We start from the raw sequence: 132,257 nt of genomic DNA, 5'->3' as shown, positions 1-132,257 counted from the left end.
TGTGTCATCTTTGATTTCTATCATCAGCATCTTATAGTTTTCAGAGTACAGGTGTTTTGTCTCTTTAGGTAGGTTTATTCCTAGGTATTCTTTTTGATGTGATGGTAAATGGGTTTCCCTAATTTCTCTAGTTTTGATCTCATATTTGCTAATTTTATATCATATTTGTCAATGAGTGATTTCCTACTTTTATATTATCTTGTGTTTACCAGTGAGCTTTTTTTCTTTTGTAATACTGTTTCTAATTGTGGGTTTTCCTTTTCTGCTTAGAGAAGTTCCTATAGTAGTTGATGTAGAGCTGGTTTGGAGGTGCTGAATTCTCTTAGCTTTGGCTTTTCTGAAAAGCTTTTGCTCTCTCCATTAAGTCTGAATGAGAGCTTTGCTGGGTAGAATATTCTTGGGTCTAGGTTTCTCCTCTTCATCACTAAAAATATGTCTTGCCACTCCCTTCTGGCTTGTAGAGTTTCTGCTGAAAAAATCAGTTGTTACCCTTATGGGGTTCCCCTGTATGTGATTTGTTGCTTTTCCCTTGTGACTTTTAGTATTTTTTTCTTTTTATTTAATTTTTGTCGGTTTGATTAGTATGTGTCTTGCTGTGTTTCTCCTTGGGTTTATTTCACATGGAATTCTCTGTGCTTCCTCAACTAGAGTGAGTGTTAGCTTTTCCATATTAGGGAAACTTTTGGCTATAAACTCTTCAAATATTTTCTCTGACCCTTTCTCTCTCTTCTCCTTCTGGAGCCCTATCACTGCAAATGTTGTCCCAGAGGTCTCTTAGACTCCCCTCAGTTATTTTCATTCTTTTTTCTTTATTCTTTTCTGTGGCAGTGATATCCACCACTGTCTTCCATCTCTCTTATTTGTTCTGCTTCTGTTAACCTGATACTTGTTCCTTCTAGTGTACTTTTCATTTCATGTATTGTGTTATTCATCTTTCTCTTTAAATCCTCGAGCTCTTTGTTAAAAATTTAAGTTCTTTATGTGTGTCTCCATTCTTTTTCCAAGATCTTGAATCATCTTTACTATCATCACTCTCAATTCTTTTTCGGACAGTTTGCCCATCTCCTCATTGTTTTGTAGGTTTTATGTGTTTTTGACTTGTTACTTTTTCTGAAAGCATCTTCTTTGTCCATTGCATAATGTTTACCTTTCTGTTTACTGTCCCCTTGACAACAGGTATGTAGATGCAGTAGCAGGTGCCCAGTGCTGGAGTTCTCATGGGTGGTAGTGGTTCATATGCACCCAGAGCATGTGTTGGGAGCAGTGGTATCGCACTCCCTCTCCTGGTGCTGGGCGGCTGCTAAGGATGGGATCTGTGAGGCAGGTGGTAGTGATTCACAGTTCGCAGGATTACTACCAGGTAGCTTTCAGGACTATTTCCTGAAGCAGTTATTCCTGCAGCCCTGCCCTTTGCCAGGAATGCTCTAGGGACTGCTTTCTGTAGCTGCAGGGACAGGGCCACTGTTCTGCAGTTACTGTCCTTGCTTGGCCACTCTAGGGATCTCTTTCTGTAGGCCCAAGGTTGGGGAACTGCTCCCTAACTGCTGCTAAAAAGCTCTCTGTAGCTGTAGGATGTGTAATTCTGGTGGTCCCTCCCCCTGCCTGGCTGCAGGTAGGAGTGCTCTCTGTAGCCCCTGCAGATTGGAATGTGGACTAATGGGCCTCCCCTGGCTCTCTTGGCACAGAACAAGTGTCCCTAACGTGGGCCCTGTAGCTTGTACTTTTCTCCAGCTAGCCAGCATGCTGTTCCAGCAGGGGGCATGCAGTAGTAGCCCACTCTTGGCTCTTTTTGGCACAAATCAGTACCGCTAGCATGAGCTGGTGCAAAGCCATAGGGTGAAGCCATGGAGCTTGTGCCTTTCCTGGACAGCAGTTTGTGGCTCTCCTTGTGTGGGACAGACGTCGCTAGTGCAGAGGCCACTGACAGGAGCTGGGAGCTGTTATTCCCTCAGGTGGTCACTCCACTTGCTCCAAGCTCTCTGTAGCTCTATGTACAGGGCTGTCTGCAGCTTGAGAAAGTGCACTCAGGGAACCAGGCTATAGTGGTGGATCCTGCCCCTTCCCTCCAGCACCCCAAACAATGGCACCTAACCTTGGAGCCCAACTGGGTTGCCTCAGCTTATGCCCTCAAATGTGGTTGCTTTATACTCTAGTCCCTCCGAGCTGTTTCTGCATGGCCAACCCCATTTTATTTCCATGTAGCAAGCCCCAGCTCTCTCTTTGAGAAACTAGAGTTTTAGTTCCTGACACCTGCTGGCACCCACATACAGTTGCCCACAGCACTACCCGTTTGTGGAGGATTGTTTCCATTTTCACTGCTTCACACTGATTGGCTAGAGTTCCTTCTCCATCTTGGCTGATCTTCTCACTGGCAGGGGAACTTCCCAGGGTGCAGGAGCTTCTCCTCTTTCCAGCTCCCTCCTAGGGGGTACAGGTTCTTCCTTTTACTTCTTTTTCTTCTTTCTTTTGTTCTGTCTGGTGTGATGTTTCTCTTGCTCTGTCATAATCTCAAGGTCTTTTGTCAGTTTTTAGCAAATTTTCTGTGCAAATAGTTGCACATATAAATGCATTTTCAATGTATTTGTGGGAGTAGGTGAGCTACTCTGCCATCTTCCTTGTCCTCTCCAGATATTGCTGTCTGTGATGCAGTTCTCAAGATTCCAGGGTGGAAGTGAATTTTATAGCTTCGTAAATCGACAATGTGTTTATTTTTTAGGATAACTATTTTTTAGAATTATATTTGTGGAGTTTGCACAGATTTCCAGGAACCCCTGAACAATGCTGAATATGATCTCTTTGCTAATTTTTTTTTTTAACAAAAGGGGGTGCTTGCATGAAAGTCCCTAAAGAAGAATTAACAACTGCATGAACAAGAATCACACATATGGCTTGGTTGGTGTCCAGAATGGGGCCCCAGAAATGCTCTTTGCATGACGTAATTATAAATGAAAATACATCTGTGGTGAGCAAAAGCGTTTCAGCTCATGCAATTGTTCCTGTGTTACATCGCCATCAGCCGAGAAGTCATTGTTTGTTAAAAATATAATACATTTTCCGCTAAAAAATTCATTGCTTCTACAACTGATTTTCTGTTTTTTTTTTTTTTCAAACCAGCTTTTGGTTTCCTCATGAATTTGCTTTGTACCAGTGGACACAGGATGGGAGAAAGAGAACATGACAGAGTTATTACACAAACCCATTGGCTGTGGCAAAAGGCCAGAATGAAATTTAAACAGTCTTGTTTCCAGATTAACACTGCAAAGCTATCCAGTAGCACTTGCCTTTTTCTCCCTACCTCTTGCTTTCTACCTAAAATGATTTAAATCATCCTCACTTTGTAGAAAGCAACCTCTGAATCCAGGAACCTTCTCTTCTATTGGCACGTTTTATTTATTTTTTAAACTGTCTTTGACTGGACTGACCATTCTTCTCAGCTACTTTCTTGTGATGATGACATAGCACTGGCTCAAGTATTTAAAGCAGTCCTCCCATTTTTTTCCCCCTTCTAGAGACAAAGGTTCATGTCATTTGATATCCTTGAAGCAGATGCAAGTCCTTCAAAAGCACCCAGGAGAGTTGGAGGGACAGGTTTCCCAGCTGATACTGAATGATGCATTTCATGTAAACTCATTCCAAACCATTGGCATCCCTGCAAAAAAGCCCCATGAAATCTCTATCTGGAGGTGGCATGCCTTAAAGAAGTTTAGTTTTTGGCCTGTGTTTTCTGAAAGTATGTATTTTAGGATGATCCTACAACTATGTCTTTGAATTGTCAGATGCCCTTGGGACACGGAAATGCCCAAACACAAGCACATACCATATCTACTGGACATTCAGCATTATTCTGCACATGTGGTGATCAGCTTGTGATGGGAAGGTTTTTCAGCACGCCTCTGTAGTCATTGATATACTCCATTTTTGCTAAGTTGAAATATAAAGGTAGTCATTTTAGGAGCTTCTTAAGAGCCTTTTTACTGTGAGTTCCCTTTCTTTTTTAGACTTGTTTTCCACTTGAACCATGTAGCTTGGTACCTTTATTCCTATAAGAGAGATTCATTCATTGCCCACTGAAGCCTTTTCTAGTTTAAATGGGTAGAGAAAGGGTTTTTCTTTTGACCTTTTAAGCCATAAGGAGGATGCAACCCCTGGAGAGTTTTTGTTCTGTTTTAATTTGGTTAAAGCAAATTTAATTTGGGAAGGCATGAACAAGAAATATTTTAGACTTTGGCTTTCATCACGACCTTGTTGGTGACCCCTGTCCCCTTGCCTTCTAGCTCTCTTTGCCTCTACCTTAAATATAAAGAGAGGCTACAGTATTGACCCACCAAGGGGGCTTGACCTTGCTTTGGAGAATGCAGCAGAATACCCAGGCTGCCAGATTCCTGATGGTCAGGGAGGTCTTGCTGCGGACCAGTTTAAGCTGGCAAGTACATAAGCTTCATTGGGCTATTTCAAAGTTCACCAGCTTTAGTGCTAATCCTCTTAACATATTAGGCCAAATGACTCACATACCATGATGGCAGTGGCATAAAGGCCTCTTCCATTTTTATTTACATTTCTCTGCATGGTAGAATGCAAGCCAATTCACTCTCCTCTGGATGGGATGCCTTCCTCACCATGCCCTGCCCCCAAGGTGTTTGAAATTATTTGAAGGCCAAACTGCTCAGGCTAACTTATTTGAAGATTTCATAATACTGCTTTCCCAAAGCCTTGGAACACTTACAATGTGTTGCCTTGGTGATTCTAGTTTTATTTTTTTTTTTGTTGTTTTTTTTTTTTCTCCTTCTTTTGCAAAGGATAACATCTTGGCTGCAGACAAGGTAAGCATTTCCAGTATGAATGTTTAATGAAGATGAAGTCAGCATGCAGTGTGCTGATTATTTTGCTTTCTAATAAACCCATACTCAGCAATAGTCTTATTACTGCTGTGACTCCTTGCAACAATTTTTCAGCTGCCTCTATACTCAGAAGAAATTTCTTCCAACATTGCTGTTCTTATAATTACATAAAGCATGAAGAAGTCAAGGTTGTGAAGAAGCAATGAGCTAAAAATAACCCCTAAGAACTTTTTTTTCCTAATCTCCAGATACCATGTGTATGTTCATATATGACAGAAACTGAGCAAGACAGAGTAAGCTCTGAGATTACCTGAATGTGTTTCAGATTGCAAGTGGATCTCAGATGTCATGGGTGCTACCAGAAAAAAAAAATCCATCATTGGTAGAAGAAAAATAGTTCTGTAAATAAATAGTTAGGAACCAGGGTGGGTGGTGGGGAGGCAGACTGTTGAAAGGCTAGAAACAGAAAGGCTGAAGTTTACTCTTATAAAATGTCCAAGTGTGACCAGTATGGCCCTAAGGTGCCATTAAGTTTAAAAACTCTGGATACTAGCACATGACAAACAGAATTGTTCTCTGAGGACTTATTATATCCCAGCTGACTAGGTTATGTACATTACAAATCTTTTCTAGACTCCTAAAAGTTACCCACAGTGGTAAACATTACTATGTCCATTTTTTTGTAAAAACCAAGCTTGGAGAATTATCTGTCCCTAGTCACATCGATTATAAATGAAGGATCTGGGATTCATACTCAAGTTTGCTGAACTTCAGAGCCCCTTTGTCTTTTGGTTATGCTGCCTTCTCAAAGCTGGCAGAAACTCCAGTGGGTTTTGATAAATATGGAGAAGTAGCCACAATAATCTACTTTCCTTGCCTCTGTTATCATAAACAATACTTGCTTTGGATGTCAAGTCAGATTAATGCTAGAGTAACAGAGAAATAGTCTACATTTGTTCAGATTCAGAAAACAACTTCTGGTATAAAAGAACAGGCACAGAAATGGAAGTTGAAGTCTTGGAGTATGTGTCACCGTGTTTTTGTTTTTTTTGTTTTTTTTTGTTTTTTTTAGGGTCACATCTCCCGGATATGGTCGTTTCCAGGTCAGGGGTTGAATTGGAGCTGCCACTGTTGGCCAGTGCTACAGCCATAGCAACATCAGATCTGAGCCTTATCTGTGACCTACACCACAGCTCACAGCAACGCTGGATCCTTAATCCACTAAGTAAGGCCATGGATTGAACCTACGTTCTCATGGATACTAGTTGGGTTCATGACCAAGTTTTAAACTCTGTCACCATGTTTTAAAAAACCTCATTTTTACACCTATAGGAAAGTAGAAACAAGACTAAATTGAAATCCAGTCATTTTTAAACAAATTTAAAATCTTGTCAAAAGAGTGGAAGACTCCACATGTCATTGGGAACTCTTCCAACCTCAAATAGGCAACCATAGTTGTCTGATGACCATGATACTCAGTGTTTGTGTTGGAAAATTAAAAGTATCAATTTTAGAGTTCCCGTTGTGGCGTAGCAGAAACAAATCCGACTAGGAACCATGAGGTTGTGGGTTCAATCCCTGGCCTCGCTCAGTGGGTTAAGGATCTGGCATTGCTGTGAGCTGTGGTGTAGCTTGCAGACGCAGCTCAGATCTGGAATTGCTGTGGCTGTAGTGTAGGCCAGTGTCTACAGCTCTGATTAGACCCTTAGCCTGGAAACCTCCATATGCAGCTGGTGCGGCCCTAAAAGAACAAAGGACTAAAAAAAAAAAAAAAGTATCAATTTTAAGGTTTAGAATGCATCTCCTTTTGTGCACAGTCATGAGATGATGCAATGGGAAGAGTCCATTGGCCTTGGAATTAGGTGAGATCCTATCACAGCTCCCTAATATGGAAGATACTTAGCCTCCCTGTGTCTTGGTATTCGTGTCTGTAAATTAAGATTCGTGTCTGTAAATCCCTACCTCAGAAGGTTTAGTGGGACAACATATATAAAATCACTTACGGTTAGTGGCACATGGTAGAAACTAAAAAAGTGTGATCTATCTTTACCTTCCCTTTATGTTTTATTCAAATCTCTCTCATTTCACAGTGAAATTCAATTTATCCTAAGGAAGAGGTGAACAAAAGCAGAATAAGTTGTTCACCATCTTTGTCACGATGATCTTTCAAATGTCTCTGGATGTACAATGTATTCTTGAGTTTCAGATATGTCTTCCCCACTCCTGAACATTTTAAAGATTTCAATATATATCATTTTCACTTTTGAACATTTCCTCTGACTTCTAATGTGTCAGTGATCTGATGATATTAACATAATTATTAATATAATAAGCACATTGACTGTGGATTCACATTGCAGGATTCAAATCTCATATTTAACTTCTAAAATTTCTGTGACCAGGAGAAGTACTTAACCCTCTGTGACTTAGTTTTTCTCATTTGTAAAATTAGGGTAATAATGGTATCTAACTCATTTTTATGAACTAATACTTTTAAAATTCTTGGAAATTATACCTGGGAAGTAATAAGCACCGAGAAGTTTAGCTGTTACTATTGTTATCATTATTTTATATTTAAGAAGGAGAGTTTATCACTCAGGACATTCGTAGGTATTTAAATATTCTGTACATTTAACATCTTGTTTCAACTCACTGCTGCACCTTTATTTGCATATGCCTTTATTTCCATAGGGATGTCGTGGACCATATGTGTAGTTATTTTGTGTGTAGTTTTACATACATCTTGTTATGTCATACATTCTGTTTCACTTGCCTTTTTAATTCATCATTATGTTTCTGAGATTTATTATACATATGTAAGAGGATCTAGTTCATTTCTTTCTGAGTTCCGTAAATGTTTATAGGCATGTAGCTTCTTTTTTATGTTTTCCCTTTGATGTCCGTTTAGGTTGATCTAGCATTTTGCCTTTCCCAGCAAAGCTATGATGAACAACTTTAAATATATTCCTTTGTGTATCTGTATGAAAGCTTCTTGGAAATGTATACCTGGAAATAGGATGACCTAGTTGGAGGACCTATATGTGGTTTCAGTTTCATTTAACACTGCTAGATTGAGTATCTCTTGGAATGTTATTTTGCTAGTCTAGGTTAAATTGATGAAAAATTTCTGGTCTTAACAATTTGCCTGTTTTTCTATTTGGGTTGTCTGCTTCTTGCAGATTGTAAGAATTCCTTATGTATTCTCAATATGAATCCTTTGTCAGTTATGTGAATTGAGAAGCAGTGTGGAATGCCATTGTTAGCACAACGTTAAGGCAAACTGCCCTGGTTCAAACACTAGCTCCCTCATTCACTAGTTTTGTGACTTCGCTCAAATTCCTTAAGCTTTCCGAGGTTCAGTTCCCTCATCTCTAAATTGGGATAGTTCCCATGAAGAACTAAGAGGACTAAATTAGTCAAAGCATGGAAATCACTTAGAACTGAATTTTAATATGCCTTATACAGACATATTCACTTTTTTTTTTTTTTTAACTCTTCTAATTGTTTAACCCTACCCTTACACTCACTCAATTCCCCTCCCTTCTCCTTATGGAATTTTGTGTTCTTTGGATCAAGAACCATGTGTTGGTAGATTTTCTGTTTCCAGGTGCTTAGTAAACAGTCTATCCCATGTGGGAGGTGTTCTTTTAATGTTTACAGAATAAATGAATGGATGGTTGCTTTTGGTGTCATGTTGCCTCTCCCATTACTAAAGTCCCCTTCCATTTCCTTTAGATATAGTTGGATGCCACTGAAGGGCAGGTTACTTTCCTCTCACTATGCCTGCAATTAAATCAGTGGAGGGGCTCCCTTTGGGAATTATAACAGCTTGGCTTTTGAGACATAGTTCCTTATACATTTAAAATTTAACGTTAACAGAACTAGCTGCTTTCCACTTTCCATTACAACAGTCTGCAGATTTAAAGCGTTTATTCTGGTTCCATCATGTGGGTCAGTTTTTGAGGCTTAGATGTCCCTGTGGTATATGAACAGAAAGACATGACTGATCTCTTGGTAAAATTCTCTGAGTAAGGTCCATGGAGACCTACCCAGAGCCCAGGACGAATTGAAGATGGACTTAAGATTAGACAGTCCATCCTGATATATGGATCATTTCTCTTAGTTTTTGTGTAGCTTAAAATCATAGATATATTCAGATTGTCTCAAAAAGTGACCTTGAACTTCAAGATTCTCTGAACTCATATAGGAAAAATGTGTTTCTAACCTTGGCAGTTTCCCTAAACTTGGCATGGAACTTCAATTTTGATGAAAATCAGTAAAGGGTATCTCATAGAACAAAAGGCAGATGATGAAAAGTGTATTTATGTAGTTTTTAAGGGCTGAGAGAATGCTAGGAGGAATGAAAAGAGCAGGCAAAAGGGAAGTGACATTGAATGATAATTAATACAGTTTTACACTGTATCAAAATCTAGCAGTACCTTTTTATGATTCATATACTAAATATTTGGCTGAAACTGAGGATAAATGGAAAAGAAGTAATGTAGAGGGTGTGTTACATATTCTCTAAAAATTGCAAGTGTAACAGAACAGATGTATAGTGAAATATTTGCTAATACTGCTAATGTGTAAATAGAAATTTATGGTTACCTTATTTGTTCTCATATAAGATTATCATTAGTGAATTTTTATTTACTCTCCTTAACCTATGAAATATAAGACTTTCAATGGAGCTGAGCTATAGGAAATGTGAATATAATAGAAAGTCAAGGTTTCCTACATCTTTATTTAATCTATCAGTAGCTTCTGCTTTTTTAGTAGCTCTGTCTTTGACTAAGTTGCTTTAATGAATTTCGCAATTTTTAGCTAATGAGTGGGAATTAGTACTTTGCAACTAACAAATTACCTCATCTAATTTGTTCTGGCTCTCCTTAGGTAAATCACATTAATGTAGTCTGGGTATTATGCTTGGATTGAAGAGCAAAGTTGGGGTTTTCATTGACTATTTTCAACAGACTCAGATCTCCTCTCATCCTTAAAGTGTACAAGCCTTTTTTTTGGCTTGTTAGTAACAAGTGAGGACCAGTCTAGGGATGCATGGACTTCCCCCAGACTTCACCTTTCTTCATGCATTCATTCCTTCATTAAATAGTAATTACTTGACAGGTATAGGATGCTTATTTGGTGCTAGAGATGCAGAGAAGAATAAAATGTGGTCCTGCCCTTAGTGCTGAAAACTGAAAGCAAATAAGAGATAGTAAAACTGTTACTATATTGTGAGTTAAGTGCTCTGGGAATCGTGGGAGAAGATCTGAGAGGCATCCTCGCCTATCCTGAGAGAGGAAGAAGTAATTTAAAAAGTGTTCCTGGGAGAGAAGGGAGTAAACTAGTTTCCAGGAATGAATAGGGATTAGTCACTGGAGGAGTGAGCCAAGAGCATTCCAGGCCTGGGGAGCCATGTATTCAGTGGTTCAGAGATGTAAAACCCAGGTCTGATTTGAGGAAATTACAAATTTCTCAGCATTTATAGTAAGTGGAGAATGTAGATAAAGAAGACCAAGAGAATTTGGAAAGGAACAGGTTGAAAAGGGTATTGCTCATCATGCTCAATTATCTAGACTTAATCTAGAAGACAACAAGGAAACATCCAGGGGCTCTAGGCAAGGGAGTCAGATGGCATTGTTCCCTTTTATTTATGTAACTTAGTGAGGCACTCTGACCATCCTTCCCACAGGAGGGCAGACGGCTTGCTTGTCCTCCTCTATCCATGTTGAAAGGGTGATTATTTTTAACTACTGACAACTGGGCACTACGTAAAATCTGAGGCTCAGGGCAAGATGTGGACAGACAGAGATCCTGAGTGAGAACACTCAGGGCAGGATTGCAGGGTGAGAAGCTGGAAGAGTGGACTTAGGGAGGAGTCACTATGGGAGGAGGGAAGCAGGGGCAAGAGCAGAAGTGAGGAGGTGGAAGTGGATTGGTCAGGGAGAGGAGAAAGCTGTGCCACCAGTCAATGGGGGGAGTTTCAAGGAAGGAGTGGTTGACTGAACATCCAAGGCTGAGGAATTTAAGTGAGACAAAGGCTGAAAAGCATTTCCTTTTACACCCAGACTTAGGAGGCAAGATGGAGCCTCAGGATTGTGTTCACAGTAAGGCTTAGTGTGCAGTGGGCTAAGATAAAGGCATGTGACAGTCCAAGCAGGTCTCTCCTGAACATTAAAGGTGGAATAGGAGCTCTGAAATACAGAGTAAAATGGGATCATGGTAGAGGATTAACCAGTGTGGCAGGAGTTTGAGAATTATAGGGGCCAGAACTATCCTTAGAAGTTTGGGGAAGGTGAGGGGGTGTATATGTGAGGTCTGCCTTCTCTTCTTCCCTCCACTCTGCTTCTGCAGGTGGGCTGGGGCATTTATGCCTGTCTGGTGTAAGAGACATTTGGCATTTATGCCAAGCTGAGCTGAGAAGTGCCTGGGGATGAAGTATTGATATTGTTGATATTGTCCTAGTAAAGGAGTGACTAAAGAGGAAGCAAAGGAAAGAAAAAAGAGAGGCAGTGCCCCAAATGTGGAGGGGACAGGTAAGAAAGGCTTGCTTGAAAAAGATCACAAGTCAGTATGGAGTTAGCATGTAAATGGTTTAATCAGTACTTCGACACCCTAACCAGTTTGATGTGTGTTTTTTTTTTAAACTGAATTGACTAAATTTACTTAGACACCTCGTAAGACACACATTTAAACAACCACAATGATTCTGAAAAAAGAAAAATGAGCCCATCTATATGGTTTTATTGTTCTCGACTATTTAAGGCTTTATCTTTATTGCTGCCAAAACAAGCAGTTAATTTAGTTAATTTAGCCAACCAGCCAGTCATTTCAGGAGGAAAACAAGGCTTTCAGAAGAGTCATGTTTCAAAAGCAAACCCCAAGCCCCAGCTGTTTGGCTGGACTTTCCACTTTTCTATTTGTAATATTGGCATTGAAAGCCAGGGCCCCTGAGGCCTGGAATGGCAGTGAAAGAAAGGCTGTTAAAATGTGAACAGTAGTTGAGGATTAGAGCAAAAAAGATAATCTTGCAATATCTTGTGCTAATACAGTGACTGTTTCTAAAGTGCTTTCTACTTCGTTGTATGATTTCCTATAAAATCATAGGGAGAGACAAGAGGCAGGCATGAGCATTATTTACATTTTGGAGAAGTGGAAACTAGAGCCTCTGAAAATTACATGTTTGGAGCAATTCCAGGCAACACATCATGAGAAGGACCATAAACAAAGCTTGTGTTTTTCAAAATCCTACTTCTGGGCTTCATCTATCATGGCACGTGATCTCTGTGTTGTAACGAAGCAACCTTCCTCTAGCGGCAGGCCCCCGGGGGTACCCGGTGCCTATTTGTTGAAGATGATAACGATGATCATGATAATGATCGTCATCTGGAATGAACAAATGGTAAGTAGCCAAAGGCAGCCAAATGAGAGAGACGTGTTTATGGGATTTTATCGTCAGTCATAATGGTGAGAATGCAAGAGTAATAGGAACATCTAAAGAAGTAGGGACATGTTGGGGGGCAGGCCTCTCTTCATTTCATTTTAGTTAAACTTTGATTTTTATGGCACTAAAATAAATGGGAACGTGTCTTAAAATGAGCCCAAGACAAAAAAGAAAGAAGTGATGACAATTTTGTCGTAAAATTCCAAGTGGGGAATACCCATTAAAACTAAGCATTTTGGGTAACAATCGGCAGATGTGAAAACTCTTCGCCCCTGGGTCATAAGAAAGTGAATGAGTGAATTTGCAAGCAATTCTTTCTCTAACAGTCACATGAGAAAACTTTTGAGGCATTACCAGAAGGCCCCTGGCAAACCATTCACCTGGCATCTGACTAATGGCGGTGTAAACTCTGAGAAGTTATAATGTTGGCTTGAAGACTGCAATGATACGCTTTGCTATTACCATCAACCAAATGATACGCAGTGGGCAACCTTGGTGATGGACTTTCTATTACACATCATCTTTGTTTCCTACCACAGTTGACATTTTTTTCTTTCCTGGCCCACTTTGGAACTAAACCATTCAAGGTTGGAATTGACTTTATCCTTTGAGGTCAGCATAATCTGATCCAAATACAGCACATTGCTGGCTAGAACTTTCTGGTCATTTCTACTTCCCCATAAAATGTTTAATTGGCTCTGTGACTTCAGACAAGTGATAAAGGCACCAGGTCTAACTTTCCTAGTTTAGAAGTTAGGTTCTTTTCAAGTTTAAAAAGATGTGATTTCTTATTTGTTTCAGTTAGGTAGTAAATAACTACATGAATTACTTTAGTCTGAAATGTTATAATTGTACAATAAATCAAGGCAGAAATGACCATAGGGACATTGTTGAGACCAGGGTACTACAGGGACACTTGCTGTGGGATCTCAGCAAGGCGAGAGGCGGTAAGAGAAACAGAGTGAAACCAATAGCACTCCCAGAGCTGCTTGACTTGGAGTGTTAACTGGACGGAGTCACCTGCATGACTGGTGAGTAGACTCAGGAAGCAGATTCTTATCCTGCATCAATATTTCTGAAAATATGTTCTTAAGTTAGAGGACTCTGTATTAATATAAACTTGGAGACATGCTGGATTACATAACAGCGGGGCGGAGTGGGGGGGGAAGCTTCCTTGGAAAGGTTTTCACAGTCCTTGATTGACTAACATGAGTTAAGAACTCCATAAGGCATATTTCTCAGTATTTGGTAGTCCCTAAACTCATCTGAATGTGAAACATTTATTTTTTTTTTCCATGGAGATTCTCAAGGGTTCAATTTTCCAATGAATGTATTTTTACAAACATTCTTGGTAAGAATACTTGGCAAATTCAAGTTCACCCCAGAGTGGGGCCCGAAGGATCCTTTAATGTGAAATCCTGGCATTTATTTGAGACCTGTCCATAACAAGCCCTGAATTTACAATAGATAACTCTAGGGGCAAAACCAGCTTCCAGAATTTATAAGTTGACCTTCAATTTATTTTTTGTTTGTTTGCCTACTTTCCTTTATCTTATCTCCTGAGCAAGGGTTAGTTCAATTTTGACTGAAAGAATATTTTAAAAATGTGTAGCCTCTTGATGTATCTCCCCTTGAGGTCTTACTAATACATTTTCCTCTCTATTCATATAGAATTTCAGAAAATATTTTATCATTGATCTCTTTTATCATAAAATTGACAAACTTTATAACTCAAGCTTTTTGAATTGCAGCAAAAATCATTGATTTATCTAGTTACTGTTGGTTTTTAATCATATTGATAACACATTATACCCTATGTGATAGCCCATGTACTTCATAATGAACAATGTTTCAAATTTCTAATGTTCCCAAAATCAAACCAAATTTCGAGAATTGACCAAAGATGTATATGCTGCTTTATAAATTTTAAAACTTCTTGACTTGAGACCAAACTCATTTTGGAGATAGACAAAACCAAGTAAAAATCTGGAGATCACCAGGTTTTACTTTTTTATCTTCCACTTGAACGTAAAAAGGTTTTCATAGAATGTGCATTGGGGAAAAACACATTTAAATAAAGGAAAGCAGCATTCCTACTAGAGGATGAACCTATTACTACATAGTCCGTCTTCCCCACCATGAGAAGCAGAGAGTCACATATAATCAAGAAAATTTTAATGCTTTTTTCCCCCCTTCTTCAGATAACCAAGAAGAAAAATGTGTAGCTGGAAAAATGACAGTGATTTTCTCAAACTGCTATAAATAGGCATTTGGCAAATACCTCTCATTGCTTTTAAAAATGGATTCCCTGACTAGCATCCATGAGGACACAGGTTCAGTCCCTAGCCTCATTTAGTGGGTTAAGGATCCAGCATTTCTGTGAGCTGTGGTGTGGATCACAGATGTTGCTGTGGTTGTGGTGTAGACCAGTGGCTACAGCTGCTATTTGACCCCTAGCTTAGGAACCTCCATGTGCCGTGAGTGTGGCCCTAAAAAGACCAAAAAAAAAGGGGGGGGGTCATTTTGATGGGTCCTTTAGTATGGGTTTGCTCAGTATACTTCCAATCATTTTGATAGCCTTCAGGGAGACCCTGAGAAATGGCTGAATGAGATTCATTTAATTTGAGCATCAGACTATTGTTAGGTGAGAGCTATTTAGTACACAAGCATCTCTTCATGGTGCTCAGATATAACTTTATTAATGTAAAAAACACTGGGGTAGAGTACAAAAGTGCAAGAGAAACTCATGTTTGTCGGTTTTACAGTTTGTCACATGGTACTAGTACCATATTGATCCTGTCAGATGTAGAAACATCTATGCAAAATGCTTTAAATAATAATAGTAAAATAACAGTTGGGGAGTGGGAAGTGAGGCATGGTTCATTTACCATTTGATACCAGAGAGTGAGAGACTTGAACTAATAACAATACTATTAGAAAATGTATATGTATTAGAAAATTAAATGAGATTTAAAAATTTCTCATTTTAAGAAAAAATGTAGGAGTTCCCATCGTGGCTCAGTGGTTAATGAATCCGACAAGGAACCATGAGGTTGCAGGTTCAATCCCTGGCCTTGCTCGTTGGGTTAAGGAACCGGCGTTGTGGTGAGCTGTGGTGTAGGTTGCAGATGCGGCTCGAATCTAGTGTTGCTGTGTCTGTGGCATAGGCCGGTGGCTATAGCTCCGATTGGACCCTTAGCCTGGGAACCTCCATATGCCTTGGGAGCAGCCCAAGAAATGGCAAAAAGACAAAAAAAAAAAAAAAAAAGGAAAAAATGTAACTGTGTTGATGGAAGTTAACTAGACTTACTGTGGTCATCATTTTGCAGTATACACATATACTGAATCATGTTGTATACCTGAAAATAATAATATATCTCAATTTAAAAAAGAATGCAAAAACTTGATTGCTCTATCACCTCCTCCCCCCTCCTCTGGCATGACAAACATATTTCTGAATTTGAAAGATATTCAAATAATTAATTTAGTGGCCCCAATACTTCTTGCGCTCAGGTCCCTTTGCATTCTCAAAATTTTCAGACCCTAAAAAGGTTGTATTTATGTAGGTTATATATATCAACATTTACAGTGTTAGAAATTAAAACTGAGCCATTGTTAGAATGCAAGAATGCACAAGTACACATTTCATGAGCAATGACATGTCTCATGTGGTTTCTGGAAAACTGCTGGACAGTTGTAAGAGAATGCACATAACACAGGCAAAATATTTTAGTAGTATTAAAATAGTTTTACCTGTGGACACCCAGAAAGAGATTCAGGGCAGCCCCCCCCCCCAGGGGACCCTGGACCACACTTTAGTCATGTATAGCCAAAAGTTCTTTGGACATTCACTGACTATAAATGCTCAGTAAACACTTGTATAATGAATGGACAGTTCCAAGGTTTACCTGCACCACTAAACTTCTCTACTTTATCTCTGAACTTTTGATTACCCACTTTATCTGAAAGCTTGCAAAGTTACACCATTTTAAACATGGATGACTCTTACTCTGTTGCAATCCCAACATCAAAGAGAATGAGAAGAAAACTAGGGGAAGCAAATCAAATGTTTTGACCATAGAGACATAAAAGTAAGTTGATTGCTATTTAGTTCTGTAACATCATTCTCTGAGGAATTCTATATGCTAAAGATTTGTGTAAAGATAGAACAGATACCCTCTTGGACTCAGACCTGTGGTCAAGTGCAGCTAGACATGGAAACCAAGCTGTGGAACTGTTGGAAAGTTTTACTTCTCTAAGTCAATTTATTCCTCTTTAAAAATAAGGGTTGTTATAAAAAAATTAGATGATAGACATGAATAACATCTAGAACCTTTAAAAGATGATATGATTACAGTTGACTTTTGAACAACATGAATTTGAACTGCATAGGTCCACTTAAACACAAATGTTTTCTACAATAAATCCTACAGTATTACAGGATCCACATTAGGTTGAATCCACGTGGAACCAAGGATAAGGAAGCATCAGACAGAAACCCTGGATGATGGAGGAACAGTGGATTGGGAAGGCTGGCTGTAACTTACATGCTAGTATTTTATTGTGAGGAGGGGTTGGCACTCTTTAACTCCCATGTTGTTCAAGGGTCAACTCTATTAATTTATAACTGTTAGTTTTATTCCTCACAGTAATTATGTCAAAAAGTGTTATTTGCATTTACAAAGAGAATACACTAGAAAATAACTCCAAGGATATGGGGAAGAGAAAATGAAATGGGTCCCCAATTCCTTGATGAATTTCAAAGACGGGGGTGAGATGGTAGACATATAATCGGAAGTACCCTGATTATAATAAGAAGAGGCGCAGGGTGATATAGATATGAAGTATGTGTCTTAGAAAAGGACTTTTTGCAGGAGGGCAGAGGTGGAATGCTTTTTAAAAAGCAACGTGGAGACCTAAGATGTTCTAAGACCATTTTATGCACCATGGTTCATGGTGCATAATAAAACAAGAAGCCTGCTTTTGTGTGTCATGGTTTCTTGGTAATTCCTATAGTTAATTATTCCAGAAGTTTTTAGGTAATCACACACAAATAAATTTATAACTGTTGCTGGAACTAGAAAAAAGTTAAGAATAAAATGATTAGAATCCTACTAGTTCTGAGTGAAAGATAAAAACACAGACATTCTATTTTACTTAGTAGTCCCATTTTATTTTTTTAGTCATGAAAATTATATTTTTTCCTTGTAGGTTATATTTTACAATCAAATGCCAAGACACATTAGCTTTATAGAGATATAATTCACATCAAGATATAATAATTCGATGGAAAAGAAAATAAGGCTACCATACATGACTTCAATTTTAAAAACAGCCATTTCCATATATGTCTATAAGAAATGATTTTAGGAATAGTTTGTTTATATGAACTTCATCCTTTATTTTCAAGGAAGGCAACTTTTTTTGAAGAGGATTTCTACTCATTCTTACAAAAAAATTAAAAAATTCAAAATTAACTTTGGCATTGATGAAGTATAATGTTAAAATGAGAAAAGGTGCTGAGAGAAATAATTTAAGACCAATGTAAAATATAAGCCTAGCTATCTATATCACTTTTTATATTTATAGCTAATGTAGAAAAATGTTATTGAGTATGACTGTTTTCATCCTGGTTAAAGATTTCAGGCATGTGTATAATTACAGCTGTCTTTACCCAAGAGCTGAATATTTGGATACTTATCAAAACTCAAAATTGTGAGTTGATTTTGCTCCTTAAATTTAGTTCTTCTATTGATACTGAAAAAAAAAATCTTTTACCAATATACCAGGTTATTCTGAAGATGATATACTTTGAATTCACTAGGTAGCATTGAAATCGAGAACTGTAATTTGTCATACTTGGGAGGGATATGGCACTTAATGAAAAATAGAATTCTGTTGCACAAAAAATGTCTAAAAGCAGGATAAAAAAAGTATTACATGAATTAACTGTGTCCATGTATGCCTACAAATATTTGTATCTGATTCTGAGTTATTCTTGTTTGTACTGATAGTAGTTTCATATTGATTATTGTTGGTGACAGGAGAAGGCAGCAGGCATACATATTTAAGGCAGAACATATATTAAACTTCTGTCATTAGTCTGTATCAGATTACCAAACCCACTTAAGATTTTAGCTGCTGCTATCATATTCTTGCTGAGTAAAAAGTTATCATGACTTGGTTAGAATGCTGTAATAAAAATGAAATTTTAACCCATGAATTTGAAAATTTAAGTGAATTGGAAAAATTCACTAAAATCACAGTTCAACAAAAACTAAAAAATTAAATATAAAAAATCTGAGTAGTACTATATATATATATTAAAGACATAGAACTTACCATTTATAGCATTCCCATAATAAAAATCTCTGGGTTTTTATTATGCAGTTATTCTTTACACATTTTTAAGAAATAAATTACAGTAAAAAATCATCCAGAGAATAGAAAAAGAGGATACATTGCCCAGCTTAGATTGTAAAAATTAGTATAAAGGATACCATCAGTAATTACATGGAATTTTTTCTTATCAATATAGATATAGGATCCTAAACAAAGTATTAGGAAATTAAACTCAATTTAGAGATAATATAAAATGATAATCACCACCAAGTTGAGTTACTTCCAGAACACAAGATTGACTTGATATCTGAAAATCAAATACTATAATTCACTGAAGCAAAATCTTATGATTAACTGATTAGATGCAGACAAGTCACTTAATCATATCTAATATTTGTTTACAATTAAAGCTCAGAGAATCAGCAGTAAAGGAGTAGAGAACTTCTCTAATCAAGTAACAATCCACAAAAGTCCTATCACTATCATCAAACTTAAGAAATATTGAAAACTTTAAGTTCAAGAATAAGAATTACCACTGTAATCACTTCAATTCAGCATTATATGGGAGCTCTTTGCTAGTGCAATAAAGCAAGAAAACAAAATAGAAGATATAAGAATTGGAAAAGAAGACTTAAAACCCACCATTGTTAGGTAGGAAATCCAAAATATTCTATAGACAAACTGTCAGGATTAATAAGTAAATTTAGACATAAGGTCAGTAGTATCTTCAAACAAGCTAACAACAACTAAAAATGAAATAACCATTATTTAACATTAAATTAAGTACCTAGGAATAAATACAATTTTATAAATTTTTGTACACAGAAATCTATAAAACTTTAGAGAAATTAAGGAAGAGTTTAATAAATGTATTGAAAGGGAGTTCCCATTGTGGCTCAGTGGGTTAAGAACCTGACATTGTCTCTTTGAGATTGTGGATTCGACCCCTGGCCTGCCTCAGTGGATTAAGGATAGAGCATTGCTGCAAGATGTGATGTAGGTCACAGATGTGGCTGGGATCTGGTGTTACTGTGGTTGTGTTGTAGGCTTGCAGCTGCAGCTTGGATTCAACCCTCTAGCCTGGGAATTTCCATATACTGCAGGTGCTGCTGTAAAAAAAAAAAAAAAAAAATTCATACATTAAAGAAACCAAATTTCTCCTACTTAATATTAAATCAAATGCAACCCCAATCAAGATTCCAAAAGAATTTTTTATTATTTTTTTTAATTTTTCTGTCTTTTTGCCATTTCTTGGGCTATATCCTGCAGCATATGGAGGTTTTCAGGCTAGGTATGGAATTGGAGCTGTAGCCAGCGGCCTACGCCAGAGCCACAGCAATGCAGGATCCGAGCCACGTCTGCAACCTACACTACAGCTCACGGCAATGCCGGTTCCTTAACCACTGAGCAAGGCCAAGGATCGAACCCACAACCTCATGGTTCCTTGTTGGATCGTTAACCACTGAGCCACGATGGGAACTCCCCAAAAGAATTTTTTAAATAGACATTTTAAAATACATTTAAAAAGTGAGAAGCCCCAAACAGTAAGGACAGTCTTGAAGAATAAAGTTGGACAACTTACACTATTAAATCTCAGAGGACTTTTAAAATATATTTAAGGAGTTCCCGTCGTGGTGCAGTGGTTAACGAATCTGACTAGGAACCATGAGGTTGCGGGTTCGGGTCCCTGCCCTTGCTCAGTGGGTTTACTATCCACGTTGCCGTGAGCTGTGGTGTAGGTTGCAGATGTGGCTCGGATCCCGCATTGCTGTGGCTCTGGTTCTGGCCGGAGGCTGCAACTCCGATTGGACCTATAGCCTGGGAACCTCCATATGCTGAGGGAGTGGCCCAAGAAATAGCAAAAAAAGACCAAAAAAAAAATAATAATAATAAAATAAAAATATATTTAAAAAGTGAGAATCTCCAAACAGTAAGGACAGTCTTGAAGAATAAAGTTGGAAGACTTACACTATTAAATTTCAGGACTTAGAGTTATCACAATTAAAACAGTGTTAAATTGGTTCAGAGAGAACCAAGTAGAACATAGTGAAGTTCAGAAATAGACTCATGTATATGATAACATACAAGCGACTATGATATATGGGGGTAAAGATCTTTTTCAAAAATTTAGTTCTGGACCCATAGGATAATGTGATAAAAAATATTGAATTCTATCTCATACTATATAGGAAAGTCAATTCCAGATGAATTATAGACCTAAATATAAAAGTTTTTAAAATGGCAAAGTTTTGACCTCATTCATCATCAAGAAAATGCAAATCAAATCATTAAGGTAATAGAAAGTATTGGGGAGAAAGTGGCCTTCTCGGGCACTATGCAGGGGGAAGGTAGATAAGTTCCTACCACCTCTTTGGAAAACTAGTAATATCGACTACACACACACATTATATTGTTTTGTAGCGAGCTTTAAAAATAATCAAGTAGTTTGCTATTTATTCTTAGTTTGTTCATAGATATTTTATGGTTTTATTGTGCTCTCGGTGGAACCCATTTTTTTTTTAAACTTCTGATTGCATTTTCTAGTTGGTTATTACTGACTGCACTGTAGGAAAGCTTGATTTTTCTATGTTGATCCTCTTTCTGGCCACGTGTGTTTTTTAGTTGTGTATTTAGGCAGAAACTCTTAGAATCTAAATTAACATTAGCTTTATCTCATCTTTTTATAGTTTTCCACATTATGTTTTTTGGATTATTGCTTTGGCGAGAATCTGTGCTAACATTGCTGAATATTAATGATGATAGCAGCCAAACTATCCTGTGCCTGACAATTCAGTGATGATGTTTCTAATATTATCAAAAATTATGTCTTCAGTAACTATTCTTGATCAGGTTAAGGAAATTTTCTTTTATTCCTAATTTTCTAAGAGCTTTTATTTAGAATGAGTGGTAAACTATATTAAATTCTTTTCTATATCTTTTTATTATAGTTTATTATTAGTAATTTATCACATATATTACCTTATATCCCTTAATGTTGAAAAATATTTTTATTCCTATATTATTCTTTAAATAAATCCCTATGTTCTATTTGAAAATAATGTGTGTGTGTTTTGCATCAGTGCTTATATACTCTTTTTGTGCTTCTCAATTGTTTGTTTCAGCGTCAAGACAATGCTAGGTTTTAAAATGAGTTAAACTTTCCCTCTTTTTCTGTTTTCCATATTAGAAACTATATTTTCCTTAATGATTTTGAAGTTCTTACCCACAAAATCATTGTAACTGATTTTTCTTCAGAAGTACATCTTGTCAGCCTTTGACTATCATTTTTAAAAGATTTTTGTTCGAGTTTATGGAATGTTCTTAGTCAATTTTGATGATGTACTTTTTTTAAAGAAAGAAACAGTGACTTTCTAGATTCTCAAATGTATTGATAAATATTTATATAGTTTAATACTTTTAATCCTCTTTATGAAGATAAAGACTATTATTTATGAGTATCAATATATTTTTTCTCCTTTGATCAGACATATCAAAGTTTATCTTCTTTTAAACAATTGTATTCTTTACAAAGATCCAGAATTTGGTTTTAGTAATGTAGTGTGTGATTCTTTTCCCCTATTATATAATACACACACACATATATTCTGTGCACATTCTAAAATGATACCTGCTCCTTTCTGTACAGTTCCACTTGGAACAGTTCCAGTGAGCTGTTTACCAGTGAGAGTCCTTTATTATTATTGTGCAAAATTTACCTTAAAGTAGAGTGTATGTTTGAAAGAGTATAAAAGCCCAAATGGTTACCATGGCTTGAGATCCTCTTCTCCAGTCACTGAAAGCATTGTATCTCTGGCTAGACCTTGTCCTGTGATACCAGGTCAAAATTTTTACTAATGGCAGATTTCTGCCATATGCTTCTTTTCTCCACTCTTCTATAATTAAACAGAATTACCCAAAACCAACATTCTGTTGTCCACTGAGGCTGGCTGGTCTTGGTTAGAATTATAATTATTTTGCTCCCATCTATTGTGTGACATTCCAAATATCAGAGACCTCAAGAGAGTCAGGACTACGAATAATTCCTCTATATCCATGACTATAAAGCAAGCATTTCATGTGCTATTTGCTCATCTTTTTGGCCCAGTTCATCAAATTTGAATGGCTTTGTATAAATAAACTCTAACATGTAAAATATTTTACTTGAGAAACAGTTCCCTGAACATGTTTGCTCATTCAGTTCTCACTAGGAGAGAGGAACATGAGGGTTGAAATACTTTTGGGAAAACAATGTTTCAAAAGATTCCCTTAGACATAAAGTTAAAGCAGACTATTACATTTCCCTCCCCATCCCCCACCCCCGGTGGCTTGAAGTGCCATGAGCCACTGATATCTAACAATAAATGGAAAAAAAAAATCCTTTGACTCACTGATATTTTACTTTGTTTAGAAATAAAGGGGGAGATGTCCCTCTAACTGCCAGTAGCACTGCTCAAATTCAGAGGCAGGCAGGCAGGCATCTACTTTAGCTGGAAACAAAGCCACCATTTCCTTGATAATTTCAAGTCTCAGATCAAACATTGGTTTGAAGCCTATAGTCATTCTCTTGCTCACTTCCTGATTTACAGCTTTTGGGACAGAGATTGTCCTGCCACAAAGACAGATGGATAAAAAAGTGAAAGCCACCCTATATCGATAATTTTGCTCACAAAGAGCATGTATAAAAGTACTTTGACTGCCAGGAGTTGACTTGTATGCCTAGGTGGTTTACCTTACCTATCATCTTCGTTCATCCTGTGTTTGCTTTATACTCAGTCCTGCCTCTTGTCAGTTTTGCAGAACTAGATTAGGCAGATTGGGCTGCTCCTTTCCACCTGCTCTAAACACACATTAGCTCTGTGCTGCCAAAATAAACTACTTTTTTCTCTTCTGTTCTCTTTGGGTCTCTGTGATTGCTGAAGTTGAGCTGATTTGAGCGACGCAGGAAAGAAAAAGCCACCCCCTGCTCTGCTTTGCAAACTGCCATTCATTTCAGGAAAATAACTCTGCCTGTTGGCTGGAGATCCAGCTGCTTGTCATGTTAGAGCATGTGGCGTCTGCTGCTGAGTCCAGCTGTACAGTCGAGATCAGTGCCCTAAGGACTGAACACAAAAATGCTGTGATCCCTGGCGGTGACAGGGTCTCTGCTAACAAGCCTCTAGACATTCAAGATGAAATGTCATCACCCCAGCACAGCTATCACAGAAGGATGAAACAAAGCATCTAAAGACCTTTAATGGCATCAGAGTCTGGGAAATAAGTGAAGCGTCCTTGGTGTAGTTCCCCATTCTTTAGAGTTGATGTCAATCCTGTGAGCCATTGTGACCCCACTCTCTCACCTTTATCCCCAATTCTCAGAGATGAAAAGATAACTGGTAATAACAACTTTTCCCATGATTGAGCTTAAAGCATTTTTAGATCTCCCTGCCAGTTATCATTCATTACTCCATAAATAATTATTAAATACTATTATATAAAAGTCCCTCTACAAGAAGTTGAAGAAATTAATAGTCAGATTCTCTGTTTTCCTGGAATAGCAGGTAAGAATCTTATTTCAGGTCCCCAGTCTTACTGTGCTGGCTCTAATCCAGTGACTGGTGTCCTTATAGAAAGAGGGGGATTTGGACACAGGCGGAAAGAAAGCCTGTTAAGATGGAGGCTGAGATTGGAGTGAGGTGTCTACATCCACAAGAAACTGGAAAAGAGGCAAAGAATAGACACTTCCTCAGCCCCCAGGAAGAACAAATCATGTTAACACTTTGATTTCAGACTTTGGATGTCCAGAACCATGAGACAGTAAGTTCCTGTTGTTTTAAGCCACCCAGTTTGTGGTGATGTGTGCCTGCAGCCCAAGGAAACGAATACACCTTAGCTACATTTCTTGGACGAGGTTATGAAAGAGGAGCTTTCAAATTGAGAATAGTCTAAAGAAGTTGAGGAAGACACGAAATGCAGTAAGTTGTCAGTACGGAGCACTCAATTGTGATTTACTCCTTTAAAGCTCTGTTAAACTAGTTTCAATCTTATAACAAATAATAAGAGCCAAGTTCTCTTTCGAGATTACTTCTATGAGTAGTGCCACCTGGAGAAGGTTCTGTATGCCAAGCTCAGAAGAGGCATCTGTCAGTTGAAATGCTTTCCTTCCAGTCGATTCCTGTGTTAGAACAGGTATCCTTCAAGCCCCAGCTCCTTTCTGGCTACAGAAAACTATAAGTCACGTGTGCTAGCAGTTGTCTGGAAAATGATGTTATCCTGGCTTTGGATGTGGCTAAGTTTCTACTAGGCCCAGTATTTTTTGGCATTATATAATGTATAAGCAATGAGTGAGTCTTTAAACCATGCCAGGACTAATACATGCAAAGCTTTCCAGCAATTAAAATAGTCACTTTGCAGAGTTCCCCCTGTGGCATAGTGGGTTAGGAATCTGACTGCAGTGGCTCAGGTCGCTGTGGAGATGTGGGGTCAGTCCCCAGCACAGGGCAGTGGGTTAAAGCATTTGGCATTGCTGCAGCTTTGGCTTAGGTCTCAGTTGTGGCTCAGATTCAGTCTCTGGCCCTGGAACTTCCATATGCTGCAGGTGCTGCCATAAAATTAAAAAAAAATTTTAAAAAGTCACTTTGGGAGTTCTCTTGTGGTGCGGTAGGTTAAGGATCCGGTGTTGTCACTGCAGTGGCTTGGGCATGGGTTCGATCCCTGGCCCAGGAACTTCCACATGCCCAAGGTATGGCCAAAGAAAAGCAGTCACTTTGGCACCACACACCTCATCATTGTCTCTGAATATTGCTGGAACTCCTCTTGTGCAGTTTTCTTCAAATCTGGTTAATGAACCACACAAGAAAACCAGCCTCATAAATTTAGTCACACATAATTTTGACCGTTAGGAATGTCACTGTGCTTGATGGATCTTAACTACCTCATCCATCAGAATTGACTTTGAATAACTTTTGACCATTTTCCCAAATCTGCCATCCATGGAGGAATATTTGCTTCCAATGAGCACATTCAAAAGAATAATAGCTTCTAAAATTCCTTTCAAAAGAGTTTTTTGCACAGTGCCTTACAGATGGTTGACGCTCAATATTTTGTGGAATTGTTTTGAATGTACTGTGTGGGTTCTAAAGACATCACTAAAAGAGGAATTCCAGAAACAAAGAAGTATTCTAACAAGTATATAGCTTTCTAACATGGGACAGAAATAATATTCAACTATATATTTAAATTGTAATCCATGTTAAAGATAATATTACTTTATTGCTACATTAGTAAAATGCCTATCTTCTTAAATGTTAGGAGATGCAAATTTATGGAGTTTGCAAATTACAAAGAGCACAGGTACAACTAAGAGCTAAGTTTTGCTTTTGTTTATTTTTTTTTCTTGGATAATGAATAATATAGTGAAGCATGATTTCACAAAAATTTTGTTTTGTTTCATTTTGTTGTTTGGCACCATCTATTCATTTTCTTGTCAAACTGTAACTGTGACTGTAGAGGTTACATTTGTAAAAGCAACAGGAAAGCAGTTAAATTGACACAAAGACTAAAACCACTGGCATTGAGGTAACACACAGGTAGCATGGCTTGTTTTCTTACACCAAGAACACTGTTGGAAAGGGTTCAGAGGAGAAAATTCATTATAACTAAAGCATTAGATGACACGTGTGACTGGATTGTCAACAAAAATGGGACCAAAGATATTTAAACGAAGCATTTTAGTGTTTTAATGTGTGATATATTTTCCTTCAGAAACCTTATCACTTAACCTGGCTCCATGGCCAATGACTCTAACAGATGTAAAATGACAGGTAAAAGGAAAGCTAGTAATTATTTTAAAAAGCGAACATGGAATACTAGTCTTTGAAACTCACTCCGGTTATAGAAATGTAAAATGGTATGGCACTTAGGAAACCATTCAAGGTTTCTCAGAAGGTTTAGAATGGAGTTATCTTGTAACCCAGCAGTTCCACTCCTAGCTGTGTACCTGAGAGAAATGAAAATGTATATCCACACAGAAATGTGTGCACAAATGTTTATAGCAGCATTATTCATAATGTCCAAAAAGTAAAAGTAACCTAAGTGTCAATTAACTGTGAACTGATGAAAATGATGTATCCGTACAATGGAATGTGACTTCGTAATTTAAAAAAATGAAGTACCTATATATGCTACAATGTAGATAAACCCTGAAAACATTTTGCTAAGGGAAAGAAGTAATTCACAAAGGATCACAAATTATATGATTCTATTTGTATGAAATGTTCAAAATAGACAAATCTATAGGGACATAAAACAGATTAGTGATTGCAGGAGGCTGGGGACAGATAAGAAGTTTGGGAAGTGGTTGCTAATGGGTACCTGGTTTCTCTTGGGGGTGATGAAAATGTTCTAAAAGTGATCTCATAATGATTGCACAGCTATGTGAATGTACTATGTGAATTGTACACTTTAAATGTGTGAATCGTATTTATCTCAACAAAACTATTTAAAAAGTGGCTCAAATCTTTTTTGAAAGCCCCAAGCCCTATCTAAAAGGCTTTTCTGCCTAGATACTGGTACCTCTCCCAGGTAAGAAAAGGATGAGATTGAGGAATTCCCTGGTGGTCTAGTGGTTAGGACACGGCACTTTCACGGCTGCAGCCCAGGTTCAATCCCTGGTCTGGGAACTGAGACCCCACATCAACCTGTTGCACACAGTGGCCAAAAAGAGATCAAACTTTCAGTACCTGAGAAAACTCCAGCTTCTACTGCTCCCCCAGCAGTGAGAAGGTTTAATTCAAATTCTCTTTGTCTTATTTTTTCTTTCAGAGCGTATCGTGCTTCCCGTGAGTCGATAGGTGCTACATTTGATGTCTTTCACACAACAGTAGCTCTTAGGAGATCATTCTAGCCTATGGTGTTGCTGAGTTTCCCCAATATCTCAAAAACCTTCTGGCAATGCAGGATTTTTAACCCACTGAGGGAGGCCAGGGATGGAACCTGCATCCTCACTGACACTATGTCAGATTGTTAACCTGCTGAGCCACAACGGGAACTCCATAGGTGAGATAATCTTTGTAAAGAGATCAATACAGTGTCTGGTACACTGTGAAGCTATAAACAAGTGTCACTTCTTAAGGAGTTTATGACTTTATAGAGCAATTACGTTACTGATTCTGTCCACACCTTAAAACAGTCAAATAGCAGGATTATCCAATTATTCTAGCTGTCTTCGTGATAAAGTTGGATCTCCCCACTGTGGATGGATTAGTGAAGACTCAATCATTGATGTTTTATATACCTAAATTAGTTACAAAAACATCAGTTCATTGTTCTCAAGTATATACGTATGTATAATTTCCCTGACCCTTGAGCATTGAGTAGTATGTGTTTTATGGAACTGAAGGACTGGGGCTTTTGTTGTTGTTGTTGTTGTCTCTATTCTGTTGTGAATAGGCATGGAATAATGTTTCATTATTTCAAGTTCCCTGTTCAAAACACCTGTCTTCAAGAAATATTTATATTTGAGGAACAATCCATAATTATGGACTTTTTAAACAAAAGCGTTGCGGGGAGTACCCTGTGGTGCAGTGGGTTAGGGATCCAGGGCTGTCACTGCTGTGGCTCCAGATGCTGCTATGGCCAGTGTTTGATCCCTGGCTGGGCAACTTCCACATCCATGGGTGTGGCCAAAAATAAAATAAAATAGAGCAAAGCACTGAGGATACACTCTATATACTAATATGGAAGTGCTTCGGCATATATTGTTAACCGAAAAAGAAAATGAAGCTCCGAAGCTATGTGATTTGTGTAATAAATTTGGTGTAATTGGGGGGATAGGGGGAAGGTGAATATGTAGTTAAATCTTCAGCTACATGGGAGAAGGACTCTTTAAACCATTTTGCACTTGTGGATTTATTCTTGTGAATGTATTACTTACTCAGAAAGTTAAGCACATACTTTTAATCTCCTCAAAGAGTTTTTGGTTAGTAAAAGTTGAGGAACCATACTCACATTACTTTCTAATCATTAAAGAACAGAGAAAAAAGGGGGATGGTGAATTCCTAGTTGCTACCTAGGACAGTAAATGCAGATGAAGAACCAGTTGTTTTCAATCCCCATATTTATAATTATGAATCTGAGAATAAGAAAATAATATCATCATACACAATGAGAAACCCCATGTGGTGGTGATTAGCCAAGGAGGGAAAACACGGCTGAGCAGCTGCTGTCTGTTGCCCAGGAGAAGAGCATGACCTTGAGACCAGGTGTGCAGAGTTACATTCAAGGAGAGTCAAGTTCAATTATATTCTTCACTGACCACTTTAAACCACAAGATTGATTGTTCATAATTTACGAAAAACAAAGTTTAGAGAAAGTTTGTTTAGCACATTATCTTTGTTATATAGGACATAATGTCTAATTAAACAAGTGCATAATAAACGTCCCTATAAAACTTTTAGTTCATACAAATACATCAAGCAAATCGACTGATGCTATTTTGCACTGAAAAGAAATCAAGATTTTTCTGAAAATGGGGAAAAAAAATTCAGAGCCAGGAATTGTCATGTGCCTTAACAGTACAACAAAACACTTTCCTGTTGTTACATGGTATGATCTTTTTTTCTTTTTACAGCCACACCTGCAGCATGTGGGTTAGGGGTCAAATCAGAGCTGCCACTGAGGACTATGCCACAGTGACATGGGATCTGGACCACAGCTTGCAGCAATGCTGAATCCTTAACCCACTGAGTGAGGCCAGGGATCGAACCCACATGCTCATGGATGCTATACTGAGCCACAATAGGAACTCCATGATTTTTTTTTTTTTAAGGTCGAATATTTACAAAAGTGATTTAGAACAATGTCATTACTTAGTTTCCTCCAAAGGAGAAATAATCTGTAAACTGTAACCTCGTTGGCACTAAATAACATTTGTTAGATTTTGTGTTATCAGGCACTAAATAACATTTGTTAGATTTTGTGTTTGGTTAGTTTTTTTGTTGTGTTTTGTTTTTTTCAGCTCACAGATGATCCAAGTAGAGCCTTATTTGAATTTAGGATGACAAACTCAGCTATACCCATTTGTTTTTCAACAGGGCTGATAGACCACAGCCTGTATGAATAGTGGGAGTATAGCAGATAGTGGGTTAGTTGGTTGAAGTAATTTACAGTTCCATAAGGAGGGCGTTCCTCTTTTCCTTTCAGAAGGAAGATTGGTCCAAAAATAAGAAGCCATCTAGTCAGAGACCTCTTTTTTTTTTTTTTTTTTTTTTTTTTTTTGTAATGATCGCACCTAGGGCATTTTAGTCTGAGACATCTTGTGTCACAGAGTGAATTAAAAGAAAAGCAGAGATTAACCTGAGTTTCCTCCTCTGGCCATCAGGTTACTGGTATGTATGTTCAAGGAAGAAAAGAATTAAGTGAATCACTGGATGGTTTGAGCCCTCAGGCACATCTGCCTGGAGGTTGCTTTTTAGATTTAAGAGAATGTTGTGCAGAAAGTATAAAACTTCAATATAAGTCCCACTTCTACTGCTTCCAGCTGTATGGCCTTGGGCAATCCATTTTATTTAAGCTTTGGTTTTCCCTATTGGTAAAAAGAAGTGATGGGGAGAGGGTAGAGGCAGGTTGCTAGCTTTGATGACCAGACCACAAGGATCCCTTGTACATTCTAAGAGATATATCAGAATATTACCTTATTCTGGTTCTCACACTTGGATGTTGTCCTCGGATTTTAGACCATACAGACCACGTGGCCTCAGGGGTATGGATTTACCCTATTTGGAATTTGACAAATCATGTTTGTTATTCTGGATCTCACCTGAGGGCATGCCTTCCCTAGGCTCCATCCCCCTACAGCATAGGTCTCAAATTCCCCAATCTCCCTGACAACCTTCTGCTCTCTGGCTTGATGTTTTCTACTGAATGAACAATTCAATGTTGGTACTGCAATAGGACCATTTCTAGCTCAACAATTTTATGATTTTTAGTAAAATAGCTCCTTGCCAAAGGAAATATTTTAAGTCTCTTTATTCAGAAATAAATGCATTTATTCCTAAAATTATACCGAGCACAATCACATTTTCAGTGATTCATAGGCATCCAAGATCTTTCAGTGACTTAGTCAACATTATGCATGTCCATTTTCATTGTATGCCTTTGTGGAGGCATTTTGATTATTGCAGTTTACTGCAAATTGGCCTATATCCCTGGGATCAATAAATCTCACTGTTGTTGGTTAGCATTTTATTAAGCCTTTGTGGACTTAGAACTGTTCTTACTGCCTACTCTTGCCTGGAGTTTTTGTATTGACTTCTACTGACTCTTTACCAATTCCTGTAGAGCTTTCAACTCTCTTGCTCTCCAATAATTTATTTATACAGATACTATTGTTGCTATTTTCATCCCTACACTGATTTTTTTACTCCATTCCTTAACCTTAATTCAGCTACTACTATTTTTTTTTTTTTTTTCCTGAAAAGGCTTTATTATATACAGAGAGGAGAGGGCTCAGTCCTTCTTGGCTGCCCCTTTCCTTATGGCTGCCAAGGACACTACTCAGTACCTTTCTCTTCCTCTTGCCATAGATGTATGTCCCCACCCTTTTCTTGATGAACTTGAGGGCTCAACTTGTCCTTGGAGACCTGGAGAAGCATTATGGCCCACACCTCATAAGGCAAAAAGCTGCATAGCTCCCGGAACCTGTCCTCCACCAACTTGCTGTGCTCAGTGAGGTGCCCGAGGCAGCTCTGCCTCAGTTTGCTCACGTTCTTGGTCACCTGTGGCCCTTGCTGAGGCCCACAGGCATGGGAGAGTGCAGAGCCATGGCCTCAAGCTGCCCTGGGGTCCTGAGGGTTGAGATGGCAATGGATCCTCTCTGTTTGGGGCCTCGCTAATTGGCTGATCTGCAATGGCTGCTGATGTGGAAGAGCAACTACTATTTAAATTGATTGATATCCATGAAGTAAGCCGAAGAGTTGAGAACCTGATAGAAGTGCACATGCATATCTTTAGGATTCTCAGGGTAAATTAAATATAGTTGCTCTAGCCTTTTGTACTTATATTAATGCATTGAATTAAAAAATACTGTTAAGCATGACTGTCAGTTTATTTCAACAAACTGTAAATACAACAGTACTTACCTTCCCACAAAATTCTGTATGGTTTCTGAGAAAAATCAGGAGACAGTGATGGCTGTAGACGTAAGCAGAGAAGAGTCACTTTACTGTGTTACCTAATGGACACTAGAAACCTCTTTCCCCAGACATCTCTCCTACAAGTCTTCCAGATGCTGAGTGTTCCCACCACCAGGACTACCTGCTTTGTTAAAGCACCACATTCAGAACATCTCTGTTTTAGGCAGACTCCTTCCTTAGTGAATAAGGCACATTTCCATATAGCCCAACTGAACACATTTTTAGCTATTTATGTGTCAGAGTAGTTAGCTACCTCCTGACTGAAGTTAAGTCTTAGGGAAAAGTATAAAAGACAAAGTATGCTTGAGATTAGTGAAAAGAGAAGAGATAACAAGGAAATAGTTAAATTATGAAATACTGGAGTTCCTAGTGGTTAAGGATCCCGTGTTGTCACTGCTGTGGCTTGGGTCACTTCAGTGGTACAGGTTCGATCCCTGGCCTGAAAACTTGTGCATGTTGTGGGTACAGCCAAAAAAAAGTTACAAAATACAGAATAATAAAATTTGGTGTTGATAGTTATCCAGGCCATAGGATAGTTGTTATTTTGTTTTTATATAAGAGGAACAGAATTAGACTGCAAAACTGATAAAATATGATGGTGACACAGAAAGAAATGAGGAGGTGGGCTGAACCAATAGGTCAAGGCTGGAGAATTGTCCCAAGTCACAAGGAAAGACTTGGAATGCAGGATTAACATGAGTAATCTGAAGAAGGAGACAATAAAACACAGACAAAGAGACAGCAAAATGTGCATGGTTTTTGAGATTCATACCTTTGCTGTGTGGCAGGCTCTGTGGCCGATGTTTTGAATCTTGCCTAGCCAGGGTGGGAAGAGCCTGAGCCGTTCCAGTTGGCCCCTTGCTTCTATTGGCAGATGGTGACAGAGATTGTCAAGGCCACACATAACTGCTGTAGTTACCCTTGTAGTATCTGGATGCATATCAGACTGTGCCCTAGAAACATCATTTCTGCACACATGCTATCTCAATATCTCTAATATGCATCCATCACTTTGGCATCTAAGCTTTTGCTTTCTGGGTTTGTTTTTTTTCTTTTTCAAACAAGGTGCCTCATTAAGATCCTCACAGGAACTGCCAAGAAGACTTGAGAGCATTTCTTTTTGTGGGTCTTAGCAAACAGTCTACCCAAACCCCAGCTGTCCTTTCTGCTGATGGAAACTTTTGTGGCAGAGTGCAAATCACTCAGCAAGTGATTTTAGGGTAGATGTGAAATTTTCTGCTGCACTGCCAAAGGGGGATTTCTCAGAAGCGTATCTCCATGTCAGCCTCCACAGACATCAAGTGGTGCCTGATGGCAGCTCAACTGACACTCACTGCATCTTCTGCTGTTTGTGCTGATGCTTACACAAAGTTTTGGTGTCAGCATCTGGATTGCGTGAGGATAAAGGAAGAGCTCTCTGACCCATCACCTTCTCCTGAGTTCACGAAAGGGCATCAGCAGTTTTGGTTTACCAAGGGATGGATATGGAACCCCAGGGAGAGAAACCCCCTAGCTAAGGGAGGAATTACATTGAGCTGCTTCTGTGTCCTGGCTAACTTAGCTGAATGAACTTTACAGTGCACTTTGGAGACAGGCCATGAGCAGAAGTCAAAGGATAAATTCAAATCTTCAGGCAGAAAGAAGAAAGACAATGAGGAGGATACCTGATCAGGAAAGATGAATAAAAAAGATTCAGAGTTGATAGTTTAATATAGAATAACTTTAGTGGTCGCTTAAATGTAGTAATACTGCCTATGGAATACAATTCAAGTTTGTAGTGGAATGCATTGATTTTTAAGAATATTCCCAGTTCTAAAAAATACTGGTAACCAGAATGAATTTAGAAGACCAGCATGGGAGACCCTGATGGATATTTACCAAATCCCTTTCTTCTTTTTCCTGAGCTCAGAGCTAAGCTGTATTTCTCAGCCTCCCGCGTATGGCACATGAGACTGACTTCCAGGAAACGAAGTGGAAGCAGGAATGGCATATGCTAGCCTCCAGCCAAGCCCATTGCTGCCTCCCTCAAGATAGACTCTATGCTTTTGCCTCTTGATTGGTTGGGAAAAGGATCATCACCTAAGCAACCTTGGAAGCCACAAGTTGGAAGGTGATCCCTGTGGATCATCCTTTGAAAGAGAGGTGCCTGCTGGATAGTAATGCCTAGTTTGGACATGGCATACACAAGAAATAATTTTCTGTTGGGCATGAACCCTTATGCATTTTGGAGGTTGTTACAGCCACTCAACCAATGAGACTTTACTACTGTAACTAATACAGTCCTTGAAATTTTCACATTGGAAAGTCACTCATGTTTTTTCTGTCAGTTTTGGCTCTATCAGAGCCAACCACAGGAACGCTCCAGAATACCACACGGCTACACTACAGTGGTGCAAGTTAAGATGTGTCTAACTAAGGAGACATAAGTAAAATATCAATGAAATATTTTTCTTTCCTGATATATGCAAACCAACTTGAGGCCTTAATGGCAGTGCACTGTGGGCTCTACTCTTTAGGTTACAGTGAGCTGAACATGCAGGAATTATCCACACAATGTCAGTTTCTTATTATCCTGTATTTCTCAGGGGAATGTGCTTCACTCCTTGAGGCAGCCCTTTATGAGAACAAAAATAAATTGCTTTCAGAATAGTTTTGCCTGTTAATAGACACTTGTTTTTAACATACCTTAGAGGGAAGCTCCTTCTGATGTCCAGCTGCTCTGGCCCTTGCCAGCTTGCCATCTTGACCATTCAGGTGATACAGAAGGGGAGGACCATGCTTTCCTAGGTAATCTGAGTGATGGGAGGCAAGCAGCTGCATCTAAAGACTCAGCAGAGATGACAGAAAGTAATCTCTACAGTGGCCCACGTGCTTTGGTGCTCCTTCCAAAGCCAGCAGGTAGCCACAGAGTCAGTGTTTCCAGTGATGCCTGGAGCTAATGATAGGACAGAAGTGGCTCCCTCAAGAACCCAAAGTGAACAAATCCTTGTAGAGCAAAAACCCTTTCTAGGAAAGTTCTTACCTAGCTTTAGACCTGCACAGACTCCCAGACGTGACACAAACATCCAAGACATGGGGTCCAGGAAGTAAATTTCCAAGGAGAGGCATAGGTGTTGAATTATTCTCCTGGACTCTTCACAGCGGTCTTCTCAACCTCACCTGGGACTATCCATTCCCTTCAATGCTTTGTCTGTAGTCTGTCTTTAAATATCTTGGCTCTCCAAAATAGCATTAAGGCACCCCAGAGTTTACATACATATATAAAGGGCTAATACTAAATTCCAAGGCAGAACACATTGAAAATAACAAAGGAAAGAAACATATTAATAAATTTCCAATGCCATCAAAGATGGAGTTCCGTAGACTTGAATGGTTTGTGTTATTCCATTTTTGTTTCCTAGAATCTGTCCTAAAAGATGCTTCACTTGGAAGGCAGCTTCACCTTTTGTGTCTCCCAAGGGCCTCCCCATGATGCTTATCCACGAGTCTGTTGCTTTCCCAGGCAGGGTCTAGAGAAAGGTCCAGTTTAATAATGCCTACATAAAGCCCTTTTCTCTTTTGTAGCGTCTTCTTTATTCTAAGTGTAAATTGCAAGGCTGTTCACAGATTTTCAGGAGTTATTCAAAGCATTGAGTCATTAAAAGATTACCAATTTCCAAACTTTTTTTTTTTTTTTTTTACTTCAGGTAATATGTCCCAGGGTTTGGGGGGGGGGGGTGGGGAGGAATCTCAGTTGTGAAAAGCTGGTTAAAGTTTCCTTTGTAGACCAGTATCTGATCATTTTTTGTAAATATTTCTTTGATATACAAAACAGTAAAAAAAAAGTCTCAACTTGATGGCTAATGTACTCCTGCATTTATTAACTTGAGCTTATCAGTTGAAATATTCTATTCCTTTATGGTGATGACTTATTTTCTTCCTATTTCCATACTGAATTTCTAAGTTCATAAACCATTATTTAAGATTCAGAGATGCCTTATGTGCTCTCATTAAATCTCTTTAGTTTCTCCTATTAGTTTGTGTTCACATTTATGTGCATCCTTTAGTTGTGCCTTTGGGTCCAAAGGCTTCTGTCCTCAGGTTGTGGCTCCACATTAGATTCTGGGAGGTATGAGTCTGTACACTTTGCAGACATTCGGGGAAGCCTCACCACCCCAAGTATCCTCTGCTTTAAAGTCACCCCAAACTCAGGAACATAATTATGTCCAACTCCATGGAGTTGGGGAGATCAGCACCTCCTCCCCAAAATGATGTAGGCTGGTGTTGCCTTCTCATCAGGGACAATGGATTTTCTTCAGCCAAGCTCTTTCCAGCAGTCATTCAGACCCACCTCCATGCTAAGCTTCCACTGGGCCCCCCACAGAGAGAGTTCTGCCCCAGTTCCTCTCTCAGACTTTGGAGGAACCTGGGACCTCTCAAACTCCGGGTCCCCCTCAGAAACGCAATTAGAAGACATTCTGATGATGGGAGCTGAGGGCAGAGGACTGCCATGTAGTCTTATCCTCCTCAACTCTGATTTCTCCTGGGACACATTGTTCCCTCAGACACTTGGCTTGGGGGGCACTAAACCATTCGATGACCTTTCATCCACAGTGCAGGAATTTTGCCCAGATGTTAACAGAAGGATCATCTTGCATGAGGAAGAAAGCATTTCACTTTCCTCTCTCCGGGTTCCTGCCCCACCATCATTCAGAGTATCAGGTGCAGGCAGTTAAGTCATAGAGACAAACTTCTCACCTTGGAGAAACTTACTAGGAAGAGAAAAGGATTTATGGTGATGAGCTTTTCAGAGTCTTCTGAATATGTGGATTCCATGAACAAGCTTCAGTTTCTCTTTGTTCTGTTACAGTGTTCAGAAAGCAATGATCTACTAAGGGGGTGAAACTGTATATATGTAACCGAACTTCCTTGCATATGTCATACAGGATGAAAAACTCTTCTCCTGATCATAATATTACTCCAGAATGTCATTTGATAATACAGGAAGTTCATAAGCCATTAGGATAATGATTCCTAACATGACTTGTCAGTAAAATATGGAAATCATTTCTTGTTACCCATTTGTACTAATTTTATCTTACATTTATTTAGTCAGCAGCAAAGACTTTCAGAGGTGATTGTTTCCCACTGATTAATTCCCAGTTCTAACAGATCACTAGATGATATACAGTAATATTTTCTTAACAGTGCATTTTTAAAGAAGAAAAGATTTATATCTCAGCTGACTCATTTAGGTGGTCTTATAAATGTGAGGGAAATTGCACATTTTGTCACTGGCCTGTTAATAGATATTCAGAGACATTCATGGCCACAGTCACCAATGAACAAAGGAACTCATAACTCCAACATCTCTTATAATTCATTGACCTCCCTTGCCCTTTCCTTCAACCCTGCCTCTGTTCCCCTTCACTCACTCTGGGCTCAGAATTTACCTGTGGCTCTAGAGACTCCCACCATAGCATCTAAATTGTTTTCCGGTTTTTTAAAGTATCGGTGTCCTGTAACCCTTTCTCCCAAGCACCTAGCTAATCAGATTAATTCAGGATACTGGAGTACCTCTGCTCAATTTACTCAGAGTACTTCTAATCAGATATCATAAACTAATTACTGTTGATAGATGGTGGTTCAGTACTCTCAATAGTACTTTCTTTGATTAACTGCAGCAGAACAAATCTGAGGATAATTGTAAGCATTCAGGACTAGTGTGAATGTATTTGCGTGTGGAGATGCAAACAGTGAAAGAAGAGCTGGGAGAAGCATTGAGAGGGTCTTCTCCAGATCTCTCAACCTCTGATCTGCTTCTTTAGAAGTCTAGACTTGCCCATAGTTGTTGCTTTCAGGCTCTTCTCATCATCTGTTCTAAGGCTGCAGTTTTTTCTTTGGTGATAAAGTAATTGCACCATAATGATTTTTCCCTTCCCACAGTTCTTACCAATCACTGTTTGTCAAATTGTGTTTACTATATCCACTGCCCTGATAGTTGCAAGGTTTTTGAGATGGAAGTGCACGAGTAAGAAACCCAGTCCCATTCGCTCAATCACAAATGTAAAGAAGCTTAAAAAAGGTCTTGATACAGAAAAAATTAACATTAAAAATTGGTACACTGTGGAGGCTTTACAAAAGCTTTAACTTCTCCCTCAACCACACTCAGCCATGCAAAGAAAGAATTTTCCCCTTTTCCAGGAGAAAAGAGGCAATTTTAGAAATAGAAAAAAGAGATGATAGGAAGACAGTGGGGAGAAAAATCACATATCATCCTTTTTCCTTCTTCCCTGTCTTTTTCTCTAATGCTCAGTATAAATGGGGGAAAAAAAACTTTTATAAGGGAAGAATTCATGATTCTCAGGAGTATGTCTCTAGTCAGGAAGACACTCTATCTCATTCTAAGCAAGAGTGGCACCCTCAGGAGATAAGAGTTGGATATGATTATGCAAAAGATCCAAGGTCAAAAGAGGAGCATTTACACCTTGTAGGTAATCTTGAGTGGATGTCCTTAGGATCAACTCAGTCTCTTTTTCATAAGCAGAGGGGAAAGGACCCAGAGGTGGCCCTGCTTTGATGGATCCCAGGTGGCGATCCACGCTTCTGTGCCACTGATTGTATACACTGAACTTAAGATGCCACTTCCCAAAAGGCCAGCAGAGATGTCTGGTCACAGACAACCTATCTGTAAGTAGATAAGGAAATATTTAACATGTTTCTCCCCAATTCTTATGAGGGAAAAAGCTACGTACTTACTTACCTTTAATGCTTGGCTGGAGTAATACACTTAATACATAATTAGAACACTAAACTGTCAATTAAATGTGACAAATATTTCTCGGTTAAAATTGTTATGGAACACAAGGTAATCCCAACTGTCATTGAACAATCGTATGAAACTCATCATCCAAAGATGCTTTTCCCTTCAAGGCCTTTCACATGTTAGAATGAAATTCCAAAGGGCTTTATCAGTTAATTAGAAAGCAAATCCTGACAATCCCTGCATGCACAATACTTACAATTTAACCGTGATAACACTAAAGAAAAAAAAAAGTTTGCTGAAATTGAGTTCAATGTCTAACATGACTGCGGTTCACTCTTGATGGATAATAAGGAAAAATGTCACAGGGAGGAAGGTAGCGTAACTGAAATTGTTCCCCAGAGGCTGCCAGGTAAATGTCTGCTGACCTCTGAGATGACTTGACCTTGGTAGGGATATGATATTTTGAAATAAATGACTATTGACCTCTCTGAGTTCTCTTCTGTGGCAGTCTGCACGACAGTCTGCAGACATAGCTCTACCCACAGTGTCCAGGGTTTTTTTGTGTGTGTGTTAAAACATTGATGGGATTGGCTACAATGAAGGAAAAATGCGAAGAGTTTTGAACATTGCCTGGCTTTTCTTCATATTCATGGATAATTGTCTTTATTAGGGAATGACATTGAGAGAATTAATGACAGTGGCATGTTTTTGTGTCCCTTGGAGCTGTGTGAACAAAAAGGAGCAATAATTGGGGAGAGCAGAAGGGAATGAATTCTGGTGCAAAAGCCGACAAGCCAAATACTTCAACTGTAGCCCAAACCTGGACATGCGATCATGAAAGCAGCATCAGTTTCTCTCTGCAGCCTTGGTTCATACAGTCTAAATCTAATAAGCAAGAGGATCCAGAGCTTCAAGACCCACAGCTAAAGTGCAAACAACAGCAGCTTTGCAGGTTGGAAAAGGCACCTTCGTTTGAGTTGAAATGTCTGTTCACCAGCCCCTCATAACTAGCACCAACCTAAGGAATGTGTGGCAGCTGGCTGAGTGATACAGAGCAGCTCAGTACATTAGAATCCCCAAGGAGACTGAAGGCTTCTTGCAGGCACTGTCTTCATTATTATTCCTGGAAGGAAGGTAGAAGTCATAATAAGTATCTCTTACATTCTAGTGATAAAACAACAGCAACAACAAACAGGCCCGAGAAATAAGTTTTCCTAGACAAGGCACTGAGAAAGCAGTGTAGAGTTAATGCCTAAATATAAAAATGGTATTTGTTGGTCCTGGCAGAATGATAAAACATGATGAAGCTTACAAATGTGCACTCAAGGGAAACTACTCATGACATGAATAAGTAAAACCACTCAAGAAAAATAATGAAGGACTAGCAAATGGTCACTGAAAGCTCTAGTCATTTTTTACTTTTAAAAATAACTTTATTTGAAACATCTATGTACCAATTTGCCATTTATGTGAAATATATTAGGCAGTAAAAGTGAGTAAATACTGAAGTGACCGAATTTTAAGGACTGGTTTCTGACTAGAACTTTTCTCTATTTTCAGCATTGTCTGATAGCAGATCCCCTGGTGCCCACCACACTTTGACTTCAAACATAAGTGATGACTTCCTCTCTCAATTCTTAGGCACTTACACTATTTTTATAGAACAGTAGATTTGTTGAAGATAGTGGTTGGCTAATACTCATTTTTGCACCCTTAGAGCACAAGTTAAATGCCTTACACATTGTCAGTACTCAATAAATATTTGTTGAGAGAACAACGAATAAATATGTCTCTAGAAAATATTCCACCGAGATCAACACCAAAAAAAAAAAAAGACAATAAAATATCAAATGACAATGAAGTGACTATAAATTTACCAGGAAAATGTCACATCAATTGAGAAGTACTTTAGTTTTTTCACAGTGGTAATCAGAATAGATCACAAATAACCATGCACCTACGTTACTGTGTGTCTTTATTATTTTTTGTCTGTGTCATTGCCCTCATTGTTTCATTAAATAGGTGTTTACAGTGTGTGATGATATGGTACACCATGATGCACTGTGGCTGGAAATGCCTTTGTTTTCTGCTAGAGTAGGCAAATCAGTTCTGTTGTAGAATACTGTCAGTTTTGTGTATTTTTTGGGGGGGGAGATTTTTTTTTTAGTTAAGGTATAATTGATGGTCAATAGTATATAAGTTTCAGGCGTAAAGTATAGGATTTACAGTTTTTAAAGTTTATACTCTATATTTATTATAAAATATTGGCTATATTCCCTGTGTGTATAATATACCCTTGTAGCATATTTATTTTATACATAGTAGTTTGTATCTCTTAATCCCCTCCCCCTATCTTGGCCCTCTTCCTTCCCTCTCCCCACTGGTAACCACTGATTTGTTCTCTGTATCTGTCTTTTTGTTATATTCACTAGTTTGTTTTACTTTTTTAGATTCCACATATAGGTGATATCACACAGTATTTGTCTTCCTCTGAATTTTTTTAATTTAAAGGCAAAGTCCATTTGCACAAATAGCCCATTCAGATTCCATTATCATTTATAGATTCATTGTAGTGGGTGCTACAATTACCAAATAAAATTGATAGCTAGTTAAATTTAAATTTCCACTTAGTTCTCTCTTTTCTCTCTTTCTCTTTCTCTCTTTCTCTCTCTCTTGTTGAATGTCTGATTTTCTGGAAGAAAGCTACAGGGGACTCACTTTTTTGAGTAATCTACTTCTCTCAAAGCCGCACTGATATGGGCTTAAAGCAGAACTAGCTTTGCAGTGGCTTTTGTAGCATCCTTGAGGAAGAGAGCAGTGGAGCAGAGAGCTCAGTCTGCAAGAAGCATGTTTCTCTGCCCTCCTGCACTTTTCTTTCCATAGGTCTTTATAGGGTCTTTATAGGAAGTTATTTTATTTTTATTTTTTTGTCTTTTCTAGGGCCGCTTCCCGTGGCATATGGAGGGTCCCAGGCTAGGGGTTGAATCGGAGCTGTAGCCACCGGCCGACTCCAGAGCCACAGCAACACGGGATCCGAGCCATGTCTGCGACCTACACCACAGCTCACGGCAATGCCGGCTCCTTAACCCACTGAGCAAGGCCAGGGATCAAACCCGCAACCTCATGGTTCCTAGTTGGATTCGTTAACCACTGTGCCAAGACAGGAACTCCTGTAGGAAGTTATTTTAAATGGATCAGATAAGAAGGAACCATATGTTCCAGTTGAATGATTTTTTTTTTTTTTTTCCAAACTAAAGTGCCCCCTTTCATAATCTTGAAGCAAAAGACTGGCATTTTTTCACAGTTTCGGAAAGGAGAGGCTTGGGAGACAATCTCTGCAGGATAAAGAAGAGGAAAAGACAAATCTGAAAAGGGCATTGGAGGGAAAATCGAGAAGGATCTATGGAGCATGGGTCTTAGGGCCAGCCAGGGCTGGTTTGCTTCATTGCTTCATGGCTTCTAGCAAGTCCCGTAAGTGCTCATAACCACAGTTTTGTCACTTGTAAAAGAACAATTGCTCTATCTATCCTTCAAGATATTTGTGGATATTAAATGAGCTTTATTCTTCCCTGTCATAGGGGAAGTGCTCAGTCAAAAGCATGGGCAGTGATTTCTGGTTATTTTATTTTTTTAATTTATTATTGCAGCAGAAAGAGCAAATACCTCTTGGTGACAGTCAGCTTCCTTTCCTCCAAGTTAAGATAACTCATGCCCACATTTGCTTAATTTCAGTGGCTAGAGGCTTCTTGTTTTGTTATTTTCTAACACGCACAGCACGCAGTTCTTAGTTGGCAACCTGACCCTAAGAGTGAAATCACAAATATCACTCAAGTATCCCCATCATGTGAAGAATGTCTTGGGGGTAAAGAGGAGGAAATGAAGGCAGAGCCAAAGCACAAATTACAAATTCAAACTAAGAAAATGAATGCTTAAGCTTTTAGAGAAAAGATCATTAGATTTCTAGGGGTACATTATATTAAAAGTAACTTGCGAGGAGCTCCCTGGTGGTCTATGGTTGGGACTAGGTGCTTTCACTCCTGTGGCCCAAGTTCGGTGCCTGGTCTGGGAACTGACATCCCACATCAACCCACTGCATGCCACAGCCAAAAACCAAACAAAATAAAACACACAGACACATATACAAGAAAAAAAACAGGAAAAATTGTCTTAAAAATGAGAAAAAAAAGATGATTTGTACAACCAAGCTGATCCTTTATTCCCTCCTCTCACTTCTCACAAATTTTGGGAAGACTCCTAGAGAGACTAAGAAAACCAGTCTCTCTCTCAGACAGTGAATAGCAAATTCCCACATTCACCTTGGTGAAGGGCACCACAGACCATCTTCATGGGGATTCTAAGCTTGCTTTCAGATATTTTCCAACAGACCCTTTAGGAAACAATGCAGGTAAAGTTTCATCCTTCCTCTTGTTTTTTTTACATTCTTTTATTCTTACTCCCCTCTTCCTTTCTTCTTTCTTTTCTTTTTCTTTCTTCCTTTTTTTTTTTTTTTTTGGTTCATAATATATGCACCTTCTAATCACTACCTTTTCAGATCATCAAAATGACTCCCTTGGCCTCTGATGTAGGCTTCTTTTGAACAAAGCACTAAGGATTCTTTGTTTCGCTAGATTCCTGTGTCCATTAGGGTTCAGTGGAGCCTTTGCCAGCAAACAATAGGCTTGATCTGTGGCCTTTCTGCTCAGCTAACCGCACCTCGAATGCTGCCACTGAAAGGCACTGGAGGAGATTCTTATTACCAAAACCCAATTAGCAACAAAAGATTCAACGAAAGGGTTGCACAGACCAGGGAGATTTTCTCCCATGAAGCTATTGATTGTCCCCCTTTCTGTAATCTTTCTACTGACAGAGCAAATAGCTTTGCCTGCCCACCGCACTGCCTACTGATCTTATTGTGAACCGCAAGATGGTCTGGATGTCCTGAGAAGGATGATCTCAAAGCCTGCTTTCTCCTCACTGACTCTAATGAGCTCTCTAACGGCATGGCTTTCATTACACTCCTTTTGTTCTGCCACTGAGAAATGAATTTAAACAGCAGTTATTCAAGAGCTGTGGTGTTTATTGATTGGATAAACACAAGCCTAAGATTTGGTTGCATTCTTCCCTGGCCTGCTAGCTCCCATTTTTGTTTATCCATCGGCCAGCCTAGTTTGCCTCCCACCTGATGGAGGGTGGTTGTGTGGTTGTGGTCTTGCTTTGTGGAGGCAAGCAGGGTAGGGGCTGCAGAATCTTGCCTAGCGTAATCCTACATCTCCTTGAGGTGCAATTCTGAAAACACCCTCAGACATAAATATGGTCCATTTATGGATAAACACAAATGACATCAGAAAGGCTCTGCTTTTCAGGACACTATAGAGAGTTCCACTCAAACAGTGAACCAACTTAATTAAAATCCAGTGAATTTTGTGGTTGAACATAGTACTATAGCATTTTCTAGGTCAAAGGTAATAAATGCTGGCATTTAATGAGATTTGGGATGAAGTTTTTGTTTATAGTTTCAAAGGAATCAGTCAGTTTGGGGAAAAGAGATTATACTTTTTCACCATGTAGAGATAAAAGTGCCACCTGAAATTTCTCTAGAGTAGTAGTCTCTACACTCACTGTAGATTAGATTTACCTGAGATTTTAGTTTAGGGGCCTGTCTCTTGACATTCTGCTTTAATTAGTCTTGGGCGGAGCCTTAGCATTAGTATATTTTTAAAAGGTCTTGGACAACCTTCTTGTGCAGCCAGAGTGAGAACCACTTCCCCACACTTTATCATCCCTGGAAGTCCAAACTCTCTTTCTATTATTAAAAGCGTGTCTATGGCCCTGAGTCGATCTCTTTCAGTTTCACTTTTCCGTGAACTCCTGTGCGCATAAAAATGGAGTAACTAATCTGTCTTCTGCTAGTTTAATTTGCAGACTCCCACAAACTAAATTTAAGAGTGTAAAGTTTTTCTTCCTTGACACAGGGATGCAATGGAAAAATATGATTCAATTCAATGCTAGGAACAGAGTTCTTAAGAACTGGGTGCTATGGACTGAACCGTGTTGTCCCCTCTACCCCCCACCCCCACTTACCCCACCCCCAATTCATATGTTGGAGGCCTAACTCCTGGTGTGATGGTTTTTGGAAATGGGGCTTTGAGAGTTAAAGTTTAGATGAGATCCTGAAAGTAGGGTCCTCATGATGGGATGTGTGTCCTTATAGGCCAAGAACAGAGCGATTACATGCCCCACCCTCTCTCATTCCCTCTCCCCCTACCCTGAGAGGATACAGCAAGAAAAAACCACCTGCAAGGCAGGAAGTGAATTCACACCAGAGCTCCACCATGTTGGCACCCTGACCTTAGACTTCGAGCCCTGGGAAGTATGAGAAATAAATGTCTGTTGTTTAAGCTACCTGGTATATGATATTTTGTTATAGGAGCCCAAGCCGATTAAGACACTGACCTTAAATATAACTGTGATTTATGAGATTATCATAACTTCTTCCAGGCATACTTAACATTGGTGAGACTCAACCAGCACTCAATGATCAGGAGAAGGTGCATAAGAATTGGAAAAGGACTTAATAGGAGGTATTGGGCATTTTGCATGCATTATCAAAATTACTTGTTCTACTTTCAACCTAAGTACATTTCACTTCAAACAACAAACAACTCAAGTCAATAAATATTTATTAGTGCCTACGATGTTTGGACAGGCAGTAAGCTGAGTTGGGGGATACCAAAATGAGTTAGTCATACCTAGTTTATTTATCTGAATTGACTTAATAGTTTACTTAATCACTGAAATGTCTATCTAGATTTCAGATTATTAGGTTTTAAAAATAACTTCAGAAGGCATTCAATATTTAGACCAGAAAGGTTATGATTAGACAAGATGATTTGCCATTTTTATCAATATTTTTCTTTTTAAGAAAGTTGGAAAAATGAATAACTTGTAAAGATGGAAAGTGACTGTCATTCTTGAAAATATGATATATGTGATTTTCAAAAAGTTCACAAGAAATGCTTTTACAGCAGCTGACTAAATTCACACAGGGTTCACGTTGTATCCAAAAGAAAAAGAGAAATAAATATTTGGTAATCACTCCAAAAATTTCACTTTATTATTTTTGTGCCTCTCCAAGTGTGAGGACTGAATGTAATTGCCTGAAGGGCAAATATGACATTGTATTATTAAGTGTCACATGAAGGGCGTTAGGAAATATACAGGCACTTTAGGGAAGCCAGGGAAACATGCGGTTCAGTGTAGGGCAGTAAATGATTTATCAGCTCAGCTGTGTTGTCTTTTAAGTTATTGTCATACATTTCTCTAAGTGCTCAAAGTGGGTACAGTCCCAGTCTGGGACACTTTCTCACCTAGCAGAAGCTAAACAACATTTTTGCAGGATCTTTTGTTAAATTCCTATCACATCACTTAAAGAGAGCGAGAAACAGCCTTGAAAGTTAGTGACACCTTTAAGAAATTATCAATAGTGGTGCCTACCATTCACCTGGCCCTGAGCTAGGTAGGCGCTCTGTGGCTTTCCCCCTGCTTAATCTCGACGACAACTTGGCAGAAGAAGTCCCCATTTACAAAGTAGAAAGTTGAAACTCAAAAAATTTAGGAATTCACCCCAAATCCTACAGTTTATACATGATAGAGACAGAATGTGAATTCTGGCCTTCCTGATTGTCACAAAGCAAGAAAGAGGTTTGCGCTGAAGCAGCCTAAAGTTATAATTTAGGAAGCATATCTAAGGTCCTTTGCTTGATTGATTCGTTGGTTGGTTGATTCATTAATTCATTCAGCAAGCTTACGTTGAGCACCAATTTTCGTTTCAGAAAGCAGCCAAGGTCCTCAAGTGACCAAAGAATCCTCCTCCTAAGGAGGTTAAAGTCCAGGGATTACTCTTGTCTTCAGTATAAACCCTCTCAGAATTCATATTGTACCAAAGCACTTGGTAGTGAGGACCTTCCTACAAAAATTACACTTGTAAGCGAAGGACTTCCTCCATCCAACCTGTTGCATCCTCATTTCCAGGAAGTAATCATTCAGTGTTTCTTTGTGTATTTCCAGGAATGTTCTTGGCACATTGAGAAGTATAGGTAACATATTTTTATGATTTAAAAATAATAGACAAAGTATTGTGCATTTTCTTAAACCCAAATGGGCAAAGAATCAAAGAGATTTTTGTGGGGATTTTATGTATGTTGTTTTACCTTGTTTGCATTATCTAAATTTTCTCAATGACTGCTGGTTGCTGTGATATACTGTGGTTGAGCAGGGGTCCTGCCAGGGGTGCTGATAAATTGGCTGGTGAAGATATAGTTTAGGATGCTTAAAATACCTTCTGCACTTGGACAGATGTTCCTTGATTACAAAACCCCATCTTTGCTATAGTTCTAATTCTTCTAACTCTGTGCTCCAGGCAGCCTTACTCAATTGATAAATAGAAGTTGACAGAAGAGAAAAAAAACTATTTATCATTTGGAATCCAGTTTCTTGCTCTCTAGAAATGCACATTTTCCAAGTATAGATACAGAATTTACAGGCAACTTAGAATTTCATCAGTGTCTTAGAAGAGGAAAAATAAAGTGTTGGAGAGTTCAGAAAAAGGAAAAGAAACATCCATTTCAGTCATTCAGAAATTTGGGCACTGCTGGGATCAGAGGTTACATGTTTTCCATCACCATCAACGATCAAGTTACAAACGATAATATGGTTTGGAATTGAGAGAGAACAGAAGGAGAGGGTAAATATTATAACAGCCTGGACAAAGCTTTTTCAACAAGAAATAGTTAATGTCTGATATGTGCAGATACTGAGATTTTCTGATTTGAAAGGGCTGGTGGCCATCTTTCACTCCATGTCCAGTTAGCTAGACACTGCTGGACATCCACTAGATGCAGGCCTGCAGGTGATGTCTCCTCTGATATTCAAGGATGTTTCATGCATAATATGTTCTAGTTTCTTTACTTCAGAAGGACTTGCTTTGTACAGCATATTTCCAGGAGGGGAAGGACTGCTCTAATGCGATACACTCATTAGAACAAGTCTTTTTATTTATTTATTTTTTCAAGGTAGCAAACTTTGCAAAAATTCATTTTAGAACTGGGCATGTAGTCTTATTTGGCATCTGTCGAGCAGAGGAAAACCAGCTGACCCAGTTGGGAAGCAAATGGAGTGCAGAGGCAATTTTCCTGCTAGACCTGAAAAGCACTTTAAAGGTGCTTAAAAAATGTAGACTATCACTTAGTTGTGAATGACTTTATGCTTATATAGGGAAGGTGCCTGTGAAGCACTTGGAGATCAAGGGGCCAAAGGTCTTTGGATATTGAAAGTGTAAGCGTAGGTCTGCGTGCCTTTGACAGGGTAAGGGGAGATGATCTACAACATTTTTTCAGGTTCCCAAAGAGCCTCTGGCCCAGGAAAAGGCTCTTACCCCCCTTGTTTATCTAGTCCAACTTCCTAGAACAGCAGTGACTTGCTCAAGACTTGGGGCTCACCCACAGCCAGTCTGAAGTGGTTTACTGATGTCTGTGTTAATGATTTTCTATTGAACCACCTTCTATGGCTTCAGCTAATCTTGGAAAATCTGTCATTTCCTTACATAAACTTGTTGCTTTAAAGCACCACTTTTGAACTGCTGTTTGCAGAGACATAAAAGCTCTTCCAGGGTGGGTCCATGGGATTCCCCATCTACGCTTCCAGCAGAGTGGTTGTGCTTTTGTCGATTTTATGTACTGGTGTTCTGAATAAGATTTTTTGGGAAAGATTCAATTCGCCTAGAATAATAACTATTTCTTTCAGGTTTCTAAAGTGACAAATATGGATTAGAGGCCACGGTATTGACACCACTTGGTAGTCTAAGTGACGGAAGTTTCTTAAAGTTGTGTGACATTTAGTTACACAGTGTGCTATGGCAGCCCTGAATAAATAGGGGTCTTTGGGGCATAATTTCCCCCAAGGGTTTTAGAAATTGGAAAACATCTTCCAGGGGCAATTTATTTCAAAACAAACTCTTTCACATCTTATCTACCTATCCTTTTTTGTGACTTTTATAATGTGGGATGTTTAGTCCAGTTTGTGTTGGAAAGTTTATTCTGAAGCTTTGGAAACTTCGCAAAACAGAACTTCTGATAAGAACTTCTTTGCTCATAAAAAAAAAAGCATATGGTAAGAGAAAAAGGTCCTTGGCAACATCTTCCTTTAGATATAAAAAATTGAGATAGTTTCTTGGAAGAAATTTATCATTTTTTTCCAAGTAAAATGAAACAAAATGTCATAGTGATTTGTTTGAATGGCCTTTTAAGTTACCCAAATAAATAATAATCTCTTGAGAGTAGAAGATGCTCTTCTACCAGCCTTTCTCCCCATTCCCACACTTTCTTCCAGTTCTATTGATGTTAAGTCTTGCTCATAAGTCAGAATTAGAGCTAAACATAGAGCTCTTGCGAAACCAAGAAGGCCCATATTTTATACCAGTTCATACTTAGCCCAAGTCCTATTTATTTCTTTATGTATTTATGTATCTTTTATCTTTCAAAAAGTAATTACTGAGTTTTGTAGGATGTAACTTATTTCCTCCTCAGTGACCCAGCTTAGAGCAAGATGGGGTGAAAGAGTTCTGAGTTTATTGGGGAGGAAAACTGAAGTCTGGTTAAGAAAGACATTTCTGAATCCTTTCATGTATTGAAATGGAAGAAAGAAAAATCCCATGGGACTGTCCATGGTTATCTCCTACCTCTCAGAGAATGCATTTTGCATACCGTCATAACTACATACTTCCAAAGCAGTGTATCTGTTCTGTGATCATTTTAATGAAGAAAATTTAATTGAATGCATTCAGCTATAGTGCAGTGAAGATCCAGAAGATATTTCTACCACCTCCTGTAATCTGAAGGAAACATGGAAACTTGGCAAGATGAGCAAGCAGTTGGGACTGCCTGGTAAATTATGAAACACTTGAAAGCCCACAGGTAAGTATCTCTTCAGAGCTGGCAGACATCAAAGGATCATTAATTATTCTCTTCACTGTTGTTTTTCTCTGACAAGCCATCTCAAATCTCATGGGGAAAATGGAGAGACAGGCTGGATACAATGTTCTCAGTGAACCAAGGAATAAGAACAAAAGAGAAAGTCGAATTTGGGCAGTTTTCAATACATCAGGTAACTCTGTAGTTATCTCAGATTCCAAAGTGCTTGAAAGGACTGAGGTTAAAAAAGAACAGCAATTGTCTTGAGGACGATGACAACAACCAGAATGATTAGGCCCACTATACTTGGCTCGGGGAGGTAGTGCCAAGTCTAGTAAGTCTTTTCACATATCTGAGAGACGTGTGTTTCTTAAGAGATATTTCTCCAGAGAACCAAGCAAAGTTACAAAGAGCAAGAGTATGTACCTGTTATAGACACGTTTAAATAAGAAGAACTTTGCACAGTGGTTTCAACTTAAGTTCACTTTAACAGAGGAATTTACTTTTGATACAGAAATGAAAGACGAGTGGGAATCTGTATCAACACTGGTTTCATTCATTCATTCATTCATTTATCATTTACTCTCTGTCAAGTAAATGCTGTGCTGAAGACCCTGATGTGGGTGTTGTGGGTAAATGTAGAAGATGAAGTGCTCATCCTCAAAGAGTTTACAAAATTAGCTACTTGCAAGTGAAAGTGAGTATTTGGGAAAATGAAGAGCCCAGTGATTGTTATTTTCAGGCATAGCATGTTTAAAATAGGGAGCCATATTTTGGGATAGACCATAATGGAAGATAATGTAAGAAAAGGAATGTATATAAATGGGTCATTTTGCTGTACAGCAGAAATTGGCACAGCATTGTAAATCAACAAACTTTAATACAAAAATAAATATAAAAAATCAGTAGCCATAGTAACAAGTTTATGGTTCTACTTGGTATATCATCATAGTTCCTGGAGCTTTGATGGATTTTTGGCTTTTTGCCTTTTCTAGGGCCACTCCTGCAGCACATGGAGGTTCCCAGGTTGGTGGTCTAATGGGAGCTGTAGCCACTGGCCTATGCCAGAGCCACAGCAATGTGGGATCCAAGCTGCGTCTGCAACCTACACCACAGCTCACGGGAATGCCAGATCCTTAACCCACTGAGCAAGGTCAGGGATTGAACCCACAACCTTATGGTTCCTAGTCGGATTCGTTAAACACTGAGCCACAACGGGACTCCTGGGGTAAGATCTTAAGCAAGGTGTTTTTCATCCAGTTACAGAGTTTGTAGTACTCTTTTCTTGTCTGAAGCAAGAAGCATGATTCTCAACATAGTTTCCATTTCTATCGCCTTATAATTGCAGGAAAGGTGGACAAAGTTGGAAAAATTTGATATTTATCTTCGTATCACCTGTAAAAACATTGGTATCATACCTGAGCTTGCACTCTTGTGTTCAGTCAAGTGAAATGAGACCTATGACAGCCTTACACTATGTATCTCCTATGTTTATTCATGTTTCTTTTATAATTTATAACTATAAAATTAGTGATCTTCTGCCAAATTACATACATATTCTATATATGATTCTATAGATGCGAATTTGGGGGATGCTGATTTTATAACACAGAGTTGAAGAATAAGACAAAATAATGGTAACATTTGAAGGCTAGGATTAAGGTCCAGCCTTAACACTTATAAGTCCAGAGCAAAGAAAAATGGTTGTTTATTGTTGTGGTCAAAGTGGAGGCACTGGATAAGCGCATTCTTGGAGTCTTAAGTGGGGAGACCATCCATGTGGACTAGTTGGCACTTAGTGATGAACTTGGCCTCAAACTCAGCGTCTAGCCAGAAAGACTCAAGACATTTAAAATATTGATACTGAGGGAGTTCCCTTGTGGATCAGCTGTTTAAGGATCCTACATTGTCACTGCAGTGGCCCAGGTTGCTGCTGTGACAGGGGTTTGACCCCTGGCCTGGGAACTTCTGCATGCCGCAGGCATGGCCAAAAAAATATTGATACTGGAACAGGTGGACTTACCAGTTTTGATGATGAAACATCTCAATAAAATTTATGTTAACTTATTCTCAGTAAGATTTATATATTAACTTATTCTAAACTGACTTTTGTAATTATACTGAGTATCCCTGCTTGTCTATCTGTATTTGGTTTGTATTCTTTAAGAATGCTTGAAAACTCCTGAAACCAGAACAGAAAGAAAGGGAAGTTCCTGTTGTGACTCAGCAGGTTAAGAACCCACCTAATATCCATAAGGATGAGGATTCAGTCTCTGATCTTGCTCAGTGGGTTAAGGATCCAACATTGCCACAAGCTGTGATATAGATCACAGACATGGCTCGGATCCAGTGTTGCCATGGCTGTGGCAAAGACTGCAAACTGTAGGTCCCCTTGGACCCTTAGCCTGGGAACTTCCATATGCCACAGGTTCAGGCCTAAAAAGAAAGAGTGAGAAAGAGAAAAGGAAGGAAGGGAAGAAGAAAGGAAGAGAGAAGAGAGGGAGGGTGGGAGGAAGGAAAGAAAACAGATATAATGAAGGAAAAATATTTCTGAATAAAAGAAACGTAAACATACACATTGAAAAATGCTCATATTTTAGCTGGGGAGAATGATGAGAAAAGACACTTATGCCTCAAAATCTTGTGATCCTTTATTTCCCCGATTATGAGGAAAAAACTCTTATAGGTAAAACATCTGGATAAAATACCTACAAAGGAACAAAAAAAATCAGATTGATTTATATTTCTCTGCAGTTTGAGATATCAAGGAAAATAGAACTCCACAACTACAGGGCTGGGAAGGGAAAAGTTATGCCACAAGAACTCTATACCCAGATGCTTTAGCTATGGAGGCAAAGAGAAGGCATTCTTTCAGGAAACTTTCCAGAAAAATTAAGACACACCATAGACAAAGGACAAAAGAATCAAAAGCAAAAATTCAGAGTCAGAAGAAATTATTTTGGAACAACATTTAAGTCAGTTAAAAATAAAATTAGGGCAAAAACAGTTCTTACAAATGCTAAAAATTCCAGATTATAATAATAAAAGGAATATGAGGCTATCATAAGGGGACATAAATGTATCCTAAATGCCTAGATTTTTTTTTTTTTGGCAGTATCAAAAGATTGTTTCATACTTGACTTTGAGAACAAAAAAATGCATACCTTTGAAGTCTTATAGTCTCCCATAGAAGTTCTAAAAAGCCAAGAGGATAAATATTTTAGAATCCTTAGATGATAATGCAAATCCCTAAAAAAAAAAAAAATCACAGTTCATGTAACAAAATACAAAATATAAAGAAAATATGAAAGAAGAGTAGAACAATAGAAAAACAATTTTAGAATGAAGTTTAGACATATCAAACACTGTAAGAATAGATAGCTTACCATTCCATAAGACAGAATTAATAGGGTAAGAAAATAAACTCTTACCATATTTTCTTAAGAGAGATGGAGATAAATAACATAAAAATATTAATAATGTAAAAATAGGGAAAGATGTGTAACCAAATATAAAAAGGGAAATACTAGCTAATTGGTTAGTTGGTTGGTTGTGGTCTGGATAAAACTAATTACATTTATTTAATTAGTTAATTTTCTCTTTGGGCCACCCCGCAGCATATGGAGTTCCTGGGCCAGAGATCTACGCCACAGCTGAGGTAATGTCAGATCCTTTAACCCACTGTGCTGGGGCCAGGAATTGAACCTGCATCCTGGCACTGTAGAGACACCGCTTATCCTGTTGCATCAGAGTAGGAACTCCTAATTACATTTTTAAAAAATTATTTATTTTTGGCCATGCCTGTGGCATGAGGCAATTCCCGGGACAGGAATCAAACCTGTGCCACAGCAGCAACCTGAGCCACTGCAGTGACGATGCCAGATCCTTAACTCACAGTACCACTTGGGAACTCCTAAAAAGAATTACTTTTAAGGAAGAAACCAAGAATCTCTGCCTATTTAGTACAAACTAATTTTTAGATATAGATAGGTCTAAAACATGAGGAACGTATTTTCTTTGTAAGAATGCGTGGAATAGTATTTATTAATTGACGATGCTTGTAAATCAGGATAACTCAAGATATGTTATTCTGTTGAGTGGTGTGTTCATTCAAGGGAACCTAGGAGTGCTGTAATCTACTAAAAAGTATGAGTTCATTTCATTCTGGAGATGTTTATATTTGAGGCATAGGCAATTTTGAATCCTCATAAATGCTAAGGGTTTGCATACCCACATACAAATACATACCCATAATGCACTGGGTACCCTAATGTTAAAAATATATATATCCATGTGAATTTCCCAGCCTCCTCTGTTGTCTCACATTTATTTCTTGTAAAAGCTATCCTCCCTAATTTAAATCTAAAGAAACTTTGACAGCTTTCCAAGCAGTTTTCCTATAGAGGCAAATGTTTTTCCTCTTCTTTCTGCCTATATCTGCTTTTTAATAGGAACAAATGATTAAAAGCAAAGCTATTATTGACAGAGATACTAACAACCCAAGACAACAAGAAGCATTAATTATCTTTTTAAAAAGGGTATATGTGGATTAGATAATACATACAGGAATAGGTACATTTTTAATTGGAATAATTGCTATCATTGTAAAGCTGCAGGGGTTGCAGTGTTGCTGAATAAGTGAATTTTAATTCTAAATTAACCAGCTGGGTCAGATGGACAGGTGCAACTGACCATTAATTTCATCCTTAGGGAGAGTAGGACAAGGAGTCAGAGAAAAAAGAATAAACAATAAAGGGTTGCAGGACTTTTAGTCTCTAGGACAAAAAACTCCCTACCCACTTAATTTTCCGGACCAATAGAGGGTGTGCTAGGACTTTTGAAAGTAGATCCTTATGTTCTTTAAGAAATCTCTTCTCATGAGTATGAAATGCTCATACTTGTTTTATAAATGAAGTTATGTGCCTGGTTTTGAGCAGCCAGTTTTATTTTATTTTCATTCATTTATTTTTTTAATTTTTTGTTGTTGTTGTTTTAAGGCCGCACCGACAGCATATGGAGATTCCTAGGCTAGGGGTCAAATCCGAGCTGTAGCTGCTGCCTACGCCTCAGCCACAGCAATGAGGGATCCAAGCCGCATCTGCAACCTACACCACAGCTCATCAAAGTGCCGGATTCTTAACCCACTGAGCAAGGCCAGGAATGGAACTCATATCCTCATGGATCCTAGTCGGGTTCATTAACTGCTGAGCCACAAAGAGAGCTCTGAGCAGCCTGTTTTAAATGTATAAGGTGTATTACCTGCATTTTGATAGTTAAAAATGTGATTGGATCATTCACAAATTCAGAGTTTTGGTTATCTTCACTGGCTGTGAAAAAAAGGTTCAGTGTAAGAGTTCCCATTGTGGCTCAGCGCATTAAGAATCCAACTAGTATCCATGAGGATAAAGGTTCAATCCCTGGCCTCACTCAGTGGTTTAAGGATCTGGCATTTCCCACTTGAGGCTAATGCTGCTGGTCTGAGGATTTACACTTATGAAACCTAGGTTTTCAAACTTTAAGTACACTGGAATGAGGTTGCTGTGGCCTGCAGCTGCAGCTCCAATTTGACCCCTAGCTGCAGGTGTGGCCCTAAAAAGAGAAAAACAAGGTTCAGTGTTTTTATTTTTTTTTTAATTTTTATTTATTTATTTATTTATTTATTTATTTATTTTTTTATTTTTTTATTTTCCCACTGTACAGCAAGGGGGTCAGGTTATCCTTACATGTATACATTACAATTACATTTTTTCCCCACCCTTTGTTCTGTTGCAACATGAGTATCTAGACATAGTTCTCAATGCTATTCAGCAGGATCTCCTTGTAAATCTATTCTAAGTTGTGTCTGATGGGAGGGGGAGGGAGAGGGAGGGATCGGGAGCTTGGGCTTATCAGACACAACTTATCAGGTTCAGTGTTTTTAAACCATCAGCCCCTTCCTCTGCCCAGTAATACATGTTAACATCTAGAATGCAGAACTCCTTCTGTTAAGTTTTTTTTTCCTCTTAATCTTATATTTTATCTTTAACCTGAAATCCGCCTGTGTGGTGTTTGTTAACAGTACCTGCTCTATTTTCTCTCTCTGTGTTTGCTTGTTATGTCTTGGTCTACCCTTTTTTGTACTCAACCTTTCTTTATTCATTTTAAGTGGTTTCAGGTAAACAGTATGTAGTATATTTTGATTTCGACTACCTAGTGATTTATTTTTTTAGTTTTATTTTTTTTAAGGGCCTCATGTGTGGCATATGGAAGTTCCCAGGCCTAGGGGTCAAATCGGAGCTTCAGCTGCCAGCCTACACCACCACCAAAGAAATGTCAGATCCGAGCCATGTCTGCCACATACACTTCAGCTTGTGGCAATGCCAGGTCCTTTATCCCACTTATCCGGGCCAGAAAATGAAAACCACATCCTCATGCATACTTGTCGGGTTAGTTACTGCTGAGCCGTGGTGGGAACTCCTGAGTTATCTTTTTATAAGAGAATTCAGTCAGGTCACATTTAGTGTATGACAGATATTCTTGATTTAATACCTTCTGTCTTACCTTATTATTTATTTTGCATTTCTCCCTCTTATTTTATTTTTCTTGCCCTGAATTCATTTCTGTTTGTTTCATTTTCCCCTTCGTAAGTTGGGAAGTTCTTTATTACTTTCCTATTCTCTAAATGATTTCTTTTCTGTACTTTTAACCAGTCACAAATATCTCTACTGAAATTTGAAAATGCTTTCACTCATTAAGATCTTCTTTTTGCCTTCATTCTCCCTTCCAAATCCTTGATCGTTATGAAATAGTGTAATAGTTTTAATTTTAGAACTAAGTTTATTGATTGAATTATTTATTATTTAATTTCTCTATGTTCTTACTTATTTTTCATTTACTACATCTGTACCATATAATTTTCCTTGTAATACATCCCTTATGTACTCAGAAGCCTCATTATCAATCATATACACATGTTAAATCCTCCAATACAACTTTAATCTGACATTTAATCTCATCTCTCTTCTTTTTTCAATATGTCCTATCATTTTCTCTGTTTTGCTTTTAATAAGTTTGTTCTTTCATTTTTTTTGATTCATAAATTCAGTTGAGACTGCCAAAAAAATTATCTAACATATTGTTCTGTTGCTTATAATAAATACTTTCCATACATTTTCTGGGTATTTACCTTTCCCTTGCTCAGTGACATTTTCTCCCTCAAGCCCTGTTAGCGTTTTTGTTTTGTTTTCTTTTTCCTTTCATTCTCTTTTCTAACAAGGGATCATCTCTCCAGAATCACCGTTTATTAATAGACAGGTTATTTTCCTTGTATTATTTGAATGCCTGTCCAATTCCCTTCTCTAATCTACCACTGAGAAGTTGACCAATGGCTATATTGTTTCTATAGTCTAAATAACATTTATCTTCTGGAGCTCTGCTAGGTCAAAAATAGCATCTTCCTCTTCCTCACCAGTGCATATCTGACATTTGGGATCAATAAAGTGTAAGAAAAGCTTCAGTGACCAATCAGCAGTGTCAACAGTATGTCAACAGTATTTTTAAGCCAGTAAAACTAGATAGGATTTCTTAGGGAGAGAATTTAATATAGGAGTGGAAGAGGACTAGTATCAGACCCATGAAAGACAACGATCTTCTTGGGCTTGTGGAAGAAAAGAGACCAGAGAGAAAGCTTTAGCCTTTTCTACTGTAAATGAAATGTTGTAGAAGAATTAGAACTGGATAAAGTTGATTCTTTCTCAATATATTGAGAATTTTTATAAGTCTTGTGCTTTTCAAATGGAATAGTTATATTGTTATTTCAATAACAATTTAGTTTACATAATGTATAAATATTGATAGATTATTTGGTTAAATGGAAGTGAAATGGACAGAGAATCCAAAATTTAAACATTATATTTATATTATGATCTTGTGGTCTATAAATTAATATTAGTGACTTAAATGCAGATTTTTCTGTTTCATTGGCACTAGTAGTGCTGTTTTAATTTCATATATTTTGTATTTCACACTGGGAAACTAAGTTCAGCCAATATTTCCACATAGTAATATTTTTCAAGGAAGATGTAGATCCATGGGATTTCTTATACATAACTGGTTGGAGGGTAATTTAGCATTATCTCTTGACATTGAATATTCAATTTATCATGACTCAGCAAATTCCACTTTAGAGGAAATTTTCATTAAAGAAAAAAATCTTGCCCATTTACTAAGGAAACATATACAAAAATATCCATAGCAGTAGTTCAAATAGTAAAAACTGGAAACAACTCAAATGCCCATTTATTGGAGAATGGATTAATAAATTGCATATTCACACAGAATATTATCAACAGGCGAGATGAATGGGCTATAGTAACAAATGACACTATAGAAAATTATAGCAACATAATGGTATAGGAAAAAAATGAGTGCCAAAAAATTACATGTAGCATGCTATCCTATTTGTAACATTAAAGAGAACTAAAATTGGAGTTCCCATTGTGGCTCAGTGGTTAATGAACCCGACTAGTACTTTGAGAATGTGGGTTCAATCCCTGGCCTCGCTCAGTGGTCAAGAATCTGGTGTTGTGGCGAGCTGTGGTGTGGGTCACAGATGTGGCTCAGATCCTGCCTTGCTATGGTTGTGACGCAGGTTGGCAGCTACAGCTCTGATTCTACCTGTAGCCTGGGAACTTCCATATACTGTGGGTGTGGCCCTAAGAAGACAAAAGATTTTTAAAAAAAGTAAAAGAACTAAAACTTACAAATGATAACATACACATGCAACAGATTATTTTCAAAGGAAAGCTAGGAAATGATGAACACAGAATTTTGGATGACAGCTATCTTGCTTAGTAGAGCCCAGACGGATGTGGTTTGGGATGAACCATGTAATTATATGCAAGTTATGCTTTACATAATAGCTTTTGTTTTGGGGTAGTGAATTAGCAGATATTTGTTACATTATTAAAAAAAAAAACCCACTAATTGGAGAGCTCCCTTTGTGGCTCAGTGTGTTAAGGACCTGATGTTGTCTCTGTGAGGATGTGGGTTCGATCCCTGGTCCTTCTCAGTGGGATAAGGATCTTGCATTGCCACAAGCTGCGGAGTAGGTCATAGATGCAGCTCAGATCTGGTGGTGTTGCAGCTGTGGCGTAGGCCAGCAACTGCAGCTCCAATTTGACTTCTAGCCTGGGAACCTCCATGTGTTGCAGATGCGGCCCTAAAAATGGGGAAAAAAAAAGCAAGAAAGAAAAACCAACCAAACACTAGTTGAATAAGTAACCAATGAAAAAGCAAGGCGTGTGTGGATCAAGGATATCAGTATCATGGAAGAAAGATTTGATTAACACATACTGTGCATTTGAGGTCAAGTAGGGAAAAATTATTTCAATGCATGGTTTATAATCAAAGCACAAAGGAAAAGTTGCTAATCATGCTCTGTTGTGATTATTAGATAGTGCTACTCTTTTAATGAAATGTAAACTCTCACTGTGTATGCTAGGAGACTGGGGAAAAACACCTCTTGTTCAGAGACACTGCCTTTTCAGATGCAGAAATACTCATTTTAAATAGCTGTGTCGAAATCTAATATAGAAATCATTTTGTTCATTACCTGTTTGCATAAGTTCAGGAAGAGTTCATTTCAATTTGATTTTATTCTCTCTCTAGATGAGAAGTTGTTTTTGAGGTTTATAAAAAAAATGATTGTTAAAACCTGTAAATCATGAATCTTTCAAGGCAGATGTTTGTTGCTTGCTCGTTTCTTTTTTACAATTGTTGCAGGAACAATGTTTTCTTCATTCAGCCTTATCATTGACCCTTTCGTTAATTGGCCATGTTTGTAGGGAATCATTTTGATAACAGTGGCCACTCATCTTATATTTCAGCCTTAACCAGCTATTGGCCTCTGAATTTCCTTGTAGTCCTTGGAGATTACAAACTTTTTTTTTTTTTTTTTAAGCAATGATGTATTTTTGTTCATCTTTTTATTCAGCATTCAGCACAGGGTGCATTCCTTGTGTGTTTATAGCGTAGTGTAAATAAAGGAGCCATTCCAATCAGGAGGCTATTGTATTTCAATAGGCATGTTATATTCATTTATGTTGAAGAGTTACACTCATATCACCAGGAGGATTTATTCTTTGTTGATAGCCATATTCCTGGATCGAAAGCATTTCTGTATTTTATTTTAAAATTATCCATATTCTTTATGTTTGTTTTCTTTGAAAACTTGTTTCCCAGGAACAGAGTACCTCTTGGCAGTTGTGTTATGCCCTATGTTGGTCCCACTGGAAATAATGCTATATTGTTTGTATTACAAAAAGAAGACATTCGTATATATGGTGTTCAAGCTCTTTCTTTGGATATGTTAATATTCACTTGGTGTGTATCAGTAGGGCCTTACTGACTATTAAAATATTAAAATTCTTCTAAACTGGTTGTTGAAAATCCACTTGCCTGAGCCTCTTAAGTACCCTTCTGTTGTTCCAAGACCCTGAGAAGTCCTCTAAGTCTTGCCACCAAATGGTTAATAGCTGCCAAATAATATTTGGTCCAGCTCTGCAGCAATGTCTATTATTATAAAAATTATTATAATAACAATCATGTCATACCAATTGTTAAGTAATTTTGACTATCACCCCTCGATATGGCTTTTTCACAATACAAGTAATGGTTCAAACCTTTATAGGAAAACTGAGGAGTACTTAAATCTTCAAGAAGCAATGTCTAATTAGCAAGGTTAATTTACATTCATAACTATAATCATAGCAATGAATGTAATCCCCAAGGCTTATAAAAATGCATTTTAATAAACTTATTGTAAGTAACACCTATTCTGTCTTCCACGTTATTCAGTAGATCAACACTTCCTTGTATGCATTGCCCAAGAAATACACTGAGACAGAGATTGAAATACAGGCCTGTTGTTGGGGAGGGACAAGGAACACGAGCAAGGAGATTCAGGGAGAGGAGGCAGCCCTTGAAGGAACTGTGTTACCATTCTATGAGAGAAGCTTCATCCCTCAGGGAATCTCTGGGAATGGTTGATCTGTGTGCTTCCGAATTGGGTCGAGGGAGTTGAGGTATTTATACACACACATTGCCAGTCATGGGTTGAGGGCTGCTCCTCAGAATGTTAAATCCCTGGCATTTCTGATCTGTGAGCCCTAAAATGGAGCAGCCTTCTGGAAAAGCCTTCAAACACAGATTACCCAATTCTGGCATGTGGAAGGCCTGCTTCCTGGAGTCGTAGGACTGAGGGATACAGGCTGGGCACTGCTGGCACCTACTGTAATTACTTTATTATCATCAGAGTTAGGTTCCATGTTTTACAGCTCTTGAACTGCTCTTTTAATCTATCCTCATTGAAGATCCATTTTGCCATGACAAAATACAACTTATTTTAGCCTTTTGGGGAGAGATGGAATTGAAACGCTTCTTTTAGAAAGGTCATGTTCCTTAAAATAAAAAGGCTTAGTACATTTGAAGTCTTTGAGGATTTAATTTGCCTTCCAATTTCAAGACTGCCTCTGATGTTCATGCAAGGCTGTATTTATTTCCATCTGTGCAACTATCAATGTGTTCGGGTGGTAACTAGGTGCTTTTATTCTTCCAAATGTTTAAAGACTAGGTGGGTAGAGCTTTGTCTCTTATATACCCCACATATGGATACTGGTCTGCAAAATGACCAGTGATGACAGTGGGTTCATGCAAGCCAACTGTGCAGCCTCATTTTAAGAAGCTCTTCTGGTTTAGCTGATGATAACATACTTCAAAGACCGAAAAAGATATGTTCAGTGATATCTCCAAAGTAATGTAATCTTTTCAATAAATCTGGGTAATACGAAAACACACAAAGAAGAAAATAAAAATCACCTACAATTTTACTCTTTTGACAGTAGCTATTGTCACATCTGTCATATTTCATTCTTTTTTCTACACCTATTTTTACAATATTAATATATATTAATATTTTCTTCATTTTATAACAAAATACGTTTCCCTGGGCTAGTAGCTCTTAGCTTTGGTGTGCCTCAGAATCACCAACAGCCTTCAATTAAACATGGATTTCTGGGCCTCTATCTCTGGGCCTTCTAAAAGGGTGGAATCTTAGAATCTGCAAGTTAGAAAACTTAATAATTTCCCATGTGAGGCTAATGCTGCTGGTCTGAGGATTTACACTTATGGAACCCAGGTTTTCAAACTTTAAATATACTGGAATGAAGGTAACATTCTGTTTTTTTGGTGGGACATGGGTACATGTGTGTTTATTTTGGGAAAATTCACCCAGCTATGAATTTTTATATAAAAGTTCATATTAATAAAACTTTAAGGAAAAATTCTTAAGGGTGTTTATAAGGACTTAATAGTATTTCCTCTATGTATGTGCCATAGTTTGTTTAGTTAACCATGTCCTTAATTTCAGTGTTTTCCAATGAATAGTGTATGGTGTATTTTAATATTAAGGGTGTTACTTTATAGAAATGCAGATTTAAGATAAAAACAAATATGAATATTTTAGCACTGTTGATACACCTTTCCATAATGCTTTCCAACATTAAAATAATTCATATTTCAAACAATTGACATTTTCTTCTTTGTTTTCTGAGTGAGCGATTATCTTCTTTGGCTGAAAGAAGTATGATAATGTTTCTTCATTGTTTAAATGTAGTTTTAATATTTGAAGTGTGATTCAAAGAAGTGATTAACCTGTGTGGTTTCCTTGTACCATGCTTTCAGAACTGTGGGTGACAGTATTCTTTGAAAAATGAAAGTTCTTTGAAAACTTCTACAAAGCTTTGTCCTAGGTAAAATGCTAACGATCAAGTAGTATTTGGTTTTTGGCTTTAATTTTAAGGACTAGAGGCTAATACTGTAAATTGAATAGACCTGATCGTCTTTATGTTCTCCAGAGTACTGATTCTTGTATTGTACTTTGGTCAGAAAAAAAACTGGGAGGTTCTCATTAACTCGTTTCCTTCCTTATTCAAAAATGAAACTACCATTATGTGACACTCAATTCTATTCATAGGGCAATGGCTTGGAGGAATAGGCTTGTAGCTCTGTTGAGTATATTGAGTACATTTAAAAATGAATATGGTCCTTGAGTTTAGCCCTCATTGAACGACAAGTTTTTAAAACTGTCTTTACTAAAAAAATGGGCATTAAGAACAGTCAGATTCTGTTTATCTCTAAATGTGTATTCAACACAAGGCTTTATATTGGACAAAAGCCCTCCAAAGGAGCCTTTCATGTATATATTTGTACATAAAATTTTCCTTGAATTCTTGAACCTAAAGATTAATATCAAATGAAAGATTTTTGATACATTTTTATATGTTCAGAAAGTTACAAATATTGTAATCACTTATTGCTACATCACTCTTTTTTTTTAATCCAATAAAAAAAGTTTTTATAACTCTGAGAAGTAGTTAGCTCTCCCTAGTATTAATTGTGTTTCATAGTGAGAAATTCCAGGTTGGCACTGCTACATTTTTGGGCAGGAAGGAAAAGTGATATGCGTGATGTGAAAATGGAGTTTTAAGAAACTGACACATAATGGGTGCTCAGTGAAATTTTTTTTTAATACAAATACATTACAACTAAAAATGATCACTCTTTAACTGAAACATGTTTCTGAGATAGAAATCAAAAGGCTGGATGGATTACAGTTGCTAGTTTTGTCTGTATCCTTTCTAAATGTTTAGGAGATAAATGATAGGGGTAAAGTTTGAAAATAAGGGGAAAAAAGATAATACAGTATGTTCTTCAGCTTGATTCCTTCATTCCCTTTGATTGGGATGTTTTCCTGTAACTGTTCCACAATCTGAATTTGTTAATAAAAATGGAAAATATTTTACATAGAGGTGTGTATATTTTAGGTATTTAATCATTCTGTGTCCCCCCCACCTCAGCCTTTTTCTTCTCTTTTTATTCATCTTTTCCATGTTATAATAATTAAAATTTGGCAGATGTATCATACAGCTACTATAAAAAGTGATAGAATAAATGCAAAAATGAAAAGAGAGAAATCTGTGTAAGAGCTGCCTTGAGTATTTTATCCTTTTCTTTTGCTCCCAACTACTAGTTTTATTAGAATTTGGAAAAGGTGTTTGATTCAAATTTTACCGTCTCAGAAAGTCTTTAAGAAAAAAAAGGCACTTGTTTTCAATAGTGTATTATTTCATTCAATATAATGCCGATATTATTATATACAATATATTCCAGCAAGAGAGTGATATAGTAGCAAAGTAGAAGTTTATATAGATACCATTAGATGAAATAGACATATAGACCACATTTATATTCATTATATATATATACCACAGTTCCTCTGAAAGCATCACTGAGCATTTCACAGCCAATTACTGGTCTTAAATGTCAGTGAGAGGATGTGTTAATTTTTAAGTGAAACCAAAATGACTTTCTTATCTGAGCAGCCAATGAAATTCTATATCTAAGGGATTTTCTCCTGCAAATGCCAAACTGGATACATTTGCATATGTTCTCTCTGATGTATTAAGAAGTTGGAAATTGCGAGTGACTTTAAAACAATTTGAGAAATTACTTTCATAAGCTGGGTATTTACATCTATGTATGATTATTTGAGTCTTTGATGTTAGGGGATTCCAAAAAAAAAAAAATAATCAAAATTGATTACTGTTTTTTCTTGTCTGTTACTTAAACATAAACTTTAGTTGTTGCTTAGTACTCAAGTTTATAGATGGGTAAACTATAAGGTATAATGATTATTTCTAGACCAAAAATGTAAACAGAATTGAAATTTGGTATATCAGGTAAAGGAATATTATGCTTAAAAGCAAGTAAATCATTTCAGTTTTATTGTCACTTGTGATACTTAAGTTACTGGGGACTTATTAAAACCTACAGAGAGCAAATAACCATATGAATTATTTCCTTTTTTGATTAACTGATTAGCAGCTAAAATTTATAAGCAACAATGGTCTCAACCCCTCTTGACTATAGAAACCATTTATCACTAAGTTGATTCCTTTTGCATTATAGTCAGAGAACCATTAAGCTTCATTATGTACCTTGTTATGTAACCAGGAAATTCACCACATACTTCATATTAGCTTTTGAATAAAATGTGTATTTAAAAAGTGACAATATTCAGGTATGAGAAACATATTCCTAGTAACAGTAAAACATACTGGACTCTTGGTGCATCTCAGGGTTTATTTGTGTGAAAATCTATTTAAATTATTGAACAGATACTAAAATAAATATGTAAAAAACACTATGATAATCATGCAGAGTTGCTTAATACCTATTGCTATTACTGCCCAATTTTTAAATCCCTGTCTTTTCCTGCCCAACCATCTAGTACCACTGCCTCATGCAGTGCCAACCAGGAGTCTGTAAATACATAATATATATTTAAAAGCATCTATAAGTACCTAATTAAATGAGTAGTTTGCTGATGGACAACCATGGTAGGAAAAAAAAAAAAAGCAGCCATAAACAAAAGAATCTGAAATAATTCAGGGAGTGAGTGGACTTCTTTTTTATTTCTTCTGCCAATTCTAGGTATGAACACAAGATAGGGAATGGGTAAAATGAGAAGATATTTCATGCTGGAAATCTCTGATTTCCCTTGACCAGGCAGAGATATATAAAGAGGCACCCCCACATACACAATTTTTCATAGTAAAAAATAACTTCCTTGAATCTGGAATTTATATTTTGATTAACTGTGGCAAAATAAATACATGCAGAAATTATTTATTGACTATCCATGATACGTGAAGACACCTTTCGGAATAAAAAGCAAAGATGGCATTACACAGTTCTCCCTTTTATGTTTTCCTGTAATCATTATGGCTCAGTGAAAACACCACTGTTAGCTTCAAGCAGCTTGAAATAAGCCTTTGATACAGACCCTTCCTATTCATTCTTCTTAATTCTAATATGTTACTTAAGTGTTCAGTGTCCTAACGCTGAACATATAGTGAATTATTGCATCTGGGAGTACAATAAATCTTCATTTATCATGCCTGCTATGCACTAGACGCTATGAACAGGATGAAAAAGGATAAAGGTAAAGCCCTTTTCTCCATATGGTGTTAAACTTACCCTGAGAGGTGTTATGAACTGAGGGCTCAAACCAAACCAAACCAAACAAACCAAATGAGAAGCAACAGGTCTGAAAAAGAACAAAGTCTCTAAAGTTCAGCCCTACTGGTCCTGAAATATGCAATGACTAACAAAGATCTTACCTTCTTTCCATCAAGAGATGGTTTATTCAGATCAATAAACCCACACGTTTATGGAAATGATTTGCACAGCAAATATGAAAGACAGCTCTTGAAACAGCATCCATTGTGGTGATTGCAACTGATCCATTAAGAACCTCTGGGTGTCCACATCAGTCATTTCTAAAGTGTTGCTGTTAAAAAGGAGTCATAAGCTAATGCCTCCTGAGACAGAGTGTGCTTGACCTTGTCTGGAGTTCAGACACTCACCCAAATGGAGAGACGTTGCATTTAGGTAACTACAGGTGAGGTCTGTGTGTTATGACGAGAAAAAACTGTTTACAGAAGAGGCCATTTTTCTGAGTCCAGATATTTTTATGTGCCTGTTTTTAAATAAGGTAGAGAGGAGCCTATTGGTTTTTGCCTTCTGTGGTTTAGCTGAGATCTCCCGTAAAGCACTGAGAACTTCATGGATTTCAGTGATGATTATGTTTTGTGTTTCTCATGTCAGGATTTCAAGCCATTTTATTAAGAACATGAGTGCCCTCACTGGGTGACAATGATGAGCCACTTGGCCCCAAATCCAAGGGAGGCCTCTAGTCAGGGGTTCACATCTCTCATTCAGAGCGTTATGGTCTCTTGTGCCAGACATATGGCGTCAGGATGGTATCACGGCCTCTTCTTTCATTGGCGTTTCCCTTGAGACAATATGATCTCCATTTAAAAAGTGTTTATGAAGTAGAATGAGTCTCCGGGGAGGCAGGTTCTTTGTTTATTTACTGAACCAGAGGATTGTCTTTCCTCTCTATTGTTGCCCTTGCATATTTTGTTGAAAAGGCTGAAGACCTTCATGACTGTGGGCGTTTTCTTTGCTGAACACACCCAACATCAGGCAGAGCCCCTCAGCAGGCAGTGGGCATTCCAAGATTGGCATCTCATCTCTCCACGAAGTCTCTTGAAGATGATATGACTTCAGAGTTTCTTCCTTCTGTGAGCACTCTGAAGGGTGGAGGTGTGAAATCTGGCTTCCCCTAAGGCTCCTGTGTGAGTGTGAGTGTTGGTTTCACAAGCCATCTATGAAAAGGGTGTATGAACAGACTCTACAGATGCTACGTCTAGCTATGTTGTGCCAAAGAAAATGATGGTACTCTGCCACCAGGTTTTCTATTTCAAGACGGCTTATGTATTTTCATGGGTTTAATTTTTTACAAGAGATCTTGTTGCTGCTGCTGCTGCTAACTGACCTAAACTCTGTGGTCAGTAGATGAAAAATGACTCACGTATTCCTTGCTAGCCAAACATCTCAGATTAGTGAAAGGAGTAAAATTCTCAACTTAAGTCATATGTTCACATGGTAAAACATTTTAAAATATGATGTGAATATTTGAAAATAAGTGCAAATAATATCTTCATCTTTAAGATACCTTTATTTGGGAGTTTCAATTGTGGCCAGTAGGTTAAGAACTTGACATTTTTTTTCTGTGAGGATGTGGGTTCAACCCCTGGCCTCACTCAGTGGGTTAAGGATCCGGCATTGCTGCGGCTGTGGCCTAGGCCCCAGCTGCAGCTCTGGTTTGACCCCTGGCCCAGGAACTTCCATATGTTGCAGGTGTGGCTGGAAAAAGAAAAAAGAAATCTTTATTTGGATGCAGGTTGCTTTTTCCCCCTCTCATCTCCCCTGTCTCTCCCAAGGATCACATGTTTATGGGAACTTGACCCTCTGGGTCACACAGAGTGAGATGTCATGTATCACAATCATGAAAGGGCACATCCTTGGCTCCCTTGTCTGTAATTCTAGGGATTCTAGCCCCATCACAGTTTCCCCTTCTCCTTTGGGGCATTTTCAGTAAGTGTCTTAAGAGGGCTGATGAACTAGTTCTCTGTTTGTAAGTGATTTGCAGCATTTTCCTTCCTTCCTATGCTTTTCTTTCCTGTGTCTTCTCAGTCACAGATATGGTCTGGTCCAACACCTTGTTCTGGCCCTGTGTCCGTTCTCTGCCTCAGTGAGTTCCAGCAGTGGCCCTGGACAGAAGTTTGTGCCAGTATCTGATACAGGTGGGCAGTGAGACCATTGTGATGCAATACCTTATATAAGTGAATGGCTTTTTAGATTTGCATCACTGATTAGTGGTATTTCATCTTCCCAGAGCTCAGACATTGGTCCCCGAGAACTAGAACAGAAAACAGGAAGCAAGCTCTAATAATAATCACTCTTTCCTTTGAAGACCAGCCTGGACTCCCCCAGACTAGACTTCTTCCTTTAGGATGAGTTGTTTTCCTAGGAAAGACCTTGTCCTTCAAACATCTCTCAAACATGTTGTAAGTTTCCTTGAAACTCTTTTGATTTCTGGATTTCCCATAATTTCTTTCTCCTCATGCTTCTGTATCATTTGACATTTTTTCTTCCATCTCTCCCTTAAATATGGTTATGTTTCCTGTCTGTCTGTCTGTCCTTCACCCTCTCTCTTCTCATTCTTCTCATACTCTCCCTGGGAAATCTTACCACCCTCACAGTATTACCTCCTGTCTTAGTTTTCAAATCAGTATCAATGATCCAAATCACTGAATGATGGTATCAGACAATGATGATCTCCACAGAACCCCACCTCTCCTTTTGAACATTGCGTGGACGTCTCCATCTCAACAGGCACAAATTTTGGCTATTCACCACTATCCTGCTTTCCCCTCTCTTGGTGTATGATGTTACCAGTCTTTCTTGCAGTTTCACAAGCAAACAGGTTTTGCTTTCTTCCTCTGTGTTTTTTCACATACTAGTCTACCTTCCAGGAATAATTCCCTAGTCAATTTCACTTAGCTAGTACTTTTTTTCATTAGGGTCCTAGCAGAAATGATACTTCTTTCAGAAATCTTTATAGCAAATACAAAGTCTGCACTAGAAATCCCTATTGCAAACTTTTCGTTTCTTTCTTTCCTTCTTTTTTTTTTTTTTTTTTTTTTGCTTTTTAGGGCTGCACCTACAGCATATTGAAGTTCCTGGGCTAGGAGTCAAATAAAAGCAGCAGCTGCTGGCTTACACCACAGCCACAGCAAAAGGGGAACTGAGCTGAGTCTGTGACCTATACCACATGTCACACCAAGCACACCAATGCTGGATCCTTAACCCACTGAGTGAGGCTGGGGATGGAACCTGCCTCCTCATGGATGCCAGTCAGGTTTGTTACCACTGAGCCACAATGGGAACTCCTTTTCTTGACCCTTTTTATTTGTCTGTAATCCCTCTAGACTGTGAGTTCCTTGAGGCTTAGGGCTGTGTCTTATTTATTATTATATTAACAAAGCCTGGAAAATAGAAAAATGTAGATAGAGTATGTGTGTGTATATATATATATATATGTGTATATATATATATATATATATACACAAACTGAATTCATAAAACTAGAACCCTGGGAATCATTCTCTACCCTTCTTGTTTGTTCCACAATGCACCAGGTTCTAGTGATTCAATTTCCTGGATCACTATTGCATCAGTTTCCTTGCCTCCTTCCCCTAATCTGATTTCTTGCCTGGTTATTGCAATGGTTTTCTTGTCTTCCTGCCTCTAGGCATATTCCTCCCAAATTTATCACTTACATTGGCTCCAGAATTATTTTTTAAAATAGAAATCTGATCATGCCACTTACCTACTGAGAATCTTTCTAGGGCCCCCATACCATGTATGCCAAACTACAAAACACAACATACAGGCTGCCCCCTGCTTTGCTCCTTGTTACATTCCCTGTCTCCCACCTCCCAAACACCCACATTACATTGAAGTCCTGCCAGACTTGTCATAGCTCCCCAAATGAGATGTCATATTTACTCCCCTGTGCCTTAAGACAAGCTCTTCCTTCTGCTTACAATATTCAATTTAAAAGTTAACTTTTGGCTCAAGTTTCACTTTTTCAGGCAGGGCTTTCTTGTTTCCTATAGACCAGGTGAGGTGACTCTCCTAGCCGGCCTAGAATCTTCTGCATAATTCTTTATTTTAATGTGGGCTAGAAACTCCAAAGGGTCCTTTGACACTGATATAGATGTACTTTTGAAGGCTAGAAGTGCTGCTGTTACCCAACAGCAATTTTATCTTTCCAACTAAATTTATTTCTTTTGAGATTTTTATGTTGTAAGGCTTAATGCTAAAATCTTCTCCCATATTTCAAGGCTGTTATCCATTACTATTGAATGAATGATTTCAGTCTGCTGAATGTGAAGTATCAAAAAAGAAGAGAGACCCGGTTCTTCTCCCTGGAGCATGTGTCTGTGTTTCCTTTGTAAACGTACTCATTCCTCATAGCTATGCTCTTATAGGCATTTTTCTCTCCTTACACGTTCTCCTGGGATTGCATTCTTGTACCCTTCTGGGAGAGAGAACACCGTGGCACACGGCAGTGTTTTGAGAGCTGCCAGGAGACATAAAAGTGATCTTTCACTGAGCAGTTCTGCCAGGGAGCATCTCCAACAATGTGTTGGGACTCTTATCTGATACACTTCCTTTTAGTGTAAAAAATATGGCCATCTAGTGGACCTCACTTCATTCCATTCATTCATTCATAGCTCCCAAATAATTATAGCATTGCTAGGTGCTGTGGATATAAAAATGAGTGAGCCAGAGCCCTTTTCCCCAGAGAACATACAATTAAGTAGAATAGATGTTTTTAAAAATGCGCAAAGTCCAGTGGTGGACATAAAACATCCCCCGAAGGCGAGCCTGATCAGTCATAAGTAGTAGAAAGAATCAGGAATGGACTACGACAGCTTTGGTTTTGGCCATATTGGGTTGGAAGTGCTCACGTGACATTCAGGTAGAGCTGTTGCACAGGCAGATGGCATTGCAAGCATCAGACTCCAGATGATCCTATCTTGATAATGTAGATTTGGGACTCACCAGTAAAAGAAGATATTTGAAGCTGTGAAAACTAATAAAAGAAGGTTAATGGCAGCAATATTTAAGGGCTATTAGAGGAAAAGGAGCTAGCAAAAGAGAAGCAGGAGTTGGCAATCTCAGAAAGAGCACAAGCTGGGGACATCATTTCAGAAGCCAAAGAAGGATATTGACAAAGAGAAGTATGGCCACCAGTCAGATGCTGCCAAGAGGTAAATAACAAGGCATCAAAAAGAATCCATCAGTTTCAGAATTGAGGGGGTTGTAGTGACCGCTGTCTGAGCAGCGAGAGCAGGTTGTGGGGGCAGAAGCCAGACTGGAGAACCAGTGCAAGGTAAGGAAGTTCAGATGGTGACTGCAGAGTGTTTCTCAAGGATTATGGCTGTGAAAAGAAGAGCCACAAAAGAGAAGTCAGGAAAAGCATGGCTAAAAAATGCCCTTCATGTTAAAAAAAACTTGAGACGTGAGAACGTGTAAATGCTGAGGAGAAGTCAGCAGAGCGGAAGAGATGGAAGATACATGAGAGGAAAGAGCTGATGCTAGCACAGGGTCCCAGAGAGAGAAAAAGATGCTATCACCCTCCCCATTTTATGCATGGGGTTGGGCAGGGGAGCCATTCAAATGGATACACAGGAGCTCACAGATGCCCTTATGAAATCTGTCGAGCCTCTTTCAATTATGTATATGTAGAAACCTTGGCAAATGTGATAAATTTATTTTTTAGTTCACATTAGCAAATAAGAAGAGTAGTCCTCAGAGTGCTACAAAAGCAGTTCCCAACATTCCTTTCTTTAACTAGAACAAATCTCTTTGGTTCTTCTCTTTGATACTGCCGAGATCACTTAACTGTGGCCCTGAGAACATTCAACCTCCTTCACTTCAGTGATCATCCAAAATGAGCTTCAGCTGCATCTTGAGCAGAGCTGAGACTGTCTTTGCAGTTCCTAAATCAGACTGATAATCAGGTCATCACTGCCGTGTTTATTCACTGCTCAAACCTTTCTGATCTTTTCCTCCAACCAGTAGACTGGAATTTATATTCTAAACAAATGTCATGCAAATTCTAATCATCACAAATAGTTTTGTTATTTCTTTATTTTAAAATAAAATCCTTAATTATTTGACCAGCTGGCCATCCCTAGCACGTTACTTAACCAAGGGCTGATTTAATTTGGATGAGTACTTAGTATCTCTAGATTGTGGTAAATAAAATGCTTTCTAAGTGGAGCAGGATGTTGTGTTCTTGTGGATCAATAATATTGTAATGGGAAGCGAAGATTACTTATATTATTGTGCTCACTAGAGGGCAAAGAGTTTTCCTTAGAGCCAGATATCTCTAAGTGACGCTCTTGTGACATAGGAGTGCAGCATTGGGAACAGGTGAGGCTTTGGCTCCTGTTGTTTTCTGGGCTGGAATACTTCTTCAGCATTAAGCCCAGAAGTGTCTTTTCCTGGGATTCCATCTTTGAAACCTTCAGAATGGGGGTGGTGATCCTCCCGTGACCTCACATCTCACCTGCACACGCAGACAACACAGACAGTGCAGTGAAATTGCTACGTTATTATGCACCATCCAACTAGATTGTCTCCTTGGCTATTACAACACCTGGTCTGAGCCCAGGCTCAGGTTTCTATCAGCCATTTAATAACATGTATTAAATGATGAAATGAATGAATGTGCCCAAATCTTTTAATTTTGGTTTGAAAAGTTACAAAAATAATCCGCCGAAAATAGTAAGGGCTAATAAGTTCCCACTGTAATGGGTTTTCTGCTACTTAAAAGCTGTGATTCTCTCAGCACAGCCTATATCAGAAGTCTTCCTATAATCTTGTAGCCTTGGAAAATCCCATATTCTCAGAACACCTGGAGGGGTGGATCCTAGCTCTCAATTTAGTGGATAATTTTCCTTTCCTCCTTTTTAAATTTTCATAGCTTTTTATGCCTTTTTTAATTCTTTCTGGCATTTGCCTTGATCTGAGATGCAATAGCGCTACTTTTAAAAAATCCTATTTTCTTATTGGCTTATAATTTACTTGAAGGGAAGGGGCACATTTATTACCTCCAACAGTGCTTAACACCATGCTTTGCTTATGGGTGGTGAGTAATAAATATGTGTCCTATTGAACTTCATCAGCAACTGTGGCTCAGATGGGGATTTTAGTGGCATAGTGGTAGTTTATGGTGTGGAAGTGGGACCAGTCTTTGCTGAGTAATGGCCCCTCACATCAGCATGGCCCTAGGGCTCTGGCCTCTGCTTGCCAAGGAATGGTAATGATGAGTTAATCCAATCCCAATGCCAGTCAGTCATTTGCTAAGCAGGTCAACATGGCAGTGAGAGAAACTGAACCAAATGGAAAGAACATACAGAGAGAATCAGGTGCTTTCTAAACTAGCACTTTTTGGAGGAAAAAAAATCCTAATAGTCCTTAAATAATAGAACTCCGTTTACAGTTGAGGTTTCTCAGGATGTCTGGATTGTGTGAGATGTGGTGAGATAAGGGTGAATGAAATAAATGAGAAATTTATAGTTTGTTATGACAAAACATATCCATTACAGCCAAATAGATAATCTTATCTGCACGAGTAAGATTAAATAGCCAAATATCTACATATACAAAAAGCGGATGGGATAAGATTTATTCAAATCAATGCTAGGTAATACCTTTGTCACATTATAGTCTTCAGTGTATTTCAAATCTACACAAGAGTGTATTCCACAGCCACAGATGTATTTCAGCAGTGCTTAAAGGATAGCCTAAAATGTGTTAGTTTTTCATCTACTAAAAAAAATGAATCAGTCATCTTATAATATTGTTTAACATCTGTAGAATTTATGAAGCAGAACAAAATAATCTTTTAGTGGATGAAGAGGACAAAGATAAAACATCATTTTCATAAAATGATGATAAACATCAGCCCATCATTTCTCACATTTAATAAATTAAGGTGATTTAGAGAACCGCGGATTAGAAAACATTTCCTGCCAAACACTAATTTTTTAAACTTGAAAATTTTTTTAAGAGGTAACAGTGTTTATATCTTAAATTCTAGTTATGTAGAAAAATTAGTGTTAAAGAAGGATGGATTTCTTAGACTTTGATACTGTGTTAAAAGTACAGAGGAAATTATTAAGAGGGAAGTATTTATGATAAAACTTAAAGTTTAATGATTTCTGTTTTAACGACAGAAAAAAACAGATCTGTGATCGTTGAGTTAATTGTAGCAGATAGGCTCGTGCAAAATTCTTATGAATAAGAACAAATAGTTAATTTCAAAGTCTTACTCTCAGATTATTAATTAATTACCAAGGGGAAAAGCACCTTTATAGCAGAGAAATATGGTGCACAATCCACTAAGTGGGAAAATCTAGCATCATCAATAATGAACGGACACGTGTTTTTTTAGCAAAACTGTTTAAGTCTAATCATTAGGAAACAATAAAGCAAATTCAAATTGAAGGACATTCTTCAAAACAATTATTATATAGTCTTGCAAGATGTCAGTGACACGAGAATAGACCTGAGAGCTATTGTAGGTTAAAGGAGACTAAAGAGGTGTCACGACTCATTGCAATTGTGATCCTTGACTGGCTCCTGTATCCAGAAGACCCAAAAAGCTAGAAAAGGTATTATTGGGCCAACTGGAGAAACTCACAAATATAACAATTGAATTGTGGTTGTAAGTAGAATGTCTTTGTTTTTAGGTGATACAAGTTGAAATATTTGAATTGTCATTATGGCTGCACCTAACAGAGTAATTGGTTAAAAAGAGAAGAGATAAAAAATGCAGCAAAGTGTTAGCAATTAATGAATCTAATCTAAAATATTTATACTTTATGTAAATAATCACTGTGCTATATATTTTTCAATTTCCTATAGGTTCGTCATTTTTCAAAATATAAGGTTAACAGAAATTCTCAATGGTTATCAAACCTAAGTTTGAAGAAGAATTGTCAGGGGTATTTATTAAAAGTATAAATTCCCAGAGTTCTCATCATGGCTCAGTGGAAATGAATCTGACTAGCATCCATGAGGATGCAGGTTCAATCCCTGGCTTCGCCCAGTGGGCTAAGGGTCTGGCGTTGCCGTGAGGTGTGATGTAGGTCGCAGATGCGGCTCAGATCTGGTGTTGCTGTGGCTGTGGTGTAGCCCAGCAGCTATAGCTCCAATTTGACCCCTAGCCTGAGAAACTCCATATGCCACGGCTGCAGCCCTAAAAAGACCAAAAAAAAAAAAAAAAAAAAAAAAAAAAGTAAAATTCCTGAGCTCTACACTTCTGTCTATTCAGTGGAATTGAAGTGGAACAAGAGTTACCTCAGGACACATGAATTAGAAGTATCAGCTTTCTGCAGGGCTATTTGTGAATATACTATTATTCTGTTGACTTGGTCCGATCTATCTATCCCCTCACCAAGCTACCAACAAGACCAGCAGAAATGGGCAGAGGAACACAAATTGGTGTGTCTGGTGGTCTGGACCATAGTGTTGCAAATGAATACAAGTCCGGTGAAGGTTTTAGTCTGCCCATCATTAGTGGGGTGAGGGTACTTTCCCAGTTTTGCACTTGGGCTCTCAACTGCTCGTAGAACTCACGGTTACCAGCAAGTTACTGTCCATCTTTTGGGGAGTGTGATAGAGAAAGCTCTGATGCCAGTAAAACTGGCAGGTGGATATCCTTGGTATTGAGCCAGGTATAACTGATCTGGGTTTTATTAAGCCCTGTAAATTTTTAAAACTTGAGATGTCATTCACACAACATACAATTCACTTTTATATATTATACAAGTTTAACATGATTTTTATTATATTTACGAAGCATCACCACTAACTAATTTCAGGACAGCTTTACCACCTCCCAAAGAAAATCTGTATCTCTTAGTAGTCAAACCCTATTCTTTACTTCCTCCAGCTCCTGGCAAATGTAATTTACTTTTTCTGTATCTATGGATTTGCATCTTCTGGATGTTTCATATAAACAGAATCGTACAATTATGCAGTGTGGATTTCCAGTTTTCCCAACATTATTTGAAAAGACTGTATTTTCTCCATTGAATGGTTTTGGTACACTTGTAAAAAAATCATTTGGTGTTGTACATATGTACTTTTTTTATATCCATTCTATTCCATTGGTCTATATCTGTCTTTATAACAGTACCACACTTTATGCTAGTATTGTAGCTTTGTAATACATTTTTAAAATCAGGAAGTATGAGTTTTCCAATGTCATTCTTCTTTTTCAAGATCCTTTTCAAAGCTTTTCAAGATCCCTTGAGATTCCATATGACTTTTTTGAATTTTTTTTTTTGCCTGCTCCTGCAGAATGCAGAAATTCCAGGACCAGAAACCAAACCTGTGCCACAGCAGCAGCCTGAGCCACAGCAGCGACAGTGTCAGATCCTTAATCCACCTAGCCACCAGGGAACTCCTGAATTTTTTTCTTTCTTTCTTTTTTTTTTTTTGTCTTTTTGCCTTTTCTAGGGCCGCTCCTGTGGCATATGGAGGTTCCCAGGCTAGGGGTTTAATCAGAGCTGTAGCTGCTGTTCTATAACACAGCCACAGCAATGCCAGATCCTTATAAGGATCTGTATAAGAAGAGGCCGCGTCTGTGACCTACACCACAGCTCATGGCAATGCCAGATCCTTAACCCACTGAGCAAGGCCAGGAATAGAACCCACAACCTCATGGTTCCTAGTCAGATTCGTTAACCACTGAGCTATGATGGGATGAATTTTTTTTATTTCTGCAAAGAAAAAAAAATCATTGGGATTTTGGTAGGGATTGCACCGAGTCTATAGATTGCTTTAGGTAGTATTGATAATCCTAACAACTCTTTCAATCTATAGTGTGAGGTATTTTTCATTTATTTATATCTTCTTTAAATTCTTTCAGCAACATTTTATAGCTTGAAGTATATGTTTTTTATCTCCTTGTCTAAGTTTCTTCCTAAGAATCTTATTCTTTTTTCCTTTTGGTGCTGCTGTGGACTGAATGTTTGTGTCACCCAAAATTCATAAGTTGAAACCCTAATGCCCAATGCAATGATATTTAGAGGTAGGGTCTTTGGGAGGTAATTAGGTTTGAAAGATGGAGTCCTCATAATGGAATTAGTTTCTGTATAAGAAGAGACAAGAAAGACCTGTGTTCTTCTCCCTCCAAACTTGACTGTTCTGAGTACACAGCAAGCCATTTGCAAACCAGGAAGAGGGCCCTCACCAGAACCAACCATGCTGGCACTTCAGTCTCAGACTTTTCAGCCTCCCAAATCATGAGAAATAAATATTTGTCCTTCCAGCCACCTAGTCTCTGTTATTTTTGTTATAGCAGCCTGAACTAAGATAGATACCATTGTAAATAATAATGCTATTGTTTTCCTAATTTCCTTTTTGAATTCTTCATTGATATTTATAAAAATGCAACTAATTTTTTTTGTTTTGGTTTGTGTCACTGAATATTATTATTTTTTTCTTTTTGCTGTTCTAGTTGAGTGATTTCTACTACCCTGTCCTCCAGATCACTGATTCATCCTCTGCATCGTCCAACTTGCTGTTGATTCATTCTAGTATATTTTTCATTTCAGTTACGGTATTTTTCAGTTCCTATTTGTTCTTTTTAGTATTTTCTTTTTGTTGAAGTTCTCATTGCATGTATCCATTCTTCTCCAGATTTTAGTGAACATATTTATAACTATTTCTTTGAACTCTTTATGTGGTAAATTACTTACCTTTTTCATTTAGTTTTTTTTTTTTTTTTTCTGAGGTTTGTCTTATCTCTTCATTACAGAGGTATTCCTTTGTCTCTTCATTTGCCTAATTCTCTGTGTTTGTTTCTCTTTATTAGGTATATAAATTGTTTCTTTATTAGGTATATAAATTGTTTCTGAAATTATGTTACTACATCTGAAGTAAATGGTGTCCTGTAGGGCTCAATAGTGCAATCCCCACTGGTCACAAGAGCCAGATGCTCCAGGGGTTTCCCCTGTGTTTCCTCCTATTGTGGTTGGGCTGAGGTTGCTGTGGGTGCACTGTGTGGAGTTGGCCCCCACCCTAACTGGCTATAAAAGTCCTGGCCATGACTGCTGCAGGTACACTGGTGGGCATGGTTGCCCCCAGCCTAGCTGACTTCAAGGCCTGGCCACTACTGCTATGGACATGCTGGTGTGTGAGGCTGCCTTCCAGAGTGGACACTGCTTTGGAGGGAAGCTGGCTGAGGTGTCTTTCCAGAGAGGGGGAGGAGTAAGAATCTCTTTGAAGGGACCAGCTGTTTTGGGCACATTGAGCAGGGCTAGTTCTCAGGGGAATGCTAGGGTAGGGTGCATGGTGTTAGCTACATTGATGGATAATGACAGAACTGTTACCTTCCAGCACCTGGCCAGCTAGGCATCATAAAAATAATGATGCCCATCACTTTTCTGCCTCCAGAGAAACTTCCATTAGATCCCTGCCCCTCTAGCACATGCTTTAAAATTAGTCAATGGATGAAATTCCCATTGTGGTTCAGTGGTAAAGAACTTGACTAGAATCCATGAGGATGAGGGTTTGATCCCTGGCCTCACTCATGGGTTAAATATCCGGCGTTGCCATGAGCAATGGTGTAGGTCACAGGCAAGGCTTGGATCTGGTGTTGCTGGGGCTGTGGTATGGGCTGGCAGCTGCAGCTCCAGTTTGACCCCTAGCTGGGAACTTCCATGTGCTGCAGGTGCAGCCCTAAAAAGCAAAAAAGAAAAAGAAAACTTCTCATATGACCCAGCTGCCTTTTAAGCTGCTGCCTCTATGCTGGGACTCAGAATGAGTGAATCAGAGTGAGCCCTTCAAGAGCAGTATCTTAGTTTCCATGGTTCTCCTGGACATAAGCTCCACTGATTTTCAAAGCCAGATGTTATGGGGGTTCATCTTCTCAGTGCTGGCACCCTGGGCTGGGGAACCCAAAGCAGGGCTTGTTCCCCTCACTCCTCAAGGGGTCCTCTGTGGTTGGTTACAACATCCCTCCCATTTGTGGGTGACTGCCCAGAGGTGTGGGTTCTGATTAGACCACAACTCTACCCTTCTACTATCTTGGCCTCTTTTTATATCCTTATTTATTTTAAAATATATTCTGCTGGCCTTTAGGTCACTTTTAGAGACATTTTTCTTATATGTAGCTGTAGTTTTGGTTTGGGAGGAGGGGAGCTCAGGATTTTCCTGCTCTGCCATCTTATTTGTGTGCTTTAAACCAAAGGGCAATTTATGGTAAGTACTCACTAGTACCTATTATTTTTATCTTCTCACCAGATTTTGGCTCATCCACATGACTAGTTCCAAAATCAGGCAAATGACATTTGAAGTGAACTGATTTAACCCTTTGGCAAATAGGACAGACTTGTAAAAAGAAAAGAAAATCTCATTTTTACCACCTACATTTCTACCTGCACTGTGCAGGATCTATATAATTGATTCTTTCACATTGACTGTTGACAATTTGATTGGTTCTTTGTGACCAACATTAATGACAGAACCCAAAACAATTTGGCCTACAAATATTGAACTTGGTAGTGTTATGAACTGTAACTCACATCAAGCAGCCATATAGCAGTTCAACAACAAACTCATTAGTAGGCTGAGAAAGGAAAATGCCATAGAGAAAAAGCCATTTGAGTGATGGGACAAATTCTTGTAGGTCAAATTCATCTGGAAAATATTCTCTTTCCATCCAGGGTTTCATAAAAATTTTCCAAGGCAACAGTGTAAACTTGGTAATGAATTAGTATAGCCAGGTGGCTGTTACATGAGTTAAAGTTATATAAAAATGGGCTTCAACCATTTAGTACTTCCAGAATTCCCCAGGTTGGGGAAAGAAGAAATAAAGCCCCCAAAATAGAGGTAAGGATAGCAAAAATAAGAGAAATTGAAATGCAGGTGTTTAAATTTGTGTGGCCGACATTGGAAATTTTGTCCTCCAATGATTCTTTGCATAGATACAGGGAAATTGACTAAAAACTGTTATTCTCTTTGACGCCAGAAAAATGACAAAAAACATTCACATCAAAAAGTGACGAGTTTCCTGACCTCAAAAAACATCACAGGCAGTATTGTGTGTCCATGTGCTAACTCCTTAGCAGGTAAAGTAAACAGAATTTGTTTTTTAGAAATTTTTCTTTTTCTCATATAAGAAATAAGAACAGATTATTGCTACTACTACTGGCCTGGCAGGATTTAACTAATCAGCTTCTGAAAGAAAATAGTTCTGGTTTGCATTTTCCAAGTACCACTGAAAAGAGGCTTGTTTATTATAGTAATTATGCTATAAGCATACATTTAAAGAAAACTGCTTTGGGAAATTTGATGAAAATGGGCTTCAAGCTTTCTTTGGACCCTGTGATTTAAGCTTTTTTTTTTAAAAAAAAAAAAAGAAAACAAAAAACAAAAAAACAGGGCAATCTACAGAAACCTGAAGCTGTTAAGTGGCATTTTTCCACCCATCATAATGCATGTTGAGTATTAAGCACTGGTAGATTCTGAAACGAGGAACAAACAGTCTCTTGGACAGCACAGATTGCAGAAATATCCCATAAAGATGCAAGAGTCTGCATTAATCATCTGAGCGGGACAATGGGTGACCTTTTCTAATAAGAACTGGAGCATCTAAAGTGAACATTAAATTTCACTGCAGACCTATTTGCTGTCTATCTGTGGCATTCATCACTGCTGAGATGTAAACGTCCTGAGACTCTGGGAATCTGACAATCATACTTCATGGAGATGGAGAGGGAATGTTCTGAAGAGCCCAGAAAGCTTGTTCAGCCCCCAATTTTGGCAACCTTAGGGCCATTATGGCTTCGTTTCTCTTTCATTATGAAAGCAGAGCAGCTGTTGAGTGAGCAAGGTTAACAAACCTTGGAAAAATATTAAAGTTAATTTGTTTTTAGGGCTTTCCTACACCCAGAAGTTGGAAGAAGATTATTTTATATGCACCCATTAGTCTTTCAATAGTCAAATCTGCAGAGCTACTTATAAGATTTACTCTTTGGGTTTTAAGTAGATATTATCAAGGGTGGGCATCTGTTTAACTGGCATAGGGAGACACTAGGGAGTGCAGAGCTGGCCTAAAAAGTGCTTTGGACTAATGACCTGTTCAGAGACTAGAGAGTCGTGAAATCTCAACTCAACTCCTGACATTTAAAAGCCTTTGAAATTAACTGGTGAATGGGGTTGATGTAGAATCAAAACAACCTGCTGGAGAGAGAAAAAATATAAAAGGTTATTTGGGTGAATTCAAACTTTTAAATTAAAATTAGTAAATTTAAGTTAACTAAATTTGAGTAGGTAGTATGGACATACAACTGGAATGGTTTTAGCACTAGTCACATCTACTTCTTAGCTACCCTAAAGCTGTGTGGTCTTCTCTGAACCTCAGTTTCTTCATCTTGAGATTGTTATAATGAGTGTGGACTGCAGATTTAATTTGGTGATTGAATATATTAGATAAGACCATAAGATTAAATATAATCAAGTCCTAGAGTTGGTGATCTACACAACTGATTTTGAGGGCTGTACAAATAGTCTGAGGGAGCTGCACTTTCCAGAATCTCTAAGAGTCTTTTACATAGAAAAGATAGAGTAGTTTTGGGACTTAATCTTATATGATGAAATGTTGGGACTATAGCAGAGAGGCAATAAGCAAGACTTTTTTTAGACGTTCTTTTCACTGCTATTCAAAATTGTTATTTACCTTTAAATATGAGAGAGGGAGGCAAATATACTTAAAAGTATTTGGATTTACTTTGATACTTGTATTCAAGCTCAATGAACTGAGAGAGGGAAGAGGAACAATTACCAAAAAAAATTGAAAACTAAATGAGGATATGGCATTTTTGAAATTGGAGACCAGAGATAGAGGGTACTCTGCCTTTCCTGGTTCACAAACTTGCTTTGTGTCAGGAGCTGTTTCAGCTGCTTTAACTCCTCTAATTCTCTCCCATTAAGCCTATGAAGTTGATTTTATTAATCCTTCCATTAAAAAAGAGTTTAAACAATTGTCCAAGGTCCCAGGGCAAAGCCAGGTCCAACCAAACCCAGAAGTTGTAGCTCTGAAGTCCACCTTCTCAGTCCCTATACCAAGCTCCCTTTTGCTCACATCTCTGTTCTTAATACAGAGCTAAGTTGCTGCAAAAGAGAATGTGGCCACACTGCTTTGCTTTGTCAGCATTCCCAGGGATACGTAAAAATCACCTTTGTTAACTGGAAGTGAACATGACTAACATTGACAAATACAATCTGCTCTCAACTTGCTGAAATCAATTCATGTAAATTAGCCATTACCACAATGTCTTTAGAAGGAACTCATTCATTAATTTAACAAGTCTTCCTTGAATGCCCACTACATGGCAGGCATTAAGCTAGATATATATATAGAGGTGTATGGTGTGGTAAAGGCCATTTAATGCTCTCACCTGGCTCTGAAAAAAATAGGGTGGTATCTTAAAGTTGAAATATTCTGAATTATCGGGTGTCAAACTCACACTAAAGATACACTTTGGGGGTACCAAACTCCAGGCCTCAGGAAATTGCCTACCTCCACTTATAATAGGAAGTAGCAAAACAAACAAACAAAAAAACATATAGAAGCTTAGATATTGTATACAAATAATGTAGACGTATTCCTGTAAAAGAAAATTGATCAACTCAATTACAAGGGAGGGGTGAGGGATGTTAAAATTAAATTCATGCCTTTCTGATATTTCCACTTTAGGAATAGCACTATTGGAAGGATGGGGGAATGGTTTAAAAAGAAAACAATGGTTTGATACAAACCAATCAATGAAAAATTGTAGAGACATGACAAGTGTGTTGGTCAAAGGTTTTTTTGTACCGTGCCTTCCATGACCTCTGAAAGCAGCATATCAGACACTTGGTTGGAGAAAGAGTGAAGGTTGCAGTTCTATTATATAGTAATTTCATGTCAAAAAGGAATTAATTGTCCAGTCTCTTCATGCTCTTGATAGTTGTGGTCAATGAATTGATCTGACACTGAAAATTAATGCCTGCCATATATTTTGTGTGAAATGATGTTACTATGCTCAAGTTGTCAAGGCAAGCTGTTACCTGCACTGAGAAATCTATCTGAAGCTTAGCTTTTCCAAAATATTGAAAGGTCTAGATATTTTATCCATAACCATACTTTCTGTTCAGTGATGATGTTCTCTGTACCTAGCCAGAAGGCCAACGTTATCTTGAGTTCATGCCCAGGTAAAACATAAATGAGGCTCTTTACAGGTGGCACCTTGAGGGCCTCAAAATTGGAACAACCCATTCACAAAATCTGATGAATGGGCCATGTTATCTCAGACAGAATAATACAGAATAATCCCTTTAGGAATTTAGGAGGTACAAAATTTAAATTTTGCTTAAGTGATTAACACATGACAGACACCCATGTGTCTGGTTAGTTGAATCTTAAAATGGACTCAATGTGGTTTGGGGGGGCAACATAGGCTTATCTGCAAAATGTAGATAATGTCACCCTTGAACAATGTTAGAGATCGATGAGGTAATGTATGGAAAATGAAATTGATTGTTCTAGGGGAAAAAAAAACTCATTTAAAGGCTCATCTAAGTATTCTGGATGTCAGTTTTTACCTGATCTTATTGTTAATGAAGCAAATTAGTGCCATTAAGAAAAAAAGGCAGGAGTTCCCGTCATGGCTCAGTGGTTAACGAATCTGACTAGGAACCATGAGGTTGCGGGTTCGATCCCTGGCCTTGCTCAGTTAAGGATCTGGTGTTGCTGTGAGCTGTGGTGTAGGTTGCAGACGCGGCTCGGTCGGATCCTGGGTTGCTGTGGCTGAGGTGTAGGCCAGCAGCTGTAGCTCCAATTAGACCCCTAGTGTGGGAACTTCATATGCCGCAGTTGTGGCCCTAGAAAAGACAAAAAAAAAAAAAAAAAAAAAAAGATCTGGACAAGATCTTACATTTAAAAAAAGGCAAATTAAATAGTAAGTCCTACATTTGAGAGATAGTAAGGTGATTTTTGGTAGAATTTAGAAGGCAGCTAAGTTGATGTCTTGTTAAAGTATTCAAGAATTTGAAATCTATTGACTGTATTTTACTTTGTTTGTACTTTGCCCTTATTTTGTTTTTGTTGGGAAAACACACAGCTGAAATATATCCTTTTAGATAATAACAATTGCTATTTAATACATATTTATTTATTTATTTATTTATTTATTTTGTCGTTTGTCTTTTGTTGTTGTTGTTGTTGCTATTTCTTGGGCCGCTCCCGCGGCATATGGAGGTTCCCAGGCTAGGGGTTGAATCGGAGCTGTAGCCACTGGCCTACGCCAGAACCACAGCAACGCGGGATCCGCGCCGCGTCTGCAACCTACACCACAGCTCATGGCAACGCCGGATCGTTAACCCACTGAGCAAGGGCAGGAACCAAACCCGCAACCTCATGGTTCCTAGTCGGATTCGTTAACCACTGGGCCACGACGGGAACTCCTTAATACATATTTAATACTCAACATCTATGTAGAATAACAAAGCTTTAAGTTACAAGCCAGGTATTCACATCTTCTTTTGCTCTTGTCTATGAAAGACTTTTAAATATATATACATAGATATATTTTCTTGGCTAGCACAGCTTAAAATGTATTAAAAATTTTTAAGATATTGGTTAATTTTCAAGAGCCATGATTTTCTCCTGTTTGCATTATGCATTTAAAAAATATTTTATGCAAGTTACTACTTCACTAATTACAATTGGCAAGGGATCGAGGGAACTAATAAGGGCATGCAGATTTTCCTTTACAAAATTCTGTTGTTAATAAAAGGGGCAAAGTTACAATGTCAATTGAAGAACTGTTTTCTTTTCCAGACACTTGTTGTTAATGATGAGTTATACTTGAGGAAGACAAATACTGTTCTTCTCTAAAGAACTCATTTTTCCCCCCATGGTGGCATTTTGAAGTCTATGATTTGTCACAACTCTCAGCAGGAAGTATAATGGCCAAGCATGGCTTAACATGTTATTTATTCAAGTAACGTGGTCTCAGTTCTGTGGGTGACAAAAATTCTCAGTCTCTGGTTTGCCCTTGGCCACCGTGTTAGTCAGTGATTACAATGAAAGAATGAAGTTTGGACTTTCAGAGTTGCTTTATTCTGGCTAAAGTTCAGAGTCATCTAGTTCCATCCTGTGGGAAAAGCAATTAGATGTCATCCAGTAAGAAAAACATCACCACCACCAAGGACATTAGTTACTTTCCCATTTAGTAATGGTAGCCTGAGACTCTAAAGAGATCCCTTTTCATGTATGGTGAAAGTTCCCCAGGAAAAAATGTAATATGAAATAAATAGATAAGTTTCCAGATATTTTGGAAGAACACAGCCCAAGTTGTAAACCTTGATGTAAAGAAAATAGTAGCTTTATAGAAATCAGGGATTAGTCCAGAAATTTGCATGAGTATGCCTCAGCCTGCAGGACCGGATATCTGCAGTAGCAGCTGAATGTGGTTCATATGAATGGAAATAAAATCACCAGACTTGAGTTCCTGCCTCTTAGAAGAAAAGCCACTAGAAAGGAACTTTCCCTGACAATGAGCTGTTTGACACAAATACTTTGCCTTGGTTTTATGTGTTGTGTACACCACTTCTTTTGATTTTGTCCGCCTAACCTTTCTCTAAAATCATCCTATATCTTCCAGAAGACTGTGTGTCCTTCAGCCTCAACTTCAAACACTCTAGTTTGAAATGTTAACAGTATTCAACTTTTCCCAAATATTATATTCTAGTTCTGTGTAAAAATTAAAAACCTAAAGTCTTGTCAAAATAGTCCTGAAAAATCTCTTAAATATTTGATGAAGAGTGCAATGACTTGATTTTGTAGATATAGCCTGCAGGCATTAAAAAACCTTCTTCTATTAGTCAGTGTTTCTCTCTCTCTCTCTCTCCTTTATTTTTGGCTGCACTCAATGGCATGTGGAAGTTTTGGGCCAGGGATTGAACCTGTGGCATAGCAGTGACAGCACTGGATCCTTAACCCACTGAGCCACCAGGGAGCTCCTCAGTATTTCTCTTTGACTCTCTCATTATTTAATACTTTTCTCCAGGATTTAAGTAAGTCATCGTCACCCATGTTGCCTGAGCATCTTGATAAAAGTCAGAAAATCCTTAAAATCATTCACACGTTCCTTTCATATGTTTCATCAGTATACACACAACTTTTTAGAGCCTTGATTACCTTAATTCCTAGCAGCATGCAGACACTTGAATGAAATTTTAGAGGAAACTGTCTATACCACTTAAGATGCTATTCGCATTTATTTCTCAATGCTTTTATTATATTTCATTACATCCTTAGAATAAAAAATAGTAAAAACTGTTTAAATTTTGAACACTAACCCCATCCAAGATAGTGTAGTCCTTCCCAACTTTGATTTATCAAATTATAAGGGAACTTATAATTTCCAGTTAAAATAGCAATTCATTTCCTGTGGAATTGAAGGTCCAGGTGTCATCTGTTGAACAAGCCAGTTAATACAGTAGCAAGAGCATAGGGGTCAGATTACCTGGATTCAGTTAAACCTTGGCTCTGCCTTTTCCTATCCAAACAACCTGAAGTTAAATTCCTTACCTTGCCCTGAGGCTTGTTTTTCACATCTTAATAATTATGTTAGCAATATTATCAACTCCATAGGATTACTGGGAAGTTGAATAAGATACTGCACTCAGAAAATCAAATTATTTGTATCAAAAAGTACCCTGCAAATGTTGTTCTTACTGGTTTTGTGTGTGTGTGTTTTGAGCAAGTTAGAGGGAGCCACCAAGGAATAGTAGCAATGTCTCTTCTTGTACCCATGTTTCCTTCTTGTACATGCCTAGTTCAGGGCTCAGGTATTTTGGTAAAGTTGTATTTTGGTAAAGTTGTACATTTGGGTTTGTTTATTAGGTTTTCAAGATGGGACTTGGATAAGGGTGGTGAGGTGCTTTTTACACTTTTAGAATATATTGTCCTTAAAGTGACCAGGACCTCCTAACTGAATTACATATCATTAGCCTGTATTCTTCCACCTCCTCTCCTGTCTTCTTATTTTCTCACAAGTGGAGCACCTCTTGTGTAATATATAACAGACTGGAGTGGGCTAGCTATTCGAATTAGAATGTTGTCTCTAATCCCATCCCTTTTTTATTCTCTACATCAGAGGGATACTTCCTAATCATGACTCCCATACCTGGGGGACATAATACTTGTGATACAGCCTCTCACTTTTTTTGAAACACAGGCGTGATCATCACCCCTGTTGTGAAATCTTCATTCTCTTTTATGTGGTTGTGTCAACTGAAGCCATATTCACTCAAGTCACCCTTGGCTGACTCATAGCTTACCCTAAAACCTGGTTTCAGGTTTTCTCAGAACACTGGATAAGTTGATCATTTCTTCTTTCACAGGCGCACCTTGACCTGCCTCTTGATTACTAGTATTTTCTCTTAGAGTCAGTCTGCAATCTCTTTTTCTCATTGCAGACATCAACACTAATGAGATCATCATCTCCCAAGGCTTTAACTGGCACTTATGCCATGATAACTTCCAAATACTGGTCTTCATGTATTTGCCTGTATTCCCACTTCATTAGACACCTATAACTCAAACAATGCTAAAATCCAAACCTCATTATCTTTCCAAAAAAAAAAAAAAAAGGAAAAGGAAAGAAGAGAAACTTGCCATTTCTCCTGTAATTTCAGTTTCAGTTAGTTATGTCACTTCTCACCCAATCTGGCAAAACAGAAAATTTTAGGAAATCTTAGACTTTCCTTTGCTCCTTTAGTGTCCATATCAAGTCAGCCAGACTTGTCCATTGCCCTTTCACAATGTCTCTAATCCATCCATTCTTTTTGCCACTACTGCCCATGTTCTAGTGTCAGTCTTCATCAACCTCTTTATTCATAGTGTTTTTCAGGGTATCACTTTCTTTTTTTTTTTTTTTTTTTCTTTTGTTGTTGTTGTTGTTGCTATTTCTTGGGCCGCTCCCGCGGCATATGGAGGTTCCCAGGCTAGGGGTCCAATAGGAGCTGTAGCCACCGGCCTACGCCAGAGCCACAGCAACGCGGGATCCGAGCCGTGTCTGCAACCTACACCACAGCTCACGGCAACGCCGGATCCTTAACCCACTGAGCAAGGGCAGGGACCGAACCCGCAACCTCATGGTTCCTAGTCGGATTCGTTAACCACTGCGCCACGACGGGAACGCCTTCATCAACCTCTTAATTGCTACATCTAACACCTCCTGGCCTCTTCCTTCCATCCACCTTCCACGAAGCCACCCAAATAGTCTATTGAAAATGAGATCCAGCCATGTCATTCTTTTTCTGCTTAAAAACAAAAAACTAAACTAATTAAAAACTCATTGAGGAGTTCCCATCGTGGCACATTGGTTAACGAATCCGACTAGGAACCATGAGGTTGCGGGTTCAGTCCCTGGCCTTGCTCAGCGGGTTAAGGATCTGGCATTGCCACGAGCTGTGGTGTAGGTCGCAGACATAGCTTGGATCCCATGTTGCTGTGGCTCTGGCGTAGGCCAGTGGCTACAGCTCCGATTTGACCCCTAGCCTGGGAACCTCCATATGCTGCAGGTGCAGCCCTAAAAAAAAAAGACAAAAAAAAAAAAAAAAAAAAACCAAAAAAAACTCATTGATTACCACTTATCTGAAGAATAAAGACTCACATGAATCTCGGGAGTTCCCATTGTGGTGCAGCAGAAATGAATCTGACTAGTATCCATGAGGATGTGGGTTCAACCCCCAGCCTCGCTCAGTGGGCCAGGGATCTGGTGTTGCCGTGAGCTGTGGTGTAGGTCACAGACATGGCTCGGATCCAAGTTGCTATGACTGTGATGTAGGCCTGCACCTGTAGCTCTGATTCGGCCCTAGCCTGGGAATCTCCATGTGCTGAGGGTGCAGCCCTAAAAAAAGCAAAGAACTAAAAAAATTAAATTAAAAAAAGACTTCACTCACACGAAACTCTTTGTAACTCTCTTGCTGGAGTGAATCCCTCCTTGCCTGATGCTCTCTTAACTCTGTGGGCGTCCCTCAGTAATAGTGATGGTGGTTATCTTTTTTCATAAGCAAAAATGGGAACATGAAATCTTACAAATGTGATTGAGCTTATTTGTAGAACATGACAGAATGTCTGAAGTAGATCATGCCCCAAGTTATCTAGTAGGAAAGGTCACCGGAAAGATGATGTATGTCATATTCAAAGAAAGAGAAATGTATTATTTTTCCCCCCATCTTTGTCCCCACTTTGGTCATTTCTGAACACAAGTGATCTTTATAAATGGGGCCATATCATTCCTCCCCTCAAAACCTTTAATGTTTTCTTGTTCTACTCAGAGCAAACCCTCACATTCTTAGTATGGCCCCAAGACCTTCTATGGTCTTGCTCTTCCATACCTTTCAAACCATGATCATCTGCCACATCCTTCCCTTACACCTCAGCTCCTGTGTCTGGAACAAGTCAAGGATGCTGTGGTCTCAGGGCCTTTGTACATTTTTTCTTTGCCCAGAAATCCTTTTTTCTCGTATCCGTATTGCTTTTTTCTCTACATTCTTCAGATCTCTGTTTATGTATCAATTTAACCTAGAAATCTTCTACCACATCTTCATGTAAGTAGCAACTTCCTCGTTTTGTACCTTTTTTTTTTTTTTGCCATTTCTTGGGCCGCTCCTGTGGCATATGGAGTTTCCCAGGCTAGAGATCTAATCGGAGCTGTAGCCACTGGCCTACGCCACAGCCACAGCCACAGCAACGTGGGATCCGAGCCTCGTCTGCAACCTACACCACAGCTCACAGCAACGCCAGATCCTTAACCCACTGAGCAAGGCCTGGGCTTGAACCCGCAACCTCGTGGTTCCTAGTCGGATTCGCTGACTACTGTGCCACGATGGGAATTCCCATTTTGTACCTCTTTATCTCACTTCCTAGTACTTATCATCTTAGGAACTTCCAATATTTAAATCCAATTTATAGCATTAGAGCATAAGCCCCATTGAGGGCTACAACTTACCTGTTTTTATTTGTTGACAGTTTCCTTAGACCTAGGTAAGTACTAGGAACAATAAATCTTTATCAAATAGACAAGTGGTTAACGTTGTGCATATATAACTAAGTAAGCAAGATTAAGAAAAGGAAAATTCATCACACTTTCTAGCAAAACTACTCAAAACAAATGAAGCAAAACTACTCAAATAACTACTGTTATTTCAGTAATCTGAAGAGAGCGGAACATAGCATTTCACGTCACATTTTGTTTAGAAATAAACATTAATAGTGATTTAACTTTTAGTAAAGGCATTGGCTCCAGAAGGACAGTTAAGCACCTGAGACAGAGAAGCGGATGAAAATTAGTGAGCCTGGAAAACCAAGAGGAATTTAATGGCTAAATCAATATCACTCTTTGATCTTGGCCCCCGATCCACATGGACCTTCCAGTTGACCCCATGAAGATCATTAGGACAGTGTTTACTTTTGCTCTCACTCTTATATGTACTAGTGGTAGTCATGTACAGACTGAAAGTTGGGGAGTTTATAGCTGGGAATTGGCTCTTCCTACAGTTCGAGTGGAATGAACCTGACAGATAACTGGCCAGTGGTTTTCAACCACTTTGCCCCCATAGCCAGATACCCACCAAGCAACATTTTCCTGAGCAACATACTCCCATCACTTGAGTTTCCTGCATGGATAAGATAGCCTAAGGGTTCTGTGTAGTTTCTCACTGCTACCTAATTTCCCCTCTCCAAGACCGTTTCTCCCATCCATTTATACACTTACATCATGAGACTGGAAACTATTTTCTAGATGAAACCGGTCATTTTTCAGATAAGATATTTGAGGCTTACAGAGAATAAAAGACTCATCCAAGATGATGGAGGTAAGAAATTAGAGATTTCAGAAGTCAGAGACTAGGAAACCTCAGTGATTGAGGAAGACATCTTCCCAGCCTTATGTTTATTTCTCTTTTAGTGAGAGACTAAATATACACACACACTGGCCAGACCATATATAAAAATAAAATCCTGACTTACCACCTGCAGTAATCAGCTGAGGAAGCCAAGCAGAACCCCAGCCCAAGAAGTCAGACTGCTGTGTGTAGCAACCAGTCCAGGAGACCACACATAGCCACATGACAGTTGGTCCAAAATGGCTAAGCCATGACAGCTTCCCTAATTTTTGCCTTTTCTTCCAACTTTGAACTAACTAGAGAATACCAAATATGTACCAGTAACCAATCACATAGGATGTTGCATTTCTGTCTAGCCCCCACGTCTCCATGCCAACAGCCTCCAGTCGGGGCCCACCTGAAGTCACCCCTGCTTCCCGGAGAAGGCCTTCCCACTTCTCTGAGGCCTTTATTTTTTTAATTTAAAAAATTTTTTTTATTATTTTTTATAATGATTTTTATTTTTCCATTATATCTGGTCTACAGTGTTCTGTCAATTTTCTGCTATACAGCAAGGTGATCCAATTACACGTACATGTATAGATTCTTTTTTCTCACATTATCATGCTCCATCATAAGTCACCAGACATAGTTCCCAGTGCTACACAGCAGGATCTCATTGCTTATCCATTCCAAAGGCAATAGTTTGTATCTTATTAACCCCAAATTCCCAGTCTATCCCACTCCCTCCCCCTCCCCCTTGGCAACCACAAGTCTATTCTCCAAGTCCATGATTTTCTTTTCTGTGGAAAGGTTCATTTGTCTGTATATTAGATTCCAGATATAAGTGATATCATATGGTATTTGTCTTTCTCTTTCTGACTTGCTTCACTTAGTATGAGAGTCTCTAGTTCCATCCATGTTGCTGCAAATGGCATTAGTTTGTTCTTTTTTATGGCTGAGTAGTGTTCCATTGTGTATATATATATACCACATCCTCCCGAACACAAGTGATGGGGCCTGACCCCCTTGCTAGAGAATACTCTGATGAACTGTCTCTTCTTGCTCTCACGTGGGCGAACTTACTTATTTCCACAGGTCTCCTGGATGACCAGGGGAGACAGTTTGCACTGCCCCTTGCTGCAGACCCAGCCTTTGACCAGGAGTGCCCTGAGAAGGCAGAGAGGAGTCTCTGCCTCACTACTCACAGCTTTTCCTGTCCACACTGATGCGGTAAGTGAGCACTGAGTCTGAACTCTGCTGCCTTTACATTGAATTTCTCAGCTGTTTATTCTCATTTTGGTCTGCGAGGTTTTTTTTGTTTTTTTTTTTTAATTGGTTCCCACTTTGTTGGTGTCTTTGGTGGAATGGATCTTTTTCATCCCTTTTTGCTGTCTTTTTGGTTCCCATTTCACATTGTGCTTGTCTAAGTGATTTTGTTATAAAAGGGGAATTGTAGGGTAGAACAAAGGCAGAGGCCCTTGTTAGAGCTGACCTCACACCCTGGTGAGTTTGTGATTCTTGCTGGACTGGTGTCTACTTGGACAAACTTTGCTGTGGGTCACCAATAAATCCTAACCAAGTAGTTTATCCTAGGAAATTTATTAATGCAAGTTATCATTTTTAATGGGAATTAATTTGGAATTAGAAGAAATTCTCAGTACTAGGCAGATCTGTCTTAAAACACTAAGAATAAAATTGGATTCTAACTTAAAAGCAAGATAAAAACCAATGGTAACATTTTGAGTGATAAAATCTGTAAGACTTGGATAAGACTAAGCAATTAGAATATATTTTTACTTAATTTCATGTATACAAACTATTGTGGGAAAATGATGCTCAAATATTTTTCAAAATGGAAAACATACTAAGATAAATAATATTAAACAGCATCTTGAGGGATGTGTGTTATGTATGTGTGAAGATGAGATTGACATCTTTTTTCCAAACTTTATTGAAATATAATTGATGCATGACACTGTGTAAGTTTAAGATGGACAATGTGATGATTTGATATATTCATAAAATGCAGAATGGTTTTTATGATATGGTTAGTTAGCACATCCATCACGTTACGTAGTTACTGTGAGAGTGTGTGAGTGTGTGTGTGTGTGTGTGTGTGTCTGTGTGTGACTTTCACTTTACGTAGCTACCACGACAGTGTTGTGTGTGTGTGTGTGTGTGTGTGACCATGTGTATGCGGTGAGAACTTTTTTTTTTTATTTTTTCATTTTTTAGGGCCTCACTCATGGCATATGGAGATTCCCAGGCTAGGGGTCGAATCAGAGCTACAGCTGCCAGCGTACACCACAGCCACAGCAACAGGTGATCCGAGCTGTGCCTGCTACCTGTACCACAGCTCACTGCAACGCTGGATTCTTAATGCACTAAGCGAGGCCAAGGATCGAACCTGTGGCCTCATGGATACTAGTCAGATTTGTTTCTGCTGAGCCATGATGGGAACTCTGTATGTAGTGAGAACTTTTAAGATCTACTCTCTTAACAATTTTCAAGCATACAATATAGTGGAGGTTTTTGTATTTTTCTTATTTTAATTGTTAACATTTAATAAAATCTGCTTATTTGGTGCATTTTATATTGGTCATTATTATATTGTTTCATTAGTATACAGTACAGTTTTATTGACTATAGTCACCATGCTATACATCAGATCCCTAGAATGTATTCGCTTGTTCATGTAATAACTCAAAGTTTGTACCTTTTGACCAACTTCCCCATCTTTCCCTCCCCCTGCTCAGCAATGGCCAACCTGCTCTCTGCTTCTTTGAAGTTTTTTTTTTTTTTTTTTAAGTTTACGTAGTAAATGATATTATGTAGTATCTGTCTCTTTCTGACTTATTTCATTTAGCATTTATCCCCACATTTCATCCATGTTTGCAAACGGCAAGATTTCCTTCTTTTTGTGGCTGAATAATATCCTCTTGTGTGTGTGTCACATTTTTTTTTAACCCAGTCATCTCTTGACAGAAAATTAGGTGGTTTCCATGTCTTTGTAGATGAGGACTAAACTCTCTTGAATTCCTACCAGGTCCTGACAGCTGTTGCAGTGCTGTATGACACATTACTCAATGACTTTGTCTTCCATACTTTCATGATTCCATAATGTGTAATGTTTATGACTTTCAAAAAACGTTGCATTATTATTATTATTCCTGGTATTGGAATGCTCTGTGCCAGAGCACCTTGCAGACAAATTTGTCTCACTTAGCAATTCATCCAAGACTGGTTCTGCGTACTTTTTGGTTCTGTCAAGGCACCTTACCTTGTATATGATAGACATTTGTAGATATTTGTTTTTTCTAAATGGAAAGAAACAGAGAAGACAGAAAGACAACTAGAAAACATCCAGCTGTTACCTGTATATTTATTTGATCTTACGCCATGCTGTAGGTCTTGTTATCAGTGTTTTAAAGATGACTAAAAGAAGGATTGGAAAGATTCAGTAACTGGACCAAATCATACAGCTAGTTAGTGGTGGATTGCAGGTGTACAAACTTATTCTGTCTGGCTCCAAAGCCTGCATTCTTCCTGCTTTGCCACACTGCCCATCAAAGCATAAATATAATCACGGTTAGAAATCTGCAGTAGAAGTGATGAAATAGTGTTAACACAAAAGCATTTAAAGAGTAACATCTTGGCAGGAGACTTTTGTTTGAGGTAGAAGAATCCTGGGTTCTTTCTTGCTGGAGCACTTCCTCAAGTTCTGGCTGCTGAAGGAGGAATTCAGCCTAACTGCCTCTCTAGTTAATGAAGTGTGTGCTTCCCTCTACCGGCACAGAGAAAACACTACATCATACTTTGTGTTGGCTCAGCAAGGTTAAGGAGGCAAAGATTCAATTCTTTTCATTGTATTTTCTCTCCGAATAAACTTACTAACTTCAGTCATATCTCATATGACTATGCCACTCCTGTTAATATGTTTAAGGTTTAGCAGAGACACTTAGGAAAACTAAGGCTGTATTTGCATAAATGGAAATCTAGGAGATTAGAAATTGTCAGGTGGGCTAGGGTCAAGGATGCATCAGTCCTTGTTATTTGCTGTTAATATTGCCCTAGATTATAGCTGACTTATGTAAACTTTTGAATCCATTATTCCTTCCTGTGCTATATGAAAAAGACTATTGATTCTCAATAAAGCATTTTAATATTCAGCCATTCATTTAATCATTCATTTATTAAACCAAGACTCCTTAAAGTCTATTTTGTACCACCATGCTAGCCATGAGTAGGTATATGTTAGAATAAGTTAGCAGCAGTGCAGCAGTGAACAAATAATTGCAGTGCAGTTTAAATGATGCTGGGATCTTTATAGAGTGCTGTGTGTTCTCAGAAAGAATGACTCATCTTTGCATAAGTGTGGCAAGGAGACTTTATAGAGGTGTGTTTACACTCCAGGATGGGGAAGGGGTTACATAATGGATAAGAAAGTAGGGGTGATTCAAATCGAGATCTCATGACAAAGATGTAAGGATGAGAAAAAACAGAAGCCAGAACACCCAGTTCTACATGTCGACATGAAGAATATTCAGGGAGTGTGTGAATTAAGTCCATGATGTAAAGAGAACAGTCATGAAGGTGCTAATTTCTCCACATAAGGAGTCTGGATTATGTGTTACCTATATTACATATACAGAGAGAAAGAGGGATGATATTTTAAATCCATGATTCTTCCTTTGGTTCTGTCTTGTTCAGTATAAAGTGAGAAATTTGACCACTGTAAGGGAATCGATGTAAATATCAATTTTACTTTAGACATGGCATGCCCTATGTGATATTTTCTGAAACCTTGAGATTGATGGCCTAATGAAATGGATAACTACTGAATTCCATTCACCACTGTCTTATATAACCATATATTGGCTCTTTAGCATTAAAGTGAATTTGAGAGGAAGACATTTTGTAAGTGTTGCTTGAATAAGATAAACAGCCTTCCTTTGCCAATATCCTCTATTCACTGCTCTTCAGAAAACAAAATTCTCCACTCTGTTTTGTTGGTATAAAACAAATTCCTGGCTACATTTTATCTACTTTATGCCAGTCTGATTTTTTAAATTTACTTTACTTTGTATTATAGAAGTAATATTTATTATACAAATTCAAAAAAAATAGAAAAGTGGTTCAAAATTATTACCTTATACCCAACTCCTAAAGATGCTCTTTTTAAAGTAAGTATGTATTTGCATAGCCCAGGAAGAGAGCAAAACTTTGCTGCTAATGATTTCCCAGGTTATATGTTTTATAGAAAGACTTTAAAATATCTCATTATGTGCTCATATGGTGCCTGACCCAGTAGCACCTATCATTGGTGAATTTGGTGAACCTTCCATGGCCACTGTAATTTGTTGTGATGAACTAATAATCAATAGAAGTTTAAGAGAATACTATCTTTCATACATCTTGTATGGTTACTGATTTATTTTCATCATTAATTAATTTTCTATTTATAGGGAACCAATAAAGTTGTTGCCATGTTACTATATCTAATTAATGAGTTCTTTAAAATTAGTTTTACCTCAACTCTTATTAGAAAACTTTTCAATTAGGCAACAATGTCTTATTGGGTACAGCATGTGGGAAGAAGTGATAGGAAGGAAAGCTTCTTATATTAACTTAAGAATTTACTTGAATTTTATTAGCAGAATTCATTGCCCAAATCCTTGTTTATGAAAACCATTCTCACTTTCTGTATCTCTGGTACTTTTGGCATTATAAGACATACTCAAATTTTATTAATGTACTGTTATTTTTTACATTATGTGTAGCTCATCAATTGTTATTTGAAGCCATGCTTATCTTTTTTAACTTAAAATTTATTTTTATACAGTTTTTAAAGGTTACTTTCAATTTTGTATACAATTTTGAAAGGTTACTTTCCACTTACAGTTATAAAATATTGACTATATTCCCTGTGTTGTACAATACATCACTAAGCCTAACATATACCCAGTAGGTACTGTTTAAGAAGGATCACAAACTCACTTTTGGATAATCACCACTTATTCTTTTACATGCTGACAGCAAAACAAAAAACACTTAGAAATACACCCAAGAATGATGTGCCTTAATTCTTTAGCATTGGTCTCCTTAATTATCCATTAGCAGTTCCAGATGTAACACACTCTTACCTTTATTTTTTTTTATTTTTATTTTTTGCTTTTTAGGGCTGCGCTCTCAGCATATGGGAGTTCGCAGGCTAGGGGTCAAATTGGAGCTACCACTGCTGGCCTCCACCACAGCCACAGCAACATGGGCTCCAAGCCTTATCTGCTCTCACTTTTTAAGGGCACCCTTTCCTAGCTGCCTTTGAGGTAATTGAGCAGCTGACTGGGCAAGCTGACCTTGTAGTCAAATTGCTGTACTATTTAGATATATGAGTACTACCTTGGCCCCCATGGAGCATGCCTCTTTCTACAGCAGTCCTCACTCAGTGGGAGAAAGCTCATAATTCATCTCAAAACAGACGCAAAGCTAGAGATTCAAGTGGAAAGTACTAGCAGGTGTCACCTGCTCCGGGCATTGGGTGGAACCGTGTTCACCTTTTCCACAAAGAACATTCTCCAACCGCCTCACTTGGTTCGAGTAATTATGCTGCTGCATTTTCATTTCTAGAAGCAGGGTAAGCATCAGAGTTCTCTGAGATCAACTGACCTCTGTGGAAAGCCAAGCCCTGTTGGCTTTTCAGATGATTTTGAGTAGGCTTAGTGGTCCTTTGAATGGTAGCAGCCTCTGGTCATGGTTCTGATGTGGATAAATATTGGACAGATGTTAGGCTTATCATTTGATCTTGAGAATATTTCCTGTTTTCCTTGAAATGTGACAAAGCCAAACATCAGATATTTGGGATGACTTTTATTTGCCTCTCCGAGATCCACTCTCTACCCATCTCCATCTTGCTCTCTGTCTTAGGAGGCTGACTTTGTTGGATTGCACCAGTCAGTCTCCATTGCCCTCTGCTTTTCTCTTGGATTTCTGGGAAGAAAGTCAGCCAAAAGACAGAGAACTGGGAGAAAGAGAAGCTCTGTTTTTTATTCCTCAACCCCCCTGCTGGCCCATGGATTGGTAGTGGCTACATTCACTATTGAAGGCCATGGGTACCCTTGCGCTGGGTTTCTGTTATGGCTGGAAGAACCATTCTGTTTTAGTAACTGCTCCTCTCCTTTCCCCTTAGGCCTACAGGAGGCAATGGCCTTCCATAGCCCAGGGTTTCCCCATCCCTTGTAGTTTACCTCAACTCTGCTAAACCTTCGTAAATAGTCTGTGACAGACACACCAAGGATAACTCCTGCCCACCCCCAAATGGGTCATGCTCATGTGTAATCCCCTCTCCTCAAGCACAGATAGACTCTGTGATTTGTTTCTTTTCTTTTCTTTGGGCTACACCTGCGTCATATGGAAATTCCCAGGCCAGGGATTGAATCTGAGCTGCAGCTGCCACCTACGCCACAGCTGCGGCAATGCTGGATCCTTAAGCCACTGTGCTGGGCCAGAGATTGAACCTGAGCCTCAGCAGCAACCCCAGCCACTGCAGATCCTTAACCCTCTGTGCCACAGCAGGCACTCCTGAGATTTGTTTCTAATACAATATTGCAAAGGTGATGAGATGTCCTTCCCTTGATTAGGTTATATTGTATGAGGCTCTACTGGCTGTGAAAAAGCAAACAGTCTAATTGTGAACTGCATGGCAGAGAACTGTGGGTGGTCTCTAGAGCCTTAGGGGATCCTTTAGACAGAAAATGGGACCTCAGTCCTACAACCATAAGGAGATAAATTCTGCGAATAAGTCAAGTGTGCTTGGAAAAGAATCTTTCCTTTGTTCAGGCCTCTGATGAGACCACAGACCCAGGCAACTCCTGGATGATAAACTAGTGAGATCTTAAGCAGAGGACCCACACAAGCTGTGCTCAGAATCCCAGTCTACAGAGACTATGACATGATACATATGTATTATTTTAAGCTACCGAGTTTGTTTCATTTGCTTTGCAGCAATGCAAGACTAATACAGGTCCCTTCATTAAATGCTCTTATGAGAGTGACATATGTTTCTAGGACACTAAATGAAACAGGTAGACCAGGAGTTGACCGTTATTTTTGAGAGAATAAATATTTTAAGTTTGCAGGCTGTAAATGATGTCTATTATATATTCTTTCCCTCTTAGAGTCTCACAACTATTTAAAAAGTTAATAACCATTTTTAGCTCATGGGCTATACAGCAACAAGAGGTCTGCTAGACTTGACACATGGGCTGTAGTTTGCTGACCTCTGTGCTTGACAAATGTATGATACTTGGTGACGAGTATGTCATATGTTTATCATATTGCTATATATTCATTAAACTTATTTCCTTTACTTCCTCAGCACATATCTGGGCAAAATTGCCCCACACATGAAGTATATGGGTAACCATGTGTCTGAATTCTGTCCAGTGGAGTGAGGATGAAAGTGACATAAAGTAATTCCAATACAGGTCATACAAATATCTTGTGCAGATCTCCATACTCATGGATTCTCCACCCATTCACTGGTTGCAGTTAAGGCTCCAAAGTTTTCATGAATGGAAGTGCCAGAGGTGGAGGGGTCCTCGGTCCCCACACCTCATCATGGAAGACTGCCTACTGAACATCTGTGTTTATTATATGAATGAGGAATAAATTTATTGTGGGTTAAGCCATTGATGTTTGGGGATCTGTTTCTTTGTATAGATCTTAAAACTGACAACACCAAAAAGTAGCTCATTCTATTCGTATATTCAGAAGAGAATGTCCCAGAGATCTATTGAGTTGCATCAATAAGGGAAACACTCCTGATTTTATTCTGTGCAGGTGTGGCCTATGGAAATCAGTAAGAGTAAGATTACAACTCAGGTTAATGGAAAAATCCACAAACAAAGACCCAGCAACCCTCAGTCCTGTACTCTTGTTAGGACTTTATGGTCCCTCTGTTTCTGAGGGCTTCCTTCCAGAGAGAATTCCCAAATCTCTGGACATCATACATCTGCTCTCACATAGCAGAGCAAGAGAAAATCAGAGTACCCTCCCTGTCCTGACCCCCACTACACATGCTGGCCCCTCCAGCTTGTGCTTTCCCATGGAACCCCATTTCTAACCCCTCCATCAAGAGCTTCTACTGAATGGCATATAAACACCCTTATAAAATGGATATGAATCTTTAAATTTATTTAAATCTTATTCTTTTACACCCTTTGAAAGGTTGTTCCTATTCAGTACAATAATTTCTCATGCAGGAAAATTCTTGTACTTTGTTTGATCAATTCAGTTGGAACATAGTAGTGGCTTTCTTTCCTGGGCTTGTCTCTTCCCTGTAATGCAAAACGACTTAGTGGTCTGTGGGTTTCTTCTGATGCCTTGGGCTCAGCTATTGACAACAATGCCCTTAGGAGGTTTGGAATCAATAGAAATAGAATAAAAGGACATAGTGCTTTTACACATGGGTTATTGCAACGCATATCTATTTATAGTGAGCTTCATCAATATGGATGATTGCCGTAAGCTACCACATTGTCTTTAGTATTCATCGATTTAAAGCCTTCAAAGAATTCAAATGGCAAGCATATTAAAGAAGAATGTCTGGAACCCAGACTATTCAAATATAAAAGAGTCAATAGAAAGAGACAAAAGTTTCCTAAATAATTAATTACTAGGATCATTGCTAAAGTAACAGACCTCTCTCTTGTCTCTCTCAGTACCCAGGATGGTGTCTCTGCCACAAAGGGAAGGGATAAAGCAGAGGCAGTGCTTGTCCAGTAACACTAGGTGGCAGCAGTGGGTTTTGAGCCAAAGCACTCTCCCTTTTCCAATGGGTAAAGTTTCCATGATTAAGAACCAACCATTTAATTGATGAATAACTAGATTTTGGTTATAAGTGTAGATATGGACTTCCATTTAGTGCCTTTAAAAAAACAATTAAAATATGTCCAAATATTATCAGAGAGTGAGAAAGCAAATTGGCCATACAAAGGGTTATCAGGAATGTGTTGATTAGAGTCTAAAAATTGAATAAAGCATACATAAACTTAGAAGCCTTCCTCTTGCAGAAAATAAATGACTCCTTTAGGAAAAGCAGTGGTTTTACTGAAGACTTGCATTTAAAACATTGGCAATTACTACCAGCTAGACAGTTCTTAGCAATTTGTAATTTGAAAGGGACTGACTTGTCAGCACATGATTGATATTTTGAAAGGTAACGTGAACTTTTTTGTTGATTTATTTTCTATAATGCTACTCAGTATTTTCAAGACTCTGGTTTAAATATCTTTTAACACAAGAGAAACCTATTAATCCTTCTGGAAAGAACTAAATTGTGTGTCAATTTTTGAATCAAGAAATAATACAAGATTAACAATCTGACCTTAGTTACGCATGTAGGGTCAAGACGTAAAGATCAGATATGTTTTCAGATGCTCACAGTTTTACTTAGCATTTATCTGAATAAATGAAAACAGGTTCAAAGTAGTGTTGCCAGCAGACGCAGAATGATGTGGAAGTCTGGCGGGAGTGTGAATTTTAGTTCCAGCTCTGGCTCTTATTTTCTGACCTTGAGTCAATAATGTAGCAATCCTAGATGCCTAGTGTTCATTTTTAAATATGTAAAGTGTATCTGTTGTCTTAATTGATTTCTACATTTTCATCTGGTTTTGTGATCAGCAGATTCCAATTTCTTTGTCCAGTGATCGGTTGGTATATGTGTTTGGCATATAATGCCAAGAACATGTATGTATGTGTGCACGTGCGTGCGCGGGCACGTGTGTGTGTGTGTGTGTGTGTGTATGCTAGAGGATTGGTCCTGGTTTTAAACTCACAGTGAAAACAACATAGCCATAAGTGTTTCCTCTTGTGCAGGAATATACTGTGTATTTATTAATTTACCTTACAAATAGCTCTTGAGAACATTGTGCAAATGCGTATAGTGTTGTATTTAGGAGAAGGAAAGGGGGACAATAACAAGTGATTTCGTTAACAACCACAGAGATGTATTTATGTTTCACCTTTATTTTCTTTACTCTCGCCTGCAAGAAGCAAATCAAGCACTGTTGTGTGAAATCTACAACTGGGAGTGATTTCACTCAAGTCATTAGGTCTTGGCTTAGGCTCCATAGAGATCAGGCACTTCTGATTCTGCTACGAAATAGAAAATATCCCCAGGCCCAGAGAGACAAGGCTGTGGATATTTAATCTATTTAGTGTATATCACACAGAGGGGGATCTAAACATTTCCAAAAATGATGAGCTCAATGTGGCAGCTTTGAGGTCTTCCTTAACTAGAAGTATGTGTTAGTTAAGGGAATAGCACCATCGTTGAGTTAATCATGGTTATGAGGTCATGAGAGAAGGGATGGGAGGACTGGAGTTTATGAGTTTATGGGGGCGGGGCTAAGAGTTCCACGTCTGACAATGACTTTCTTGTGTTGAGTGTTTACTATGTTCCAAGCTCTGTTCTAAGTACTTTATTAATAGTATCTTACATGATGATGTACAAATGAGGAAACTAAGCTGGAGAAGTTTAAGAAACCTTAATGTATTCTTCTATTATTATGAATAATCTATTATTCTGGTAGTAGCTTGCAGAACCAGGATTCAAATCTAGAAAGTCTCAGTTCTGAGCCCAAGTTCTAAACTATCACTTCAGAGAATTGGTCTCAGAGCTGTGTCTTCTGCTGTGCAAACTTCTGGAAGCAACAGTGATGAGACTTTGTGGGAGAATTAATACAATCAACATGTAGTGGTTGCCTCTTAGGTTTGTCAACCTCAGCCTTACTTTGTGTCTTTAAGGAAGAATTGGAGTGTGTATTTCTCTGGAGAACAAGGAGAACAGTCACTGTCAAGAACTCTTGTGGCAGCCTTCTCTGACATAATTGATGGGGAGGTTTCTCGCTCTTTGGTCCATACAACTTGCTTTGAAAATAAACAAAACCCAACAGTTTTGAAGGGCTGTTTCGTTATTTTAGAATGAATCATATGAAAAGGTGTTTCAACATTTTCTCCACAAAAGAATCACATTCCATACCCCTTGCTTTATTTTATTTATTTATTTATTTATTTATTTTGCTTTTTAAGGTCACCTCTGTGGCATATGGAGGTTCCCAGGCTAGCCAGCCTACGCCTCAGCCACAGCAGTGCCAGATCCAGATCCAAGCTGCATCTGCGACCTATAACACAACTCACGGCAACGCCGGATCCTTAACCCTCTGTGAGAGGCCAGGGATCGAACTTGCAACCTCATGGTTCCTGTTGGTTTCAGTTCCCCTGTGCCATGACGGGAATTCCTCCCTTGCTTATGCATGTCTCTTATTACTCATGTGTCCGTCTGTCAATAGATCAGTGTTGTCAAGAAGCTTCTATTTCTCTCCTGTTACTGTTACACCAGAGAGAAGCACAGATAGTGAAAAAAATGGCATAAACTATCACTACGAATAGTTGCTTTCCCCAGTGCCACCTGGTTAAATGTGCAAAAAAGAATAAATTAAATTCGTTGGCTTCTGACAGCATACATATTCCACGGCTGTCAATGGGCTACATTATTTGTAATTCTCAAAGGTGCAGGAGGGAATAATAACAAATTCCCAATTAATGGAGAGTTGCCGACCCACGGGAAACCATGTCATTTGACCAATGATCTCTTCATTGGGGACAAAATAATCTCTTTGGCTTTTATGTACTGTAGAAGTACATTTTTCCTTACCTCCACCAAAAGCTGAATATCACCAGGGATGATCATTTAATTTCACATTTTATTAAAACACTTAATGCAAAGCCATGTTATAACTGAAGGCAAAGCACAGAGCCTGGCGTAAGAAGCTCTTCTTCAGAACATAGTAATGAGAGAATTACCACATTAATCTATGTATAAAGGCCCTTTAGAGACTTTCATGCCTCCCGTGGTTTCATTTTCCGTGGAAATGTGGAGTCAGAAGAGCTTCAAACGAAATGATTCATCGTTAAACATTTCGCTTTTCCAGGTGCTGCTCTGTCAAAATGCTGCTTCCATGGCGGCACGATGTGACACTTTCTTTCAGCTGGGTTCTCCATGGCATCCACCAGCAGAGCCACATCTTGATCTGGTGCAAGCGGAGGCGTCACTTAGCCCATAAATATATTCTAGACAAGCTGAGCCTCCTGTGTTATATAAAGGGATATCCTCCAAGTAGCAACTCCATCATCTGTCTGATAATTGTATCCAATTGATAGATTCTGGCAAATCAAAAGAGCTCTGGGTGGTGATCTTCCAGTGTTCCCCCATATGGCAGCCATCCAATCTGGACTGTCACCAGCCTGTCCAGCTTGTCTTGAAATTTCAAAAAGGGTTGGTAGAAGCTGAGACTAAAATTATTTGCATAAGAGTGTGTGTGCCCCCAAGAGTCTTGCCCTGTTTTCTCTGGTTCCAGAAATCACCCACACAGATCCTAAAGTGAGTTGCAGTGAGATGGGGACAAGTGGGTGAGGAAACAAAGCAGTGTTCATCCAGGGCACCATCTGGATTTTTGTAATCCTGACAGATGCCTCTAGGTGACCAAGGTTTCAGCAGAGAAATTCTGTTATCAAGTCAACAGCCAAAGAGGGGTTAAATGTAAGGAATATCAGAAGTTTGACAACATTTTAAAAATAAAGTCTATGTGGAAATACTTAGCAGCAGTGTTTTAGGGACACAGTACTAAGAAAGCTTTAAGCATCCTCATAAGAGGCTGGAATCAGTACCCTTAGTAACAGAAGACAGGAGACTTTATACATCAGCTACAGCCAAATGCAACCTGCAGTCCAGGCCAGTTACCAAATGGTCCTTATTGCTATTAAAATGGTCACCAGGGAGTTCAAGGACGGGGGCGTCATTTGAAATGGCCTTGGAAAATGTGTTGAAAGAATTGCCTCAAACCATTTTCCCTGGTGCTCATTCTTTGTCCCTGTGCTCTAACACACAGTACATGATAAAATATATCCTGTATATTTATAGTGTGTCCAGAAAATGCCAAAGTGCTCAGGGCTCTGGTATTGTTTTCATTAGAGATGGATAGTTTGGGGAATTCTAAATGTGCCAACTTTTCAAATTTGCCATAGATGGAAAAAAATACCAAAGATACCAGCTTTTACAAATATTTTGTACCATGTGAAGCTCTGGACCAGCTGCTTGTGACTGGAATGAACAAAGGCTCTAGTGTCAAATGCAAACAACAGCACTCCCAGCTCCTAACAGGAAAGCTGGTGGTCATGCTGGTGAAGACCCGGAAAGGAGATTATTCAGCTAAAGTCATCTTTCTTCAACCTCACCAATGCTCGTCAGTAAATCTGAGAAAGAGACTATAGATCTAAATGTTAGTCATCTATACAATTGCAGTATGGCTCATTCTCTCCATCCTAGCCCACGGTTCCCTCTTCTGATCTGTCTGCAGGTTCCAGGAGATGTTCCTTTATTGGTTTTGTCTTTGGAGCCCTTAGCACCCAATGGGCCTCAGCTTTTCTGCTGCCAAAAAGTTTCAGGCAGTGCCTGCCCTCTCCCCTGTCCTTCAATTCTTTTTTTTTCCATGTATGGCCGCACCCAGGCCAGTACTGAACCCAAGCCACAGCTGCAACCTATGCCGCAGCTGTGGCAGTGCTGGATCCTTTAACCCACTGTGTGGGGCTGAGGATCAGACACGAACCTTCTTAATGACCCAAGCTGATGCCATTGAATGCTTAACCCACTGTGCCACAACAGGAACTCCTGGCCTTTGCTTTTCACTTGAAAACCATCACATCAAATCACAAGGAGAGCGACCCACGCTCTGTGGTTTTGCACCCTCCTGCAGTTCTTCTATCAAATAGACTTTATAAGAATCCAAGCCAGTGCCTTTCAGATCTTCCCCGACTGCCTGTGAAATCAGTCTTCTAAGGCTTTCAAGCCAAAAACATAGAGTCATCATCACTTCCAGGTAAGAGGCTGGATGACTGGATAACCACACCCAAGCCTAATTTGTTAGGCAGTGATGGCAGAATACCCCCTTGTCATTTTTCTTTAAGCAGAGAACATGTAGTTATCCTTTTCTCAGCATGCAATAATAGAAGGATGATCATACCTACTTGTGGTCATGGCAGAAAAACGAGGATGGGAGAATAACGATGCCCCCTTAGTTATAATGTGGTGTTTTTATTGTCTTTGAGAAACACATATGTATCACCCAGTTTGTACCTGGTACCATGTCAGACACTGGAAGTACACAAAGGCATAAGACATACCCTCTCTTGTTCAAGGAGTATGCAGTTTAGTGGGGGAGCTAGATGCCTAAATGCAGAAGACAGGATGGTGTCCTGAGAGCTATGATGGTGGTGGCCATGCCCGGGGTGTTATGACAGGGACATACGCAAACTGGGAGCTTCAGGAAAAGTTTATGGAAGGGAAGACACCTGAGCTGAAAATTGCATAATGAACAACGTTGATCAAAGAGGGGATCTGGATCTGGGTCGAGGAGCGGTGACTCCGTGAAGAAGAAGGGATGTTAATAAAGTAAGGAGGAGAGGAATTCAAGGTCAGGGAAGCAGAAGCGAGAGAGTCGATGACAAGTTTTGGAGACAATGAATAGTTGTGCCTGGGGCCCTGTAGCATGCATTACGGTGGCTGGTAGGGACAGCGAGGATGGGAGGCCAGCGGAGCGCTGACTTGAAGGGCTCTGGATGCCTTGGTGTGAAGGGAGTTGTGGGCTGACGTGAAGGTTCTAAGGAGCCAGTGAAGAATGTTGTCTGGAGGAGAAACATGATCTTGTTTATTTCAGAAGATCATGCTGCCCTTGAAATGGACTGTGGCCTAAGTGCAGCGGGACTTAGAGTTGAGTTGGGGACAAAGAGTGGAGGAAACCTTACATGACATTTAAAGACAAATATACCTTTGAGCCTCCTTTTAACTATTACTTAGTTTAGGATTTTCAAATTTGTGCATACATGTTTTTAAGAAAAATGCATCCACAGAGGCATTCATATTTTTTTTTTTTTTAAATTTCCCCACAAGACAAAATTAAGCCAGGGATGGGAAAGATTTTGCCTAAGATTCTCAGTCTTAATGTGATGATGACTGCTGTGATCCTAGAGAAATGTGCTCTGTGACCCTACCAATGAAAATGATTCACCATCTTACGTCTTCCAGGTCTAGGAGGTGCTATGAGATGTATATACACTGCATCCAGTTAAGTTAACAGATCAGATTGTATTGGCTTCTTGATCAACATGTGCCGAACTTACTGTCTAGATCTAAATTCAGATGGAAGTATTTTTCTTTATCACTTAAATCTGAGCTAACATTGGTAGCTGTGTTAAAAGAATCACGAAAGTGGGTTGTGCCTGCAAAATCAGCAAAATGACCATTTAAAAGTTCATTCAATGACCCTGGCTTTCTTAGGTGGCAAACTTGATTGATTTGTTGAGTGTTCTGAATTGGCCATAAGCACAATACTACATTACCCTTTTACATCAGGGGACTCATGGTCTAAGCTTATGGGTTTTTTTTTTTTTTTTTTTTTTGGACATGTTTTGATTCTTTTATTGGAAGCATGTAATTTAGTACTAGTGCCTATAACAAATGCTACTCCTCAGGTTCTTTTTTTTCCCATATCTATATTTTTAAATTTTTTAATTATAGTTTATTTACAATGTTCTGTCAATTTCTGCTGTACAGCGAAGTGACCCGGTTATATATGCATCATATATACATATACATTCTTTTTCTCACATTATCCTCCATCATATTCCATCGCAAGTGACTAGATATAGTTTCCTGTGCTATACAGCAGGATCTCATTGCCTATCCACTCCAAATGCAGTAGTTTACATCTACCAACCCCAAACTCCCAGTCCATCCCACTCCCTGCTCCCTCATCCCCTGCCTTGGCAACTAAGCTTATAGTTATTATTTCCAGGGCTGTATCATCAAGTGCAAAGTTCAGCAATCAGTGTAAATGTGGTAGTCATAGTAGATGTCAGGTATTTTTGGTTCATCAGTACATGATTTCCTCTTTCTAATAGCCTCTCTATTTCCTTTGGGGAGCTTACCTTTCCTCCCCATGTGTCATCTTGGAAGGCCAGTGACTGAGGTATCCTTTCCTCTTGCTGAGGAAGCTGACAGGGCTTTGAAAGCTCTTTGTGACTGATTTCTCTCACTGCTCTGTTGGGGAAAATGGTGTAAATTTGTGACCTCATCTGAACCAGTTGATCCGCTCACCCCCAATTTTGGATCCCAGTAGAGATTCCCTGTTGGAAGGAGCATTTGGAGGAGAATGATCCCAGTGTTAAAGCTGGGTAAAACTGGGGGGCTGTTTTCACTTCAGACACCCTTTCCAGCACCCTCATTCTCATATGTGCTGAAGCAGTCATTCAGTATTCCCTTTCAATCTCAGAGCCCCCTCACACCGTTCTGGTCATCTCCCTTTTTGCTTAGATAAGCTGTGTGTGTTTTCTGTTGCTTGTCATCAAAGAGTCCTAACTGATAGAATGGTAGGTAAGGAATAATTTGCTTTTCACAAAAGCTAAAGGAATTGCTCATGACTCACACAAACTCTAACGACATGCTTATGAATTATGGAAGACTATTCGCTCCATTTTATAATGGAGGCAAATAATGTACTAAGAAATTCAGGAATCTGGTTTATGTCATGGAGCTCATCAGTATTATGAATAAAAAAGAATAAAATAGAGACCCATTCACTCCTAATGCTGCCAATAATTGGCAGTGTGACCTTGAGTAGGTTACTTAATCTTTCTTGGCTTCCATTTCTTCAACTGTAAAATTAGAGGGTTGGGTCAGATAATCTTTAAGACCTCTTCCACCTCAGTCATTTGCTTTTTCATCTCAGGGTCTTTTCTGCAGGCTTCTGCTCTGTGGTTGGAGACCCCAGTCTGTGGACAGAATACATCAATAGCTAAGATCCGGTCTTAGTAAAATACATTTTAATTCACCTGTGAAAGCAAGATATGATAATAGAGTTCTCATTTACATTTCCTTAGGCTCTACAGCTGTCTCTCCCTAATATTTAAGTTTTACTTCTTTTCCCAGTTAGAAATTTTGAGACGTCTTAACTGTTACTACTGTTTTTGTCAATGGACTCATCGGCAGTCTGAACAGAACTCAGAATGAGCCCTTTTGGCTTTTCCTAGTGGTATATGAGTATTAAACATAGTGGGAGACAAAAATACACTGGGGTCAGTGTTTCACTAATATTCACATATGTTCTTACTTCTCAGGAATGTCACCCTTATGCTTACCATCTTAATAGTCAGCATTATAATTTTTTAAATATCAACTTAATGAATATGTTCATTTCATTGTATTGTCCAACCCCAGACTCTATGAAGAGCATATTTTCTAAAAATAAATTCCTCTGTTGTCAATGTATACGTATCATTAATATGATTGTCTATTTTTTTTCTGTTCTGTACAAGGGAAGCAAATGAGAGAAATAAGTGAAGTAAAATTACAAAATATTTAATTGGAAGAGTTGTTATCAGGCATTTGATCACCTGTTTCACTCAAAAAGTGATGAAATCACAGATGAAAGTTTTCAAAATGGTTTTTGATATCAAATTCCTCTGATGTTTTGAAGCACTCAGCTGGAGAATGAGTGGCTGCTAATTATAAGTGATTTACTCATTCTTCAATGGTAATATCCAGAAAAGTTTGAGGAAATCCTATATACATAAAAAAGTATTGAATTATACTTAAAAGCTCATTAAAAAAAAAACTCAGTCTAAGATGCATATTACTTTTTATAATGAATAGTTAATAGTTTTTATGTACTATTTTTTGAATTTGTTGTTTCAGAAAAAGCATAAACCATTATATACATGTGTATATATACAATACACATACACACAAAAAATACACTTGAGAATGTATTAATTATGATAAGCAATTAATCATAACTGGCCACGAATGCTTACCATGGCTCAGCTATTAAAATTTCAGAAAGAATGATTTAAAGGAATTAAAGTATCCTATTTATAGTTTTCATACTGAATTCTAGAAAAGTAAACAAAGTTTACCGGGTCTTATATTAATTTTAGTTAGTCTCATGTATCAAAGAACCCAAATCTCATATTCATTTAATGTGTGAAGAACAATTTAGGAGCTTACAAAACAGAATAATCTACATGTAAATGGAGGTATGGGTGAAGCTTCATCCAAGCAAGGCTCAGAGCTCCCTAGTTTCTCCCTCCCTATTTAGGTGGTGCTTTCCTGGTTAATGGTTTCAAGAGGGCTGGCAGTAGCTCTGAAACTACATGCTTAGATCCAGAGGTGAAAACCATGAGACACTTCTTGTAGACTGAGTGAAGATACCACTGTGACTTGATGGCTCTGATAGGTCACATATCCAAGGATGTAAAGATGTGATTGGCAAGATTTGGCTCACCTGCCTTTCCCCTGAGCTGGGGAAATATAAACTCTAGTGAAAGTACACCGCATAGGGGCAGGGTGGACCTGTAGGGGAGAATACGGAGGAGTGACTAGACGCTAGACAAGGAGGAAAACAATTCTATCCACCCTCCCCCCCGTTATGTTATCCCTCTTTTCATGAAAACATGCGGCTGCCAAAGCTCAATAATCCACATCCTGTTTTGAGCTCTTGTGTCTCATTTGAGGAACTCCTTCACCTTCGGTTCCAAGGTATTGATTATTGACTAGACTTGTAAGTTTAGTCGTAGTTTACTCTGTTGTTCTGAGCTCACTGTTTGCTTGCAGATTTTCCAAAATGCACTCCAACATTGAAGTCATAAAAGTAAGGTACGTAAACTTTGAGAATGCAAGGAAAACATTGTATCAGGTACTTTTACATAGAGAGTTTTAAGGGTGCTTGTTTATAGATTCTTTTTTTATCTTTATTATATAATGATATTTATTTTTTTTCCATTATAGCTAGTTTCCAGTGTTCTCTCAATATTCTACTGTACAACATGGAGACCCAGTTACACATACATGTATACATTCTTTTTTCTCACATTATCAGGCTCCATCATAAGTTATTAGACAGGGTTCTCAGTGCTACACAGCAGAATCTCATTGCTAATTCATTTCAAAAGCGATAGTTTGCATCTATTAAACCCAAGCTCCCAAATCATCCCACTCTCTCCACCTCCCCCCTGGCAACCCCAAGTCTCTTCTCCAAGTCCATGATGTATTTTTCTGTGGAAAGGTTCATTTCTGTCATATATTAGATTTCAGATATAAGTGACATCATATGGTATTTGCCTTTCTCTTTCTGACTTCATTCAGTATGAGAGTCCCTAGTTCCATCCATCCATGCTGCTGAAAATGGCATTATTTTGTTCTTTTTGTGGCTGAGTAATATTCTATTGTGTATATATAACCCATTCTTAATGTCCATATACACTTTATCCCAGGATGGATTTTCCTGAGAACAGGACTATATTTATGTTGCCCCTTTCCTGCTTCAGAAAAGGAAGGCAAACATCTCACCCTTTGTGCTAGGGTGGTTAGCTCTGTGCTATTAAAACTTCCTAGACATCTGGGATTTCCCATCATGGCTCAGTGGTTAATGAACCTGACTGGTATCCATGAGGACATGGGTTTGATCCCTAGCTTTGCTCAGTGGATTAAAGATCCAGCGTTGCCATGAGCTGTGGAGTAAATCGCAGATGCAACTCGGATCTGGCTTTGCTGTGGCTGTGGTGTAGGCTGTCAGCTATAGCTCTGATTCCACCTCTAGCCTGGGAACCTCCATATGCCCTGGGTGCATCCCTAAAAAGACAAAAACTTATAAACAAACTTCCTAGACATCAAAACAGTCATATTTTGAAAAGTTGGAGATACCTCTATATTGATGACTTAAAATATCTTAAACTTACCTGGCTTTCTGTCCTTCCTTTTTTACTTATATCTCTCTTTTTAAAAAAGTTTATTGGAGTATAGTTGATTTACAGTGTTGTATTAGTTTCAGGTGTACAGCAAATTGAATCAGTTATACATAACACATATTCACACATAGACACTCTATATAAAGTAGATAACTAACAAGGGCTTACTGTATAGCATAGGGAGGTGTACTCAATGTTCTGTAATACCCTACATGGGAGAAAGAATTACCATATATATAAATATATTATTTATTTCTCTTAAAAGAGGGGTTTACCCTGCCTTAGAATGTTCAGAATTCTGAAAAACCAAAGCAGTATAAATCATGATGTTAATTAAAAAAAAAAAACCCAAAATGTTTTCTGGGGTTATTTTGTTCTGCCAGAACACATTAGATTAAAACCCACTGATAAAATATTTACATTAATTTTTCTCAAATTCTGTGGACATTATTTAATAAAGTAGTTGAAACTCTTATTAAAACTATAATGTTATTTAATAGGGTAGTCAAACGTATTTTTACCAAAACATGAAATATTTATTCCATTAGAATAAATTTTCATGTTTTACCTTACTAAAATCCATTTTCTCTCCTTCCAAATAACAACAAAAAATTTAGTCAAACTCATGTTGTAAAATTTTAAGGACAACTTAAAATGGGTTAGAGGCACATCATGTTTCAAAACTTGTAAGAGGCTTTACGAGTTAAAATATTTGAAAGCTACTGTTCCAAAACATAGAGACATGAGTCTGGAAGCCATCTGTAGATTTAGCATGAATGTGGAGTGGGCACCTCCTGGTCTAGACCAAATTAGGAGGTATCACTCTGGCCTTCTTTTTTTTAATTTTTAAAATTTTTATTTTTTTTCCATTATAGCTGGTTTATAGTGTTCTATCAATTTTCTACTGTACAGCAAGCATGGTGACTCAGTCACACATACCTGTATACATTCCTTTTTCTCACATTATCATTTTTCACCATAAGTGACTAGATATAGTCCCCAGGGCTATACAGCAGGATCTCATTGCTTATCCATTTCAAAGGCAATAGTTTTCATTAATTAACTCCAAATTCCCAATCCATCTCACTCCCTCCCCTCCCTCTCCCCCTTGGCAACCACAAGTCTGTTCTCCATGTCCACTATTTTCTTTCTATGGAAAGGTTCATTTTGCTGTATGTTAGATTCCAGATATAAGTGATATCATACGATATTTGTCTTTCTCTTTCTGACTTACTTCACTTAGTATGAGAGTCTCTAGTTCCATCCATGTTGCTATGAATGGCATTATTTAATTCTTTTTTATGGCTGAGTAGTATTCCATTGTGCATATATACCACATCTTCTTAATCCATTCATCTATCAATGGACATTGGCCTTCTTTTTTATTTATTTTTTCCTCAGGGTCCAGGAGTTTTGCTTCTCCAGAGTCCCTTTTGCTCCTGTCTTCAAGAACCCTTAAAATTTCCTGATGTTTTCATATATTTCTTCTTATCCAAAACAATACACATGCAATTCCAAGTAGGTCTTCCCATTGGGGAGTTGATAATTTAATCAGATGGTGCAATGGAGTGATGTTATGTGTGAAAATACTGTTTTCATCAAATAGTAGGTTGGGTTTTAATGAGAAGGAATATTTTCTGAAACAAATTCTGCAACTTGGAGAAATTCTCATGACTGTGGTAGTTCAAATAGTGAAGAATTGGGGGTGGTATGCTTAATCATATCTTTAGAGTTATTTTATCTATGTAAGCAAGAAGCTCAGCTTGAGAAATAGTAGATGACCATTACATATGAACTACAAAATACATAGATCTGTTATTAAAATAATCTAATATACAGTACAAATGAACAGACTTGTGGTTGCCAAGGGCGAGTCGAGGGGTGGGGGTGGGGAGTGGGAGGCAGTGGGATGGATTGGGAATATGGGGTTAATAGAAGCAAACTGTTGCCTTTGGAATGGATAAGCTGTAAGATCCTGCTGTATAGCCCTGGGAACTATATCTAGTCACTTATGATGGAGCATGATAATGTGAGAAAAAAGAATGTATACAGGTATGTGTGACTGGGTCACCCTGCTGTACAGTAGAAAATTGACAGAACACTGTAAACCAGCTATAATGGAAAAGATAAAAATCATTATAAAATTTAATGATGATGATCTGGAGATCCCTCTGTGGCACAACAGGATCAGCAGTGTTTCTGGAGCACTGGGACACAGGTTCAATCCCCAGACCTGAGTTAAGGATTCAGCATTGCCACAGCTGTGCTGTAGGTTGCAAGTGCAGTTCAGATCTGATCTCTGTCCACAGGGAGGCCAAAAGAGAAAAAAAAATGATGAGCAATAATGCAATTTTTATTGGGTATAAAGTTTTTATGAATATAGTATGGTCTTCAGGAAAAGTCACCACGGAGATTTCCAGTTATTTTTTAAATAGATGGAGCCCACAGACTCAAAAAGATTACTTCTACCCTCTCCAAGAAAAAAATTTAGAAAATAGAATTGAATTCTGTCAACTTAAAAGTTTTTTTTTCCCCCCTCCAATTGCATGCTCTCATGTCTCCTGTGCTGTGAATATTTGTATCCCCTCCAAATTCCTATGTTGAAATCCTAACCCCCAAAGGTGATGGTATTAGTTGGTGGGGCCTTTGGAAAGCGCTTAAGTCATGAGGTTGGAACCTCAGGAGTGGGAAGAGTGCCCTATGAAAGAGGATCCAGATCCACTTGTGCCACTTGAGAATACACTTCTGGTCTCCAGTCCAGAAGAGGGCCCTCAGGTGACCAAGCTAGCATCCTTATCTCAAACTTCCAGCCTCTAGAACTGTGAGAAATAAATTTCTGGTTATAAGCTACCCATTCTGTAATATTTTGTTACAGCAGCCCAAATGGATTAAGGCAATGTCACTTCACTAAACATCTATGTTTATAGAGGTTATAGTCTTTATCTTAGGCTTAAGCATATCTATGGAGAGAACTTTCTGGATCATCATGCAACTGGCTAGTATCTTTGCCCATCCTATCAATTTACTTAACCATTCTGTATAAGAGAAGTGTGAATGAGACCCTGCACTGAGACCCAACATATTTTAAATTATCCAGATGCTTGGAATTACATCGTTAAGGCCTCAGGATATTTAATTGGACTTTAAAAATTGTCTATTTTGGCACCATGTAAACACACACAGAGTATGGGTGAAAATGTGTGCCTATGCTGTTGATAACATATTCTCAGAACAAGACTGTGTAAAAGGAACAGATCATCTTTTAATTCTAGCCATGATATAGTAAAAAGCACTTCAAGCCTTTTCTTATAGGCTATCATGGAATAGCATTCTTCTCTATTTGGATTTGAAGGTGATGACAATTTTTTATTAATCCTAGTCATAAATTATATCTGAAAAATATTCCTTTTAGACTTAAAAAACCTACCCCAAACCAAACCCAGTACAAAAACTAACTCTTTTTCAAAGTATTGTGTTGATCATCTTGGTCTGTACAAGTCTAGTTGCTATAAGTAACATGTGAAAACCGCCTGAAAGGATTGCCTGCTACCCACTTGATGGACTCCCCTTCCTTTGGCATCTTGGTTCCATCAGGAAATCATAAGGGAAATAAAATCATGATGCAGTGCATCCTCTGGGTGGCTTCTGTAAAACATGAGAATTAAGTGAGAGCCAAGACTATTCGGAAGTCAGTAACGTTCCTTCCCTGACCCACACCGTAATCAACACAAGTTCCAGATGACATTTAAATATTTAAAAAATGAAATTGCAAAACTGTTTCCTAAAAGAAAATGTGAGTGCTTATTTATGTGGTTCTGGGTGGGAAGATCAGCGTAAGCATACAAAAAAGGGAGAAATTGTAATGAAAAAGAGTGAGAGATGGACCTGAAGTACACATGGGTGTGCATCTCACAAACATGGACACACACACATACAACATGTACACACACGCAGCTACTGGGTGTTAAAAAGCCATCTAAAAAAAGGCAAAGAGAAACTGAGGAGAATTGCAAATGGGCAGTGTATTCATATTTGCAGCTCATCTTTTGTGGTCCAAGGGAAATAAGACAAAAATCTCCCCAAGTGTGCAATTCTTAAAAATAAAAAGAAGTGACCCATAGAAAGGAAAACATTATGGTATTTCTAATTATCCAATTGTAGGCCAAAAAAAGACCTAAATTATTACATAAAATCTGGCCCTCAAAGGCCAAAAATGATTTTCATTATTGATATGAAAAATGTGTGTTTTGAATTGCAAATGAGCAACTGGGCGATATGCTCCAGGAGGCTTAAATGTGGGCCTCCTCATGGCCCAGCCCTTCCATGCCTATGAATGTATCACTGTGAAGTATTCATAGCCAAGGGCCCAAATGGGAATATAAAGCAGAACACTGTTAAAGATTCTTTAACAGTGTTGTACAACTGATCAAAAATAACTTTTCAATATCTACATGGACTTCTGTGTTGTTTTTTAAAACTATATTGAATAGTTTTTATTTATTTACAGTTATGTGGTACATATTACGCTAGATGCTTTTTGGAAAGACTAACACATTTGATCCTAATGACAGTTCTGGGACGTGAGACAGTTACTATATTTATCCTTCTTTGGCAGATGAGAAAACTAAGGTCCAGAGCGTTAATTGACAGGTCCAAGGTCACACAACCAGGATATGTATATGATGGAGATGGTCCACCTGACCATGCAGTATTCTCTGAATGGGTTACCTTCTATTAATATTTGAGTAGTTGCATGTTTTAGTTCCTAGGGTTACAGTATCCAAGTTATGCTGATAGAATATGATGTAATAAACATTGCTTCTGAATTCATTCTCCTTCTGATCAAGGGCTGAATTTCAGTACCTACCCTTCTGTGAGGGTGCAGAGAGGAGACAGCCTTGGAAATATTCCACCATAAAAGCCATTTCGAAGGATATGCAGACTCCATTTTATATCATCCTTGGACAGTGCTCATGCTGTATAAATCTCTTCCTCTCTAAGTGATTTTCCACTATGTACATGTAAAGCAGTCCATTTCAATACAAATATAATGTATACATACAGATATTTCCCATCCTCTGTGCTTTGAGTGCCATCTTTCACTCTGAGCCAAAGAATTAGAAAGCAGCAGACTGTTCTGTACCTTTTTGACCAATGAGTTTTAGTGCAAATTCTCTCACCCAATAACTAGTCTAAAGTGCTTTACAGAACTGTGCTGTGCTGTGTGGTATATATTGTGCTCTGACCTCAATTTTATCTTGACCAGAAGTTCTGACACACCTACCTACAGCTGACACAGAATGAGCAAATGTTAGTGCCAGCCAGCCCTGTCCCCAAAGAAAGGGAAATTTCTGTATCTCTGTGCATATTAAAGTGAAAGGATATGTGTGGGGGCTGGGTGAGGGGGTGAATAGGATGGACCATAGCCCAAGGTAGAGAAAACAGAAGACCAAGATCAGCAGATAGTGAAGGATTGATGAAAATCCATTGACATCATGAAGGGCAGCCTAAACATCACGCAACCTGTGAAGCTTAACTAACGTTTGGATGGATGGTGAGGGGAGGGTTATGCCTTCAGGGAAATTGAAAGGAAAGGAAAATCAGTTGTTAATTGGGTTACTCTTCCACTTTCAATTTCCATTTTCCTATTTGAATCCACTCCCCTATGTCTTCCTGTTAATAGTGCATTGGGTTCTTGGTACCAAGAAGAGGGGATTCTATTCAAGTATTTTCATCAGTTTGAATTTAGATAGATACCTTTTTAGTCTTTGAAAGGCCTAAGAATAAAGCTTTGGTTTTAATACAGACTTACCTCCATTACTGATCAAACTAATGTTCACAATCAAACTCTTGATCTCCACTTAGTTACACCCACAGGCTGAAAAAAAGATGGTTTCATAAAGATGTGGCCTTTCTCCAGAGCAGTGTTCCCCAAATTTGTGTTCCTGGGAAGCAGTCCCCAAAAGTGTTACGAAAGAAAAATAGCTAAGTTTCCTCAGTTAAAACATATTTCAGAAAAAGTTGAGGTGAATAAAATCCCTCAGTGTTCTTTACTCTTGGATTGGTCAACAACTTATTTCTGTGAATATATCTTAGACATTTCTAAAAGGGGGCTATGTTATGATACAGAGTTTCCCAGGGAGCACTGACCATAAGAACTCTGTTTAAAGGGTGCACACAGACCATCTCCTGCAGCTGGAGCGCTTCAGAGTCACATGAGGAATGCTGCTCTGGGGCATAGCCAAGCCACTTCTTTGGATTCTTGCTGTGCCCTCATCTTTCTCTTTTTTATTTTTTATTTTTGCATTTCCCTCTCATCTCTTTCATGGCAAATTGTTAATAGATGAACTCTCTGCCAAGGGTTGGTTACTCTGCTTAAAAGTTTTCTGTGTAATTTGAGTGAAAGTGTCATAGATTTTTTAAAAGTTTGCTTTTCCATTATAAAACAATTCATGCTGATCAGAAAAATATTTTAACATGAGGAAAGTCCAGACAATTATGAACATGCGTTGTATCCCATCTATAGAAAATGTGCTTGCATTTTAGTTATTTCTTCCATTTAAAAAACTCCTATCTAAATCATGGACTTGGAGAAGAGACTTGTGGTTGCCTGATGGGAGGGGGAGGGAGTGGGAGGGATCGGAAGCTTGGGCTTATCAGACACAACCTAGAATAGATTTATAAGGAGATCCTGCTGAATAGCATTGAGAACTATGTCTAGATACTCATGTCGCAACAGAAGAAAGGGTGGGGGAAAAAACTGTAACTGCAATGTATACATCTAAGGATGACCTGACCCCCTTGCTGTACAGTGGGAAAATAAAAAAAAAAAAAAAATGAACCACAAATAAAATACAGAAATCAAAAAAAAAAAAAAAACTCCTATCTGTTATTATAAAAAGGTATCATTATAATTATGCTATATTATTTTTATCTTTATTTCAAGATAAAAATAGCATAGCATTTTATAGCTATGCTATAGCTATAGTATAATATGGCTATAATATAATAGCATAACACCATAGCATTATCAGGTTTCAGTTAGATTACAAACTCTGTGCAAATGTAATAGAATAAGGTCCAAACTATTTACTTAATTAAAGCCATCAAGCCTTCTGTGTCTTGTCTCCTGCTTGCAGCTCCAGTGGGAGATCCTAGCCTCCTCCTTTCTAATGACCCTTTGAGCACACTTATGTCCTTGGTAGTTTTCACATTACAACTTAAGCACTTGCTTTTGTTCTTCTGGAATCTTGTTATCCTACATCTGTGCAAAGTGTATTCTTTTTGATCATAGAAGTTAATAATAATCACACAGGCTGGCAATATTGATTTTTTTGTACCCCAGGATTCTAGTTTGTCTGTTATACTTAAGAAGTGAAATTTTTGTTTTTTGTTGGTGTTATACTGTCATTGTACCAAAAAAAAATAATCTGAAATTTGAATCATTGATATTTTGAAATCCAGACCAAAAATTTAGTTATTCCATTTATATGAAAAGGAAACGAAGCTACATGTGCACTCTGCCTCCACATCTGCATGTGACAATGGCTTGTGGTGGTGCAGAGATTCTATTGCAGTAATAACTCACACTTGAGGCGTTGCTGCAGTTGCCATGTAGCTCACAACTACAGCTCAGATCTGATCCTGGGCTGGGAACTCCATATGCTGTGGGGCAGCCAAAAAAGGAAAAAAAAAAAAAAAAAAAAAAAAAAAGCTCTTCAAAGATTTCCAGAAAGAGGTAGGATTATTAAAAGAGTCAAAAGAAAATATTTGAAATGGTCACAGAATCCCTTCTCACTGTCTTCTTCCTTAGTGGATAGTGAAAATTAACTTTGAAAAATTTGCAAACAAATGATCTTTGGTACAAAATGATGAGAGCATCATCAATAAGATTTGTTTTTTAGTAAATATGTTACATAATGTTACTTTTGAAATTTTCAGGATTAATTAAAATTTTCATTCTTTGAAGTGTTTGGTTTGTTTTTAAGCAATAGTTTCCTACTAGTAATAGTATTGGTTAATAATTAATATTATGATGATAATTCTTCTTTGACCTCTGAATCTGTGAATGTGTGGGTTAGTTGATGTCAAACATAGCTGTACATTTTATTGAAATCAGTAAATATTTAGCATCATAGATTTTTATTTTATGAAAGCTGAATTTATTTATTTTGCAAAATATCAGTAAATAAGTATTATGGAAAATAAATGACGAACTATCAGGGTACTGCTTTTTCAGAATTGCATTCACTAATCACTATTTTGGTCTTTAATCAAAGGTCCCCATCTCAGAAAGCCCTTTCTAGCTATTCTGTCTAAAACAGACTATTCCAAGCTCCCACACCAGGCCATTCAGTACCTCACTTCCTTAATTTTCCTGCCATGTACTAACTATTCTGAAATAGTATTATGTATTTTTTAATCTATTTATTATGCAACATCCCTCAAATGAGTATAAGCTTCCTAAGAGTAGAGATTTTTCTGTTTGTGTCCCTAATACTTAGAAAAATGCTTTGCATGCAGTAGGTGATTTGTAAATATATGTTAAATGAATGTGGTAATAAATGAATTGAAGTTTTTGCAAACGTAATAATGATCATGGTGACAATATGAGTTGCTACGACTTGGGGATTATTAGTATTGATACTTAGATGTGTGTCTGTTACTTTTAAGTTTGGTGTTATTAAGATTTAATCTCATTTTTAAAATTACTGGATCAAAAATAATGAATGTACTAAAATGACCAGAAATTCATTTCAAAATTGCTCTTCAGGAAGAACACACCGATTTACATTTCTACCTATGAGTCATTCTCACTTTACTGTATGACTTTCCAACTTCTGTTCATAGGCTTCCGTCTCTGCCAGGATTGGTCTCTCTTGGCTTTCTTTCTTTCTTTCTTTCAACTGATGGTATTAGATCTTTCTTTGCTTTTTTTTTTTTTTTTGTCTTTTTTTAGGGCCGCACCCTTGACATATGCAGGTTTCCAGGCCAGGGGTCCAGTTGGAGCTGCAGCTGCTGGTCTACACCACGACACCACAACGTGGGATCCGAGCCACGTCTGTGATCTACGCCACAGCTCACGGCAATGCCTGATCCTCAAATCCTCAACCCACCCAGCGAGTCCAGGGATGGAATCTGGCATCCTCATGGATGCTAGTCAGATTTGTTTTTGTGGCTGAGCCACAATGGGAACTCCATATCTTTCTTTCCTAAAAACCATAGTGCCCCTTGTTACACAAGTAGATTTGAGAAAACATCTTGAAGCACCATTGTTTATTTCCTTAAAATTCAAAGGTGCTTAAAAAGATATGCTCCATAAAATTTTGTTGTAGTAGATGATCTTAAAGATTAAAAACAAAATTTACCGAAAATTCATTAGTGTCTTCATATACTTGGAATCATGACTATGAACAGAATATCTACATGCCTTTCATAGGATGAAGTTGAAGTTTATGTTTTCGTCTAGTTTATATACCAGCAAATTGTTTTATGGTGATTTATATAATCGTTAACATTTTGAATTTTGCAGTATACAAAGAAAACAATCCTCTAGGTTTTGTTAACAAATTGCTTGTCAAAATGCATGTGCATTTGGCCACAGAGACATATTTTTTCTTTCTTCTTAATTTTTTAAAAATACCTGCATTTATTTATTTATTTATTTATTTACTGGTGGCTAATTGACGTGGAGTGCTGTGTATACATCTGAATAGTAGCACCTTTAGCTCCATAGGCTTTTATCCCAGACATCTGATAATAATTACTGCATAAGTAAATTCATAACACCAGGCAGTTAGAAGCAGCCTAATTGCAACAATTAATTTGTAGACTTACCTAATTAAATTTCCCTAGCCAGAATATGTTGTCTGCATACATCAAAGTTTACAAAGGAGGAGTAACAGAGCAGAATAAAAAATGACAGAGTCCCTAATAGAGTCCCTTGAGAGGAACTTCTAAGGTTAAAATAAAAATCTATCAATGTTGAACAAGAAAATATGCAGTTCAGCTGAAATGATGGATGGTTCTGCTAACCTTCATGCAAAACGATCCTGACACATATTATTATTGAAATAGAAATGAGCATATCTTTGTCTACCTTATTGCCTTTATAAAGTGGATGAAATGGTCTGAGAGTCTGAAAATTCTTTTTTATGTTGTACTTGGGAACATTAAGACAATCCTGATCTCTTTCTTCCTCTGGAGACTTCCGTAGCTACTTGTTTATCTGCTTTCTTGCCTGTTGTAAGGACTGAGTAATTGCACAAATGCAAGGCGAGGAGAGAAAACTGCATAGCCTGCATCTTTTGCTAGCTTGAAAGTGCTTGCCCTGGCACTGGGGGACAAGGGAAGATTCATGTTTCCCAGTCTTGTGGGTGACATATACAAGAACAAATGACAATTATAATGTCATACTATTTTTAAAAATAGGGAAAGAAAAAATAATTCAGTGGCTAAAAGGACATAACACAAGTCAGCTTAACTGGGGAATAAAACCATGAAAACTTTTCTGTAAGCTTTTTTTTTCTTTGCAAAAGCCTTTGCTTTTATTTTTGTCTTTATCACTCACGTTGGTAGCTATTGCTCCTTTTAATCTCCTTGGAATTTATTAATATGTAAGGGACTCTCACTTTCAAATTTACTATTCAAATTTGTATTACCATCATCTCTCCCCATGGGGTGATTGGTTCCAGGACCCCCACAGATACCAAAACCCAAGGATACTCAAGTGCTTTATATAAAAAGGTGTATTTGCATATAACCTACGCATATCTGCACATCCTTATACTTTAAATCATCTCCAGATTACTTCTAATACCTAATACAATGTAAATGCTATGTAAATAGTTGTAAATACAATGTAAATGCTATGTAAATAGTTACCAGACAGGACAAATTCAAGTTTTCTTATTTGAAACTTTCTAGAAGTATTTTTCCAAATCTTTTCAATGCAAGGTTAGTTGAATCTTTGGATGTGGAGCCTTCAGATACAGAGAGCCAACTGTACAACAATTCCATATCCCTCTCACTACCCTTCCTAAACCCAGGTGCCTTCTTGCCCTGCACCATCATGACTGTCTATTGTCATCACCTCCTACCACTCTCCTTCCCATTCCCGATCCATGGCTGGTGACAAGTGCCTTCTGCTGTATGAACGCAGAGCTCCTGGGCCAGTGCCAAAGGGGGCAGGCTGCACATAGGGGTCCCCAGTTCCTATCTCTACTCTGCTGGTGGTGATGGGTTTAGTCCACATGACTGACTGCTAAGAGATGATGCCTTCAGTGGGAAGTCTTCCAGTGGCCTTTTCTCAGTGCCCCACTGTTGTCACAAAACAACTACCTCTTACTTTTGAGAAATGGGATGGGTTTCCTTACTAAAATAATAAGTTCATTTAGAAGGGCATCTGAGCAGGGTTATTGTTAATAAAGAAAATCTCATTATAGCATTGTTGTTGGAAAATATTACTATAGCATTGGAACATGCCTCTTATTCTGTCTTGATCTCTCTCTCTGGAAATGTTGGTAGGAACAAAAGGCAGGCAAGATAGGCTACATCTTGTTGCTGAAATTCAGCCTCTGTCTGCCAGTGCCAAATTAAAATGCAGAAACAGAGTTTTGGGTAAAGGAGAAAAAAAATAGCTTTATTGCTTTGCCAGGCAAAGCAGGCTAATGCCCTCCATCCCCCACTGGAAAGAATTGTGAGGAGTTTTACAGTAAAAAGAGAAAAACAGGTTTTCAGATAGGAATCAGGATCGGGACAAACATGCATTCTTCTTTCTTTGGGGGAACTTAGTCATCAAAGCTGGAGTCAGGATATCTCTGCATGATCATGGTGGTGGTCTTTTGGGTGATTGCCTAGAATAACAGTACCTGTGAAAAGGGCATATTGATCAGAGTGAACAAACTAGGAAAGTTCCTGAAAAACATCATGTGCTAATAACCTTTAACTCACAGGCAGTTGTGCTCAGGGTACCTACTCTTTAGCTTAGGGTGCAGTTAAGCCAGGGAGAAGGACAAGGAAAGACTCTAAGCTATCTTTGACTGTTCCTCCCTTGTCTTTGTATCCCCTCCCTTCCCTGATCATCAACTGTCTGAACCTTCCCTAGGAACTCAGCGAAGGTCATGGTGGCTGGACGAGGCCGTTTCCTAAGAACAAGAAATGGGGGCACAGAAAGGCTTTTGCACCCAGGAGCCCCACAGGGCTGTACTTGGTCTCAATCTGACTTTCTTTATAGACATTTACATTAAAGCTTCAATATCAAACAGAGGAATAGATAACACCAAATGAAAATTCAGAAACCGTGTCAGAGGGCAAAGTCTGTGACTTCTATATCTTCACTTATTGTGGGATGTCCTTTTCCACTTCATGAAGAAAAATGTAAATTCCTAACTTTGAGATAGAGACCTTTACAAGGAAATGTATTGACTTCAAATCTTTTATTGATGTCATCCCTCTCGCTTTATTTTCTCTTGCATATTTTTAAACCAATAGGAGCCTTTAAATGCCAAATGAAACACTTCCCATGAAATTGTAACAGCCTTCTCTCCATTTTCTTGAGGGAAGTGTAGTTTCAACAGTTTTGTCTAGAAAAATTACCTTTGCTTACACCAGGTTCTATTTATGTCTCATACCCAACATGGAGTGACAATGCGGTGAGCAAAGATGGGTGAATACAGGGTAATAAGAAAACCAGAAAATTCCTATTAATTTTTTGTCAGAATATTAGTTTGTCTTCACCATTTTATTTTACACGTAGATTCCCAGAGAATGAGTTGTACTCAAATTCAAATGCAAGTGTCACATCATGTAAATTAGAGTTGATCTTTGATCCTATGTAATAATGGATTATTACCACCCTTTGAAAAAGTGGAGCATTAGGAGCTTTCAATCCATGAGCCTGGGACATGTTATTGGATTTATATATCTGATTCAAATAAATTTGACTTTGAAATGTGTCTGCCATAAGAAGGGTCTACATAGAGAATTCAGGTCAAAATAAAGTAAAAGTAAATCCTATCTTCTGATGTGAATCAAATTAGAAAACTCTCAGAACAATAGGACGAAAGAAAGATAATGAAGTTTGGGTAATGGAATCAACCAGGAAAGCACTCCTGTCCTTTGACCTCTCCCTGAACACTCCCTCCTTTTGGCTTTTGTGACACCACACCCTCCTTCTCTGCTTATTCTCAGTAAACTTTACTGTCTTGGTCTGTTTTGCTTGGATCACATCAAGAATTTGTCCCAGGCTTCTTTTCTTGTTTTATTCCAGTGACTCTCCAAGGGAGGTCTCTGATGGGAACACCAACATCACCTGACACTTGCTAGAAATGCAGATTTCAGGCCTAATTCCAGGATCTCAAGCCCTATGTAAGTCAGATACTCTGGAGATCCTGTTGCGGCTCCGTGGGTTGAGAACCCAGTGCTGTCTCTCTGAGGATGGGGTTCAATCCCTGGCCTCACTCAGTGGGTTAAGGATCTGGAATTGCTGCAAGCTGCAGCAGAGGTCACAGAGACAGCTTGGATCCTGTGTTGCCATGGCTGTGGTATAGGCTGGTAGCTTTGAGCCTTAGGTGGGAACTTCCATTTGCTGCAGGTGCAGCCATAAAAAAAAAAAACAAAACTCAGAAACTCTGCAAGTGAGGCTCAACAACAATATATGTTTTCTTAGACCTTCTGGATGATTCTGAATGCACACTCAAATTTGAGAGCCTCTACTGTGTTCTCTTCTGAGGCTTTTTGATCCACAATTCTGGACTTCAAGTGAGAGACTGCATTTTCCAAGGCTACGAACCTATCTCCTGTCTCATAAGAACAAGGTGGTAGACAACTAGGTGGTATACAATGATGCAATGATGAGACTTCCTCTTCTCTTTACATTTTAAGTACAGTGTCTACATGCAGTTATAAAAATTGTCAATCAGTGGGTTTTCTAGGCTGGATCTAATTGGATCTAATACAAGAAAAAAGGAACAACTTGCAAGATGTGAGAAATGCAGAAGCCAGTTCCAATGGATTTCCTATTGGATCTTTATTTTCTATCCCAAACAATAATTAATTATATTGTCTACCTTGGTTTCAGCCTTCTGCTTATATGATTCTTTTCCTATCTTTATGTCTTGGCAGAGCTTTTCTCCCTACCAGTCCCCCTCTTTTGGGGGCTTACAACTAAATGTTTATTTAAAAGGAGAAAGTTGTTTTGATCCTTTTTAAAAATCTGTTTTAGGACAGAAATAAATGGGACTCTATCATAAATCTACTGCCGCATTTGAGGTGAATGTAATTGGTGGTTTTTCTCTCTGATTTTTAATAGCAATGTCAGAGAGCAGGTTTATTTAGTGAGAAATTCATCACAGGGACTTTGTGTACATTACAGTTCTACTGGTGGCAATTTGTGAATTTATCTTTGGGGAGGATTCTGCATAGATCTCAATGTGACATACCTAATTACAACAACGTATGCTAATTATATGTGTTTCTGGTGAAACAAAACCCAGACAACAAACGCTTAATTGTAAGATGGGTGATAGGGGTCATATCAGATCCATAATTTGATCAAGAGTCTTCCAGAACACTGACATAAGCCTTTAATATGAATCCTTACTGAAATACTCTTAACTACTCTCACTGAAATACAGGGACATATTCTGGACTGATTTGGTGTCCAGTACATTCCTTTCATAGAAAAACCTTACAAGTATTCCTCTTCCCCCCGCCACAAAGTTAGAACAAATGGGTTTCAAGGTGCACTGGGCCAGTCTCTCAGTTCCTGCCATCAAAGTGGACAGGGCTGCTGAGTCAGCCCTCAAGCCTTTGCTCCATTTCCTTGCCCATACCTGAGGGGTGGGCAGTAATTTCTGACAGCTCACCTGCAGGCTATACCAGGAGGAAAAGGGCAAAAATGGGTGGGCCAGGCCAATCCCCACAGGCTTATCTGCTCAAAATGTGGTTCAGATGGCCACTTGGGCTTGGCTAGATTGCCTTTCCACTTCATTCTGCTATTGAATAAGGCAATAAGCAATGCAAATACTGTGCATAAGATTACAGGCGCAAGAGGACCCTTTCCTCAGGGCCCCCCTTGCTTCTCAGGGAGAAATGCTGGGATGGCTGTGATCTCAAGAGCTTTCATGGAATGGAGAGTCCATCTGATCTAAAGAGCTCAGAGCCATTGAAGACAATTTGGGGGCAGCTCCCTGGTGGCACAGTGGGTTAAGGACTGGTGTTGTCACTGCTGTGGCTTGGGTTGCTGCTGTGGTACAAGCTTGACCCCTGGCCTTAGAACTTCTATATGCTGGGGTGTGGCAAAAAAATATATATAATAAATAACAATTTTGAGGTGTGGAAGAAGGTGGTCCAGGGGAACTACATCACCTCATTTCACCTGGACTTAATATCTGTGTCTTGTCCTTCTCACCTCCTGTCCTATCATAGATATGAATTTATGCGATGGATTTTTTTTGGGGGGGGTCATCATCCCTATTTGAAGTTTCAGTGCAGCAGACAAAGCCATAACACAGAAATAAAATATTTTGTGGATACCAAGTGAGGTAGACATAGAAAGAAAGGGGAAATAGATTTTTGGAATATTAATTTATGATTTATGATATGTGATAAAGAGCCATTGACAAAGTCTTTCTCCATCAGTTTTCAGGAAATAGTGAAATAAGTATAAGGTAGATGGAAACTATATGTTATATTGTTCATATTATATATTTCAGGACATGTGTGCTCTGGTTAGAAGAAGGGGACAAGGTAAGACAGCCACTGCATATTTTTGTGGCCTGTCCAGAAAGGCACCAGCAGATTGTCCCATTGAAGTGTTCACTTGGTTAGGATTGCATATGAATGTTGATTTTTTTTTTATTCAAAAGTCTCAGGCTTTCAGTAACTAGTGGCATCTTGCTTTTTCTTTTCACAAGTTCCTTTTGACTACAAGTGTGTACAACAGTTATTAATTCATCTGCTCTATTCAGATACATTTGAAGCCAATGTATCCTTTTCCCCTTTGCTTTTAAATGAAAAGAAACTAAAACTGAAAAGAAATCTTTCATCTCACTACCTTTCCCTTGAATGTGAGAGCTAGGCTTGAACTAGCTTTCTGCCACTTGTAACTTCTTGTGGAGTTGTTGAGTAGGGTTTCTCACAAAGCAAGGCAAAGTATTTTGCTTTTAGGGAATAAAGAAAGATTTTTTTTTTTTAAATACCATTCATCATCAAGTAGATTTCCATTAGCACAGTGGTCAGTTTCATTACCTAGTATGAATACCTCTATTATGTGCTAGAAGCACCCTTTCTCCTTTCAGAACTATATTGAAAATAATTTGATGTCAATTTCCATGGTGATAGAAAAGAAGAACATCACTTGGAACCCTAACAAACACATATATCTGAATTATTATGAAACACAGAGTTGGTTCTTTTGTGTCAAGAGTTCTCTGGTTTTTGTTGTTATTATTATTTCATTACCTGAGAAGAAAACAATGTTCAAAAAATGTAAGGCCATTATTGAGTTGCCTCCTTTTTAATATTTTGCTGGTAAACCATTTTTTTTTTTTTTTGCAGGAGATAGTATTTCAAAAGAAGCATCTTAATTCTGCTTCTGTGAAAATTTTAATAAAACTCTTTCTTGGTAGAAGGAGCTACATGTAAGGCATCAATATCTAATATTCCCTTTGTATTGCCAAATGCCACCATCTAATTGTTTTTATTGTTTATGAGGCAGAGAAGCTGTTGGCTAAATATTCTATTGATATAACGTCCTGGTCTTCATTTTCATCTGCTATGTGTATCCATGTGTCATCACATGTTAAACCTATGCAAGAATGAGCCTTTTTGGTGCATTTGGTACTCTGTGTGAGGGATGTAATTAACCTGGTTTGCTTTTTCTGGGTTCTAGAATCAGGCCAACCACTGTCAGAGAGGAGGCTCCCGACCCAGAGAGGTTCTACATCACAATTTGAAGAACTTTAGAGAGTCAGGACCTCCGAATAGAGAATTAGTTGAACAAGAATGAGCTCACACTGTGGGTTTACTGTATATGTTACCTTATTTAATACAACATACCTGCACTAGTCAAATAAAATCCCAATTACTCATTACAAAAGAACTCATAAGAACCTGATACCCATAGTTAGGTGTTTCTAAAGCCTCTGTTTCCATCATATGCCTGTTCTGGTCCTCTGCTTTCATTATTCTTTTATTATAGCCTTCCTGCCTACAACCCACACCAATCTCTATTAAAATGGCTTACTGTTCGTATCTGGATTTTTCATTTTAATTTGCAGAAATTCATTAACTCCTCTTTCTGCAACGATCTCTTTCACCTATGTGTCTGAAGAGTTTCGACTTTGTGCCATGTTTCTTCCACACACTGTCAGTCTTAGTTGCTGAGGAAGGTCTAGATGTTAAGGAACCAAAACTTGGGTCCACTTGCCCATGCACAGTAAAGCCAGTCTATTGATGAAGGAAGGCGCCATACATACAAAGAGGGGGGACAGCTAATGCTCAAAAAGCCCCAACTCCTTGATGAGTTTCAGCAAGACAGTTTTAAAAGCAAGGCAAAGGAGAATAGTCCCAACATACATCAGCTGGTGCACAATTCTCTGATTGGTTGATGGTGAGGTAAAGTAAAAAGGTGATACATTGTTGCAGATATTTCCTGGTTCTATTCAGACTCCAGAGGGGATGTGTTAATTTCATTTGGTGGGGGTTTTAGCACTTGCAAAACAGCTCAGGAAATGTGCATCAGATATTATTATTTAGGTACTTCAGAGAGGAGCTAAAGCAAAGGATATGGGGGAGGGGTCTGTGCTTGGAAGGCCCCATAGGGTCCTGCTCAATTACAGAGAGCTGGCTTTTTCTCCACTTGCTACCAGCCCTTTCACCTCTTCATTGTGGTTACAGAAGGTATTTCCTTATCTTTAAGTTTTCTCCAAGTTGGACATGATTTAGAAATAATTGTAAAATCAGAGAGAGATTGTGTTCTTATGGTCCTCTGCCTCTGAGATCTGAGATCTACTTCCACTTCATTAACCCGGGTAATGGATCATTTTGCTGTCTTAAGCATGCTGTCCTTGCCCCATGTAATGATACGTGGAATGTGGATAGAGTTGGACCTTTGACTTATATGGAGAGGGTGAGAGAATATAGCCCACTTTGTTAAAGACTTAGGAGAGGGAAGATGTTTATGTGGCAGAAATTAAAAAAACTTAAAACTGCATATTAAATATTCTTCTTCAAACATCTCTTAACTACCCTGCCACTTGAGATTTTTCCCTAATCTGTCATCATTTATTTCCTATTTCTTCAATTTCCCTAGATTCCTCCTCTCCAAATTCTTCTCAGTCTATTTGGCAGAACAGTTTCTTTCTGCTCTCAAATTTGATCGCAGGATTTCCCACACCCACCACAGTGTCCAAGTAAATGTAAGGACCATCTACTTCATTAATAATAACACCAAAGCCTTGAAGGAACTTGAAATTTCATTTTATAGGAATATAGCTCTGACTTTATATCTAATTTTCACTCAGTTTTACTGGGTTATACTCTGTTTTTAGTCTACATTGATATGATTAAATCTGCACCATTATATTTAATTTGTGGTATTTTATTTTGAAAAGTACTTGACTAAACTAAAGTTAGAAGAAGAGAAAGTCCTTAAACATCACACATAGGAGACAATGACCATAACTGAGATTTAGTCATCTAAAAACAAAAGCAGAAACAAAAAGCAACTGGGTGAATGGGAGAAAAAAATCAGTGTATTTATTTATTAGAAGTATTTCTACAGAAAGTATTTCAATGTTCCACCCCTTTTTGAGTGATTACAAATGTGAAACACATGCACTAATTGTATACTCACCTAAACTGTTTGGTGGCACTTTTGCTACAATTAATTCATGTAAGTTTTCCTTCTAAAAAGGTAACTGATTGTGAATGGAAATAAAATCTTATAGTGAGAGCACAGCTGGCCCACATCTCTACCACCACCTTTCCCAGCAGAGTTACATGAAATTCTTCCTTTGTCGCAGAAACTCGGGGTGACTTTCAAAAGAGTGGACATGAAAAGCTGCCCATGAATTTTGTGTTCAGCTCTTTAGGAGAAACAGCTGCTGAAGTTCACCCAGAGTTTGCCATGAATGTGTACGTGACTGAACCTTCCAGAGTCATGCAGTTTGCATAATTTGGATTCTCTCAAGATGGGTATTTGATAGCATGATCATGGGTCCAATTTCATGATTATCCCAAGAGAAATGCTGAGTAGCATTTAATTTATTTTGGGAAAGGGAAGGTAATCTACTGTGTGTGTCTTGAGCACCTGCCAGGTCTTCTGTCAGAGGCCAAATTGCCTCAGCCAGCTGTTGTAGCCTTCCAAAGCATTTTGAACCCTGTGTTGGCCATACCTCACTACCGATCATTACCTCTGGCAGAAACCCTGCAGGAGAGACGTGACCTTAGGGCAGGCTCACTCCTAATGACATCTGAGTCTGTAGAAGTGAAGTCTACTTCACTCCTGGGTCACTATTTGAGCCTAGCTAACTAACCCCAGAGTCAGTCCAGTTGTAACAATAAATGTGGGACATCTATTTTATTTTCCCCCAAATTATAATCTTTATATTTGTTGGCAAGCTTCCTCCACAACATAGACAGCAGGCTTAAATAGTTTTGGAAAAATCAATTTCTTTGGATACACACTTCTTCTCTATGTACTCCTGCCCTTTATACTTCATAAATGACCAATCCTCAATAATGAACTTAATTTGAATATGGTTTGAGAAATTGAGTGTAGAATTTCGTATTCATGAAAGATAAATTTAAGTATCTCTAAAACCAAAGACAAAATGGTTTTTAAATAAGGCTACTGTACTCTTTCTAGAAACTCCTGTCTAAAGGTCTTTGGGAAAGTGCCTTGGAGATAGCCATTCCTTCAAAAACTAGTTATTGAGTATCTGTTATATATCAGACAATTTTCTAGGTACTAGAAATACAAAGATGAATATGATAGGTGGATGCTAGGGTAGGGGCCAGTCGTTTCTGGGTGAGACAGCCAAAAAGCAAGTTAAAAGACAGACAAAAAATGTTCATTTAATCAGTGCCATGAAGGGAACAAACAAGGGGCTGAGAGGGAGATGGACTGAAGTCATTCTAGGAATGTTTTATAAAGACCCAAAGGAAAAAGAAGAAGAAAGGAGACATATGGTGGTGGACCCAAAGGAACTGAAGGGAGATTGGAACAAGAGGCTGTTAGTTGTTAGAGGTCAAGTTATGTGTGGATTTATAGATCAAAGCCAAGAGATGGATCATATTCTAATTACAATGATTATCCAACAAATGTGGGGGTTTCGTGAGGTTATGACCCAATTTTTGTTTTTAAAATGCCATTTTTTCCCATCTATGAGTTGAAGAGTTTGGAGGTGGTAAAAGGGAATAAGAAAAGAAGTGGGGAGACTAGTCAAAAGATTTCTGCAGGAATCCAGAAATGAGTAAATGATGGGGTGACTTAATGTGGTAACTGTGGGAATGAGCAAAATACTTCAGACACATTTTGAAGGTAGTTTTTAAAGAAATGCCTGATCAATCCAATGTAGGGGGCATGGTTTCTGCTGAAATAATGTGGTAGGAAACAGAAAAAAGATAAGAAGGCTGGATGTTATTTTGAAAACAGTAGTTTTACTCTAATCAGTCTATAGACTACAGTTGTTATTGGGCAAAAGTCCATGTGCCCAACACACTGTGAGGCCAAACAATATCAAAAAGTTAGAGTTTAGAGCAAAGAAAGGTTTATTCCAGGGCCCTGCAAGGAAATGGATGTTTCGTTCTCCAAAAAGCTAGGAACTCCCTGAAAGCTTTCAGGAAAGCCCTTTTAAAAAGCAAGGTAAGTGATATCATATGGTATTTGTCTTTCTC

At 38.4% G+C, this 132,257-nt stretch overlaps 1 protein-coding gene and 1 pseudogene across 2 annotated transcripts; one reads left to right on the top strand and one right to left on the bottom strand.

Moving 5' to 3' along the window:
* The first annotated feature begins 10,599 nt into the window (after window positions 1-10,599).
* On the top strand, window positions 10,600-99,021 carry LOC146402780 (uncharacterized). Of its 2 annotated transcripts, none has more exons than XR_014807774.1 (3): window positions 10,600-11,374; window positions 11,946-12,240; window positions 23,544-26,037. XR_014807774.1 is itself a non-coding variant. In XM_084964411.1 (3 exons), the coding sequence occupies exons 1-3, from the start codon at window positions 11,965-11,967 to the stop codon at window positions 98,911-98,913; spliced, it is 456 nt and encodes a 151-aa protein (XP_084820537.1). In that variant the 5' UTR covers window positions 11,884-11,964; the 3' UTR covers window positions 98,914-99,021. The 2 variants fall into 2 exon arrangements, 1 of the variants encoding a protein (XP_084820537.1); XM_084964411.1 differs by lacking the exons at window positions 10,600-11,374; window positions 23,544-26,037 and adding exons at window positions 91,590-91,724; window positions 98,869-99,021 and having other exon boundaries at window positions 11,884-12,240.
* On the bottom strand, window positions 31,108-31,423 carry LOC146402781 (large ribosomal subunit protein eL36 pseudogene; annotated as a pseudogene).
* Window positions 99,022-132,257: the final 33,236 nt, after the last annotated feature.

The sequence above is a fragment of the Sus scrofa genome, chromosome 6 (genome assembly GCF_054392235.1).
Source record: "Sus scrofa isolate SSC_HxYL_T2T_F1_AM1 chromosome 6, Sscrofa_HxYL_maternal_Yorkshire_Landrace_v2.0, whole genome shotgun sequence".
NCBI classification, from domain to species: Eukaryota; Metazoa; Chordata; class Mammalia; order Artiodactyla; family Suidae; genus Sus; species Sus scrofa.
The sequence above is the reverse complement of the archived record's forward strand: the minus strand, read 5'-3'. Positions and strand labels throughout refer to the sequence as shown.

Excerpts from the sequence above, each read along its gene's own strand:
- LOC146402780 (XM_084964411.1), top strand. The coding sequence starts at position 11,965 with ATGAGCATTATTTACATTTTGGAGAAGTGGAAACTAGAGCCTCTGAAA. Across the intron at positions 12,241-91,589 it reads TCATCTGGAATGAACAAATG|GTCTCCTGGATGACCAGGGG; the intron begins GTAAGTAGCCAA and ends TTATTTCCACAG. Across the intron at positions 91,725-98,868 it reads TTCCTGTCCACACTGATGCG|CACATATCTGGGCAAAATTG; the intron begins GTAAGTGAGCAC and ends TTACTTCCTCAG.